At 42.7% G+C, this 144,179-nt stretch overlaps 4 protein-coding genes and 1 non-coding gene across 8 annotated transcripts in view; 2 read left to right on the top strand and 3 right to left on the bottom strand.

Annotated features, from left to right (window-relative positions):
• Nucleotides 1-1,540, top strand: part of GNPAT (glyceronephosphate O-acyltransferase) — a 36,852-nt gene extending 35,312 nt beyond the window's left edge. The window contains exon 16 of the mRNA XM_039241235.1: nt 960-1,540. Within this exon, the coding sequence (XP_039097166.1) occupies nt 960-1,003 (44 nt within the window). The 3' untranslated portion in view covers nt 1,004-1,540. The remainder of the gene's footprint in view (nt 1-959) is intronic.
• A 12,072-nt stretch (nt 1,541-13,612) lies between these two features.
• EXOC8 (exocyst complex component 8) lies at nt 13,613-16,336 on the bottom strand. The gene has a single exon (XM_039241231.1). It carries the CDS (start codon nt 16,239-16,241, stop codon nt 14,064-14,066), a length of 2,178 nt encoding a protein of 725 aa, XP_039097162.1. The 5' UTR covers nt 16,242-16,336; the 3' UTR covers nt 13,613-14,063.
• Nucleotides 16,337-16,495: 159 nt separating this feature from the next.
• SPRTN (SprT-like N-terminal domain) lies at nt 16,496-30,593 on the top strand. The gene is made up of 6 exons (XM_039241263.1): nt 16,496-16,566; nt 16,665-17,096; nt 18,495-18,594; nt 23,382-23,510; nt 26,926-27,190; nt 28,277-30,593. Exons 2-6 carry the CDS (start codon nt 16,876-16,878, stop codon nt 29,017-29,019), a joined length of 1,458 nt encoding a protein of 485 aa, XP_039097194.1. The 5' UTR covers nt 16,496-16,566; nt 16,665-16,875; the 3' UTR covers nt 29,020-30,593.
• A 7,672-nt stretch (nt 30,594-38,265) lies between these two features.
• Nucleotides 38,266-98,963, bottom strand: EGLN1 (egl-9 family hypoxia inducible factor 1). Of its 4 annotated transcripts, XM_039241239.1 has the most exons (5): nt 97,604-98,958; nt 48,218-48,337; nt 45,012-45,148; nt 42,308-42,375; nt 38,266-40,766 (listed from the first exon to the last, which is right to left on the bottom strand). In XM_039241239.1, exons 1-5 carry the CDS (start codon nt 98,519-98,521, stop codon nt 40,702-40,704), a joined length of 1,308 nt encoding a protein of 435 aa, XP_039097170.1. In that variant the 5' UTR covers nt 98,522-98,958; the 3' UTR covers nt 38,266-40,701. The 4 variants fall into 4 exon arrangements, with proteins under 4 accessions (XP_039097170.1, XP_039097172.1, XP_039097173.1 ...); XM_039241241.1 differs by lacking the exon at nt 42,308-42,375 and having other exon boundaries at nt 97,604-98,962; XM_039241242.1 differs by lacking the exon at nt 48,218-48,337 and having other exon boundaries at nt 97,604-98,961.
• LOC120237841 lies at nt 63,154-63,236 on the bottom strand. Its single transcript, XR_005530057.1, has one exon. It is a non-coding gene; the product is annotated as a small nucleolar RNA SNORD35 (small nucleolar RNA).
• Nucleotides 98,964-144,179: the final 45,216 nt, after the last annotated feature.

The following is a 144,179-nucleotide window of genomic DNA, read 5'->3' on the forward strand; positions in this document are numbered from 1 at the left end:
CATATAGATTTTCTGAATTCAGAAGTGGGGCTGATAGCACCTTCTTAGGAGAAGAATCCAACCCTTACTCCTCTCCAGATACCATTGGCTTATCAACAGATAACCCAGTCCAGGAACTCAAGGTCGTGTGATTATGGTGTGCAAAGAGAGTTGAGAGAATGCATATAAGCAAAGAGATCTGAAGGTGAGAGGAGATAGCAAACATTTCTCTTAGGAATGATGGGGTAGTTTTAGAAGGGGAGAGTGTTAGCATCTGAAAAAAAAAAAAAAACTTATCTGCTGATTGTATTGAATAAGCGCTACATGGTTGAGTGGATACTCTCACAAGTAGTAGTTTTGCACCTAACCAAATTCAGTACATTCGTCACATCTGCACAGAAGAGCTTTAGGTAGATGTCTGCTGGGATGAGGGGGAAAGCAGGGCGGGGCGTGTGGCTGACGGAGAATGGTTGAGGAGAAAGGGTACAAGGACAAAGGAATGGTTGACATAAAGAGGGAAGGTGAAAAGCTTCTTGTTGAAGAAAATATGAAGGATGAAATCCCAGTCTTCTGTTATATTACGTCTGCACTCTCGGACATGTAATCTTGAAACTTGATTTTGAGTTTGGTAGGAGGTGCATAGAGCTAAAACAAACCCCGAAACCCTCATTCAGTGTGGATGATGGGATGGATTTCTTAGTTGAGGATGGCAACTGTAATGTGGGTGTGAATGTACTAGAACACGGGAGACTGGAAGCTCAGAAAGCAGACCAGCCTAGTGCCTGGCTCTGTGCCTGGCCGGTGGGGGGTGGGGGGTGGAGGGTGGGAAGCGCCGCCGCTTCCCCTGTAGACAAGCAGGTGTCTCCATCGGGGCTCCGTCCACCTGTGAGACCACACAGGTGTCAGGCTCAAACAGCTGTACGGGGAAGGGCAAACTCAAGGTCATTTCATGAGCTGTTTCTTTGGGTTTTTTTCCTTAGGTTGTAAGATACCCATAGGAAAGCCAGCAACTGCAAAACTTTAATATTTGCCAAACAGTATTGGGAAATGTGGTCACATAATTGCTGTCATCCAAGGACTCTTATTCCAACAAGCAGAGATGTGAAGGAAGAGAGCCATCTGCTCGTGGTTCATGAGATATGAGAGCCGTGAGCTTGGCAGAGAGGAAGAGGTGGGGCCGGCATAAGCAATCAGTGTTGCTCTCTTCACCCTGACGGCTAAAAAGGCATTTGTGTCCGACTCTGTGTGTTTTAAAATAAAACAGTCTTTTGGAAACGTGTTTGGAAAAACAAAGCCCACCTCCTATTTCACTAACTTATTATACGTATTAAACTTGTACATGGACTTGTGAATTACAGTGTGACATTAGCATGAAAGGCTGTGGCTGTCAGAAGTGAACCACTGGAAAGGGCACACCTGTATTTCCTGTGGCTTCCTTTTCCTCACGTGACGTCAAACAAGTCCCAAGTTTGACAGAGATGTGTGATAAATTAGCCAGCTTACATTAAAGCTTGGCACCCAAGGGCCTTAATCAATAAAGCTGCATTATAGAAAGCACGTACAACAAGGAGAAGTTATGTGATTTGTCATACACAGGCTTAAATTCAGGAAAAGAAACGTTTGAAATAAGATGGGTGTCACCAAAACCTGTGACAGCCAGCCACCTCTAGAAGTGACATTTAAGGTGAGAAGATGAGTAAGTGCCAGCCCTCAAAGTGTGGGATTGGGGGCTAGAGTGGAGCCAGAGGAGCAGAGTGTGCTGGGACAAGAGTGATCCCAGTGTCCTGGGGTTAGTTCTGGAGAACCTGAAAGGCCAACATGGCTGAAACAGTCGTAGGCAGTGGAATTAAAAAGAAAGGCAGGCTTATTAGTCTGCTTGGGCTGCCTTAACGAAATCCCAGATGGGTGGCTTAAACAGCTGAAGTTTGTTTTCTGACCGTTCTGGAGGCTGGAGGTCCAAGATCGAGGTGCCAACAAGGTAGGTTTCATTCCAAGGCCTCTCTTCTGGGCTTGTAGAGGCCGCCATCTTGCTCTGCACCCACATGGCGCCCTGCCCCTGTTATTCTGTGTGGCCCTAATTACTTCCCAAAGGCTCCCTCTGCACAGTCATGTCTGGAGGGGTTTGGGCTTCAGCATTGGAATTTGGAGGTCACAATTCAGTCCATAGCAGCAAGGTCACCACATGGAGATTAGGGACTCTTGGAAGACATTTGAACTGGAATGTAAGTGCCGCGGAAAATGTTAGAAGGCTTCAGCACATAGTGCCAGGACCCGCTGTACCCAGATTCCTGGAATGTGCATTTGTTTTTGCAGAGGCCAGGCTGTTTGTGCTTCACGTGCAGAGTGTGGACAGCCGCTGTGCGGGTCTACACGGTGGTGGCAGAGAGGGGTCCTCTGTATGGCTCTGCTTGTCTGGAAAGCCAGCGATTTATGCGTGTTGGCAATAAGAAGTCAGTTAAACAATGTTCCTGGCAAATGGTTTCATGGCCTGCCAGCTGGCGGGGACACGGAGCTGCCCATCCAGGGACAGAGAGTGCATCCACAGCAGCTGGGAGCCTGGGACCCTGGCCAATTCCTCCTGAGCAGATGTGCCTTAGAAAGGGTCCCATACACCCAATGCCGGTGGCTTGCTTTCCTCCGTGACACTCATGCCCTGCCTATAAATGCTGAAGCCTGAGTAAGACGACTCGTTTACATTTAACGTGTTTCAAGTCTGGGGGCAAAGCCTGGGGTGCTGGGCCCCTGTGACTATGGACCTGTCTCCTGGCCAGCTGTTACATGCAACCAGACCAGCTGGATTCTGGAAGATGGGGCTCCCGTGGACCGAACCGCCCCCCCCTCCCCAGCCGTGTGCTCCCAGCATGGCCCTCCCCTGCCTAGCTCGGAGTACACGTGCCAATTCCAGGCCCCCGTGCTCTGCAGAGGCCTTTCCACCTCTCTGCCCAGGCACACTCCCTGGTCACCCTTGCAAAATCTGTTTTTCTCCGGAAACTCCCCCTGCCCCCCCCTCCCCCGGCCCCTGCTCTTCAGATATCTGAACTTCTTGTGGGCTTCCTTATTACATTAAATACCCACGGCAGGTCATTACAATCACTTATTTACATTTATGTCCCCTCTCTTCGTTCGATTGTGAGTCCTTCCAGGAGATTTGGATAAAAGCTGTTTACGAAGCAATCAGATTGCGTCTTGTCTCCTACTGTGCAAAGCCTGGAGCGCCGGTGCCACCTGCCTCCATGACAAATGGAGACGTTATCCTCTGATGAAGTGACACAGAGAACAGGATGAGGTGTTCCCCTCAGCTCCCGGAACTCTGCCAGCCACACCTCAAGGCAAGAGACTGGAAAAGTCTGGGCGATCTGGCAGCCCATCAACGCGACAGCAAGAACAAAACCATATATTCTGAATATCCTCCATGAGATAAACGAGGCTTCATCAAAAGGGCTCTGTCACGCACAGAGCGCTCTTGGAAACTCAAAACATGAAAGCAGATGTGGAATGCAAAATTCGGTAGGAGTTTGGAAGGTGAAGAAATTTTCCCACCAATAGAGGTAAAAAGAAAAAAAAGATGAAAATAAAATAATATTCTCTCCTTCTGAGGTTCTAATTACTTGCATTCCATTATGTCTTTTATGCCCTTATTTTAAAAAAGTTCCGCTGTTTTAGTCCAGATACTTTTTATCCAGCCTACCTTCCAGGTCATTCCTGCTGGGTCTGATTTACTCTTAAACCCATCTGTTGAGTTTTCATTCCAGTTACTGAATTTTACAGCTCTGGGCATGGCGTTTCATTTTGTTGTTGTTTTTTTGTTTTGTGTTTTTCAGTGTCCAATTTTCTGAGAAACTCTCAACTTTGCATTTATTCCTGTAAAAGTACTAGTCTGAGCCTGACAGCTCTTTTGCCTGGGTCTTCTGTTAATCTGTTTCTGCTGTATTTTGTTTCTCTTGGCTTCTAATCAAACGGTCTCTTTTCCTCATCAAGGTCATTATTATTATTATTATTATTTATTATTTTTTTAAGAGAGGCAGAGAGAGAGTGCACATGAGAGGTAAGAGGGGCAGAAGGAGAGAATCTTTTTTTTTTTTTTAATGTTTGTTTATTTTTGAGAGACATAGAGCACGAACGGGAGAGGGGCAGACAGAGGGAGACAGAATCTGAAGCAGGCTTCAGGCTCTGAGCTGTCGGCACAGGGCCAGATGCGGGTCTTGAACTCACGAACTGCAAGATCATGACCTGAGCGAAACTCAAGAGTCTGACACTCAATGGACTGAGCCACCCAGGTGCCCTTTGAGCTCATTATTTTTATTTGAATGCTAAATGTTGTGTAGGAGAGACTATGTGAGGCCTGGGAGAATTTCATCATCCTCGGGGAAAGAGGTGAAAGGTGTATTTGTATTTGCTCCGGGCAGACCATGAGAAGCACTAACCACCTGAGATCCTCTTAATCCAGTTAAGGTTTAAGATGGGTCCACCCACCAGCACTGACTGGCTTCAATTCCCTTGAAGGCCTCTTTATTTCATTCCCCAGCTTCGATGGGATTGTGTCAGGGTCACCTCCTCTTAGGTGACCTCAAAGTCCAATTTTTGTCTCCGTAGCTTTGTGCCTCCATGGGCAGCCTGTTACCCCCTCTCATTCTGCCAGTTCACAGGGAGTGAAGTGAAAAACTAGGAAAAGCTACTCTCAAGAGCTGGGCTCACCTCACTGGGGTTCCTTCTTCTGGATTTTTGCCCCATAATTTTTCACTCCCTCCTTAGCCCCACAGTGCCCTTCTGTCTCAACTCCAGCTCTGTGACACCACCGAGTAGCCCACAGTGTAATCTAATTCTGACCCTAACTAGCCGGAGTAAGTGTGGACCTCAAAGGGTAAGGACCTCAGACCCACAGGACTGCCCGCATCTCAGGTGCCAGCTGCGAGTCCTTGGTGTCCAGAACCCACCCTCACTTCTGCCCTCCTAGCTATAAATTTGGGGTGTCTCGTGATCCCCTCCCCCGCCAACCTCCAAGGCTTGGTACCTGGCTAGAATAATTCAGGAAAGTGCTATAGTTACCATTACAGCTTTGTTATAAAAGGCACAAGTCAGGGCCAGCCACAGGAGACAAGGTGTGGAGGGTGGAGGCCCCTCTGTCCCTGTGAGGCCTGGATGTGCTACGCCGTCACCTCCCTAGGTCCACCAGCCAGGTTCACTTTTATCGAGGCTCCGTCACAGAGGCGAGCTTGACGACTTCACTGGCCCTGTGAGTGAACTCAACCTCCAATTTCCCCTTCCTCTTGGGGGCTGGGGTGGGCAGAGTGTTCTAGTCTTCCGGTGACATGGTTACTTTTCTGGTGACCAGTCCCCATCCTGAAGCTATCTAGTCCCACCAGGAGTCGCCTTATTTGGATAACGAAGACAGTCCTGTCACTCAGGAAATTCCAAGGCTTTAGAAGCCTTGTGCCAGCAGGTTAGGCTCTAGTTAGCAAGGATGTCTTATCTTCCTGGAGCAGAAAGAAGCTGAGGGTGGAAGCCAGGGCTGGGACAGAGAGAAATCTGAACCCTCACTGACCAAAGCTGGGGGCTCAGTGCCCACAACTCTGAGAGTTAACTCCAGGGGGACCCCCACTGATGCGGGAAACAGAGGCAAGAAAAATGTCAATTAAATCAGCCTGCAGCCCACTGATAGATGTCAGAGACCTGCAGTGTGTAACACTGCCCAAGACGTTCACGGCCGCCTTAATGCTTAACGTTGACGCTTCCTTAAAAATTAGGAGCAACTGAGGCGCCTGGGTGGCTCAGTCGGTTGAGCATCCGACTTCAACTCAGGTGGTGATCTTTTTTTTTTTTTTTTTTAATATTTTAATGCTTTTGTTTTTGTTTTTTCTGAGAGAGAGAAAGAGGCAGCATGAATAGGGGAGGGTCAGAGAGAGAGAGAGACACAGAATCCGAAGCGAAGTCAGATGCTTAACTGACTGAGCCACCCAGGCGCCCTGGCTCAGGTCATGATCTCACAGTCTGTGGGTTCGAGCCCCGCGTCCGGCTCTGTGCTGACAGCTCAGAGACTGGAGCCTGCTTCGGATTCTATGTCCCTCTCTCTGCCCCTCCCTGGCTCATGCTCTGTCTCTCTCTCAAGAATAAATAATTTAAAAAAAAACATTAAAAATTAAAAAAAAATTAATAGTAACCTTACCTTGACAATAGCTAAATCTTCAGGGTCCCGGGAGACCCTGCTTTCAGCACCCAAAAATTCCTTGGAGACCTACGTAATCTATGCGTCCCCTCCCTCCACAAACTTAAAAGTATATAATCAGTCTCTCCTCATAACCCCAGCGCAACTCATTCTGCCTACGAGTCCTCCCCGTGCTTTAAAAAATCACCTTTTTGCACCAAAGTAGTCTCAAGAATTCTTTCTTAGCTCATGAACCCTACTTCAAATTTCATCACCCACAATATTGTGAAATATACCTCCTTGGTTCTCACAGGAAGTATCAGAGGAAAATCCCCAGAGGCCTCCAGCAGGGGGAGGGGCAAGGTACTTGCTGAAATAGGATTGAGCACTCTGTTTTCTTTCTTTCTTTTTTTTAAGTGCTTATTTATTTATTTTGATAGAGACCAAGAGAGAGCATGTGAGCAGGGGAGAATCCTATGCAGGCTCTGGGCTGTCAGTGCAGAGCCCAACGTGGGGCTCCATCTCCCAAACCGTGAGATCATGACCTGAGCTGAAATCAAGAATCAGACACATAACAACTAACTGAGCCACCTGGGTGCCCTAAATATTCTGATTCTTATTGATTGAGCCACATGTCAACAAAATTTCATCTTCAGAAAATGGGTATAGGAACACCGATCTGAAAGAATTCTTTGTATTGGTGATAGCAGGGTTAAAGGTGGAATGGAGAGAATGTTGCTCTGGCGTTGAGCAGACCCTGGTCTTGAGCCCTGCCTCTAACGCTTAGTGGGGAGACGCGCTGGCCAAATAGCAACCTCTCTGTCTCTTTCCTTAGCTGGACAAGGACTATAACAATTGCTATCTTCCAGAGTTACTGTGAAGGTCATATGAGATAACGCACATAAAGGGCCTAGTGCAAACTAGACCCCTCATAACTGAGAACTGTCATTAGTTATTCAGATCATCCAGCCAATAATATTCATTAATCAGCATTTATCAATTGTCTGCCTTTTGCCCAACACTGCCCTAGGCAAGCCGAAGAGAAAAACTGAAATGCAAATATTCTCTATGTGTGGTGTGAGAATAAAACACATGTGTGTTTCTCAACATAATTGGATTACATTTAACATACATGTATCTTGCATATCCCATACAACTCTGTTAAAGTGTGAAATGGAATGGAGAAGAGTCAATGGAACGCCTCCTTATCTCTTATTGTAAGAGCTCCAACTGTCCTGTAAGTTTAGAGTGGCTAATTCTGATTTGAGGGGATACAAGTCAACTGTGTCACACTGATTTTTTGTTCTCACTATTCAGGGATTGAAAGAAATGGGAATGTGTCTTATCATTTTGTTATCATTATTAACAGGCCCCACGCACCTTATGAATGACATAAACATGACAAAGCACACGCACAATCCTGGACCGATATCGCTAATGGATACCGATGCAAAAATTGTGAATGAAGTCTTCATTGGACTCAGGCAGTATATTAAAAGAATTCTATATTGGAACCAAAAAGAATTAATTCACAGCATGTAAGTGTGCTTCAGGGTTAGGAAATCTATTTTAAAAACAATGAATTAATATGACATCAAAGAAAAATCACGATGAGCTCAGCAGACGCTAAGATTCACTTGGTAATTCGGAATGCATTCCTGACCTAATAAAATAAAAACAACTGTTGGTTAACAAGAACAGATCATCACTTCCTTAACATAATGACCAAAAGCCAATGTCAGGCTTCAAGGGACAAATAGGGAAAACTGGATACACATCTAGCATAATTCCTAATTCTTAGGTATGAATATCAAGCAAAAAAAATGATTTAATGTAGTTTTGGAGGTTCAACTTAATATGGACACTAAGACAACTACATAAGATGTGTAAAACTTTAAAAGAGAATGATCTTTATCTGCAGGTGATGTGCTTATATACTTGAAAACTTCAAAGAAACAACTGGAAAACTATTATAATTCATAAATAAGGCACTGGTTGCAATATCTGTAATTAAAAATCAGTACATTCCCTACATACGAATAATCAGAAAACATAATGGAGGTAAACATTCCGTTCACAAAACATTAACAGATGAAGTATGAAGGAATAAGCTCACCAAGAAATGTGCAAGATCTACCTGAAGAGAATTTGAAAATGCTACTGAAACATGGACTAACTACTTGTATTCATGAATAGGAATTATAGAATTCAGAATTACAAAGATATCAATTCTCCATAAATCAGCCTACAGACTCAATATGATTCCAATCAGAATGCCAATTCTTTCAGGTGACGGTAGGGAACATCATAAAATTATTCAAAATGCAACTTGACTAATAAATATGTGAAACAGTAGAGGAATGAGCCCAGTCCTGCAGTTATTAAATTATACTACAAACCTACAGGTGACTAAAACAGCTTGATAATAGCACAGAAATAGAAATATCAGTGAAACAGAATACAGAGCCTGAAAATGTGCTCAGATACACACCTAGCACAAATGTAATATATTATTTTTTTATTTTTAATGCTTATTTTTTTATTTCTTTTTTTTTTTTAGAGAGAGAGAGAGCGTGAGCAGGGGAGGGTCAGAGACAGAGGGAGTCACAGACTCAGAAACAGGCTCCAGGCTCTGAGCTGGCGGTCAGCACAGAGCCCGACGCGGGGCTTGAACCCACGAACCGCGAGATCATGACCCAAGCGAAAGTCGGACGCTTAACCGACTAAGCCACCCAGGCGCCCCAATGCTTATTTATTTTTGACAGAGAGAGGGCTCGGGAGGACAGAGGATCCAAAGCAGGCTTGGCACTGTCAGCACAGAGCCTGATGTGGGCTCGAACCCACAAACTACAAGATCATGACCTGACCTGAAGTCGGGTGCCCAACAGACTGAGCCATCCAGGCTCCCCCAAATGTAACACATTATTAAGATGGCATTTCTAGCCAGTGAGTAAAAACAATAATTCAAAACTGTGAGAACAACATGCTTACTATTTGTGGGAAAATGGGATTCTTACATCATTCTTTACTTTAAAATGAACTATAGGTGGAAAAAATTCAAATATTAAAATGAATTACTAGACAAAAACCATGGATGACATTTTTAGAATCTGGGTTGGGAAAGAATCTGAGTGTGTAAGGCCTTTGTAAGCCTGATGGAAAACAGAAAAGAAAAAAACCAAATATACCTAGGTTCAATTAAAATTTACTATACTACAGGGGCTCCTGGGTGGTTCTGTCCATTGAGTGTCTAACTCTGGCTCAGGTCATGACCTCACGATTCGTTTCTGAGCCCCACATCAGGCTCTGCGCTGACAGCACAGAGCCTGCTTCGGTTTCTCCTCTCCCCACCCTTCCCCTGCTCCTCCTCCCTCTCAAAAATGAACATTTAAAAAAAGCTTTTTAATTTACTATACTACATAAATAAATAAATGATAGTAGGAAAAATCGACAGCACTTAGCACTCATGAATGTCCCAAGTATTCAGTAAAATCCCGCAAAATTGTAACACAAAGATAATCTAAGAATGGCAAAGAACATAAGCAGATAGTGTAAAAAAATACGAAGTTGCACACCTCACTCATAAAAATTACAAACAAGTCTAGATGCTATTTTTTTCAGATTCGTAAAAATAAATCTTATTACTAATAAGGAAAATCTGATGATCTAAAAGTGGATGGATAAATGTTAACAGGTATTGCATATAGTTGAGACAAGGTAAGATGGTACAACTTGCCTAATGAGCATTTTTGGCAATGTTTACCTGAACTTAAGATGTAGAGTTTGGTAGAGCAATTTCTAGGAATGCATCCTATAGATATATTCACTCATGTTAGCAAAGATCTACATATGGGGAGCTTTTTCAGGATTTTTTGTAATGATAAAAACCTGAAGCCAACAAAGTATTATAATTGGAAAATGCAAAATCATGGTAGATCCATTCAATGAGACTGAATACTGTTTAAATCAGAGGGGAAAAAACCCCCAAGCCCAGTAGGTACAGGTATAGGTATTCATGTAAAAGTCTTAAAAATACTGAATTGGTATTTTTAAGTAAAAGCAAGATATGGAACACTATGTATATATAGTACAATCTAATTTTTTTTTTTTTTCTGGGAGCCCTTTGTGGGGCTTGAACTCATGAATCGTGAGATCAGGACCTGAATCAAGTCAGACACTCAACTGACTGAGCCAGCCAGGTGCCCCCGATCCGATTTCTGGGGGGAAAAATGTATGAGAAACTTGTCTGAGTGGCCACCTCTGGTGAGTGGGTCATTGGCCTTGGCATAATGAATGACTCTTTTTACTTTGCCCTTTCTGCATGGGCTCAAGCTTTCTTAATAAGCACAGATTACTGACATCACCTTTCTTTCCTCCAATATTTGAAACACTTTTGGCATGTCTCTGCAGCCCATCCCAGCCTGTGCCTCAGCTACTCCCATTTCTGTGTCCCTGCTCACCTCTGCTCTTCCTTTATCTAAGGTGTGCCTCTAAATCTTGTCCATTCTTCAAGGACCAGCTCAAACACCAACAATTAATTCCATGAGGACTCTCCGAACTCCTCAAAACAACACATAGGGTTTTGGGGGTTTTTTGTTTTTTTTTTGCAACGCTGTCTGTATTCAGTTATTTAATTGATGTAATTGGCAACACACTGTTGTGTATTTCATTTACTCTCTAACCTATTTTTTATTCTCTATTTTTTCCAAGTCTCAAACATTTCAGAGAAAGCATGCTCAAATTCCTTTTGTCCTCCCCACCCCACATTATAGTCAGCGTGAGGCACAGCATTCAATAAATATTTTTTTTCTCAACAAATGTTTTCAAATCAATCATATATGAAAGTTTCCTCAGGATCTATATATATTAAAAAACACAAACCCTTGTTATTTATCTTCCTAGTTCCTAGGTCATATGGCCGACATTATATTTCATTTAGGGATGTGTAGAGGGCATAAAACCTACTTTTTTGAGCCAGCTCACATTTTGTATACCTGAAATTGCCCATTCAAGAGAGTCCCCCCCCAAAACAGAGCTGATTTAATCACAATTCTGATAGTGAGCAGAACACGTATTTAAATTAGCTAACAGCTTCCTACCTATCATCCCCATATGCAAAAATAAACTACAAAAAAACCCAACCTGGACTCATAAAACAGTATTTCAGTAACAAGAACATAAGAATATTGAATCATAATTAAAGAAGAGGGATAGAACATCGTGATACCAATTTTATCCAGTGTAAGAAAAAATTTAAGCTTTATTTTGATAAAACATTTCAGATTCCCTCATATCACAGTATATCAATATGCAAAATGTACATGTACTGATTTTATCCTACATGCCAAGCCCCAGATTCCCAATCCTAGGTGAGCAAGTTGCAGAATACAAGTCCTGATAAGTTAACTATAGGTGGTATTTTAAAGAAAAATAAGTGAGCATTCAGCACTTTAAATGAAATGAGGCTTTAATCAAAAAGAGACTTAATTCCACAGGGTGTCTTTTTTGCAACAGCAATTAATTCAATCAAGTCTGTGATTCCAACCTCAGCAACAGGGTAATGTTTGAAGCAAACGAGAAAAGGCAATAAACGTGTAAGTGGTATATTACAGTATGCACTATATTTTTGGACAATCTCATTCAATTTTTAGCACTTGGGAGTCTCACGAAACGAGAATTAGAGAAGAGCTCTGATTCCACTTAGGGGAATGCAATGTAATCTCTCTATCTTGGCACAAAGGTACATTGTAACACTGACGATCTTTGATCAACTTCCCACAATAACTGAATCTACCAACAGCTACAACTTTGATCAAGGAAAATACAGATTTTACCAGAAGACAGTTCTGTACTTCCAGTTTGAAAAAGCAAACAGTTCTATGAAGACGCAATCATTTTAAATATCTGAGTATATACATTTCAGTTTGTATAACCTCATGCCTTAAGTTTTGACTTCAGAAGTATCATTTCATGGACCCAACATCAAATATTTACACGCTAAGTGTTTCACACACTATAATTTTAGAAACTGTAAGTTGCACAGAGGAATCAAATTCATGTTTCCAGTGATCTTAAAAAAGACCATTTATAACTGTTTTTGCTCAGCTGAGATATCCAGTTATGCTCATTATCTACAAAATCCTAAATGTATGTGAAAAATTAAAGAAAATCTGTAACTCTGATAATTTTCCACGTGTAAAAGGCATTGCTAAAAATAAATAAAAGGGCTCCTCTGGCTACGAGTAATGGAGTCAGGGAGCTTCACAAACCTAAGCCACTCTGGGAAGCTATTTTAGGTTTTACATAATTTCCAGTCTTAATACCACTATTTTAATTCAGGAAAAAGATACGACCTTTTGAAGCCCTTGGCATCAGAAATGGCACTTCGGGACAAGAATCACAACGGGAAGCTAGTGGAAAAATGGACCTCAGCACAATTTCTCTCCAAGGAGGAGAAGTCTTACATGCTCAAGGTACGATAAAAACAGTAGCTCAGAAACCCTGGGAAGCTCAAATTTCTTGGGCTATTTTTGTTTTACTAAGCAACCTGAAGTAAACATTATGTTCACTTTTAAGAATAAAGGAAAATAGAAAATAAAATATGAAATATGCAGTTGGAGTCACCGAAAGTTCTTTTCCTCCCTTTGCTCTGGGCGCACAGCCTCCCCTTTTTGTTTTCTACTTTGTTACAAAAAAACCAAAAGCTAATCTCTGCTCAAAGCAGTCACACTTGAGAATACTATAGGGTGTGCATAGGATCTTTTCTCTCTTCCCATCCACCCAGACCGGAAATCTACATAAATATTTCCATGTAAACTTTTCTCCCCTTTGCATGAAGTCTGAGCCACTATTAATTGACACAGACGGTGGGGGGGTGGGAGGCAGCTGGTGGCTGCCAGGTTCCTCAGTCTGTCCTGCTTTTTAAATCATTTTTATTTATTTTTTTTAATATGATAAAGACAAAAGCTCCAACTATAAGTTCACACAGTTCAGGAACATGTTGAAAATGTGTTTTTACCATAGTCCTTAAGATTCAAGTAAATGCTCCCAATCAAGTATTATAAAGCTGCTAATTAGCAGCTCAAAATAATTGGCCATTCAAATGACGTTGGAAATGTTTGCTGAACTGTTTTTATGAAAGCTTCCTCCTGCGTTCTAGAAGGATCTAAGTATTGGGAGTCCACAAACTAGCCACTTTCAAGGAGTTCTTTTGACCAAAATGTACCATAAAATCAATTTTCTTTCTTTTCCCAAAACTGTTTAATCACATTTTAAGGTGGGGAAGTATATGAGCCAGAATGTTTCTTTTAAGAAACCTAAAATTTGGGGAGCCTGGGTGGCTTAGTCAGTTAGTTGTCTGACTTCAGCTCAGGTCATATTCTCACAGTCCGTGGGTTCGAGTCCCTCAGCGGGCTCTGTGCTGACAGCTAGCTCAGAACCTAGAGCCTGTTTCAGATTCTGTGTCTCCCTCTCTCTCTGCCCCTCCCCAGCTTGTACTCTGTCTCTCCCTGGCTCAAAAATAAATAAACGTTAAAAAAATTTTCTTAAAAAGAAACCTAAAGTTTTAGTCAATGGGGAAACTTCACAACATACTTAAACCCTATGTATTTTAGATAGGATTTCTCTGTGCTGCATAATACATACTGTCAGGAAGTGTGTTTTGGCTCAAAGGATACACTGAAACGCAGTGTGACCACATATTCACAGAGCGTCAGCATAATTTAAAAGGAAAGCATATATTTTAACAATTCTGACCTTTTGTGATTTGGGCTTAACTGTAACCTTTGCTTTTTCCTTTTGATTCTGTGTTTCTATTTGAGAGGGCACCTTTTATTTTTAAGCTGTGTTTGAAACTATAAAGAATATGCTAATGCAACTTAATACATAAATATAAATAATATATCAGCAACATATATGTATACATATACCCAAGACCCGAGCATCAGACCACTGATGTTGTACTTTCGGGGTTCACACGGATAAGTCTAGACGCGTTCCTCAGGTCCTGGAGCTGCTTGGCGGGTTTCCCCACACCTTCCTCAAACCTCTTCTCGACCACAGGGAGGACGGTCTCATATAGAAAGGATGCGTTCTGTCTGATAAAAGCCTTTTTCTCTGGATCCTGCTCACACCGGAGGCTATAATCCACATGCTGCACGGCGACCAAAATGATCTCCACCAGGCTCTCCAACAGCACCATGTGCAGCTCTGGGAAATACAGCTTCAGTGCCTCTTCCAAGAAGCCCATGGTCTGCTTGGTAAAGGCAACCACCGTGTAACTCAGGTTCACCCAGCAGTCGTCCCCAGTGTACTGCTCAAAGTTTCTGACTCCACAACTCTTCATCTCCTCTTTGAGCTTGCCCAGGGCCTCGGGGGTCATCAAGTTCATCCTCCTCCACATCTCCTCAGAGTTACGATGCTTAGTGGCTTCGATGATAATTTCTTTGTAACTGTGCAAGGCCCCTTGGATGTCTTTCACCAGAAGGGCATGGATGATGAAGGTGAGGTCTAGTCCAATGTCACCCAGTTGCTGACAGTGCTCCTTTGCCACTTTGACACACTCGGCCGCTGTAGAGAGGCTCTCCTTGCTATCAAACACCTGCTTGCTGAAAGCATCCACAAACATGCCCATGGCTGATCTCGCCCACACCACAAAGGCAGAGTAGCAGCCACTGTCGGTGCCTGCAAAATCCGTCTCGAACTCCCTCGCCGTCTCGAGAAGGCTCGTAAAGAAGACATGGCATAGCTTATGAATGTAGAGTAGAGTGGCACCTTCGATGCGAAGCTGGCGGATTGCGGTATGCACAGCGGCTGCCCGGTTTCTCAAAAACAGCTCACAAGCCTTGGTGCACTGGCCCAGCCGGATTAGCTGAGAGACTGCCCTTCGAGTAGCCTTGGGACCACCTCGCAGGGAACGATCCGGGGAGAGTTCAAAAACTAGCACCTCTGTAAGCTGTCGGACGCGCTCATCCACTTTGGCCCTTAGTTCTTTTACAGGAGGTGGGCTGGGCTTATCTTCCAGGTAATGGTTCAACTTGTCCAGCAGGTCAACGGCCCCTTCGAAGTCCCTCTGGGCGATACAGACATCCAGGTCTTCAGGCAACTCCTGGATCCACTCCATGGAGAGGTCCACCTTCTCTTCCTCTACCTCAGGGACGGCTGGCTCCTCTTCTTCTTCATCCTCAAATGGGTTACCTGCCTTGGAAGGCACCTGGGGCGGTCCTCGGGGGGCCGCTGCCTCCTCCTGTTCCCTTCGTCGTTTTTCACTGAGGGCCCTCTTGGTTTCCTCCAGCACTTCCAGCCACTCTCGTTTGATTTTTGCATTTTCCGCCTGAAAAATACGGCTCTCGGGAAACATGAGCAGCTTGAACATGTCTTTCATGGGCGGGTTGTCCTTGACATTGACCACGGCCAAACCATCCAGGGGATAGAGGGCGTTGTAGCGATACATCCCCCGCCTCTGAGGCAGCCAGGTGGCCACCAGCAAACAGTCGTTCATGAGAAAGCCGTGCACCCGCTGCAGTTGGGCCATGTGGTCCGCCTCGTATTCCACCAGGTCCCCGTTGTACACCAGGTACTGCCCCGGCGTCTCCAGCAGGTGCCTGCAGCCTTCCACCTTCTCAAGCAGAGTGGTAAGAGTGCGCTGCTTCCCCTCCTCGCCCGGACCCGCACTGTCGCGGGAGGCGCCCCCGGGGGTGGGAAAAAAGCCAGCCTGGCCCCGCAGGTGGTCTCGGCCCCCCGCGCCACCTCCTCCTTCCTCTCCTCCAGAGGCCGCGGCGGCCCCAGCGGCGGCGGCCGCCGGTAGCAGGGTCAGCGGGATGCTCTCCAGGCTGCTCTTCTGCTCCGTCAGCAGATGGCTGAGCTGATACATCTCGCTCTCCAGGTAGGAAATCTCGCGGGCAGTCTCTATGAACTGCCGGTAGTTCTGGTAGACGTTGCGCTTCAGGTTCTGCGCCGTCTCCTCCGCCAGCGCCTGGATTCGCTGCCGGTGCTCCTGCAGGTCCCGGTCCCCGTCCGACTGCTGCGAGAGCTGCTTCACGTACAGCCGGGCCTCAAAGCTCCCCGACTCCAGCTGCCGCCGCAGACGGCTCGCCCCACTGTCCGACATCGCCATCGCCATTTCCGTCCGGGTCCCACGCAGTCGCTGTCACTACCCCCTCCGCGGGTGCCGCCGCGGTCGAGACCCACCCAAGCCCCGCTGAGCTCCAGGGCAGAGGAAGCAGGATGGAAGGGAGACAAGTACGCCTGCGCTCGGGGCTGAGTTTCACACCGCGCCTGCGCAGGGGCCGAGCGCAGACAACGCGCTTGCGCAGGAAGGCCAGCGACTAGGGCTCATGCGCCGTAGGCACTATTGCGGAAGAGTGGAGAGCGAGGCAGCGAGTCGTGGATACTGCGCATGATCTGAATGGGGTGTTGCTGTTTGAAGTTAGCGGAGAAGCGTAAAGGTAGTAAACGGTTTCTTGAAACCTTCCTTCAGACCAAGGCCTGGGAACGCACGTTTTGAGCCCACTAAGAGGTGTCATACTGCGTTCTCTTCTTTAAGCCGCAGAATCGTGGCTTCGGCGTTTGGGGCAAACTCAGCTCTCGTTCTCGGGCCAGTTATTCCTGAATTCTCGCGAGATCGGCGGGCTGACCTGAGAGCCGGTAACTCCTAGGAGCCGCACCGGGCGCCCGGAGCTTCAGAGACTTGGCGTCGCGGCCTCGCCCGGGAGACCGTTTGGCGACGGCTAACGTCGCCTGGGATCCCGGCAGACATGGATGAGGATCTGGTATTGGCACTACGGCTTCAGGAGGAGTGGAACTTGCAGGCGTCGGAGCGCGAACGGGCCCAGGCGCCCCTGTCGCTGGTGGACGCGTCCTGGGAGTTGGTGGACCCAACCCCGGATTTGCAGGCCCTGTTTGTGCAGTTCAACGATCGGTTCTTCTGGGGCCAGCTGGAGGCTGTCGAGGTGAAGTGGAGCATGCGAATGACCCTGTGAGTCTCGAGCCCCGCTGGGGAAAGCGCTTCTGCAGCCGCCGGCCGTGGACTTCTCTCCTTTCTCCGACCCCAGTGGTCCCAGGGGATGTGAAATGCGGGGGCGGGGCGGGGGGGGGTGTCGGTGTCGGTTTTATTTGGGACCAGCAGCTCCTCTTGGTGCGTCTCTCTCCTGCTGAAGCAGCTTGGAGAAGGCTGTGCGGCCCGTCCCGCCAGCAGTTTGATTTATAAAGGACACAGTGAGGGAGGCCTAGGTGGCTCAGTCGGCTCGGTGTCTGACTCTTGATTTTGGCTCAGGTCATCTCTCGGTTGGTGAGTTCGAGCCCCCCTCCCTCCATTGGGCTGACAGCATGGAGCCTGCTTCGGATTCTCCCCCCACCCCCCCGCCCCGTGTTTGCGCACCTGATTCTGTCTCCTGAAATAAACTTAAAAAACAAAGGACACAGTGAGAGAAAAGGATATATCTTTGTTTTGTTGTTGTTGTTTTGAGAGACAGTGAGCCGAGCAGGGGAGAGTAGGGGGAGAGGGAGAGAGAATCCCAAGCAGGGATTCTACACACTCAGCTGGTGCCCTGGGGGGGGGGGGGAGCTCAATCTCAGGAACCTGAGGTCATGGCCTGAGCTGAAAGCAAGAGCTACCTAGGGGTCCTGAAAGGATATTTCTCGAATCTCCCCTCACTTAAAAGTAAATTAACACATTCCTGATTTGTCTCAGGAGGAAGAGGCTAGTCGGCCCCTAAGAAAGAAGGCTGAGGACACAGCGAGGCCTCCCAAGGATGGGGCTTGCCCTCTTCAATGCTCCTTAAGATACCACTACTTAGTCATGAGCTCAGATGTTAGAAGGAGGACAGGGTTGACCGTTTCCATACTTCTGGACCCAAGGGGTCTTCAGGGATGCCTCTCACAGGATCCCTTTCCGACCAAGTCGAGAAATCCCGATTTGAAATAATCTGTTCCTGCACAGGAATGGAGTTAACACGGGTAAGATGGGATTGTGTCTTATGGTGCTTGTCTTTGAAGTGATAGAAAACAGGTAATGATCTAGAACAACTCTTCCTTCACGTGGACTTCTGTTACAGTTTCTGGAGACACGGAGATCTGGCTGTAATTACCACAGACTGATTATAGTTTGTAGGGAGGAGCCTGGGAGCCGCAGAAGAGGATTCTCTTCTTCGGGCCCTTGCAGCCTGGCAGAGCCGAGGGATGGTCACTGCCTGGCTAGGGTGACGGATGTCACTACCTTTCACACATCCGTCTCCCTAGGGTGAGATGCAGACGTCTCCTAACAAAGAGGGTGTCCGTCCTCGTGCGAAGTAGCATGAACTGATTTTCTCTTTCATTTCTGTTTCTCGTTTGTGTATCCTTGGTACGTAATGCTTTTGTGGCCGTTGTTTTCCAGGTGTGCCGGTATATGCAGCTATGAAGGGAGGGGTGGCATGTGCTCCATTCGCCTCAGTGAACCCCTTTTAAAGCTGAGACCAAGAAAGGACCTTGTAGAGGTATTCTTTGCATAAACTTGATTCTTACCTCAATCATTTAAAACATGCTTATATCGATTTAGACTGATGTGAATTAACCTATACATGTGAAAAAAAATACTGTTTTCCTTATGGCAGACTTTAATTGCAGGGCCAGTAGTAATGATTACCTTATATTTGTGTAGTTCTTCACAGTTGAAGGCTTTCAGGTATAATACCAGGGTTGATCTTAACAACCTTGTTTATGTACAATGTGTGTGGTCCTCAGGAAATTAAGGTTCAGAAAGCGTAAGTAAACTCATTTAAGTTACATACTTAGAAGCAGAGAAGAAAGTAGGACCTGTATCTCCCTATTGAGGCACACAAATTTTGATTGTCCTCTGTTCAGCCACCAGGACGCTGCCCTTCCAGAAGATCTAGCCGAGCTGGTAAAACCAGCCAGCTGGAGTGAGGGTGCACTTCACTAGCAAAATGGAGCTGTAGGAGCTCCCGGATTATGGTTAGTTTGAGTTCAGAAGATTCCTGAAACTTCCACAAGATATACCCAGTATGACCTGTCTTGCCCTAATTGTATAATTTGAAATGTAGGCACCAAAGAAGATAGAGTGGTAGTGGTTGGATGGGAAATATATTAGAATGTGCTTGGAAACACAAAAGACGCTGTTTTAAAGGGTAATAAAATGTAATGGGTTTCAGAACACTGAATATACTTAACACTCCTGAGCTGTACACTTAAAAATAGTTAAGATGTTAAATGTCGTGTTCTGTGTTTTTTACTGCAACTAAAAAAAGCAAATGGCTACTAAATGTAAAATGGTACAACGGGAATACTTGATTAACAAAAAAGAAAGGAAGGAATAAAGGAACAAAGCCCTCCAAAAAGAAAGGTAGGCGCAAAGATGATTATTAGTAATTATATTAAATGTAAATGGACTAAGCACTTGAGTGGCAATTAGATTAAAAGAGGTGGCTTAAAGTAAAGATACAGATAGGTTAAATGTGAAAGGTCAGGAAAAAGTGTATCATCCAAAACCCTAACAGAAAGTTGTTGTATCAAACTAAAGATTTTAAGAGAAGAAGTTTTACTAGGAAAACCGGTTCACATTTTATAATGGTAAAATAATCTGTTAAATAGAAACACATAATGATTCTAACAGTAATAATATATTATAGCTTTAAACTACATGAAGCATAAATTAGTAGAAGTGAAAAAAGAAAGTCAACCCACAATCATAGGTGCAGGCGTTATCTCTTTGGTAACTCAGTGAATAAGCAGAAAAAAAAATTGTAGACTTAAAACCAAAAAAATTGAACATAAGTAACCAAATCAACCTTCTGAGGAACCCTACTTAGAATAGTAGTTGCTTAATGAATATTTATTGTGTAAATGATTAAGTAAACACACAAACAATTTGTTTTTTAAAGGTAATGGGCGAGAAGAGAATGGGAAATGTGTGGTAATGCTGTCAAGTGAGCAGAAAGTTACAATATCAGATCAGGGTAAGAAGGACCACTGAGGAACAGTGTGGCTCTGGTCTGTATATAAAGTAGCGACCTGTATTATAATGAATAGGATTCAGAAAAGGAGAAGACTTTGGTTAAGGACAAAGAAGAAAAGCTTCATGCGCGTGTATTTTATTACTACCTAACACCACCTCTCACTCTTTATTGAGCACGTATTGTGTGCCAGATTTTGGACTAGTGTTCATCTGGTTAATAGTTAATCCAGTTTGTACCTTTACCATCGCCCTGCAAGGTTAGGATATGCCCATTTTAGGGATGAGCAGCAGGTTGTAACTTGTCCAAGGTCTTGTGCATAATAAGTAACAAACCCTTGTGTTAGACTCCTGGCCCTAAAGTTCTTGTCCTGTCCCCTGTGCTTGGGCTTATCACTACCGCTGTGTGACTGCTACTACTGGTACTGAAAACATGGAGCTGAGCCTTACAGGACAGGTTGGATTCTGACAAGTAGAGATGGTACAGGAAAATTACTCTTGGTAGAAGGAATAGGATGCTGTGAGCAAAAGTGGGGCATGAATCTCAGGGCGTGAGACCTGAGGGACCATGTTGAGTAGAGCCTTGAATCTAGCCTAAATGTGGAAAATGGAAGATACATAAAAACAGAAATGTTCAGTGTGGTGCCATGTGCCGTCTTCAAGATGTTTCAGCTGAACCCCAGATTAGGAATCTAAATTTATTTTTCCTTTCTAAGAATGGTTATCGATCATTACTTAAGAATGTTGGGAAAAAATGGAAATGTAGAATGCCCTTTGAATTTGAGTCCCAGTGGAGTGGCATTTACTTGAAAAGATTAAGTTCATTTTCAGAGAGAGTGTTGATCATTTTGAAAGGGGTGTTTTCATAATGACCAAGGTACAGTGCCCGACACACCCATTTTTCCGTTCAGCATGATTTGATAAAATCTATTTATCATTAATGGCAATCTACTTCTGGCGGGAATTCCCGTTACAAAAATTATGAACAGGGTTTGTTCTCGAAGACCTTTATGACTTCCACTGTTTAAAAAATGGCTCCATATTTTATAGGACAAATTACGAAACAGCAGCTTTAAATACTGCACTTTTAATTAATTAATTAATTATAATATTTTTTATAATATTATATTTAAACAGCAGCTTTAAATACTGCACTTTTAATTTAATTAATTAATTATAATATTTTTTATAATATTATATTTAAACAGCAGCTTTAAATACTGCACTTTTAATTTAATTAATAAACTTTTAATCCTGCACCTGTGCGTCTGCCTCCGTGGTGTGGGGATGAGCAGGAGTGTGGTGACGGCGTTGCTTTAACTCAGAGATTTATGTAATTTCTCTAAGTACAAACTCAGTTGAAGTCTGGGCCAGTCACAGCATTTACCTTCAGATGCTATTCACCAGAGCGGTAGGTTTTATTGTTTGTTTGTGTGTTTTAGAATTTTACATAGTCAGAAACCCCCAAACTATGGGAAGCTGGACACACAGAAATGCCTACCCCATCCCTGTATCCAGAACTCTCCAGTTACTATAGGATAATTGTTATCATTAGTTTCTTTTCTCTTTCGTTGTTGTTTTGCAAATATTTATGTTGATTCTTACTCCCTCTCCTGATCGCATAACCTGCTTCTTAACACACAGTATCGTGTACTCTCTTCTGCACTTTGCCTTTTTCATTAAAACTGTACTCTGCAGGTTTCTCCAAATGATTTCATAGAGATCTTTTTCATTTTTTTTTTTAACCCCGTATAGAATTTCACGAGACAGATTTTCCAATTTTCCAGAGTTCATTCAGCCGGGCCCCTATTGCTGAGCACTTACTTCCAAGCCTTTTGCTACTATAAACAGTGCCACAGTGAAAGCACCTTGTACCTGTGATCTTTCACGTCAGTCTAGGTATTGCTGGGTCAAAGGATAAATGCCTTTGTCACTTTTGTGAGGTCCTTCCGAATTCTCCTCCGTGGGGGTTTATACCATTTTGCACCTCCCGCCAGAGACAGCTGGCAATGTTTGCTTCCCTTGGCTTTACTAATGGGGTCAAACTTCGGGAGTTTACTCATCTGGATAAGAGAGAAGTGGCATACATGAATTTGTCATTATTTTTATAGATGAAGTTGAACATTTTTTTCATGTTTATGGGTCATTTACATTTTTCTGTGAACTGTCTAATCTTTGCCCACTTAAAACTCGGATTATTGGTCATTTTCCTGTTGACTTCAGTAGCTTTTTTTTTTTTTTAAATGTTTTACTTATTTCTGAGAGAAAGAGAGAGACAGCGTGAGCAGGGGAGGATCAGAGAGAGAGGGAGACACAGAATATGAAGCAGGTTCCAGGCTCCAAGCTAGTTGCCAGCACAGAGCCTGACTGGGGGCTCGAACCCATGAACTGTGAGATCATGACCTGAGCCGAAGTCGGGCACCCAACCGACTGAGCCACCCAGGCGCCCCCAGTAGCTCTTTATATTTGAAGAATAAAGACCCTGTGAGAGGCCTTGCACAACACTGTTCTGATTTGTCTTTTCACTCACGCCGCTTTCACGCCATGCAGAATTTTAAAGTTCTTATGTAATTGAGCTCATTGATCTTTCCTTTTGATTTTGAGTGAGAGTGGAAAGACTTTCCTGGCACAAGGGATCCTTGACCTGGGATCTGCAGAGGTTCAGCTATAACACACTAAGTTTTGTGAATGTATGTGTACGTAATTTTTCTAGTAAGATGCTTCATGACTTTTGTCAGTTTCTTTTTTTTTTTTTTTAATGTTTTATTTATTTCTAGGAGAGACAGAGAGACAGCGTGAGCAGGGGAGGGTCAGAGAGAGAGGGAGTCACAGACTGAAACAGGCTCCAGGCTCCGAGCTGGCAGTCAGCACAGAGCCCGACGCGGGGCTCGAACCCACGAACCGCGAGATCATGACCTAAGCGAAAGTCGGACGCTCAACTGACTAAGCCACCCAGGCGTCCCGACTTTTGTCAGTTTCTGAAAGGAGCCTGTGATCCAAGGGAAGTTTAGTCCCCAGGTAGAGTAAGAAAATGGCATTTCTCGGGGTGCCTGGGTGGCTCAGTCGGTTAGGCGTCCAACTTCCGCTCAGGTCATGATCTCACGGTTCGTGGGTTCCAGCCCTGCGTCGGGCTCTGTGCTGACAGCTCAGAGCCAGGAGCTGCTTCTGATTCTGTGTCTCCCTCTTTCTCTGATCCTCCCCTGCTCGTGCCGTCTCTCTCTCTCTCTCTCAGATATAAATAAAACATTTTTAAAAATGCATTTCTCTTTTCGAAAGTGCCCTAACAATGAATTTGCTTGTTTTCTGTTTCAGACCCTCTTGCACGAAATGATCCACGCGTATCTATTCGTCACGAATAACGACAAGGACCGGGAGGGGCACGGCCCAGAGTTCTGCAAACATATGCATCGCATCAATCGCCTCACTGGAGCCAACATAACGGTGTGTGGAGCCACCGGCATTTATATTTTTAGTAGTCAGTTATTCTGTACTTCCTGGGGCTTCAGTAAAACTAGACAGCGAGGTGGGTGGAAACGAGTACTGTCTTTGAGGGTTTTCCAGAGTGGGTGGTAAGACAGGCGGAGAGAAGCTGGCTGGCTTGTGTGTGCCTCTGGGTGATGACAGTTGTCTCTCGGTTAACTTAGTTTTCCGGGTTATAGTCTCCTCCGCTCCTTCTGTGCCCTGCAGTTTCCAGTGCCGTTTCCTGTGTCCGTTACTCTCCTTGGAAGTCTTCCTTGATTCCTCTTTCTGCATAATATTGTAGGAAGTGGAGCCTGGGGCCAAAAGCGCGGGCAAGTCCTGACTGCTTGGGTTGAGATGCAGGCTCCCAGGATGGTTCGCTGTGAGGCCTCCTCCTTAACTTCTCCGCAGCCCCCCCCCCCCACCGGGTGCTCCCCGGCAGCACAGTGCTCCTCTGCGGGGTCCTTGAGAGGGTCAGAGGAGAAAATACAAAACAACGGAGCCTGGTTTGAGCATGGGTTAAATACCAGTTGTTTCGATCACTGATTCATTTTATCAAGTGACTGTACTGTCTTGTTAGTAGTTTTTTGGGTTTTTAAAAAAAATTTTTTTTTTTAATTTATTTTTGAAAGAGACAGACAAAGCATGAGTGGGGGACGGGCAGAGAGAGAGAGACAGAATCTGAAGCAGGCTCCAGGCTCTGAGCTGTCAGCACAGAGCCGGATGTGGGGCTCAAACCCACAAACTGTGAGATCATGACTTGAGCTGAAGTCATGACTTGACGCTTGACTCACTGAGCCACTCAGGCGCCCCCATACTGCCTGGTTTCTAAGTGAACTTTCCACCCCCTGTGCCTCTCCCCCTACATCCTCTCCCTAAAATATGCCATTTCCTCTGTTTTCCGTCGGATGCTCTTCTCTTCGCAGTGGGCTAGACTTCTCCCTCCTTTGAACGTCCTCAGCAGCTCTTGTACCTTTTACACTATTTTATCCTGCTCTCAGACCTCTGAGCTCGAGGTGGCTCTTCCTTCTCTGTAGACCTCCGTCTAAGGTGTGTAATGCAGCGCTCCAGCAGGGCCTTAACAAATCCTGAATTGGATTGAACCAAATAGAATTGTAGTTCCTACAGAGATTAAATTCTTTGGTGTGTTTGGTTATTTCCTGCCTTTGAAGGGCGGTGAAGGCCAGCGTGGTGGAACATGGAAGTGCTCACCTTCTGTGTATTTTTCCCAGCTCTTGGTTTTCATTCCCTCGAGAGCTCTTTTCGTTATCGAATAGAGTTCCTTCAACATCAAGAAAGTGGCTTGCATTAAAAATCAGTCCCATCAAACCCAGATTAGCAAAAGAAGTATGGAGTTGCTAGAACAGAAGGCTTTTAGTTTCCTCACTGGTGTTTCGGCTTTAAGCGAAGTCCTGGTATACTTCCTCTTGTTCACTTGGAAGGAGAGCTTCTATTCTTTTATCTTGGCCATCTGTGTGTTTTCATTTAGGAGAGGTTTTATCGAGGGGACACCCCTTGCTTTTACAGGTTACATCCTGTTATAACAAACTCCACAGGGCATCCAGTTTCACAATTTTATTTTAGTGGCGGCGACCTTCGAGAAGTCCCACCCCCGTGCTGGAGGGGAACTTACAGGACTTGGAAGCAAAACAGATCCAATTCCCTGATGTTTTTGGCCAGCGAGTGAAGTGAAGAAGCATTTTTGACATCATAGAAAGGGCAGGGTGTTCAGATGGCTTTGCCCCTAAACCTCTGCCCTCGAGTTTCTTCTGTGCCTCGAATACTGTGCGTTACTGGCATGCTTGCCAAGCCATACAAGATCTTTGCTCACATTGGAGAGGCGCTAGAAAACTATGTGTAGAGTTACGGAAGGTTTCACATTCCCTCAAGGGAATTTATTAGAAAGTTCAATCTCTTGGTTAAGAAAAATCTCATCAGGGTACCTGGCTGACTCAGTCGGTAGAGTGTGCGACTCTTGATCTCGGAGTTGTGAGTTCGAGCCCCACGTTGAGTGTGGAGATTACTTAAAAATTAAAATTAAAATAAAAAAAGAATCTCCTGTACAGATGCTCCTTATCTAGTCACGTTCCACTGAGAGGTGGAAAAGGTACTCAAGAGTTATATAGGATTATCAGTGTTTATTATTTATTTATTTTAAAGACACTTCCTAGGTTTTTTGTTTTTTTTTGTTTAAGTTTATTTTTGAGAGAGACAGAGCAGAGAGAGAGGAAGACACAGAATCCTGAAGCAGGCTTCAGGCTCCAAGCTGTCGGCACAGAGACCGATGTGGGGCTCGAATTCCTGAACTGTGAGACCATGACCTGAGCTGAAGTCAGACGCTCAACTGACTGAGCCCCCCCAGGCACCCCGGATTATCCACCACTGAGGTGGGAGGGCTGACTTTCCTTTGAGACCTCTTGGCTCTGTCCTCTGCTTAGATTCTGAGTAAGGTTCCATCTAGAAGGTGAAGAGGATCCTGTGTAAGGATTGAAAAGTACATTCACAGAAAATCTTTTTGAGTTGACAAGTGAAGCTTTTCGCTCAGGTCCGTACCCAGTACTCAGTACGCACTCAGTACTGACTCAGGTACTTACTGAGCATCCTTACTGGGCCAGAGCCTACCTCAGCCACCAGGGGCACAAAGATGAAAGCGTCTGAATCCTGGGAGCCTTTGCCGTAACCAGATAAAATGCTGCCCCGGGAGGCTCCTTACAGACACCCCAGCGAAGAGCTGCAAGGGTGTGGTGAGGTGGGGCGGGAGCATTTGCAGCAGCTGGTCCAGGACCCCGTGGCTGTCACCTCTGGGGGAACGTTTCGGTTGGGCAGTGGCAGCGGTTCCTCCTCCTCATGGCACTGTATACGGTTCTGTCTTTAGCCACATCTTTGCTCATTTTACAGTTTGGCTTCTAATGCTTCTAGCATTTGATAGAGCTTTTTGCGAGTCAAAAAATATTTTCTTTTGTCTTCCAATCTCATGTTTTTCTTTTAAAAAAAATTTTTTTTAATGTTTACTTATTTGAGAGAGAGAGACAGCGTGAGCAGGGGAGGGTCAGAGAGAGAGGGAGACACCGAATCCGAAGCAGGCTCCAGGCTCTGAGCTGTCAGCACAGAGCCTGATGCAGGGCTCGAACCCAGGAACTGTGAACCAGAGTTGGACTCTCAGCCTCCTGAGCCACCCAGGAGCCCCACCCCTCACACAGTCCTGGAGTACGAACTGCTGCTCTTCCATTAACACGAACCTTCCAACAGAAGCTACATCCTTTGCCCCCCCGCCCCCATGTCACTGCAGAGCGCTCTCAGAAGCTGCAGAGTTGAAACCGAAAGAAAGTTGAAACCCATATATTTTCTTGAAACCATTAACCTGTGCCCCTCACGCCGACGCCTTCTGTCTGCGCAGGTGTACCACACGTTCCACGATGAGGTGGATGAGTACCGGCGACACTGGTGGCGCTGTGACGGGCCGTGTCGGCACAGGAAGCCCTACTATGGCTACGTCAAACGCGCCACCAACCGGGCGCCGTCCGCTCACGACTACTGGTGGGCCGAGCACCAGCAGACGTGTGGCGGCACCTACGTGAAGATCAAGGAGCCAGAGAACTACGCCCGCAAAGGCAAGGGCAAGGCCAGACCAGGAAGGCAGCCGACAGCGGTGGGAAAGAAAGGTACCTCTGTCTGTCCTTCTGCCTCTGACGGGACTGCAGCGGACGGTGCAGAAAGCCGGCGCCGGCCTCGAGAGAAGTGGCGTTAGGATGAGCTAAGGATTGTTTCTGGTGTAGACGTTTGCAAGTGTGGACTTCAAACAATCCCATTTTTTTCTGAAACGGTGGTAGAAAAATGTGTGCTGCTCTGTATGGAGGACGGTTAGGGTAGAAGTAGTTTCACTGACCACGTTAGAGGCTCAAGAGTCCCTTTCCCAGTCTGACTCCCGCTGCGCTCTATGCAGGGAGCTATGGTAGAAATGGTTTGCACGGACCTTATTAGACTCTGAAGCCCCTTTCCCGGTCTGGACTCACTGAGTCACTGGGAAACAGAAGGCAGAAAGATTGTCAAAATAAAAACAGTAATTCAGATAACAATGCCCGGAATCAGTCCTGACCCCGCCCCTTCCTATCAGTTGGGTTCTGTCCCAGTGACTTCTGCTGTGGATGGATGTGTTTTCATGGGGAGAGTGGGAAAAGGATATGACATGTATGTGCCGGTACTCCATCTTCAGGATTTATCCGTTTCCTATGAAGTTCAGAGTTACTGCCTTTTGAAGAGGGAGCCAGGTCACTAACATTAATGCTTCTTCCCTTGGGAAGTTGTTGATTGCATCCAGGAACGTAATAAGCTCCTCTTCCCAAATCTGAAACGGTGAGTGAGTGGAAGAGCTAGAGAACGTACACAGAGAGATGATATGCCCTCATTCTGTGCAACCAGGAGGAAAGATAGTGTGGGCGCAGACTTTTCCCTGTGGGACTGAACCTCAGGAATGAATGCTAAGCGATTTTCAAGGTAAAAGTTCCTTTGCAGGTGGTCTTTGGCTGATAAAACTCCTAAGCTAAATAGGAGAGGATGTTGTTTTGGCCTTTGCCCCACCGGAGACCCCCTAGCTGCTGCAGATGGTCCTCCCGATGAATAGGTAGTTAGCATGCGGACCAAAGTTACAGAGTAACACCCTATTTCTTCATTGTGAACAAACTGTCCGTTAGCTTGACATCTGTTACTGTGTTGGTTTTGCGTCAAGAAAACCTTTGCTTCTTTTGCAGATCAGCCCACCAGAGGTGAGACCCAACCGTTAATCCCTTTCAGTGGGAAAGGGTACGTCCTGGGAGACACGAGCAATTCACCCTCACCCGGGAGATTTGTCGCTTCACACGCCGTCAGTAAAACCCAAGATCTTTTCAGTCAAGACCAGTCGGCAAAGGCTCTGAGACCTAATTCTAAAACTGAGGTGAAATCAGAACAGAATGGTCCGAGCAGAAAAACTTCTCTAGTCTCCCCTGTTCTTACTGCCGGTCACCAAAATGTTGTAAGCAACTACTTTCCTAGAGTATCAGCTGTCAACCAGAAAACCTTCAGAAGTGTGAGTGGATCGCCAGCAAAAAGCGGGACAGTCGGTGACCTCCTCCAAACCCCCATCCCTTCCGGTTCTCACAGAAGGGTCACCTCCTCTAAGATATCCCTGAGAAATTCTTTAAAAGCCCCAGAATCAACCTCTGTGACCGCACCCCCGGACGGGAGTGGGCCCGAAGAGAGATCGCCCAGTAAACGGGCCAGGCTCGAAGACAGGTCTGTTCTTGACCATTTTTTCAAGAAAGAGAAAGTACAAAGTGGCGCAAACGATCCTGCGTGGAGTTCACGTTGTCCGGCCGCAGCTCAGAGCTCCAGCAGCCCAGCCGTCAGCTGTCCTGTCTGTCAGAAAGAAGTCCTGGAGTCTCAGATTAACGAGCACTTGGACCGGTGCCTTGAAGGTGACAGCATCAGTGTCAAACATGGGCGAAGTCTCTGAAAACCAGGCGGGTGTCACACACCGCGTGGCTGTGTCACCTCACTAGCTTAATGCCAGCCCCTCAGGAAGTTTGTAAGGTTTGTCGGTTAGGATCTAGTTCTATTTTATATATACCCATATGAGATTATAACGAGAAGTATTTTATGCTCAAAGGTGCTGCGTTCACTCCTGTGTATACTGTAGCCCCGGTTTTATTCTGCACGTTTACTTGGGGAATTTGTAGGTGTTCTTGCTGTTAATCTTTTTATTTGCATACCTTCTTCAGAGTACTCCGTGAGGAATCCTGCGAGGTATTTGGCTACACTGAGTACTTCTGCAGTAATATGAAAACTCAGTCCCGGAACTGGTGTTCATGTCGCAATGTCAGTACGACCTGGAGTACAAAGCGTACTCGTTGTTTCAGGGTACTCAGAGGTCTGTTTTCATTTTTGTTTTAATCTTAACAGGAAATAAATTTTCTATATCTTAAAAAATTTTATTTTTGTCATCACTAAAAGGCGGATTTTAGGTTCAGGCCCATAAGGACTACGGTAAAATCAGCCTCTTGCAGACGTTCTCTAGTCACAAGGAGCAACTGCATTTTGTAGGCCGGAGTTGAGCGGTTTCTCAAAATGTAGCCGAGTGAGTAGATCCGGGGCTACGTGGCTGCAGCATGTGCCGTCCCAGAGCTACCTCGTTCACTGCACATAGCACGTTACCTGCAAACGTTTTATGAACCTTAAGCCAGAGCTGTAAGCACTATAATAAAAACGAATACCGTCTGTGCCTTTTGAAAAGTATAATTCTTTTTAGAAACATTCCTTTCCATGTTCCGGCAAAGAGACTAAGGTACTTGGGTCTGTTGACCTTCTGTCTGGGGCTGCACCTCTGGCTCTGGTATATTCCCAAGAGCTTAGGTCACAAGCTTTTGCTTTTCTCAACTATGTTGCAACATGACCTGCGTGTTCCAGGGTGCCAGATCCAGGCGTGCAGCCGCGCGAGCCTCCCCAGGGCGCCGCTGGGTAGCTGCCGCCCAGATCCAGGCGGGGAGCATCGCAGTTCCTGCAGGAGGCGTCCTCACGGGCGCAGCGCCCGGAGCCCATACCCACCACCTCCGAAGCGGACGCTGTCTTCATCTCCGTCACCACAGGTCCGGTGAGCTTGGTTTTGAACTTCATATGAAAGCACTGTCCTCCCTGCTGCTGCCGCTGCATGTCTTAAGTTCACTGCTCTGCGGTGCTTTTACGGATCAGCCAGCGTCGTTCCTCCATCCCGATGCCACAGGTGCGACAGTTCCGGCTCGTTCTGGCCTGTGCAGGGCTGGCTGGCTCTCAGGACACTGTGCCTCCTCGTTTCTGTCGGGCACGTACGGTCCCCAGGATTGGAGCTGCACTGTGGATGTACGTCTCGCTTTACGAAATGCTGCCAGGGGACCCCCGGACCAGCAGTGTGTAAGCGTTTCAGGCGTCCGTCGGTCTGAACACTACTGCCCTTCCTTTTTATTTTAGCTTGTCTGGTGAAGTGCTGACAAGCTTTGAAATTTCTTAAGTGTGAAGTTAAAAAATAGTATTTAATAAATATGTATGGATAAAGGACTTAAATATGCGTATTATGTTGAGTATATGCCATTATATACTTTCACATAGGATCATTTTTGCTCAGTTTAGCAAAGTATGTGCAGTAAACATTTGTTGATTCAGAACTGTACAGGGTTCTGGGCAGTGAGGTAAAAAGAGACCTCGCGTCCTCAGATGTTACAGCCTGGCTGGGAGTGAGCTGGCCGGGGAGGGAGACGGGAGCGGATTGGTTTGAACACAGGAAGTGCTCTGCACTGGGTTCTGCTCGGTGCAGTGGGGATGCTTGCTGGATGAGACCACATTGGGGCAGGGCGGGGTCTTCTAGGGCAGGTCAGGCTAGCCTGTAAGAAGGGAGGGGGAAGGGCCAGGGTGGGAAGGGCCCGGCGGAGCCACGGGGCACAGGAAAGGCCTGGGAAGAGCAAGCGGTTCACCGAGTAGGATGAGGGGGTAAGAGGGCAGAGAGAATAGTAAATAGTGTTGGGGGTGGAGACCCTGTCTGTCACGTTCTCCCTTTTGTGTGGTCCCTGAGAACAGCCGTCTTTTGATTCAGGTGTGGGTGGGGTTGGAAAGATGAGTAAGCCAGAGAGTCCAGAACGTTTGGGAAGCATCCGGATGGGTTCTCTGGGGGCAACGTAAATGGGCGGAGGAAGGGCAGTGGCCCCAACAGAGAGAGGATGGATGGGCCGAGAAAGAGCCAGCTGGTAAAATCAGGAGTTGGTCAGTTTTAAGGGATGACGGAAAACTGGTGGCTGGCAAGAGAAGGGAAGGTAATTTTAAATTTGGAATCAAATAGCCTTCAATCCGTGATAGAACTTTTGAGAAAACTTTTACTGTAGAATTCCGTTACCCCCAACTCTGGGTCATTTATATCAAAGAAAGCTTTCTGTTCTCTTGGTTTTGTTTTCTATCCTTTAAAAAAAAAAAAAAAGCAAACGTTCTACCCTAATACCAGCTGCTAATTCTGGGTCCACCTTTACCTGCGGTCACCCTTCACTCAGGGGACATGGGTTGGCAGGGAAGGGGAGTAGAGTTCATGAAAATTTAGTGTGTTCTTAAAGCCAGGGCTCCTCATTATCTAGCAAACCGAACTTTAAATCTGGAAAGCTCTGTCTTGCTTTTTAGACCATAAGTGTGTATCTAAGTGGAAAACACAAAGAACATCTCACGCTGTGCTCTGGTCCTGCAGCACTGAGACTGTATGTTCTCCGAGTCCGTAGGATTTTTAAATAAACTTGTGTCAAAGTGAAACAGCTGCTCCATCTTCCCACAGACTTGCTACCTCCCTGGGACCGGGCAGCACGGACACGTGCGGGACCTCCCTCTCTCGGGCTGTTGAGAGAACAAAGCCCAGCGCTCTCTGTAGTTTGTTAATTCTTATCGAAGAGCAGTGGTTTCCTGTTATTCTCTGTCTTGCGTTTTTAGCAGTTTGTTGTAGTTGTTGTTGACTAGCGAAGTGAAACTCTGACATGCCAGTTATCATTGCAGACTAAATTGCCCAGGGGGTTAAAATTAACAGAAAAGTATGCCACATGGAGATCCCCACTTTTATTTTTTCTAACATTCCCCCAGAATGTTGTTACGTGTCACACTTGATCATCACCTGTCTTTGAAACGAAGAGCAAAAGACTTGCTCTTTCTTAAGTGACTCTGGAGCCACATCATTACTCAGGCTCACGGCATTGTATCTGGTAGCACAGAAACTTGCCTCCGCCCTGGAATTAACTTGCCCAAAGATTTACCCTCCCGTTTACTGAGCACCAGGGGGCGCTCTCGGGGAAGTTCAGGATCTCTGAAAAACTGAAGGTGAAGTCAGCAGCTGGCGTAACAGCCAGTCCCGATTCATAGAAAGGAAAGGACGGGTTACGATCACCACTCCTGCGAGGGGGGAAGAGCAGGCCAAGAAGTGTGCTTGTTCAAACAAACTAGGGCTGATACGCGGGGCTCCCTCCACCTCCCCAACCTTGTTTCCAGTCCACCTTTCACTGAACACTAACACAACAGTCTTCTGCTAGAAAGACACCAGTAACCCACACATGGGGCCAAACTGGGTGATAATTCAGAACAGGAAGCCTTCCAGACAAGGCAAGACCTGTACTTTCCTACTATTTCTGAAATTATAGTGCTCTCCCTTTGGGTCTGTCTGACACCTAGCGCACTGCTCTGTATTGTCTAGCTTAGTCTGGAAGCTTCCTGGGACACACATATTGCCACGAGCTCCTACATCAGAGGTCCAAAAGAATAAAGAGCAGCCGCTCAGATTCTCGGTGTTACGTGGATGAAATGGCGAGATGTTTTTCAAGTTCCATTTTTATGTGCTTTTTCAATAATTCCCTCAGGAACACGGACTCTTCTCCATACTTCTCTAAAGATTCAAAGTTTGTGTATTTTCAAGCTAGAATACCCTTAAAAGACACAAATCATTCCAGGCTAGAAGCATTGCTTACAAGCTAAATATTCCTTACAAACTAAATACATGAAGATCTGCATCGATATGAAAGAAATGGGGAGGGCATTTGTTTTATTGTTTTCACAAGATTCCTCACAGGATTCCTTGAAGGTGTTGGTATACATTTAAAATAACAAGAGGAGCGCCTGGCTGGCTCAGTCGGTAGAGCTCTTGATCTCAGGGATGTGAGTTCGAGTCCCATGTTGGGTGGAGACGTTACTTAGAATCTTAAAAAATTTAACTCCGTATATAAATGTGTGCACCTACACAGGTATAAATGGTTCCCAGGAACGCATTTATGAAGATAGACCCACCCACACTTCTTCAGTTGCGTTCTAATCGCAGAGATCCAGTTACCTCCATGGGTTAGGGTTAAGGTTAGATGTCCAAAGGGAGGTTGTATGTTAGCAGATCGTCCATTCTTGTTGCTGGATATCGCACATCACTGTGTGAGCACACCACAGTGCGCGCACACAGTGCACACACACAGAAGTGTCCCTTCTGCTTTCTCTGTGTAACCTCTGCTACGTACCCCTGGCTGCTTTCCTGCTTTTCTTCAGTGCCCTTCCCTGTACTTTCAGTTGAATCTATTCTTCCTTGTTCACCCTTCAATCATCATTTTTTTACAGCTTGCTGAAGGTATTCTTTTTGTTCCGTTTTTGTTCTGACATCTTCAAGTCAGTGCCAGTTTCAAGTGCCAGTGTTCATTTTGATTTCTGCAATGCCCTGGGTAAGGATATTTGATTCAGGCTGGTTCTTGTGGTTTTCTTCTGCCTTACGGTTGAGGAGAGGCTCTCCATCAGCTGGAACGGATTCTCATTTTTTCTTCTTCTCCCGGCAGTGTTTAAAAATGTTGTATTCCTTTTTCTGCTCATTTTGAAAGGCATTCTTTCCCTTGACTTGCAGAAAATTGGTTCTATCTAGGCAGACCTGAGGGGTTTGTGCAGCTCAGTGGGTTTGATTCCAGAGTGTTCTGTTGGTACAGTGATGTGCAGTATTCCTCAGAGGGAATTTTGAGCTTTGAGAGTACTTTGCTTTTTGAGCCTGATTCTGTGGTTTTCTGGTTCTGTGATCTATTTCCTCCCTGTGACATCCATGCTTCTTGTACTTTACCATCCGGCTTCCAGGAGATCTCGGCCCCTCCTCCGGCAGACAATACTTTCCCCACACAGCCACCTGCAAACTCAGGACTTCTTCCTCTCGATGACCCAGTGGCCAGTGCTCTGGTGAACTGGTGTCCGATTTATCAGTACAGATCTTCCTCAACTTACAGTGCAGCAAACCCATCACTGGCTGAAGATGCGTTTAATACACTAACCTACCCCACACCCTAGCTCAGCCCGGCCTGCCTTAAACGTGCTCAGGAGCGATTACATTAGCCTGCGGTTGGGCAGAGTCCTGTTTGGGCATATAGCCCATTTAATTTACTTAATTTTAAAGTTTATTGATTTGTTTTTGAGGGAGAAAGCACAGAAGGGGCAGGGAGAGAGGGGGAGAAAGAGAATCCCAAGCAAGCTCCACACCATCGGCATGGAGCCCAGTGTGGGGCTCGAACTCATAAACCATGAGACCACGGCCCGAGCCAACATTGGATGCTTAACGGACTGAGCCACCTGGGCGCCCCATAGCCTGTTTTATAATAAAGTGTTAACTCTCTTGTATCGACTGAATACCGTGTTGCTGGCTGTGTGGGCACAGAGCAGTACGAAGCGTGTGGTTGACGGCCCTCATGATCGCATGGCTGCCCAGGAGCGGAAGCCACAGCCGCCATCTGGCATCACGAGGGTACGTATCTCGTATTGCTGGCCTGGGAGAAGACCCAAATTCAAAATCCAAGTACAGTTTCTACGGGACGTGTATGGTGTTTGTACCCTTGTAAAGTCAAAAAACCATTCGGGTGAACCGTCATCAGCCGGGGACGGTCTGCATTTCCAGCCCTGGCGGTGGGTCCCTGCCTCCCCGCACCGCGTGTACTGCCGCCACGCGGCCCCCCTTGCCCTCGTCCTCTTACTGTACAGTTTCTGCCTGACTCTGCCTTCACACGGGTCCTGGTGCTGGCCTTGGTGCTTATTTCTCTCCTCTCCTGAAAGCTGGACTTCTGCGTCTCACGCTCACATTGCAGGTGTGTCACAGGGAACCTCCTGGGTTCTCCTGGTCTGTATGGTGTTGGGAAGGTGATGAAAGAGATTCAGATTTAGGCAGCTGCCAATATTTCTCGGAAAACCAGAAGCCCAACTACCTCCACTTAATTATGAACGCGCAGGAATTACGACATAGGAGCAAAACTTACAGTGTGAAAGAGAAAAACCCAAAGCAAGGTTAAATACTGTATCTGTTAAATAGAACAGGCTGTTGTATCCTAAAAATAAAACAAAACATTAAGAGAACAAAAGAACCCTGGAAAATTAAAACCTGATAATAGACCTGAACCCCTCGCTGGCATAACTGGAAAAGAGATCTAAGAATAAAGGACAAAGACACGCAGTAACTAAGCAACAGGCACAAACCAGTCGATGCACTGTCTGGACAACCGACGTTCCAGAAAGAGCAAGACAACAGAGAGGGAACATAATATCATGGTCTCAGCGAACGTCCCCAAGTGTAGGGCATGAACGTGCAGTCTGCATGACTGTCACGCCGGCTGAGGACGGGATCCACCAAAGCCTGCTGTCACACTACAGGGCCCTGGGGGCGAAGGGTAACTCCAGGAGCTTCCACAGAGGAACAGGGTCAGGAACAGGAATGGCTTCAGATTTCTCCGCATCCACACTGGAACCTGAAACCAGTGAGGCGATGCCTTCGGAACGCTGAAGGAAAATGCTTTCCCCACTAGAAGGGTAAACTCCGTTCAGGTTACCAATGAAGGGTGAGGGTAAAATAAAGGCACTGGGTGGGAAATTTTACCACCCACCTACTTTTGCGCAGGAGGACGTGTGACGGACATGTTCCACCAGACTGAGGAAATCAGCCGAGAAAGGGGAAGATAAGGGATCCAGGAAACGGGAGACCCAACAGAGAGCGGTGGAGGGGGTCTCCAGAACAATGGGGAAAGGAGACCTCAGGAAGACGCCGGTCTACCAGGCAGAGAGTACAGCCGCTACTGGACTGCTGCAGGCTAGAAGCCACAGGAAAAATATGAAAAATCAGGACGTCAGGATAAAAGCAAACTGTGGAAGAAAAGTCCTCATGATTCAGTCCGTGTTAACCAGGCTCTGAATATCACCAGTAGTCTTGACTATCAACCCGATCGAGGTTACGACAGACTTACATAAAGAAGACGGGGGGGCGGGGGGGGGGGGCGCGGAGGCGTGCTGTACATGTTCGGCGGGGATGGCGACAGAGGCTGGCCAGGAACCTACATTCTTATCTTTCATGTGGGGAACTGGTCAGGAGATAAGGTCTCACGCTGAAAACCCAACGTGTAGCAACGTGGTTATGTTACTGAGAACTCATCAGGCAACTAATTCAACCCAAAGAGTCACTTAAGAGTTAAAATCTGTTCTCAGCTGAAGAACACGAGGGGCTGTTTTCCTTAAAAACCCTTACAGAACAAGCTGACTTAGCTACACGTACACGTATAATGCTGACTATTAAAAAACCTAGGGTGCCTGGCTGGCTCGGTCAGTACAGCCCGTGAGTCTTGATCGTGGGGTCGGGAGTTCGAGCCCCACATTGGACGTAGAGATTACTTAAAATAAGAAATAAAATAATGTTTAAAAAGATAAACAGGGAAAGAAGAGCCTATGCTCAAACCCTGGCTCTCTAGCACCTAGTAGCTGTAAGTCCTGAACGAGTCGCTGCTCTCGTCCTGTTAATTCTAAAAGGAGATGAGCTTTGCTCTGCCTACTCTGCTGGTTCTGAGGGAAAAACGTAGAGGGATTTTACAGAACTCGATAATAACAGTAATTAATCTTGGCAGGAAAGGTCCTAATCTCAATGAAAAGAAGACCTGATGCAGTAACACCCTACCTAATAAACCTGACACCTTGTTTCAGAGTTAAAAGATCACGCATTCGATAGAAGGCGCTTTGGCCGCTGGCAGCTGTTAAGGCTTCACCTGTCTTGGGAAGCGGCTTCTTTTTAAGTGTCTTCTCCTTACGAAACTCTTTCCAGCTCACAGGGCCAGGCCCTTCCCACATGTCATTGGGTCGATGGTTTATCCTTGGGCACTTGCCGTATTTCAGGTGAAATTTACTTGCCGGTGGATCAGGAAGAGAATCTGCATTAAAACCAAGCGCAGCGATCGGGGAACGTATTCCTGCCTTGAGATGTGGTAGTGGGGACTGGGCATTTGCTCCTGAGGGTTTAGAAACGAACAGAGAAACCTGGCCTGCAAGTCCATTATTAAGTGTACGGCATCAACACTGATCATCGCAGTCTACAGCCACAGCGGGGCGCCTGTCCTTGGGCCGTGTGCACCTTGGGAACGAACCTGTACTTACTTCATCAGGGCTCACACAGCTCTCAGGTCCGCAGCCACTGTGCTTATTTTCAGAGGAAAAAGTCTCCAGGGGTCACATAATTAAGTGACTGGGCCAGAACAGAATAGAGATTTGTCAGTCCTGTGCTCTTTTTACACCACCACCTAATTTAATCAGTCTTCATCTTGGACTCATTTGCCCTCTCCTTTCATCCCCCCCACCCTTTATTTCGGTACAGTTTCCCTAACGCCCTGAGAGAGAGGCTAGAAAATAACAAGAACACCACACTAGAAGTTTCTTAGATCAGAGATACAGAAACGTGTCTCCTGATCTCACATTACGAGAGCTCTGATATTTTAGCCTGTGACCACACAAAGTAAACTTCTGTGCGCACACACACAGGACGCCTGTGACGGTTACAGATCTATGCCTGATGCCCCTTCCTGTTTGTTGCAGAGGGGCGACACAGATATGCCCAACAGCCCTGGTGTTAGAGTAGTTTTAGAAATTCTATTGAAAGGGCAAGAATCCAAATGCTGAGAACCCAAAACAGAGCACTCACGGGTCCCATGGCCAGGCCACTTACCCCCAGGACATTGCTAGGATTGTTATGCTCCTGTGTTTACTGTTCTCTTTCTTTCCCTCGTTATCATTTATAAAAAGTCATCCCAGCCATTCCGGACTAAGCCAGAGATGTGGGATAGAAAAGCACATTATCTGAGAGAAGGGCCCATTAAGACTGTCCGTGTAGGATAAAGGATTTAAGAAACCAAAAAAAAAAAACAAAACAACAAGCCAGACAGCTGGAAATAACAACCATAAGTTTTTCAAGAACATTTATACATCTTTTTAATTAGATTAGCTTTACAAGCAACTTGAGAGCTCTTTCGTAATGAAACACTGTTTTTCAAATTACATGACTTTCCCGTCTATCTGGATATGAATCCTGAAATTCTTTGCCTGCTGTTGATAAAGGTCTGTGTTTTACAGCTGGTTAATGCGGTCAATGAAAAACAGCATTAGAAGCTTTGTCTTTAACTAGGATTAAACATATAGAGGCCACAAGTAGTTTTAAATTTTGTCTTAAACAGAGTCCTGCTTGGTGACAAGTTAACGGTCCCGCTAACATGAGACGCACAGGTTTTAAATGGATATTAAAGAACTGGCTGTCCTGGGCTCCTTGATCCTTTCCCAGTAATCTCCAAGGGAGGAGAGAAAACTTTTCTGAAAAGTACAAACTTTAAGACGTGCCTGGAAAGCACAGCCCATGGAGAGGAGACTCTGACCTTGCACACCTGCAGGGTCACACGTGTGGATGACACGGGGGCTGCCGCCCCAACGGTCACACAAACCCCCATTGAAAGAACACAGTCTCCACTAGACCTAAACGTGGCAGCGCTTCTGAGTCAAGGCTGAGTGCAGCAAGCCGCACGCAGACCAGATGGCAAAGACAGCTTGCACCCCCAGGTCCGGCTGGCAGAGGCACTTACTAGAGAGATGTTACACTGCATTATCTGGAACACAGAGAGGAAGTGGAACAAAACTGAACGCGGGCAAGGAAAAGCAACCATAAGCTCTAATTTTCTCCTGCAAGTTCTACATGAGATCACGATACTGAACATTTAACCCCACCCACCACCCTAAGTCCACACTGTCAGTTTCACTAGATTTTTCTTTCATGTTTTACATGAATAGCAATCTTTTAATAAAAATTACTGAGCTTTCCATAGAAAAGGTCTCTAAGTGAATACAAACTATACAGATGCTAAAACTGTCGTAAGGTGAAATATACAGAAATATTCCTGTACACGCATTTTGGCAAAGATCAAGGACAGAGATAGAAAACTGAAGTGGGCAAGGTCTAGACCCATCGTTCGTGCGAAATACGGACACCACCCTCTGGGCTCTGCTAACGGTTGGCCCAGGAAAACAAAGTTCTAACACATCCATCCCAGTTCATACATCGAAAAACAGAAGTCTGGGAGGCCTTGTGTGATACTGAAATATTCCCTCTTCTTCTGAAAAGTCAAAGAAAAATCTTAACATGAAAATAAAAGCATCTGGTTTTCCACTTTTTTTTTTTTTTTAAGCTAACCATACACCTTTCAGTACTGACAAGGAGGCGGGTATCCCGCCTGGGGAGTGCCTGATCTGAGGCTCTGTGAACATTCATTCTGCACTGACACAGCTCAGGCCCGGCACACTGTCCCCCGACCCCCACCTCCCCCTGCCCTCTGCCATCCAACAGAAGCAAGGTTCTGATCTGCACATCACGTGGGTCACAGGAGGGGGAAACCAACCCTAACAGCAAAATTGGAAGTACGATCGATTGGCCGGGAAGCAAAAGGCAAAGTCTTGGGAAGGGGACGTCACCTTCTACGTCTACAGAATATACCTGAAAGTGTGAGAAAGCCCTTTATCTTGGGAACTTGATGCTGAGGAGAAATCAAGTTCATTTAGTGCCAGTCACTTTAGTCTTGTAAAAATTCTAACTTAGAAGATAAAACCTTCTGGGTATTTTTACTTATAAAACGTGAACTGAAAGTTACTGGTAGTAAATGGTACTGTTAGGTTTCGTATTAACAATGTCAAAAAAACGACAGCAGCAATTTTTAAGAGTTCAAATTAGTGTAAGAGATGGGACTACAAAACAATCTAATTTTTCAGCGGGTGATTAAAGTGCTCCTTTTCTTATGTTAAGTAAAAAGAAAATGAAAGGAATCAGCAGTCGCTGGCAACGATCATTGTAAGAGGTCTTTTAGGGCAAAATTTAATAGTACGAAGAAGTTTACAAAAATAGATTGATGCTATTTTGGGGAATAATACTGTAATTTTTTTCTCAATTCAGTTTTGATATATTGTACCTGATCATACAAAAATTACTTCAAATTCAAACTTGACTATATAAAAAAGGGAGCGATGACATGAACTCATCTAGATGACAGATCTGGCAAAATATTAAGAATGAAAAAATTCTACCGAGGGCACTTATTTCATGTCCAGATGTCAATACCATTGTCAGCTGGTAGCTTATACTCTTCCCAGAAGCAGTCACAGGTTTGGAGTCGATTATGCAGTAGAGAGTCATGCAGTCCAGATCTTCCTTCTGATGCAAAACACTGAAGCTCTTTCCGTTTCCTTATTAAAATGCCAACTGGTTGTCTATTTGTCTTTATCCCACTTATCTGTGTTCACAAGTTAACAAATCGCGTCAACAATTATTGTAGGCGAAGGGGGGGCTATTGCTGGATCAAAGGCTCTATAAGACATCTTTACTGATTGAATCAGAAGGCTTATTGAGTTCAACCCTCACACCTTTTTCGCCTGCAAAAAAAAAAAAAAAAAAAAAGATTACTCACTCATTCATTAAGCACCAGACCGCTTCTGCTACTGCTTCCCACTGAGCTAACCGCGTGCCCCATGCCTCAGCTTTGCAAACCCACGTCCCCTGAAAACGATCGCATTGCACCTCTAAAAGCTACCCGCACCACTGCTGTAATAAATGCACTCCTCTGGACTAGCACACCTTCAAAAGGAAAGGCTGTTCTCTACACAGATCATGATTTTATCTCCTTTTTACTTCAAAAACAATGTGCGTTGCTCTAAAATAGCAGTGTGTTCAGTGTCCCTGAAAGCACACCACTAGGGCTCCACCACAAATAGTAACTTTAAAAAAAAAAAAGCACGAATATCCAATTTTATAGTTAAAAAATTTTTTTAATGTTTAATTTATTTTTGAGAGAAAGAGAGAGCATGAGCAGGGGAGGGGCACAGAGAGAGGGAGACGCAGAATGGGAAGCAGGTTCTAGGCTCCGAGGAGTCAGCACAGAGCCTGATACTGGGCTTGAACTCACGAGCCGCGAGATCATGACCTGAGCCAAACTCAGACACTTAACCGACTGAGCCAGGTGCCCCCAATTTTATAGTTTTATAAAAGGGATTATCTCCGGCTCATGAAAGTACAGCCAGTTAATCAGTAATGTGAGCACCGAGCAGACTTTTGGAGACACAGGCTGGGGTTAAAGAAGCAGCGGTCCATCTGCTGGAAGAGTAAGAGCCTCTCCTCCAGGAGACAGTCCACCGCGGTAGGCGGCGGTGGGAGGGGCCCGCGGACCGAGGGATCTTCAGATCTGGCCCAAGTGTGTTGTCTACGGACCCCACCGGCAGGAACAGACTCCACATGCCTGACTTCATCATTTCAGCTCATCTCCTTCGTATTGTTCTTCAATTGTTCCACATTCAACATGGAAGACCTGGATTCTGTACATATTCTTTAGAGCACGGACTTTTGAAAAGGAAAGGGTGCTGGGGCGCCTGGGTGGCTCGGTGGGATAAGCATCCAACTCTCGGGTTTTGGCTCAGGTCCTGATCTTACTGTTTGTGGGTTGGAGCCCCGCACTGGGCTCTGCACTCACAGCGCAGAGCCTGCTTGGGACTCATTCTCTCTCTTTCTCTCAAGATAAATAAATTTTTAAAAATTAAAAAATAAAAAGGAAAGGGTACTTATAACTTCCTGCTAAAAGGAGCACGAGAGGAAGCCAGATGGCAGCTAACAAAAGCATCTGGCAGCCTGGGATTGAAAAGGACATAATCACAGAAAACCTCAGCTTGTGTTTGAATACTTTTCTGAAGGTTTTTTGCCTCAAACTTTCCGAATCTCTGAATAATTTTGTTGGCTAACGATAACAATGAAGAGGGCTTCAGAGAAGTCCTCTTTTACATAAGGGAGTTAAGGAATCCAACAGAAACAGGGAGCAAGTCTCTGTCGCGTTAATAAAGGCCATGTCCGTGCTCGCATTCCCGACGGCACCGCCTGACCGCGGGCGCCTTCCCTGCGGTAGAACCTGGCCGCAAAAAATGTTTACCTGTTAGATATTTTACTTTAGCTCGTGCTCTCTCATCTGCATCAAAATACCAAACAGTTATTGCGTACCTAAAAGAAAATTTAGAATAGGGTTAAGAAGGATCACACCGGGGGATAAAAAAAAGTGGTAAGCTCTTGTAACAGTCTATTAAAACGTGTCATGCCAATGTAACGCCTCAACTGAATGATATCAGAGGACAAATGAGCGTGGTCACAACCCACCCCTCCAGGAAGCTCAATGCTCAAGAGCAGAGCAGGGGAGCAGGAGCAGCTAAAGCTGATGTTGCCAAGGTGACGAGTTTTTATGATTTTCTTAACACCTACTTAACCTGCTTGATTATCTGTTTTTGCAAGCCCACAGCAGAGCAGAAAGAGGCAATAAGAAGGTAAAAGAATGGCTGTTACAGAAAAAGCACGCTATCAGTAGCGCTCAGTTCAGCGGAACAGAACCCCAGGCCTGGGACCCTGTGGCGAGGAGGAGGGCTAACAGTTTCACCCGCTTCTGGGGACGGCACTGTATGACAGCAAAGACTGAGGGAGCTTTACACGTTTAGAACCTGGAGCCGTCAGGAAAGGCTTCAGTTACGCTAAGAGTTTTTAGGATTTTTATCAAAACAATTACACTCTGTTTTAACATTTCAAGTTTACGTAGCTAAATACCATGCCTCCGAAAATTTCACTTAATTGGAAGGGCTCATTCCACAAATAAAGAAAGAACGTCTGGTTTATCAAATACGACAAAGCACCCAGTTGCAGCTCCTGGTGCCAGTAATGGGGATGGTGTACACACACTGTAGGCAGTAAGAACTACAAATGGTAATTCCTCAGTAGAACACAAAGTGAGACCATCGTGCCGATTCTGGTGGGGGCTCCCCGGCTGGGGAGCACCATGGATTGAGTGAAGAGCAGTGAATGTGAACGGAATGAGGGCTGATCGTGTGAGGGGTCTCAAGGAAGGAGTCAAAGGCAGAGGGGAGTCAGAGTCCAGGAGTCCGGACAACTGGGGAAAGTGAGGCGCTCAGATCACTCGGCTGCTGAGTGACAGTACGGAGGTTAGTCTGGCATCCTGACTTCCAGATTCTTCCTTCCAGAGCTCCAGCACCGTTCTTACCATGCAGCCCCTTCTAGTTTTCCAGGTGGCCGTGGGAAGGGGAAAGGTGCGCAGATACTGCCCTGAATTTTCAGTTACTTAGCAATCGGAGTCCCCCCAACTGGATGCACCCGTTTCCTGGCCCCCAGGCCTCACCAGAACACAGCTGGAAACTCACACCCTCGGGTTTTCTGCCCGATCTCCCAGCGACCTACTTAAAGAGTCCTCCTCACATTAACTTTGTGCTTCTGGTCATTCTGGGCCCAGCTGAGCTCCTCTCGTCACTGGGACACCTGGCTCATCTAGTCCATCTATTCCAATTAATGCCACCTTCTCCCTCCTCCAAAGTCCTGTGGCATCTACCCTGCACAGCTGTTTGGCATTTGCGATCTAAAAATGTCCGTTCTCTATCTAGATACAAGCAGACCATACTCAAGACTTCAAAAAAAGGAAGGTCTATAAAGCAGTTTCTAGGTCAAGAAGGGTTTTAAAGAAGCAGCAGGGGCAGAGACAGGCACTAGGTGCCCGCAGGAGAGATGGGGGAGTCAGGGTGGGCGCCATCGTGTGACGGGACAGGAACCCCCCTGGTTTCCATGAGTGGCTTCTCAGGACTTCTAACCACACTACCCAGCTTGCTACTGGCTATGTAAATCAGGGGTAAAGGCGACACAGCTCAGAAAGAAGCAAGAAAAGAGGGACGCCCGGCTGGCTCAGGCGGTAGAACACGTGACTCTTGATCTCAAGGGGTCACTGGATATAGAGATTACTTAAAAAAAAAAAGAAAGAAAGAAAGAAAAATGAAAAAAGAGAGATGACAACAAAGTGTTTGGAATGGAGCCTCCCTGGGGCTGGCCCAGGCCTCGCAACCCCAGGCAAAGGCAGCTCTCCCACTGTATCTATGGCTAGGCCTCCTCTGCCCAGACCTCCCCCCTGCATGCCAGCAATTCACTACCATGATGCTCAAGGTCCCATCTGTAATGAAAACTGGGTATTTGAAAAACAGTGCTATTTTCCTATAAGTACTTATAACATCTTCCATTTTAATACTGTTAACATTTCAATGTAGGAAAATGGCAGAAAGAATATCTAATAAGGCTCACAGATGCTTATTATCAAAGCTGAAGCGTTATTTGGCTAACGTGAACTCCCACACATGGGAACCTTTTCTTTTTCCTCCTCACTTCTACTCTCTGAGTGCCTCTTACTTTTCTGCTTTGTAAAATTTTTCTACATTATCCCTCTCTTTTTCTTCCCTCCCTCTCTAAAAAAGCTGCCCTTTTCCTTCTCTATGGAATCTTTCTATCCCCCAAATGACTACTCCCACAGAATCACAGAATGGACAGTAGTCAGAGAGGCTTAAAGCAAGGAGACAGGGCTGGAGACAGATGGCCTATATTTCCATTTCTTAGCCTAAATGGAAGTGGCTGTGTGAAGAAAGTCACACTTGGTGCTAAACTGGGAATAAATCGTGTAAAATCATCCCAACGAGAAGTTAGGACCAAAGCATGATGATAAATGTAACTCGAGAACAGGACGATAGTAGAAAATTCTCAAGTATATACCCTATCCATCCCATCCCTCCTCTCCTACAATTCTTTCTAAAAAGGAATACTACCTTGTAGCATATGCTGGTTGTACTTCATGAGGGTTGCGACGGTCAGACCAGAAAAACAGCAGTCTATCAAATTTGGGTTCAATGTCAGCAAACTGGGCTTTGCCTTCTGGAAAAATTCGAAGTATACCTCCACTTACCTAAGGAAAAGAGCCAAATATGTAAGTATGAAAGTAAGAATACTGCAAAATTAAATTTAGGGGGGAAAAAAAGGCCATTTCAGAATCAAAACTCTTAACTGGATTATTCACAAATACATTCCAATTAACAAGGAACGAAAAGGAGTTCAGTTTGCCAAATTCATGCACTGATATGAGGAAAAATTCATTTTCTGTTTTAGGGATTTTTGTAAATAGTTGGTGAGACAGATGAATCTTTTCTGAATTCAAAAGGCTTAAAATGACACTTGGAAGTTTTAAAAACTAGTAATCACACATTCCTTATTTAGGTATGCTAATGATATGCTTAATTAGCCCATTCTTTAAAAATACGTCTGTTTAAATCATCTTGACAGAATTACTATAAATGGTTAAGTATGTTAAATAAATGGCTTACTATTTTTAACTTTAACAGTAATTAACAGGAAAGTCACACATTTAATGCCTCCTACTTAAGGAATTCAACCTATCAGTAGAGGTGTCCTCATTTATGGTCATCACTGTCACCACTGTGGACATTATTAGAAACGGGGGCTCCCCCTTGCTAGACTGGGCTGCACACATTGACGGTTAGCCGCGTATAGAACTGGATTCCATCCAGAAAGGATCATTACTATTCACCCAAACACACAACCTTCTCTATCTGAGGTCAGATTGACTCACCTAGTCATTCCAATACCAACCGAGTGTCTACCATCCTGGGCCTTGTACTGGGCCCCGGGTACAGAGTAAGGAATAGCACACACAGATGCTGTCCTCAGTGTACGTACAATCTGGGGGAATTAAAGTGAGGCAAAACCCACCCAACTGAGTAGCTCATTACCCTTGAAGAACTAAACTCCTAAGCAGGTAGATTCTAAAATTGTAAGGAACTCATACTTAATCAAGACATCATGGAGGCTGAGCCTATGCCCAGAATCTGTAGACAAGCTGTTTATCAGACTCATCCTTAAGTTACATTTAAGCTACTGTGTACTCGGGCCCGCCTTCCTCAGGCTCTGTTCAGATGCGTTCCCGTGGCACTCATGCAAACATCTAAGGAATCTCTAGACTATGACCAAGAACATATCCTTTCTACCCCCTGCCCTTTGACTGGAGTCACTGGGATTATCACAGGTGATCTGCTGAAAATGGTTAAAAAGAGATCATTAAAACTTCCAGTCCCCCTCTGGGAAACCTTCCCTGGCCCCGGAATTAGGTGTCCCCCTATGTGGTCCCACAGTAATCTATCCTGCACTGGGCATAACCAGTTGTCACTGTTAATCTACTGATCTGTTCCCTCACGAGATCCCAGGCTCTAGGAGAGCTATTTCTATTTGTGCTCTATCTCCAGCACCCAGAACGATGTCTCCATGCTGTACGTACTCACTGTAATCTTGCAATGAAGTTTTTACTTCTACATACACAAATCCTAAGGACTTTTTGTGCTTACGTACTAATTTAGAAAACTATATATTAATGACCTTGGTTAGGTCATATCAAAATTAAAAGAAGATCAACATAGAAAGAACCTAACAAAATACAGAAGTCAGAAGTTGTTCAAACATATTTCTAGCTTTCAAGATATTCACAAGATGGGGGGGGGGAAATATTTAAGTTTTAACCAAGTTACACCAGTCTGTTTTGTATGTTGGGCTCAAGGTGAATGACCAAATTTATTTCTTTTAAATGTTGAAAGCTATAATAGAAAAAGCATGCTTGTTGACATAATCCCTCAACAACTACTTTGGAGTAAATCTTACCTCCATTTTGAACTTGGGCAAGGACAGAGGAAAATCTTTAAATCAGTATGACACAGAAAGCTTACTGGAGCACCATGAGCATATCTTAGGTTTTAGGATATGATTTAGGACAGGACTAGGTTTTTACATATTTAAGACTTGGTGCTTTTCATTTCTGTGTAAATGTTTGTGTGTGGGAGGGAAATGTTTTAAAGGTTATTTGATTTTTAAAAATTACTGGGGCGCCTGGGTGGCTCAGCTTGTTAAGAGTCCGACTTCCACTCAGGTCATGATCTCACAGGCCGTGAGTTCAAAGACCACGCCGGGCTCCGTGCTGACAGCTCACAGCCTGGTGCCTGCTTCGGGTTCGTTCTCTCTCTCTCTCTGGCCCTCCCCAGCTCATGCCCTCTTTCTCTCAAAAATGAATAAACATTAAAAAAAATTACTCTGGCTATCCAAGTGTGTTCCCTCTGAACATCCACATAGCTATACATTGTTTTCATTTCTTTATTTGAATATTTTGCTTCAATAAAGGTAAATAAAGATTTTTAAAAAATCAACACAAAATTAGTTTAAACAACCTTCAAAGCAGAAACAAAGCATGACATGCTTCTGAGGTTTCAATGATTTAAACTCAAGTGAAACTCAGGCTAATATAAGCAAGTAAATATTTAAAACAAGAGAGATTCAAAGGTACTGTAAACTCTAGTCGGTTTTATACGATTTGTCAGCACTGATAAACTTCTAGTTTTTCCATAATCAGGAGAGAAGGAATCCTGCCTCCAATATTCGATTCAATAACTCAATGCCAGACAGTATCTCTGCAGCAGGAAGTAGGAAATAATCCATAATAATTATTTATATACAATCTCCTTCAAAAGCCATTATAAAACAAGTGTTCTCAGAAGCGTGTTTTTTTTTTTTTTTAAAGCTATTAGAAGGTATATGTTTTAATCAAGTACATTTTGGTGACGGTTAAATCTGGGGGGGCACTTGGCAGGCTCTGTCAGTAGAGCACTCGACTCTTGATCTCGGGGTGGAGTTCGAGCTCCACGCTGGGAGTAGAGCTTACTTAAAAGAAAAACAACAACAACAACAAAATGTTACATTTTGGATGAATGCTTTAATATCTGAAAATAAGGGAATCCACTTTTTGAGATATATTATTACCTGTTTCACTTTACAAAGATCCACTCCTAATACCCAAGACTGAAACAAACCTAAGAAATTTTTAACTATTCCATGTATGAAAGACAGTCTCACCTAAGAGGAGTCTGGGTCTTAATACCTATGAGAAAAAAAAAAATGAATGGTCAAGTAAGCTGCATACCTTGGCATCCCAGTCTTTATTAAGATAATATATACATGTCACACATCTTCCATCTCCATTTGGATTATCAACGTGACGTACATAACCCGTTCCGTTGCCTGGATAACAAGCAACCATGGCCTGTAATAATAACGATGATGATTTTAAAAGTCTATACATATATGAATAAAAAGGGAAAACAGTTTATAAAAGAAATCTCTGATTTGGGGCTACTTTTACACTTAAATTCTCCTATATAAAAAATCCTATTTTGTAGATAAGAAAAGGCAAAGATATTCTACATTGACACAAAGACTACAAAAGTAGGGTGGTAGTAATCCAAAGCCTGGTGAAGTTTGCTTCACCGTGAAGGGAGGAGCTGACAGCGAAGAATCAGAGAATAACAACTTGGCTGTTATGAGCCATGTGTCCCTGCTCGAAATCCCAAAGGTTAGAAGGATTGCAGGACCTACTTCCATCTTTATTCATACTGAGAATCAAGGTCAAATGAGTCTCTGGTTCTGCTCCAGGGGAGACTTCTATTCTCCCTGAGCTCACAGAACACCACCATGATTATTGTTTGACGGCCAAACACCCATCCTGATACCGTCTCTGAATTTAGCTCAACTCCAAACAGTAACTCATTTGTCAGTGATTTAAAAAAAATAAAAAGGCTAGGTGTAAAATTAGCATGTGACTAATTCCTCTTCAAATAAGAAAGTCATTTTTTCACTCAGATTATAACAAGATGTAGTTCAGAAGACCGCTGTGTTAAGCACGAAGGTGGAAAAGAGGTCTAAAATAAAAAGCATGAAAAGAACTCAGCCATTCTAGAACTGTAGTACATAGTAATTAACTGAACTCAGAAAGCGTGATTAAAATTAAAAAACCTCGGGAATTATGAAGAAAACAAAAAATAAGATGGTCAAGGTTACCACTTATTCTTGAAATCCTCCAATTTCTTCATGTATTGAAGTAAACAGATCAGTATTAATGTCAATAAATTAGTGTAAAGCTATCACACAGTAAAATTACATCATAATTTAAAGGATAAATGGCAAGTGCTAAGTTTTAAAATTCATATTCAACTGATTAGTGAATAAGTAACTCAGTGTTCCATCTCTGAGAGACTAGGAAGCATTTTATTTTATTTTATTTTTTAATTTTTATTTATTTCTAGGAGAGAGAGAGAGATAGACAGTGTGAACAGGGGAGGGTCAGAGAGAGAGGGAGACACAGACTCTGAAACAGGCTCCAGGCTCTGAGCTGGCAGTCAGCACAGAGACCGACATGGGGCTCGAACCCATGAACCGCGAGATCATGACCTAAGCGAAAGTCGGACGCTTAACCGACTAAGCCACCCAGGCACCCCAAGACTAGGAAGCATTTTAAATATGAATGCTTAAAAAACAAAATGACATTTTCACAAACAACTTAGACCTAGAGCTCCTTCAGAAGTAGAATTTTTGGTGAATATTCCATATGTCTCTATTTTTTCTGATTCCAGACAGACTTACATGCTTTCTCTTGGGACTTGAGGTTGGTAGCAACAGTCAGAACAGCATGAGCTCAGTGGGTTCAATAAACCCAAACAATTTCCCTGTCACTAGCAACTAGGAAAGGCATAAGTAGCAGACCTTGAACAGTTCAATAAGAAGATACCAGTTCAGGGCACCTGCAGGACTCGGTCGGTTAAGCACCCAACTCTTAGTTTTGGTACAGGCCATGTTCTCACAGTTTGTGAGATCGAACCCCGCGTCTGGCTCCATGATGACAGCGCAGAGCATGCTTGTGATTCCCTTTCTCTCTCTCTCTCTATGCCCCTCCTGTGAGTGAGTGCACGCGCACGTGCACATGCACACACACACACACACACACACACACACACTCTCTCTCTCTCACAAAATAAAACAAACTTTTAAAAAAGGTACCAATTTAGCAGTGGGATTAATCCATGTGCGATTAATAAGGACAATTTTGGTAAATTACATGATATATTCTTATCCATGGATAAGAATGAAAATCAAACCAAACCAAGCCAAACCAGCCAACCTGAAGTCTTAAGTGATCTCATCTTTAAAAAGTTCACTCAGGCCTCTCCAACTATCTGGTAACCTCGGCGTCTCTTGAGCAAAGAATGAAGGGGAAAATCATTCTTTGTTCATCCACCCCCCACCCCACCCTACGCCGCCCCACCCTACCCATCCCATAGCAAACACCCCCTCAACATCAACCATGTACCTGAAAGGCCTTGGTGGGGGAAGTGGCTACAATGATGACCAAAATGGAGTTCCCTATTTTCATTTATTATGGACCTTAGTGTAGTGAAATAAATAACCAATAAATAGATATAATGTTAGGTAGTTATCGTTTCATAAAGTTGAAGGATGCAGAAAATAACAGGATGATTTCTGGAACAGAAGTCAAGGAAGACTTCTCCGAGGAGCTCACATCTGAGCAGAGACTGAAATGAAGGGAATGGCAAGTTGTGCAAATATCTGTGGGTAAGCATTCTGGCCGAGGGAAAATGAGAGCAAAGGCAGAAACGGCTGGGCCAAGTGGAAAACCGCTGCGGGCCAGCTGGACTCGAGTGAGCAAGGGCAGAGGAGGCAGCGTTTAGCAAGCCACGGTAAGGACTTTGGATACTGCGCTAATAGTGACAAGAAGCCAACGGAAGCGCATCTGATCAGTGTTTTAAGAAGGTCAGTTTCGGTTGTGGATGAATAAAAGCTTGCAATGGCAATAACCTCAGTACCACCCATGGGCTAACGTTTGCTGGATGCTGACCATCTGCCCACACTGTTCTAAGTGATTTGCGTGTTTGAATGCATCTGATATAACCAAAAGAGGTAAACAGTGTCATTATCCTCATCTTCATTTAACTGTGAGGGAAACAGAGCCCCAGAAAGGCTAATTAATGTGCTCGATGCCACGTGACCCTAGAACCAGGTATGCACGCAGGCAATGTGGTCCGGGAAGCCATGTACCTAACTACTACGCAAGGCTGCGGGGAGGAAAGAGTGAGAAAAAGGCAGAGGCCGGCAGGCTGCTGCAGTTTCTAGCAGAGAAACAGACAAGGGGGCTGCCCAGGCTGGCAGAGTGGGGCGTACTCTGAAGGCAGAAAGCAGAAAGTGAGAAGAGTCAAGGATGACTTCAAGGTTCTCGACCTATGTCATCGAATGAATGGAGTTAACTCTTCCCAAATACTAGGCGAAAGAGTAGTTTTTATTGCAAAGGGGAAGGGAGTCTCCCAGCAACGGTCAGGATGAGCCAGGCGGCCCAGAACAGAACTGCACAGCAGGATTAAGCCTCACCGTGGGATCTGTTTGTGTTGGTCACTTCTAAACTGCTTTCCTTAGAGCCTTTGGGTTATGTGGAGGTCCGGGGGCGGGGGCGGGGGCAGGGGAGAGGCAGTGAAATGAGAAGAGACCAAAGGAGCCAACCCAACCTTCAACTAGGGCCGGCATCGCCCCGCTCGCTGGTCCACAATTGAGGAAGCAGGGCAGGACTGAGTCCCCAGAGCACAGCCCTGCAGGCAGACGCTAGAAGGATAGAGCCCGCACACGCCCAGAAAACCCAGACTGTCACAGGGACCAGAGAGCCAGAGGGGGCACACTCCTAGAGGCTCTAGGGAAAGAGAAACCCTGTAGGAAACCGGCAAAGGTCTGGATGAATTCATTCAAGTAACAGCACAGCCTAATATTGACACCGGGAACCTGCATTTAGCAACTGACGCATGCACCAAGACTCCTCTCATTTGGACCGTAGAAAACACAAAAAGGTCTTTCTCTAGGGCCAGGGATTAAGAAGGGCACTTTGCTTGACGAGCACTGGGACATGTGTGGAATCAGTGAATTTCTACATTGTACACCTGAAACTAATATAACCCCATATGTTAACTGGAATCGAAATAAAAACTTAGAAACAATAAAAAAAGGCATTTCTCTAAATCTCACGAAATCTGGCAGCTACTACTGTCTTCAACCAGTATTCATATCTAAACAAAGCTATCCTTAAAGGTCTGCATTATCAAATTCGAGTTCCTTAAATATGGGGCACCTGGGTAACTCGGTCGGTTTGAACATCTAACTTGATTTCGGGAAAGGTCAGGATCCCAGGGTCATGGGATGGAGCCCCAAAGGTGGGCTCTGCACTGCAACCTGCTTGGAAATTCTCTCTCTTCCTCTCTCTCTCTGCCCCTCCCCTGCTCGATTGCTCTCAATAAACAAATGAATGAATAAAAGACCGAATAAATAAAGTTCCTTATACGTAACATAGCTTTCCCAGTTCTTCCGATTTTGAAATAATATTCATGCTCTATTTCTTAGTCAGTACTTTCGTTTTCCTGGTGCATTTAATATATATTTGTGCAAAAAAGACTCTGATATTACTGTTCTTATTTGCTTTCAATATGCATCTAACATGCTCTTACTCATAATACTTTTAGTAAACTTAATTTTTTTCTATTAATCAGTTGGTAAAGCAACTAATAACCCACTCATTCTATCTAGATGGCATCGCAGCCTTAAAGCATATGGCACTAACTGGAATTTAAATTAAAACTTTAAAAAAGAGAATTTAAAAAATGTATTTCTGGCACACCTACACAGCTACGAAAAGGCCTGCTACGGTATCTGTCTGAAAGGACGTAACTGGAAAGAAAAAGAAAAAACCAGGCACACACAAAACAAATAAACTGAGTCGTGTAAATAATAAACAGAAAAAGAAGTCTGAGAAAACCAAGTATTTGTGGGGGATGCAGTAAAATAAGGGGATGAGGCTCTGAGCCGCACACAGGACCAAAGCTTATCTCTGAAGGACAGATGTGATCTGCAGAAAAGCAAAGCGTGTGAGCATAACAAATATGCCAGCAGTTACGTGACAGTGGCGTACACTATAATGACCTGCTCCGCCACATAACTGCTTAAATGGTGAAGTGAACTTGGTGGAAATAGGAGGAGATCTTGAAAGTTGCACAGAGGAAGCAGGACATGAAAGAGGCTGTGATGAGTGGCTTGTAACAGAGACTGTGGGCGGGTCCCTGCCCCTTCCAGCTATGCTCACAGCTGGCCATGAACCAGGAGGAAGGCCCTGGCCAGCACCATGCTGGTCGCCTTGATTGTGGACTGTTCAGCCTCCAGGACTGTGAACAACACATTTCTGTGGTCTATAAACTACCCAATCTGGTTCTGCCGCTGCTGTTGCTGTTATGGCAGCCTGAATGGACCAAGTCACATCTACGGAAGATAAAACCATTCCAAGGGATTTACATTGGATGGACACAGTTCTAAAGGAAACGCATTAAAGTCTCTCAGGAAAACCAAAATGAGGCTTACCAGGGATGGAAGTGACACTTCCTGGATGTCCTTCTGTCGTTTTGGGAGTGGCAGGCCTTGACTTGACCCTGCCCTCCTCTAAAGTGTGGGGTCGAGGACAGCAGAAGAATCTAGGCATTCGCCCGAGAAAGAAACAATGCCATTGCTCATTTATAATTCTGAGGTATGCTCCTAATTTGCTGTCTCTTTGAGATGCCAGCTTTAAATATTTCCATTTCCCACTGGGAAAAGCCTATTTAAACATAAGCAAAACAATTAAATACTATTTTTTCCTTTTTGATATGAAAATATACATGATTGAGGATGTTCTTAAGATAAGAAACACCATAAATTTGTTTTTCACTCTGAGAATAAAAGGAAGGAAGAGGTTTGTGATACCTCTTTGGAATCTGAAGACATTTATTTCTGGCATTGGAAGACTTGTATTCAATATGAAGCTGAACCAGGAAACTTTAAAAAAATTTTTCCTTTTTGGACAGAATTATTTTCAAACATGGATTCAAAGCTAAAAGAACTAGGGGCGCCTGGCTGGCTCAGTCCGTAGAGCACGCGACTCTTGATACAGGGGCTGTAAGTTCGAGCCCTGAGTTGGGCGCAGAGATCACTTAAAAACAACATCTTCAAAAAGCAAAAGAAAAATCATGGAGGAGGGCATTTGTGGGGATGACCACTGGGTGTTATATGGAAACCAACTTGACAGACTACTTGTAAAAAGCAAAAGAAAAAAAATGAAGCCAAGAGAACTAAAATTTTATGGACTATCAAAGTACTGTTTTCCCTGAATGAAGGGAAACTGTTTACTCTATGAAAATTTACCCTAGCACAGTGTGCCGCCTACGGGTACACAGTACCCCGCCCTTTGTCTCCTGCGGTCCCTGCCTGCAAGCCAGGCGTGGACGGTCTCCTTTAGACTCACAGATTTATGACGTAGGTACAATTAATCTCTCTGTTTTAGAGGTTAGAAAACTGAACCATAAGGAGAACAAAAATGTTGCCAAAGGTCCCAGAGGCTCCAAGCAGTGGAGGTGGGACATAAATTGAGGCAGCCTGGAGGGAAAAATCACTCCGGCCGTACTCAATTCCCAGTCCCAGTGAGGCTCGTGTTCAGTCTGACGGAGGAGTTCAGGTAACGGGCTCCTCCGTGCTTCCCCCACATGCTAGCATATCGCAGACTCATGCATAATAATGCCCAGCTCTCGGACGTACACACGTACAGGTGTATTCCGTGAGCTGTCTGCAGGCTCTATGGGGCACCTTACCCTCTAGGTCTCTTCCCCATCCAGCTGTGAAAGCACCCCCACTCCCTGCCACCACCACCGTTACCTCTGGGGTTTATGTACATCTAACTGAAATACAGGGAAAAACAGGTCATCAAAAAAAAAAAAAACACAACAAAAAAAACCTGAAGTAGGAGCACGTACCGTAAGAATAAGCTAATTTTAAAACAGCAGCCTTCAACCACACCTGTTTAGGTTAATCTCATTTCAAAAAAAAAAAAACACCATTAAAAAAATACCGTTAAAAGTATAGAAAGTCATGAATTTTCTTCACTGCTTTAATTATTATGGAGGGAGTAATGGAAAGAGGGCAATCTACAGGCATTAACAGTTGTAATCACTTATTTGCTAACCTTAATGTTATAAATAAAGACCTCACCATAAATAAACCCAGACTTTATGTTTGGGGAGGTAAATTTTTCAAGTCTATGTCATGGCAAAAATGAAACCAGCACTGAAAAACCGGGTTGGACAAAAAAGAACAAGTTTTTCCCTTGGTACAAGCCTCTAGTCCACACGGGGCAATGAAGACCCTGCAGAAGATCTGCGTTCACTGAAGCTCAACTAAGTCTGAGTGGGAAGAGAGGAACAGAAAAGGAGGTCCTGAGAGAGTGTTATGGCAGATCATGGCAGAGTTTATGGGAGAAGCCATTATCTGAACTAAGCTTCAAAAAGAAATCTGTAAGTTGGAAAGGGGGTTGGAATTCATTCTGTTGGAATGAATTACATGAGGGCAGTTTTAGCCACGGGAAAAGAACAGAGCACGTTTGTTCTTTGCTCAGATTTGCCAGCGTACAGAGGTCTCAAGAAGGGGGAGGAGCCCCAAAGAGGTGAGGGGGCCAGACTGCAGCCAAACCTGAGCGCCTTCTTACCCCACAGGAAGACGAGAGCCAGCATCCTGGGCAGAGGAGCAATACAATCAGAACACGACAAGGTGAATGGAAGATGGATTTGCACAAGGAGGCAGGAAAAACAACAGGACACGGAGAAGACCGGTCAGAACACACAGAGACACGAAACACAAAGAAAGGAAACAGTGTGATGTGGAGAAGGTTCTCTGGGGAGGATGGAAAAGAGGGAGCAAGGGGTGGGTGCAATGGGGAGGAGCCCCGGCCAAGAAAAAGGGACAGGACTTGGTAAGGTTTTCACAGACAGAAAGGGGGACACGGCTGAACCAAAGGTCTGTGTCGGGTTGAGACTATCAGACCATGAATGGAAGCAGGGCGCAGGGGCTCGGGAGAGGCTGGTTCATTTTTTGGACATACTGAGTTTGCCATGCTGATGGGCCATCCAGGCGGAGCTGTTCAAAAGCAGTTGGAAATGTGGGTCTGGAACTCCAAAAAGAGTCATGGCTGGAGATGCAGACTTAGGAGGCCTCTTCATAGGGGCTTCAGCCGTGTGGCTGCCAGAGATTGCCCAGGAAGGGGGTAGAAGGAGAGAAGAAGAGAACAAAGGAAGATTCTTATGGAATAAAGTCATTTGGAATAAAAGCTCCTGAAACTTTGCTTTTCTGATCACAGCAATAAGCCAGGCAAAGGCTGGTAACTGTAAATGACTTAGGACTGATCTTTTTTTTTTTTTTTTAACTTATTATTGACTAATTGTACATGATCAACATATACTACAAAACAGGACTTATAGGGGCATTTAGGTTGCTTCGTTAAAATGGTCTAATAAGTTTCTTGCTATTACCGCATTGCCTCGGTAGCTCAGTCGGTTAACCATCCGACTTCGGCTCAGGTCATGATCTCACAGTTGGTGAGTTCGAGACCCACGTTGGGCTCTGTACTGACAGCTCAGAGCCTGGAACCTGCTTCAGATTCTGTGTCTCCCTCTCTCTATGCCCCTTCCCCACTCGTGCTCTCCCACTCTCTCTCTCTCAAAAATAAACATTAAAAAAATTTTTTAAAGGCGTTTCTTGCAATTATATTGAGATCAACAACAGTTCTGGAGCTCTGTCAACATAAACATCCTCAATACCTTCCTAAAACTAAACTCTTGGGGTGAAATTATATGGCTTTAAAAATCTGTTATTGCCAGAATGTTCTCCAGGATGGTTATATTAGCTTCCACCCCCACCAGCCCTGCTGGAAAACGCACATCCATCCTCCCACTCATCTGCCAATCCGGGCTACTGAATTTTATTCTTTTAAAAGCTGCTCCAGGGCTGATGAGGGAGGGGGAGAACGGAAAGGGGGAGATGGGCATGGAGGAGGGCACTTGTTGGGTGTTATATGGAAACCAACTTGACAATAAACTATGAAAAAAAAAAAAGAAAAAGAAAAGCTGCTCAATTTGATAGGTAAAAATGCATATGAACATTTTAATTACATCTCAAATGTGTGAAAGCAAACATTTTTCATAGTTTTAGTGGCCATTTAACTCTTCTTTTGTTAACTGCTCACTTACATCGTTTACTCGGGTTCCTACCCCGTTGTTATCCTTTCTCTACTGACCTTCAGGAGTTCTTTAGCCACGGCTAGCCTTGTACCACGTGACAGAACCACGTCAACATTTTTACCAGGCTCCTACAGAGTATTTTAATACAGAGTAGTTATTATCTGTGCACAAAGGCAGAGTAGAACCATATTAATTATTAATATAAACTGAAGTTTTAAGAAGTCCAAAAGACTTTCTGACTATATTCATAGGAATGTGGAAAATGCAGGGAAAAAAGCAAAGATAATAAATAGCAGTGTTCCTAATTACTCCCCAAGTGGCTCAGGAATGACCGACTGTTTCACACCACATGCACTGCTTTGTTTACTGGGCCCTAATTCTATCCCAAGAGAAAAAAAAAAAAAAAAAACTTGAACGTACATTTAAAAATCAACTTGCTCAAGGGCGATGCTCCCAGCAGGCATGTAGTCTGGAGTTGTATAATGATGCTGGCTTACTAACTCACCATTTCCCTTTTAGGAGCTGTGAAGTTACACTTTATAAATTAGGAATCTACCTGGTGAAGCAGTTTCTATTTGAGCTGCCTAACCCTGCCGCCAGAACAGAGACCTATAATTTGCTAACCTTGGCTCCAAACTCACCAACTCTGCACAACTCTTCTCCCCGGCTCCTAAGCAGGGCTCTGTGTTTACGCCACTCACCCACACACCCCCAGGTCCCCCAAACAACCGCCAAATAGAGGAGGAAGACAGAGCCACCTCTTTCCGAGAGGAGGCTGGGGATCCCAGGCAGGCCTCAGCTTGATCCCCACCCAGGCAGTTATGTGATTTCATTCAAGCCTGTGCAAGGAGGTGTCACGGGTAACACAGACACTCAGACAGCTATGGTAAACTTGTTATGTTATTAATATAACTCCCTGGCAGAGTATGCAATTTAGCATTAAAAGAAAAATAAAAACAAGAACAAAACACTCGGCTGTTTAACCTTACAAACACCTGCTTCAGCACTTCCCTAGGCCTCCTGAGCAGGCACTGCAGTTGGCCTGGGGACACTGATGAAAACTTCAATTCCAGAGTCTACAGCAGAGTTGTAATTTTAAATTATTATTTATTTCAGCACAGAGTGGACTGGACTGGACTGGAGGGCATGGGCTGGAGGTTCCTGATATTTGTCCTGGAGCAAGGGGTGATTAGAATTTGCAAAGCCACTGCTGGACCATCAGTTAATGCTGAAAGCTTCTAATAAAAAATCTCACTCTAGAGGCACCTGGGTGGCTCATTCAATTAATCGCCTGACTGTTGATTTTGGCTCAAGTCATGATCTTATGGTTCCTGAGATCGAGCCCTGTATGGGACTCTCCACTGACAGCTTGGAGCCCACCTGGGATTCTCTCTCTCTCTGCTCCTGCCCCGCTCCTGCATGGGCTCGCTCACTCTCAAAATAAATAAACTTAAAAAAAAAAACACCAAAAAACAAAAACCTCACTCCCGTGAGATTAAGACCAGTTTCTTCATCTCAAATCCAGAAGGTATGGCAAGTATTAGCATAAGTTATCAGAAATGACTACAGAAAAGAGTGGTATTCAAGATATGTGCTTTGGCAACAGGTTATCACAGAGGGACCACTGCTCTTACAGGGGCACATACCTATAAATCTAATGCATGCAGTGGCACATACACTTTGGGACTGTACCCTGGACCTCAGGATTCCTACTCGTTCTATGATTAGTTCCCTATAAGGGAATTCTGTTGTCTGATCCCAGCTAGATTACGCTGAATCCTACAACCCGATTGGCAGTTCTGCCTGGGACACAACTTTCATAAAAGGTACCTGCCACAGTTCCTAAAAGAGTGGAGAGGAGGGACCCCATCCAGTTTAGACAAGAGTTTTGTAAGAATATTTTGCGCTTGCTTGCTAATACATTTTTGTATGTGTGGCAGAACTTTGTCTGAGTTTGCTTTCATAACCCCCGCCACTGGGGGGTTAGGTTTGGGGGGAGATCTCGAGTGCTCACTTATTTGTAGCCTGCAAACATGAGCAGTATCTCTCAAAAAGAACCTAATAGGGGTGCCTGGGTGGCACAGTCATTGAGCGTCTAACTTTGGCTCAGGTCATGATCTCACAGTTCATGAGCTCAAGCCCTGTGTCGGGCTCTGTGCTGACAACTTGGAGCCTGGAGCCTGCTTCAGATTCTGTGTCTCCCTCTCTCTCCGCCCCTCCCCTGCTCATACTCTGTCTCTTATCTCTCTCAAATATAAATAAGTATTCAAAAAAATTAAAAAAAAAAAAAAAAGAACCTAATACCCAAACCACTGAATTGGCTCAAGATGGGTCACAACAGGGAAACATCATGCAAAAGAGTGTTAATAAGCACAACAGTCTTATACAAGGTATCCAGGCAGCAAGATCATGAATGCTTTCATGGGAATGCTGACTCAGAAAAGCCTTTGTGGAGAAAGTGACAAATGAACAGAATTTTGAAGGATAAAAGTACAAGTTCTCTGGAGTTGGGGGAGATTCCCAGTAGAGGAAAGGAAACAACATCTACAGAAAGAACTACTATGGCACCTTAAGAAAAAGGCACGTGGGTGAACACTCTGCAAGACAGAGTATGTGGTGCAGAGCAGCATGCATGGGGCAGAACAGATGGGCAGGTGTGAGGAAGGCTCTTGCTACTTGCTGAGGAGCTTTGTTTTATAAGCCGGTGTAGCCTACCATGTTCAGTAAGAATCACTTGGTGTGCTCCTTAAAATATACTGCCCAGCCCTCCACTTGAAATCACGAGTTAGTAGGCATAGATGAGATCTGGGAACTAAGGATTTTCAACACGCACTCCCTAGGATTCTGATTAGCAAATGGCCAAATTCTGAACAACAGCAAAACAACCAAATCAGGTCTTGATCTCAGGGCTGTGAGTTCAGGCCCCATGTTGGGCTCTGCACTAGGAATGAAGCCTACTTAAAGAAAATAAAATAGGGGCGCCTAGGTGCCTCAGCCAGTTAAGCGTCTAACTCTTGATTTGGGTTTAGGTCATGATCTTCTGGTTTGTGGGTTTGAGCCCTGCATCGGGCTCTGTGCTGACAGTGCAGAGTCTGCTTGGGATTCTCTCTCTCCTCTCTCTGCTCTTCCCCGCAACTCGTGTACGCTCTCGAAATAAATATATAAAGATAAAAGAAAAAGAATCTGATATAGACAGGATTTGGTGGTTGTGAGGGAGAAACAAGAACTCATTAAAAAAAAAAAATCCCAACAACCAAGGCACGTGGCTGGCTCAGTAAGAGGAGCATGGGACTCTTGATCCAGAGTTGTGAGTGTGAGCCCCATGCTGGGGGTAGAGTTTACTTAAAAAAAAAAAAAAAGAAAAAGAAAAAGCCCACAATTCAAAATATATCCACTATTTGTTCATTCAGCAAGTATCTTCGAAGCACCTATTACATGCCAGGCATTGCTCTAGATCCTGGGGATACAACAAAGAATAGAACAAAAAAACCACCACCTTTGGGTAATATATATTCTAGTCCAGGACAAACTAATCACATCAGCATCGAGCATAATGTACAATATGTCAGAAGCTCAACACTGTGGGGACACAATGCTGCGGACTGATTATCAATAGGGTCAGCCTCTGTGAGAAGCTGACATCTAACAAAACTCTGAGAGAAAGTGAGCGTCCCAGGCATGTCTGAGGAAAGGAGGGTCAGTGTGGCTGGTATGGAGAGCAAAGCAGGGGATATGGAAGATGAGATCAGAGAAACGGGGTGGGGGCCACAAATCATGTAGAGCTTTAGAGACTGCTGTAAAGACTAAGCAGGAGGGGAAGCCACTGGAGTGTCCTCAGTAGCCTGGCCGCCATGTAGAGCAAGGTTTGGCAAACTACAGCCAACTGCCTGTTCCTGTAAGCAAAGTTTTATTGGAACACTCATTCGTTTACATTTTGTATGGCTGTTTTCATGTTACAACAGCAGATCTGGGTGACTATGCCAGAGACTGTGTGGTCCAGAAAGCCTAAAATGTTCACCGTCTGGCTGGCCCTTTGCAAAAATGTTTACTGACCCCTGATGTAGAGAATGGATTGAATGCTCCCAGAGTGAAAGGCAGAAGACTGTTTGTGGTTAAGAAACGACTGAATGAGTCAGAAGGATTTCCAGAACGACTGACATGGGGTAGGAGAGGATGACTCTGTGTATGGGGGGATTTGGGTGATCAGGGGTTTTGTTCTGAACATGTTCAGTCAGCAGATGCATACGGTACAGTTTTAGGAAGACAGTCCCCGGTCTTAAAGAACTTCTATTCCAGTGGAACAGAAAGGAAAACTAATCATTTTAACACAACCAACAATTAAAACGACCAGGCCAGGCACTGAGTATTCCGTTGGAGGGGAAGCTGGGGTCAGAGAAAGCTTCCTGAAAAATGGGTCTTGAAAGAAGAATACGAATTAGCCAGGCAAAAGAGGTCAGGGAGAATGTTCCAGGAAAAGAAAAGTCACAAAGACAAGAAACAACATGGTGTGTGTGCAGATATAAACTGCAAGCAAGGAGGAGCCCGAAGCATGAGGCAGGGGGTGTGACGGATGTGTGGAAGGCCCCTCCCTCCACGCAAGGCTAGTGCCCCTTGATAAGTAAGTTGGACTTTATCTTGCAGGTAATAGGGAGCCACTGAAGAGTTCTGAGCAAGGCAGTGACATAATCAGCTCGGTGAGTTTTCATTCACTCGAGCAGGTGACTGAGAAGCATATTTTTGAAGTACAGCTATGAAGTAAGGAGTCTGCTTTTCTTACTGGAGCTGGTAAACCACAGCTATTTCCATTTTGGGTTACTCTACAAAGGAATGTTTGTGTTTTTCTTCTTTGTTCTTAATTTGCTTTTCTTGATGCAGGATGAATGCAACAACAAAAAGCTGATTTTGTAGAAATTTCCCAAAACGAATGCACTCAAATGGAGTACTTGAAAGTGTTAACTTAGCCCTCACCCTACTGCTTGGAGAGATATTCAGTAATTGCTAAAATGCTCATTTCCATTTCAGACTTAGATAGGCACAGAGTCGGGACATACAAATCAGACCCTTAAGAAATCAGTAACTCCAATAATGAGCTGGGTTTTTCAATAATAATAATAATGATGGCTCAACTCTCCTTGGAGGCAGAAGACCAAACACTTCTGAAAAGGGTTTGTGGCGTGACGGACACAAGTCACAGCCTCTGGGGGAGTGCAAATTTGTACAGTACCCTAGCTTATAGCCTGCAAGTGGCTCATCTCATTGAAGACCTACAACAACACCAGCAGGAAAATCAGAGTCTCCGTTTTACTAATAAATCTATCTGGGCCTGTGGGAAGCGCCCATGTGTTCACTCTGCCTGTCCACACCTATGCAAGGGACAGTAGTTACTGTAAGGGCTAGAGCTGGTCCTAGAAAATAAAGATGGGGGCACCTGGGTGGCTCAGTCAGTTAGGCATCCGACTTCGGCTCAGGTCATGATTCCCCAGTTTGTAGGTTCGAGCCCCACGTTGGACAGCTCAGAGCCTGGAGCCTGCTTCGGATTCTGGGTCTCCCGTTTCTCTCTCCTCCTCCCCTGCTCATGCTGTGTCTCTCAATAATAAATGATAAAATAATTTTTAAAAAAAGAAGAAAAGAAAAGAAAGATGGCCCTGTTTCAAACAGCATCAGCTGCTATTCTACTTTTATTAACTGGAAAGAGTTTAATGTCCTTTGCTTTTTGCATCATTCTTAGGAAAGCTGCTTAATTGTCTGTAAGTCGCCATACCTACACATCCTTCTAATATTTATTTTCAGGGTTTCCCTAATCAGATTTTGAACTCCTGTGGACTATGAAGCAGATCTTATTAATCTGTGCCAACACAGACGCTCAAACCTCTGTTGAGTAAATCGATCAATGATTAAGGGTACAGAGCAAGGGGAGAATAACAGCCTTACAGGATTTTTTTTTCTTCCAGCATCAGCTTTGCCAAGAGGCTTTCACAGAGCCCACGGTGAGCACCTGAAGACCATGGTGAAAAGACATCATCTGCACTTGTAATACAATTTAAAACAGAAGCTGAGTTTCAACCTCTCAGGCTAAAAGCTGACAGAAGTATTATTAGGTTATAGGAAATAAACCTGAAGTTCAACAACTTTCCATTTGCACAGGATGATAAATATATATACACTGTGTGCGTTGTGTGTGCGTGCATACACAGAGAAAGATAGTAAGTGATGCCTACACATTGGTTTTTATTCAGTACCACATGCTTTTATTTTGGGTCTAGACAGCTTATTTTTAAGAACGTTCAAATTGGGGGGGGGGGCGCCTGGCTGGCTCAGTCTGAGGAGCATGCAGCTCTTATCTAGAGGTTGTGAGTTTGAGCCCCACATGAGGTATAGAGATTACCTAGATTAAAAAAAATTTTTTAATGGGGGTGGGGTGGGGAGGGGAACGTCCAAGTATGCCACCTGGCTGGCTCAGTCAGTAGAGCATGTGACTCTTGATCTCAGGGTTGTGAGTTCAAGCCCCATACTGGGCTCGGAGCCTACTTAAAAAAAGAATTGTTCAGGTATACCTGGTGAATGGTTTAGAAAAAGAATCTAAATAAAACACAAGATTCCCATAGAAAGTATTAAGAAGTTAAGCTCTGTAAGCCTTTATGCCTAGAGACTCTCAGGCATATTTACTTTCAGTTCCTTTCCGTAACTAGCAGCATCCAGTATTTCTCTCAAACCCTGGCTCCCACTGCCCCCAGACAAGCATCTGGGCCCCTCTGCCACTTCTCCCTTTCTCTTCGGAGCCACTTGCTTCTTTGATCCACAGTTCTCTGCTGGCCCAGGCTGTCTTTATGTCACAATGTTTACTGAATCCTATTAATAACCAATCTACCCTGCTCGTCCAATCAACACTACACGTCAATCTACTGTAGGCAAACTCTTATTCAATATTATGTGTAAACGTGCTGTTGATGAAAAGTTTTATTTTGGTTCCAGATGGGGCCAGTGGCTCTTACCAAAGGGTCCCATGGGCCATAAGATAAAATCTGAGGACCACTGCTATGAGGATAGGAATTTGAAGAGAATGTTGTAAGAAGTCTTAAGCTGAAGCATTAAAAGTTCCATTTGTGTGTTTGAGAGAATTTTAAGGAAATTGATTATGAAGAACAAATCAGGTACATCTAAAACAGTCTTGAAAAAATATCCTCACACATCTGGCTAATAGGACGGTGAAATGTGAGTTGCACAAACTAATAGTGGGCTTCTCTATGAATCCACATCTAGGCCTCTGTCCGTCTGGGAGGGGTGTGTGCTGCCTTTAGCCTCTAGCTAATCTACATTTTCATCAATGACTCTGAATCAAAGAAATGAAGGGATTTTTCAGTGTAAGTTTTGTGAACGGGAAAAGTGTAGGTAAGCACACGCGACAGGAAAACCGCCAACAGTCACTGAGGAATTACTATGTGCCAGTTGCTGTGCCAAGAACTTTATACTCTTCCGATGAATTCTCAGAGTCCCTGTTAGGGACTCTGCTCCCCTAGGTAATATGCTCCCCACGTGGAGTAAATTATACAAAGGGGGTAAGATGGTTTGGCAGGATAGATCCCTTAAATGAAACGAAATAAAACAAAACAAACCTAGTAGTGATAACGGACTATAAATTTAAAGTGTTGTTAAAAGCTCTGGCCACATTAAGCTACATTAAATAGTTCAACTAGATCCTGTACAACTCAGGCCCTACTCATTCTGGGGATACATCCGAGGTAGGATACTGATAAGCTAGAGTAGGGGTTTTTTTTAGTTTATTTATTTTGAGATTGGGGTGCAGGGAGGGGGTAAGGACAGAGAGGAGAGAGAGACTCCCAAGCTGGCTCCACGCTGTCAGCACAGAGCCTGACACGGGGCTCAAACATGTGAGCAACAAGTGAGATCATGACCTGAGCCAAAACCGAGTCAGATGCTTAACTGAACGAGCTGCCCAGGTGCCCCTGGAGTAAGTATTTAAAAAAAAAACAAAACCAAAAACAGCCAAAATGGTGAGGGCAATGTCCAGTAAGGAACAGGGGCAGGAAGTGAAGAGCTTCCACCTAGAGAAGACATTCCCGGTGGACTGCAATCTCCGGAATACAGGGACCGAGTCAGATAAAAATAGCACCACATTTTACGTGGTGCTTTCCACTCTGCAAAATGGCTTTTACCTTCCCAAAAGGCTGCATGAAGTAAAGGAAGCACACTGAGATGAACAAGACGGGGCTCTGAAGCCAGACTGCCTGTTACACTCCAATTTTGCCCCTTCCCAGGCAGGTCACTCCAGACAAGTTAGTTAACGTTCTTGGGCCTGACTTCCCTTGTCTGTAAAGTGAAAATAACAACGGTATATCTGCATGGCTGATATTAGTATATAAAAAAGCGCTTAAAAACACTGCCCGGTGCGCAAGCAGCGTTACCATTAGCTACGACCCACAGCTGTGGGGCACTGGAGAAGTCCCAAGTCTCTAGAGCTGTGTCCTCACCTGACAAATCAGGATTATCACTATTTACTTAATCTTAATCTTAATTCCTTTCTTCTTTCATAAACACCTTTGTCATAATCTCTGAGAGAGCCTACTCTATGCCAGGTACTGTGCTGAGCATAACCTTTATTATCTCATTTAATCCTTGCCACAGCTATATAAAAGGCCTGCTTCTAGAACCCTGGCTTTACAGACAAGGAAACAGGCTTGGAATGGTCAGTTTAGATGAGGCCGCAGAGCTAAGCCTTCGGCAAGACTGGGAACCCAGGTCTGTTCTCGTCCAGCGTCGAGCCTCCATTATATATGGCTTTTCATTGCACGTTCCTTCATTTGTGCATCTTGGCAACTAACAGCATGCCTAGTAAAATGCCTTAGATGTACAAGATGTTCAATAAATGTTTCCGTCATCTAATAAATGAATGCTAGCTGTCCTCCACTCGGTATGACAGCTGTAAGGGAAGCGGAGACATCCTGTACCACTACGTGGGGGGACACCTAGGGTCACATCCCCAGGGCCGGGTTCTAAGTCATAGAGCCTGGACTGCACAATCTTCCAATCTCATCCAAGACTGTATGGTTTCTTGTGGAAACACTTCTTATACAGCAGAAGTTTAAAACAAAAACTCTTTAATTTTAAAACCAGAAGAGACAATACAGGCCTGGCCCAAACTCTTTGTACGTGGGAGTCCCAAAGGACAAAACTCTGCGTTTCCCAATCGATTTCCAAACCTGCACTGTTTCTTTTATAATCACACAGAGCAGACATTTCAAACAGGATTACAAGAAATATGACTGGGGTCACCGAGTCCAAAAATTATGGGGGCCAGAATTATACGGTACTTAAAAACTTGTATTTTCTAAAAACTCACTTTATTAGTCACTACAAAACACCAGGTTTTACTGCTTAAAATCACCATCTCAAATAAAGACACATTAAGATATTACCTTTTCACTTTGTGAATACCCAATTCTAATAAATAAAGAGGGTAACCTCAGAATACATTTTTTAAAATAACAGCCTTGCAGTAGCAGTAGCTTTTTTTTTTTTCTTGAAGCATTTACAGAAATACTGGGTAAGATTCTGAAACTACTGTTACAAAGGCTAAACAAACAGACCAACAAAAAAACCTGTCCTAGTCTCTGGAGAAACACTAAAATGCAAAACTTCAACCGGAATTTTATATATTCAAGGATGCTATAAAGTCTTTAAAAAAGAGTACTGGGGCCAAATTTTAAAAAACCGCTTCTGAGATGAAACTTTAAAACAGCACACAACGTTTCAAAAGAGAAATAAGAATGTTTAAAGAAAAGCAATTTCTACTATAACACTGAAGGTAAATGTTACTTAAGTCATACCGTAAGTTATTTCTTAAGCATGTGATATAGAACAAATGTCCTAGGTCCATCCGATTCGGTACGTTCTCACCCACCATAAATCCCTAATTGTAATACATGAAATGTGAAAATGAGAACGCTTACGAAAAAAGTGTTAAGGAGGTAGAGCCAGGGCAAAGCAACATAACAGTAAAATGGTCAAGGCTAGTAAGGTTTGGAGCTGGCAGCCCGGATTCAAATCTCCGCTCCACTACTTGCTACCTCTGTGTGGGGATAACAACAACGCACCCCCCAAAGGGGGTCATGAGGACTGAAAACAGAACGCACATGGACGTCTGGCGCTGCACCCGGTACTCTGTAAACATGCAATACGTGGGGGCTACAGCATCACTGCCGATATGCTCCTCAAACGCTGACACAGGAGGGTTCCATCCCTGCCCAGGTGCCGACATCTGCTTCTGTCTTCCCAGTTCCCATTCCCCCCGTTTCCTTGGGCACCCCTGATCTGCTGTCCTCAATCCTCCGTTTGGGTGAGGTTCGCTCTCTCCCTCCAGGGTGAGCCTGTGGCTCAAGCCTGGTCAGAGACTCGTTCAGAAATGGGCATGTGGCCCAAGCCATGTGGGACCAATGGGACTAAACTCCAGGATTTTATTTGGAGCCTTTTGGTAATGAGAAGCTCTCTTCCTATGTGTATCTGTAGGATGGAAAGCTAAAATTTTGTGGGCCAGCTTTCTCTCACATGAAGAAAGCTTGCAAGAGCTGGGAGAGCAAGTCCTGATGGTATCTGCGCCCTCAGCTCCAACTAGTTACCAGAATGTTGTTCACTGGAGCTATAGTTATGGGGACCAATACCTTCCTTTTTTGGTTTGCTCAAGTCCACTTAAGGGATATTTAATTTTATTTTTGATATTTGCATCTGAGATCTGACACATCTGGTACCAATCACCTCCCAGAAGCTGGTGACCTGGGGTGCAGTCGAGCTTTGCAGTGAAGGGCAAAGATTTGAAATCGGCGACATCTGGTTTCCAGTCCTGGTTGTCCCACTCACTGCCATGCGAACCCTGGATAATTCGTCTGAGCCTACTTCCTCACCTGTGAAGCAGTCTGATACCTGCCTCAAAGGGTTGATAAGAAGGGTGCCTGGCTAGCTCACTCAGAAGAGCATGTACCTCTTGATCTCGAGACTGTGCACTGCAGCCCCATGCTGGGTGCAGGGATCACTTAAAAATAAATAAACAAAGCGGCAAAAGAAGAAAAGGGCTGATGAGGGGACAAATGTGAGTGACAATGCCTATATTCTGCTCAGCCTTCCTCCTGACAGGGCGTAAACACTCAATTAGTAGAAGCTATTATTATATCATCGATCCTCAAATCCATCTTCATATCTGACCTGAGTCCCAGGTCTTTATTTCTAACGGTTTAGCCCCCAGCCTCAAATTTAACACTGCCAATCTCGTCTTACCCTATCTCCCCACCGCCCCACCTCTCCCTCTGCCCCTCCAAGACAACCCTCACTGGAGATCAATCCTTCGCCAATTAATGTGTTCTAAGTGGTCTCTAATTCCAGAATCCTAGGAGTTATTCCAGACTTATCCTTCTTCCCGGTTACCCAATCGGTCACTGAGTGCTGCTAAGTCTCTGTAGCCTGACAGGAAAGAAAGTTCCTCTTCCAGGTGGATGAGGACAAGGGCTGGACAAGTCCCTCCGACTCCAGGACGTGCGACCTTCTCACTGACTTTCCAAGGAGGCCTCCAATCTTCTTACCCCTCCAGTTCCTCATCTTTTCCTTAGGCCTTCATGTCTTTCTCTATCCAGGATAGATTTCTGGCAAACCCTCATAAAGAGGGTTTTTCCCTAACTTCACCCTGCAAATGAGCAAATATTTAAATGACTCCAATTTTGGCTGTCTCCGTCATTACTTCAGCCCCAGCTTTTTCATTCACTAGATGGAGATGCATCCTATTTATCAGAGGTAATTAAGGCAACCAGGTAGAAGCTTTCTCAGCTTCTTACTCCCACATTTCTCAAAGCATCTGAATTGAAATCTAAACGCCCACCACCTCATTTGCCTTAACCAGAATGGCTGGCATATACAAGATACAGGTACAGTGATGGAGAAACAAAAGAGGTGTTCTTTCTCCTATATATGGTTAGTCCTGCCTTCCATGGTGCTTCTGAAATTTTCACACACGTACACATCACCTGGGGGTCTTATTAAAATCCATATTCTGATCCAAGGGGTCTGAAGCTGGGGTCTGAGATTCTGCATTTCTCCCAACAAAACAGTGCTGCTGGGTTGGAGCAACATTTAGAGAAACAAGGTGGGACACCTGGGTGCCTCAATCAGTTAAGTGTCTGACCAGCTCAGGTCATGGTCTCGCAGCTCATGAGTTCAAACCCCACCTTCGGCTCTATGTTGACAGCTCAGAGCCTGGAGCCTGATTCGGATTCTGGGTCTCCCTCTCTCTCTCTGACCCTCCCCCACTCATGCTGTCTCTCTCTCTCAAAAATAAACATTAAAAAAAAAATAAATGTTAAAAAAGCAAGGTCTAGGCACACCTGGGTGGCTCAGTCAGTTAAGCGTCCAACATTGGCTGAGGTCATGAACACTCAGTGGGAGAGTTTGAGGCCCATGTCGGGCTCTGTGCTGACAGCTCAGAGCCTGGAGCCTGCTTCACATTCTGTGTCTCCCTCTCTCTCTCTGCCCCTCTCCCACCCCCTCTCAAAAATAAACATTTAAAAAATTTAAAAAAAAAAGAGTAAGGTCTAGATCCATCCTATTTCATCTTCTCAGAGAGACCTTTTACTCCCAGTTAATGCCTTTATCCCTGTATCGTCACATCTGCTTCTCTATCTACTCCTTCCCCCAGCATTTAACATCCATTTCCTGGACTTCAAACCTTCCTTTGCCCCTCCATTAGCTACCATCCAATGTTTTAACTGCTTGGCTCCACTGGGAAGTTTCTATGAAAAACCGTTTATGTCAGTGGTTCTCAAACTATCTTGGTTCACAGAGTAATTAATGTCACAGTAATTTTTTCATGGCACCTCTAAGCCAAAAGAAATATCTGATTAGTTCTTTTTATTAAGTAGTATAGGCCAAACCACCTGGCAAGCATTTAAGTCCTAACAGTTTTGTACCTTTGGGGCCCTGCATCACTCCCAACCTCGGAATGAGACTGGACAGACAGCCTCATTTATTATATATATATTATATATATATAAATGTTGCACATTTATTTTTAGGTGGGACTTACTTTTTTATCAGAGCAAGCACTGAACATCCAGCTTCCAAAGGTACATATCAACGAAAGGAATATAGTGATTTAATACTGTAGAATCCAAGAGACGTTGCTGCATTTCTCGAGACTTAATGTGGCTTAGTCGGTTAAGCGTCCGACTTTCGCTTGGGTCATGATCTCGCGGTTCGTGGGTTCGGGCCCCGCGTCGGGCTCTGTGCTGACTGCCAGCTCAGAGCCTGGAGCCTGTTTCAATCTGTGACTCCCTCTCTCTCTGACCCTCTCCTGCTCACGCTGTCTCTCTCTCTCTCCTAGAAATAAATAAAACATTAAAAAAAAAAAAAAAATTCCATGGCACCCCTGCAGTCTGCCCTGGGGTGCCCTGGCACGCAATTAGGGAACTGTGGGTCCTGGCGGTCCTTGGAATAGCAGCACCCCTTGCCTGGGAGGGAACCTGGAGGTTTACCCCAGACTCACGGACTCAGACTACTTGAACAAGATCTCTAAGTGACTGAGAAGCCACTGAAGTGTGACAAGGCTGGTCTACAGTCCTTGGCTACATCTTCTTCTTCCCCCCCTTTTTTTTCTTTTTTTTTAAGAGAAGAGAAAATGCCTATGAGCAGGGGGAAGGGGCAGAGGTGCAAGCAGGGAAAGGGAGAGAGGAAAACTTAAGCAGGCTCTACAGACAGCAGGGAGCCCGAAGTGCGGCTTGATTTTCACCACCCCGGGGATCATGACCTGAGACCACCTGAGCTGGTAACAAGGGTTAGAAGCCCAACCGACTGAGCCACCCGGGCGCCCCTTACCTCCATCTCCTCTTATCACTCCCACTCAGCTCACTGCTTTCTGACCTGTCTCAACTCCAGTGAAACTGCCATGGGCTAAGTACCAGATTACACTCACCCCCTTTTAAATTTACTTATTTTGAGAGAGGCAGAGAGAACGCAAGCGGGAGAGGGGCAGAGAGCGAGGGAGAATCCCAAGCAGGCTCCATGTGGTCCGTGCATAGAGCCTGAAGTGGGGCTCAAACCCACCAAACTGTGAGATCATGACCTGAGCCTCAGAAGTCAGAAGCTTAACTGAGCCACACGGGTACCCCTGCCTTCCTCCCTTTTTAATAAAAGCCATACACATCTTTAAATTCTAATCCTAATGAAGCCTCTCTGCTGTGTTTGATACTATGGATCTTCCTGCGCCTCTATTCTCGGTTTTCTGGTTTTCTTCTTTTTCTTCCAATAGTACCAACCACACCCCCTTCTCTACCAATGATGAGTTTTGTTTTCCCTATAGCTTCTGTAATTAGCATTATTCTGGCTATGTAAAACTCTTCCCTCAGGGGACTGCACTCAATCCTGTGGTTTTAGCTATTGTCTATATGCCAACCACCATAGTCCAGAAGGCTCTCTGGAGTCTCAGGCCTGTAAAACCAATTTCTACGAGCAGTATGCAGGCAAAGGAGGCTCCACAATGCCGAAACATTTTACTTGCAGGTCTTCCCGGGTCTTCGAGTTGCTCTTCTTCAATATCCTTTCCTTTACCAAATGGTATCCTTGTTCAATCAGTTTCCCTAGAAAAACTGAGAAATCATCCTTGATTCATCCTTCTCCATGTCCCTTCCACTACACCAACCAAACAAGCATCCTTGCTTTGACTCTGATCTGTCTGAATCTCTCCATCCTCATTACCTCCATCTTAAAAGAGGTCCCTCTCTTTTGCTTAGATTCCTAGAACATCCCCCTAAACTCATCTCCCTGCCTCCAGGATGGCCACACCCTGCTCCAAACCTACGCCCCACCCAAGTTAGCTTTCTAAAATTAAAATCTGGTGTCACTGCCTCCCTCTAAATCCTTCGATGGCTCCAATACCCAGCAGCACTTTTCAAACTTTTCCAACAAACTGCAGAAAAGTTTGAGCTCCGGATCTAAGAAGCTCATTATAAACAAGACACTTCTTGCTAGACTCAGTTTCATCTTAAATAGTCATTTCAATTTTACATTCCAGTCCATGTATAGCTACTTATGTTATTAAAAGAATCTTTCAGGGGTGCCTGGATGGCTCAGTTGATTTAGTGTCTGACTCTTGATTTCAGCTCTGGTCTTGATCTCAAGGTCATGAATTAAAGCCCCATGCTGGGCTCTGTGCTGGGTGTGAGGCCAACTATAAATTAAAAAAAGAAGAATCTTTTAAATTACTTATCAGTTAAGCTACTTAAATTTTTCCACATGATAACTAAGTAAAAGTGACACTCAAGGAAGACACACTGGTTACCTGTAGTTTCAAATATCCTTTGGCACAATGCCTCTATGCCTAATAGGCTGGCAAACTACAGCCTACAAGCCAAATCTGGCCCATCACCTGTTTTATAAGTAAATTTTTACTGGAACACAGCCAAATTCAATCATTTATGTATTGTCTATAGCTCTTTTCAAATGACCACAGCAGAGCTGAGGGGTGCGAGAGAGAGCATGCAGCCCACAAAGCCTAAAAAATTTACCATCCAGCCCTTTGGGAAAGCCTACTGACTGCTGCATCCGACCATGAGGACCGTTAAGACCAGGACCGTGTTTTATTTATCTGTGTCCCAGCAGAGGTCTAGAGAAAGTACTAATATTTAACTTAAGGAATGAGAACACTGCCAGGAAGACTTCCAAGGGCTCATAGTAGGGCTGTGCCCACAAAGTTGATACCGAATGCTCCCGAGCCCGAAGGAAGAGATGTTTCTTCATCACCCAGTGTCATCTGAAAGGCTGAGAAGGGGTAGGGGAAAAAGAAGACTACTACACAGGTTCAAACAGGTTCTGAAGAAACAGGCCCATCAAACCTAAAGCTACCTTCCCTTTCCAAACAACCTCTGTGTAGAACAGCACTGCATCACTAACATGAGTCCGGGAGCATCTAAGCAAGACTTAGAAACTATCATTCAGAGCAAAGGCTAGGAGAACTAGTTATTTCTGGAACTTTTGCAATTGCATCGTATTTTTCTTCTCCAAACGATGAGAAGCAAAACTATACTTAAAACCAAAATGGTTTAGTTAAGAGTAAGAAAGCAGGGCACTAGGAAGACTGTCCGACCTTGCAATCGGTATTAAAAAAGAATCATTTGAAGAAATACTGTATAGAGTGGTAATCAGGGAGGCAGGGAAGAAAACTAGAGTGCTCACGCTAGGACCTTAACTAACAAAAGAGCCAGGAGGTGCCCGGGACGGAAGCACGTCCTAGGGACAGGGGGTGCTTCCATTTGCTAAAATAAGGAATCCGTGATGAGAGGCAGAGGGAAATAAAGCGAAAAGGAGCCCACATAATGGCAGCTCTTACATACTATGCTAAGGAATTCAGACTCCATTTTTCAAGCTACCGAATGCCTGCAGTCATGTAAACAAGCACAGATAACAATCTGAGCTATCATTCAGGACAGGAGTCAGCAAACTCTGGCCTGTGGGTCAAATCTAGCCCACCACCTGTTTTCTAAAATAAAGTTTTATTGGAATACAGCCACATTCATTCATTTACATATTGTCTAAGTCTGCTTTCCCCATACAACAGCAGAGCTGAGTAGTCGCAACAAAGGCTGTATGGACCACAAAGCCTAAAATATTTATTTATTTAGCCCTTTGAGGAAAATCGGCTGACTTCCCACTTTAAGAAGTTGACTCTGATAAGGGAAAATGAATGTAAAAAACAGATTAGGAAGGACAAGGAATAATGGAGGTGAAGAGGACATTCGTGGCTACTGAGAAAAAACCCTCACAAACAAGGTAGCAAGTGTCTAAACGACAGTAGTAAGAACTACAAGCCAAATACGGGCTGAGTCTCGGTGTGAGTAAGAATGGAGCTTGCATGGAGAGGAGCCACACACAGACTGAACAGGAGCACAAATCAATTCAAGACTAAGTAGTACCGTGACTGAGAGGAGGACCCCAATAACATGAATTTTATTTTTTAACGGGTTTTATTTTAAAAAAATGTTTTTAAGTTTGTTTTAAGAGAGAGTGCAAGTAGGGGAGGGGCAGAGAGAGAGGGAGGGAGAGAGAATCCCAAGCAGGCTCCACATTGCCAGTTGAGAGCCGATGTGGGGCTCAAACCCATGAAGCCGCAAGATCACAACCTGAGCTGAAACCAAGAATCAGACGCTTAACTGACTGTGCCACCCAGACACCCCAGGATGTGAATTTTAAAACAGAACACAGGGTAAGGTTTCAGAGAGAAGATGAAAATTTCTGAGGGATTAGTTGATCTCAGATGTAAAAACCGTGGAATATCAATAAGATGTACAGAAAGCACGCCTTCACAGTGAGGAAAGGAAACCCACCTACAGAAGAAATAGTATTAAGGGGCCACAATTCAGTGATGATACCTGAAGATACAAAACCAAGTGAGATCGAGTGGAAGAGACAAGCCAGAAACGACAGCTGGAGCAGCAGAGCCCATGTACTCAGCAACCACATGTGTCAGACCCGGTACTGGGCACTGGGTTCTCTCATCCTCTTCAACGATCTTGCAATACAGAGATCACTGCAGTTTTACAGATCAGAAACCTGAGCTTGGAAAAGATTTGGGCTAAATTCTGAGGTCACACAGCTAGTATGTGGCAGGGAAAGAACTGAAACCCAGGTCTACTGGATACCGAATCTCCCTAGGTGACGAGGAAAATGTTGACACCAAATCAGAGGGAAATACCCACATTTAGTGAGAAGAAAGGAAGCCAAGAGAAGACTGCATCAAGAGACTACAGTCAGCCAGGGGAGTGTAGCAGGTCAGCCAAGGGGGAGAAAAGGAAAAGGAAGGGGGGTCTAACAGTCAGGAATTCTGATAGCTTACGATGTGTCAGATACAATGCATCACATACATCAGCTCATTTAATGCTCTCCCCGATCATGGCATACGTACTATTGTTTCCCGTAAACAAATGTGAAAAATAGGCAGATAACTTGCCAGCATTACACAACTAGTCAATGGTAGAGGTTGTGAATCCAGCCATTCTGATTCTGAACCCTATGCTCCCAGCCAATACACCACACTAAGTCTGGGTGTGTACCCAGCGCTACAGGGTAGCTAAGGAGAAAAAAGGTGGGAGAAAGGGACAGGTCCTCTTGTAAGAGGGGAATAATAGCTTCCAAAAGATTAGTTTCAGAATAGTGCCTGAAGGCACATATCATATTATGAGAGAGGTTAAGAATAAGTAAGTGATGAACAATTAAAATCAGATGGTATCATCTACTTGTAAAAGCCATGGGGGGAAAAGGTAAGAGAATACCAATTTATGGGACTAATGCAATCAAGAAAATGTAAACCCGTTATTTTAGTTAATAAAAGATCTCCTCGTTCTTTGCAAATTGTTGGGTTAAGAAGTGTTTAGAATAGTTAATAAATGTCCTTTGGGCATCTGATATATTGGATATCATATTTTTAAGATCCCTTATCGATTAAGAGTATGTCCTATACCATTTTTCTCAGACCCAAATGTGAATTAGAATCTCTGCAAAATCCTAGGAAGTTGTCTGTCCTTCACTCTGGATTCAAAATCTCTGATTCAGGAGATGTACAGTGGGCCCCTGACACTAACGTGATTCTGATGCGAAACTTACACACCTAAAACTACAACACTCTGCACACACTGCCTAGTTGAAAACCTTATTTTGGGGCACCTGGGTGGCTCAGTGGGTTGAGGGTCACACCTTGATTTTGGCTCAGGTCATTATCCCAGGGTCATGGGATAGTCCCACATCAGGCTCTGTGCCGAGTGTGGAGCCTGCTTGGTTCTCAGTCTCCCTCTACACCCCCCACCCCCCAACCAGCCCCTCTCCCGTGCTCATGTGTACACACTCTCTAAGAAAAAAAATTATCTTGATAAGTGTTTGAGGTTAATATGAACTTACTAACTGATTGATGCCTTTTTACAATTTACAGGAAAAAACCAGCTCAAAGAATTCCATAGTATATTTGTATACTATCTAAAGAATGTTCCTTTAAATGAATGGTTGGTATTTTCCTTGAGTATGAGCTTGTCTATGTTGAAGCTAAACAACATTCCAATGGTACATTTCTGAAATTATTTCAGTAAGGAAAGAGAAAGACCCATTTGATAAGTACTTGGCTTATCCTCAACTTTTTAAAATTAAGAAATTTCTGTAATGCATAGAGCAAGATCAAGTAGGAGACCTGAAAATAAATACAACACCCACAAAACACGAATAAATAGCTCTGTAAGCACACTATTCTGAAGTGTGCCCCGGCTCTGTAACTTCCTAGTTGTGTGATTTGAGTTTAAAAAAAAAATCTTTCCATGCCTTAGTTTCCTCAACTGAGAAATGAGAAAAATAATAGTACCTACACTTTCTATAGTTGCTGTGACAACTGAACAAGATAATCTGGGTGGAAGGAGTAGTTCTAATCCTGCTTGGTACATAAGCATCAGTAATGCTGGCCATATAAGGCATATAAAAATCTTCTCTAATCCAGCAATTCTAACTCTGGTAATTTTCCTTACAAAAACTAGGTATCTTCAAGGGGATCTAATGCAGAATTAAAATCAGAAAGAATACAAACCTCCACTACAAGGAGCTAAACAGTGATGGTACAATCTCTCACTTGGCACATGTTTCTGAGATTCATCCATGTTGTGGCCCAAGAGTGCCGTTCATTTCATTCTAGGGACCAGAGGGTCCCAGGGCACCACATTACCACATCTTATTTATCCAGTCACCAGATGATGGCCCCTCGGATTGCTTCCTGTTTTTGACTATGATGAATAATGATACTCAAATCTCTGTGTGCACATGTCTGTACTTCTCTTGGTGGATACTTAGAAGCGATTACTTACTTAGGGCCATATAAGGAGTCTATATTTAACTTTCTGAAAAATGGCCGACCTGTTTTCCAAAGTGGCCAGACCATTTTGCATTCTCACAGGTAATGTATGTATCCGTGTATAAGGACTCCAGATGCACTACACCCTTACCAAAATTTGGTATTCTCAGTATTTTCAATTTCAGACATTTTAGTGTATGTACAGTGGTATCTCATTGTCCTTTTAATTTTCATATCCCTACCACCAATGATACTGAGAACCTTTTCACACATTTGGTCATTTATAGATCTTCTTTTGTCCAGTATCTGCTCAAATTTTTTGCCTCTTTTCTCTTAGGTTGTTTTACTTCTTATTACTGAGTTATAAGAAATATTTAAACCTCTCTCTCACTTGCCCACTTTGAGAGAAGTAGCCGCCATATAGTGAAATTGAGCCATATTTCCTACCCTATAAAAGATCAAGGAAAGGACAAAGTCTTCCAGCCGACAGCGAGTAAAAGGAACTATGACTTTCGATTCAATAGTCTGCAACAAACTGGATCCTACCTACAACCAAGAAGGAATAAACAGAGAGACATTTATAGGAGAATGGGAAACACAGCATGATTTTTCTCTACCAGTTCTTTGTTGTTATTATTTAAGTAAGCTGATTTATCTATCTCCATGATTCCATATCTAAAGAATCACCTTGACTGTTGTTTGCCTTAATAAAAATTTTTTTAATGCTTATTCATTTTTTGAGAGAGAGAGAGAGAGAGAGAGCACATGCGTGCACAAGTGGGGGAAGGGCAGAGAGAGAGGAAAACACAGGATCTGAAGCAGGCTCCGGGTTCTGAGCTGTCAGCAGAGCCTAATGCAGGGCTCAAACCCATGAACTGTGAGATCATGACCAGAGCCAAAGTCCGCTCAACTGAATGAGCCACTCAGGCACCCCACTTTAAAAAAAATTTTTTTAATAAAAGAACACAAAAACTAAGTAACAAAAACTTCAGAGCAAATTATAAAGAAGAAAAAACTAGCCATAACAGCAAAACCCAAAGAGAGAAAAAAGGAAATATCAAAAGATTAACAGTGGTTATTTCTTTCCTCTTTTATTTCTGTATATGTATATAAGATGTTTATATTTTTTAGAATGTATATAGTCTAGATTTATCAGATATTATGTTTTATAAACATTTTCTCTCAAAAGAGAGTAATATCATCTTGTCTTTTTTTATTTTTTATTTTTATTTTGTTTTAAATGTTTATTTATTTCTAGGAGACAGAGAGAGAGAGACAGCGTGAGCAGGGGAGGGTCAGAGAGAGAGGGAGTCACAGACTGAAACAGGCTCCAGGCTCTGAGCTGGCAGTCAGCACAGAGCCTGACGCGGGGCTCGAACCCACGAACCGTGAGATCATGACCTAAGCGAAAGTCGGACGCTTAACCGACTAAGCCACCCAGGCACCCCATCTTGTCTTTTTTTTAAAGTGGTGTTTTTCTTTAGCAAAACACTTTAATGTTTAGAGTCCAATTTGTCAATTTTTTTCTTTTATGGTTTATCTTTTGGTTTTGTCCTGAAAAATCTCTGCCTATCTCAAAGTCACAAAGATTTTCTGTGTTTTTTTAATGTTTTATTTATTTCTGAGAGAGAGAGAGAGAGAGAGACTGCATGAGTAGGGGAGGGTCAGAGAGAGAGAGGGAGACACAGAATCTGAAACAGGCTCCAGTCTCTGAGCTGTCAGCACTGAGCCCAACGCGGGGCTCGAACCCACGAACCATCAGATCATGACCTGAGCTGAAGTGGGACGTTTAAGCAACTGAGCCACACAAGTGCCCCATAAAGATTTTCTGTTTTCAAGAGCTGTCAATTAGGTCAAGTTGGTTGATAGTGCTCAAGTCTTCTCCACCCTGATTTTCTATTGAAAATCTATTTTATAGATTTCCTCTACTTTATACAGAACTGTAATAGGTTATAACAACGACTAGAAGGAAGTACTGAAATCTTCACCTTTAATTTTTAATCTGTCTATTGCTTTTTCTTATTTTGTCAGTTTTTGCTTCGTGTATTTTGAAGCAGTATTATAGTCAGGGCGCCTGGGTGGCTCAGTCATTTAAGCATCCAACTTCAGCTCAGGTCATGATCTCATGATTCCTGAGTTTCAGCCCCATGTCAGGCTCTACCCTGACAGCACAGAGCCTGCTTCAGATCCTGTCTCCTACTCTCTCCCTGCTTCTCCCCTGCTCACACACTCTCTCAAAACAACAAATGAACATTAAAAAAAAGTCTTTAAAAAAAAGATATATATGCAATTTCCAAGTTGAAAAGATAGCAATCACTAAAATTACCAACTATTTAAGCTATTTTAAATTATTAGAGTATTCAAAGTATTCCATAATTCAAAGCAATTACTCTTTTATAATATCTAGATATATTTCTACAAGAAAAATTCAGTTATGGACACACGCAGTTTAACTTCATTTGCCCTTCCATTCCTTAATTTCAAATAACCTTATTTTCTTTGTAAAACACTAAAATAATCTTAACCAAAGTCAAAATATAAAAAAAGCTACTTCCTATAATATGCAAAGTTTCAACGGTTTCATGTTTCAACTGTCTACAATGCTAAGAATGATCAGTTTTAGAAAAAAAAGCGTGGAAACTACAAGCAATTTCTTAATGTTTTTTTTTTTAATGTTTTATTTATTTCTGAGAGAAAGAGAGACAGTGTGAGCAGGGGAGGGTCAGAGAGAGAGAGGGAGACACAGAATCTGAAGCAGGCTCCAGTCTCTGAGCTGTCAGCACAGAGCCCAATGTGGAACCCTGAGATCATGACCTGAGCTGAAGTCCGCTGCTGCCCAGCTGCTGCCCAACCTACTGAGCCACCCAGGCTCCCCTATTTATTTGTTTATTGAGAGAGACAGGGAGGGAGACGGAGGGAGGAGAGGAAGGGGGAGGGAGGGAGAGAGAGAGATTGAGAATCCTTTTTTTTTTTTTTTTTTTAAATGTTTTATCTTTTTCTAGGAGAGAGAGAGAGAGACAGCGTGAGCAGGGGAGGGTCAGAGAGAAAGAGAGAAACAGACTCTGAAACAGGCTCCAGACTCTGAGCTGGCAGTCAGCACAGAGCCCGACACGGGGCTCGAACCCACGAACTGCGAGATCATGACCTAAGTGAAAGTCGGACGCTTAACCGACTAAGCCACCCAGGCGCCCCTGAGAGATCGAGAATCCTAAGCAGGCTCCACGCTCAGCGTGTAGCCCAAAGCAGGGCTCCAATCTCACAACTGTGGATCACAACCTGAGCTGACATCAGGAGTCAAATGACTGAGCCACCCAGGCGTCCCCAAGCAATTTTTAAATCAAGGGCAACACAGGCTTCTTAAAATGCATTTTTCACTATGAGCACAAACATCATGAGTCAAATTCAACAGGACAGGCACCAAAGTAATTCTGTGAACTTATGATAGCCACAACATGACATGACACATTAAGGGTAAAAAGAAGCATGGCTGAAAAATAGTTAACCCTAAACACTCCCCATCATTTTAGGGAATCAAGAATTAATTTTTAGAATTTTGTTTTAAAAGGTTTCTATTGGGGCACATGGTTCTGTTGGTTCAGCATCTGACTTCCTCTCAGGTCATATCTCATGGTTTGTGAGTTCGAGCCCCACATTGGGCTCTGTGCTGACAGCTCAGAACCTGGAGCCTGCTTCAGATTCTGTGTCTCGGTCTCTCTCCTTCACACTCTCTTCTTGGCACTCTCTCTCTCAAAAATAAACAAACATTAAAAAAAAAAAAAAGCTTCCATTAAGTTATAGACTATATGGTAAAGAGAAGAAATACTAATGCCAACAAATTACAAAAGAATCGAATCTATGTGTACATCATCAGTTTAAAACTATAAAATAAGCATAAAATCATTTTTGTGAGACCTGATTCAATCATTTTATAGGCACTAGCTTATTTGTATGCATGATTAGCTTCTAAAATTAACATCTACAAGATTTAATTTCTTAAATGCACCTTAAATAATTAAATTAATAATAAATAAAATATTCATTGCCATCTGACTTTATTCTGCTTAAGAGGACATGGAGTGGCAGAATGAAGGGAGTGGGGGGAGAAAGCGCCAGAGAGAAAGAAATGCTTTGATCAAAGTACCTGTCTTTATTTCATTATCCATGATGTAATACAACTATCTGAAATTTAGTGCAAGATACCCTTATCAACTGACCATTTCCTTTTTTACAGTGTCAAGGCTCTGTGCCAACTGCCTAATCAACAATAGATACATTTTCATTAAAAATAAGATTCTGCAAATGGTGCTGGGAAAACTGGTCAGCTACATGCAGAAGAATGAAACTGGACCACATTCTTAAACCATACATAAAAAAATAAATTCAAAATGGATTAAGGGCCTAAATGTAAGACCTGAAACATAAAAATCCTAGAAGAGAGTAAAGGCAGTAATATCTTTGATATTGGCCATAGCAATATTTTTCTACGTATGTCTCTTGAGGCAAGGGAAACAAAAACAAACTGCTGGGACTACATAAAAATAAAAAGGTTCTGCACAGCAAATGAAACAATCAACAATACTAAACGACAACATACTGAATGGGAGAAAGTATTTGTAAATGACATATGTGATGAAGGGTTAATATCCAAAATATATAAAGAACCCGTATAACTCAACACCAAAACCCCCAAATAATCCAATTGAAAAATTGGCCACAGACATTAACAGGCATTTATCTAAAGAAGACAGACAGATGCATGATCACTTATTATCAGGAAATTACAAATCAAAACTACAAGGAGGCATCACCTCATATCTGTCAGAATGGCTAAAATCAAAAACACAAGAAACAACAAGTGTTGGCAAGAATGTAGAGAAAATGGAACCCTTGCGCACTGCTGGTGGGAACGCAAACTGGTGCAGCCACTTGTGGAAAACAGTATGGAGGGTCTTCAAAAAATTAAAAACAGAATTACCACTACCATCCAGTAATTCTACTACTGGATATTTGCCCAAAGAATACAACAATACTAATTTGAAAAGATATATGCACCCCTACCTTTACTGCAGCATTATTTACAACAGCCAAAATATGGAAGCAGCCCTTGCAAGTATCCATTCAGCCGATACGTGAATGGACAAAGAAGATGTGGGATATATACATATATATGACTGAAAAAGAATGAAATTTTGCCATCTGCAACGACATGGATGGAGCTAGAGAGTGTAACACTAAGCAATATAAGTCATTCAGAGAAAGAGAAATACCATATAATTCCACTCCTATTTAGAATTTAAGAAATAAGACAAATGAACAAAGAAAAAAGAGAAAACCAGTAAACTATAACTACAGAGAAAGGAGGTAGGTGGTGGGGATTGGTGAAATAGGTGAAGGGGAGAAGAGTGTACTCTTAGCATGATGAGCTGAGTAATGTATAAAATTGCTGAATCACTATATTGTACACCTGAAACTAATATAACAATGTATGTTAACTAGCTGGAATGAAAATAAAACAATAAATAAATAAATAAATAAATAAATAAATAAATAAATAAATATAAGGTTCTGACATCCCATTAAAGACAAGTCAAGAATTCAGAATCTAGAACTGAACTTTAACTTGTGATGCTAATGTTCATCAGCATGATGCAGAACAAAGGTCTAGAGTTAAGGGCAGCGGAGGCCAAGTCCTAACAATCTGGAAAGGTGCTCCAGAAAGCTAAAAATACCGTCACTTTTTAAAAAGTTTCTTACAGGGAGCTCCTGGCTGGCTCAGTTGGTGAGAGTGTGCGACTCTTGATCTCGGTCTTATGGGTTCGAGCCCTGCACTGGGTGTGGAGATTAAAGTAAAATCTTAACAAATATAGTAATAATTTAAAAAAAAAAAGCCTCTTACAATAATCAATTATTCAATATATCTCCTTTTAAACAGGTCAATGTGATTCCCACTTCATCGATAAAAGAAACCAGAAGAAGTGCTGAGTGACTTGCTCGGCACTCAGACAGGGGACAAGAACCCAGAGTAGGGCAGCCGGTCTATTCCCATTCCTGGCTCCTGTCAACAATCTCCTCTTTCTCCACTGTCCTCCCTTTCTCTGGACAATTCTAAGACAAAGAAACACCTGTACGAATCTTTAGAGTAAGTCTACATTAGAGAAATACCTCCTTGTTATCATGCAGCAACACAGCTCCTAGAAACTAGCAATATGAACAAATTGTTTTATGTATTTTAAAGATACTTTCCACCCAAACTACCAAGAGATGCTTTAGATCTTAACAATTCTAGGAACTATCTTTAATATAAATAAAACCAACCAATATGAATTCTAGTTTCATTTTTGTTAGTGAGAGAGTACCCCTACTCCCGGGGCCCTGGCGCACTGTTACTAAGGTTTTCATTTTTTTAAAAATTCAACTGAATCTTACTGAAATGCCAGTAACAAGCGAGAAACCAAAATAAAAGCAAAACACACATGAACACACGCAATGGAAGCAGGGAATAAGACAGTATAAAGGGAAGAGAAAAAAGAGAAAGAATCGCAATGCAGTGTTAATCCTTATGGATAAAGGTTCTCGGTCTCATGGAACTGCACATCTAGAATTCTAAACCAAGGCTTAACCTAGTGCATACGTTTGGAGAGGTACTAAGCTCATGGTTTCCACCTTGGTACATGCCAGTTACCTTTGTTTTGTTTTATTATATCCAGATTGTATGAGGCAGACATCTTTCAGATGTCCATACATCTTCACCACTGGTTTTAAGTACTCTATAACTTGAGTACTATCATGGGGGGGGGGGGGGGGGGGGGGGGGGGGGGCGGGGGGCGCCTGGGTGGCTCAGTGGGTTAAGTGTCCAACTTAAGCTCAGGTCATGATGTCTCGGACCATGGGTTCGAGCCCCGCATGGGGCTCTGTGCTGACAGCTCAGAGCCTGGAGCCTGCTTCGGACCCTGTGTCTCCCTCTCTCTCTGCCTCTCCCCTACTGGCACTCTCTCTCTCCCTCTCTCTCTCAAAAATAAACATTAAATTATTTACAAAAAAAAAAAAAAGAAGAAAAAAGAAAAAACAAACCTCAATCTACAATAAGCATTTAATTTTTAAATGCTTAAAATTTTTAAATGCTTTACTCTTTAGAACTTTTCTTGTAATAAGTGTTCTTAATGTTGGGTCTATGGATATGTGTTATAATTAAGCAAAACTTCACATGTATTTTCTTCATTAGGGTGGAAAACTGCACAGCTTCCATTAGATTCCCAAAGGGGTCCAGAAGCAAAACAAAGTTATAAACCACGAACTTACATAATTACCTTGAAAAAAAAACTTCTAAGCTATTGGGGAAGGATGTTATTATTATACACAATTTTTAGCCTAGGTTTTCTTTATTCAAAAAATCTGACATAGGGGCATCTGGGTGGCTCAGTCAGTTAAGTGCCTGACTTTGGCTCACGTCGTGATCTCCAGGTTTGTGAGTTCGAGACCTGTGTCAGGCTCTGTGGTGACAGCTCGCAGCCTGGAGCCAGCCTCAGATTCTGTGTCTCCCTCTCTCTCTGCCCTCCCCTGCTTGTGCACATTCTCTCCCCCTGCCTCAAGAATAAATAAACATTAAAAAAAAAAAAAACCTGATACACAACACTCTGAGTTGTATGTACCCAAAACTACAACCATTCTTTCGCACATGAATTATCTGCAGTAAATATAAAATCTCAGACTATTTTCCTCACCTACCCAAAGACTGTACTAAGAGAAGGAAAATACATTGTAAGTACCAAAATTCAGCAAATTTAGGAAGCACAATTCTTTTTAAGCATACGAATGTCTGAACACATTTCAAGACCAAATTCAAATGACCGTGACACTGACTGGCTTCCATCATCAGCACTACTAGTGCTCTCTTGGAACAGTTAGAGCGACAGTTTCCCCCAAGCTGATCAAATGCCTGAATGTGGTTAAAGTCACAGGTTTTCTGATCATAAAGAAGTATGTCTCACCTTGTTTAACCCATGCCCTCAAATATCACTCTTAATTCTTCTTTAATGTTATTTGAAATTCTGAATATAGTTCTAAAACCAAATCAAAAGTAGAATAATTTTAGAAGTTTAAAAGTTTGCTCTTGGGGCGCCTGGGTGGCTTAGTTGGTTGAGCGTCCGACTTTCGCTTAGGTCATGATCTCGCTGTTCGTGGGTTCGAGCCCCGCATCGGGCTCTGTGCTGACTGCCAGCTCGGAGCCTGGAGCCTGTTTCGGTCTGTGACTCCCTCTCTCTCTGACCCTCCCCTGCTCATGCTGTCTCTCTCTCTCTCCTAGAAATAAGTAAAAAAAAAAAAAACATTTAAAAAAAAAAAAAGTTTGCTCTTGAAAATTTTTACTTTGTATATTAATCACGTGGTATCAATGCCAAACCTTGTTGTCGGCTTGCTAGCCACAAGCTTCTCTTCCAGGTCATGCAGAAGAGTACACAAGGAGTCACTTTCAACATCATGTTTATTATGTTGCTTTGTTTTGAAGTGACGCCATGTTCCCTGGGGATTCTCATGCCACCCGTGGGGGTGACGGAAGGAAGATACGCCCATGGGCCCATCCCCCTTGAGGTTCACGGACGTGCAGGATTCTATGGCCATCTGTAACCTGATCAACGGACTTTGGGCCTAGGCAATGGCATGAAACTTCATTTTACCTTCACAGCACCCAGGCTTAGGAGTTAAAAATAGTTTAGGCCATATTGGCATGGGTTATTTTTATCTGGAAAAATAGGGACTAGAAGCAGCCCAGTAAGCACAGAAAGGAATGCTGATCACAATAGGACAGAAACCCTCATGAACTTTCAGAAACTCTTACTGTAGTTTTAAAAGTGAGATGGAAATAAGGGGAAGCAGGGTGAAGGGCGCTGTGGTGCAGGGCAGGGCGGCTGGGTCCGACTCACTAAGTGTTCATATGTATGAAAAACAAAAACCATGAATAACAACAAAAGGTGCTTTGAGTAAGTCAGAACACTATAAACAGCCCCTCTGTCCTTCTCACTTTCTGGAGAAGATACATCAGGAATACATGGTGTACAAAGTTGTTGAGAAAAGAGATGTCAATGGAGGCACAAAGTTCAAGGAGATATTTGGGGATGGGATTTGAGCTAGGTCTTAAAGAATGCAAAGGATTTAAATTGCTAGAGCAGGGGTGTGGGGGTCATAAACCAGTGAAAGAATTCACAGACGTGCTGGGCAGAATGAGAAGGGCAGCAGGGAGAAAACAGGCTGGCAGTAGTAGTGCTTGTTTGGCAAAGAGGAGAAGCGAAGAAGACAAACGGACTCGTGGTGCGGGCGTAAATAGTCAGTGAGCATTACATGCATAAGAAGCAAATCGTCTCCTTTTTTTTTTTCTTTTGATTTTTTTTTAATGTTTTATATATTTCTAGGAGACAGAGAGAGAGACAGCGTGAGCAGGGGAGGGTCAGAGAGAGAGGGAGTCACAGACTGAAACAGGCTCCAGGCTCTGAGCTGGCAGTCAGCACAGAGCCCGACGCGGGGCTCGAACCCACGAACCACGAGTTCATGACCTAAGCGAAAGTCGGACGCTTAACTGACTAAGCCACCCAGGCGCCCCATAAACCGTCTCCTTTAAATAAAACTCAGGAGATGTCCGAGTAAGCTTTCGACAGATGTTGGTGAATTTATACACGATGGGTACAAAGAGTGTATTAAGAGTGAATGAAGGAACAAATAATAATGTTGTGTAACAATCCAGGTGGAAAGTGATCAAAACCTCAATCAGAATAGTGCAGTGGCAGTTGGAATACAATACTTACTGGATGCCTCTGGATGTCTCACGTGACGTGACGAGCATCATGCAGCACGGGTAAGACAGGGGTCCCATCCTCAAGTGCTCACGCTTAGGAAGGGAGCCCCACCATTGCAGAAAGTCATCTAGCACTGATAAGAAGTGTCACGATAACACACAGGATAGAACTGTAACTCTGCTTAGCAGAAGTGGGGCAAGCCTCAACTCACAGAAACCCCCCCCCACCACCACCTTTCCACACAGGGAGAGCCAGGGAAACGCACAGAGGTGGAAAGTGAACGCAGGTTCAAGGAACCTGCCAGAAGGCTCGAGTGGCAGAAGTAGAAAGTTTATTAGGTGAGAAATGATCTTTTAAAAAAAAAAAAAAGTTCATATGGCATACCAAGACTTCGGGGGAAACAAAGATTTTCAAGCAGGATAATGATATGATCTGTGTTTTGGGAATGTAACAACACCAGGACAGAATGGACTGGAAAGGAAACACACAAAGAGGAAAAAAATAGACTTCTGTAATAATCTAGAGAGAGAAGTTTGGTCTCAACAGGACAGTGTAAATGGAAACAGGAACAAGACACGGGTAGAAAATAATTTTTAAATGAGTAAAATTCCCATAGTCATAAAAGAAGGGATGTTCGTTCTTCTGAAACATCGTGCTCTTTTCAGGCCTGGAGACTTTCGACGGGCTTCCTCCACTGAAATGGACTGAGCCGCTGGACGCCTCAGTCTAAATCACTGCTTCTTCCGAGAGACCTTCTCTGACATGCAGACCAAGTTAGGTCTCCTCAAACAAGCTCATGTGGGATCTCGAACTTCCCCTCAACCTCCATCACACACAGGATTGCAGGCTCAAGGTTGTCTTCCCCTCAAACAATGAAACTCCAGGATGGCAAAGAGAATGACCTTGATTTGCCTAGCAATGATCCTGGCACATACTGGGCACTCTGTAAATAGTTGTTGAAAACATAAATGCAGTTCACAGACAGGACCAACCTTAAACCTGATCCCCCTCTCTCTCCACCGCATAGCCTCACCAACCCGCATGCCCTCCAACAGGAAACTTGGAGGGCACCTCAGTCTTGATCACGCTGAGTTGGCAGTACTTTCAGAACATCAGGTGGAGGTGTCCATTAGTCCTTGGCAGATGCCAGGGCAGGCACAGATCAAGGAGTCTCTGACAAATCCTACTAGCTGAAGTCATGGTGTTCCTCTCCATTATTACAGTTACACAGTCAATATAAAACGAGCACTAACTGATCATCTGGTGAGCTCCTATCTCATCTATCTTCAAACGAACACTACTGAATTAGGCACTACTAACTCCTATTATACCAATGAGGAAGCTGATGCTTTAATTGTTAGAAAATGTGCCCAACTAAAATCAGAGCACAATTAAGTAGCTAACCCAGGGTTTGAACACAGGCAAACTAACCTAAGAACCTGTGCTTCCCGAGCGCATCACGGTATCAGCCAGGGAGAAAAAAAGCATTGACTAGAGCGAAGAGAGAAGACGAACCACAGACCATGAAGAACAGTAACATTTAAGGAGCACACACAGCAAAGGAAGAAACAACTTAAGAAATGCATTCACACCCTGTGTAATTCCTTCCCCTTGAGCGTGGAATCAATCTCCTGAGTTGCTGCTAACAAAAGAATCCAATCCAGTACAGGTGATGGGTGTCTCTGTGGTTAGGCTGCGAAAGCCTGGGACTTCCGGCTTGCTAGGGCGTTCTTGGCTTGCACGCTTGGATGACTCAAGCTCCATTTTGGAGAGACCCACACGGCAAGGAACTGAGGTACTCAGTCCAAGCACCCATGAGAAAATGAATGCCCCCAACACCCAGAGAGGGAGCTTGGAAGCAGACAGACCCCAATGAAGCCTGGGGAGGAGAGCGCAGGCCCTTGCCAGCATCCTGAGGGACCGTAAATGTGAGAATGAAGCTAGGCTGTGCCCAGATTCCTGATTTTCAGGAATTGTGAGATAATAAATCTTTTAAGCCACTACATTTCGGGGTGGTGTGTATGTAGCAATAGGCAAAAGAAAAGCATAGAAACATAAGATGTTTCAAGATCTTCCTACCTGTGTCTTCTGACAGTGGTGAGGAGAAAACTGAGAACTGAACTTCAAGAAAAAACTTTGAGGTAGCAGAGCCTGGGTGGCTCAGTTGGTTAGGTGTCCAGCTTTGGCTAAGGTCACGATCGCACAGTTCATGGGCCTGAGCCCCATTTCAGGCTCTGTGCTGACAGCTGAGGCCTGGAGCCTGCTTCGGATTCTGTGTCTCCCTCTCTCTCTAACTACTCATACTCTCTCAAAAATAAACAACATTTTTTAAAAAAATAACTTTTAAAACATCTATTTCAGAGGAAAAGTGCCAAGAAGTCAGAGGAAGGCACAACAGAAGGTAAAAACTGCCTAGAGCTAGAATGAAGGATAAATTATAAGACAAAACTATAGACTCTGAACTTCTAGTTACCATTTATAGATGAGAACTGAGTACCAATACTGAGAAAAAATTCAGATGCATTTGTTTTTGATTACACGAAAATCCTGATTAGACCTTTGCAATTAATTGTCTAGATTTGATATTTCCTATCTAGGTTTTATTACTTAGTCCTAAACTGAAGTTGTTTGAATTAAACTGAAAGTATAGATTTCTGAATTCTATAAGCTCATGTTGCACTCTTCGGGTTTTGAATTTTTAAAACCAATTTCATACGCAATAACCTAATGTTTATCTATATTTCTGTGCCCTTCCCTTACCCTGGAGTCAAAACCAAGGCTTCAAAGTCCTGGATACAGTATTTTAATGGGAACTTATCAATAAGGGGATTAGAACTATTTCTCTAGCATCTTTTCAGACCACTGAATATGGTCCCCAACCTACCATAAACATATCCCCTCCTTACTTACTATAGGAAGCTATCACATCGTCCTGTGATCTCTCTATGTGTTGATGGGATTATTTTTGACATTTTATTTTCCTTCTAGCTCTTCTCAATTTTCTACTGTAGTTTGATTTTCAACAGCGTATTTACATGAAGGTCTTTTATTTCTGACTTTATCTGGACATTTAATCTAAAATCTATACTTGTCTCTCACACCGAACCATTCAATTTTCTCCAGTACTTCCTTAAACTTTCACAATCTATGTAATTCTTTGTACGTGATTTGTATCTATAAGCCATCCTAAGTGAGCAGTTCATGAAAAAAGGCACAACCAGGCTTGTGGACGGCTCCAGAAATGCGACAAGCTTTCCCGCAGTAATGCCTGCAGGCAGCCCCCGCCATAGGGCTGACGGGAGCACACGCTGTGCAAAGCAGCCGTGAAGCCGCTGGAGAAGAAAAGACGGGCTGTAAGGTCAACAACAGTAGCAGCAAGCACAGCCAACTTGAAGGAATGTGCAAAAGAAGAGCACAGAACTTTTTTCCGTAGCTCTGGCTGCACAACAAGTGTCAACAATCGGCTATAAATAGAAACCGAAAAAGTGGGGCAAGAGAAGAAAGGCAGAAGAGTTAGGGGAAAACAAAATAATAATTATTTCCTTCCAATGCTCAAGCCAAAGCCCTTGGAGTCACTCTGACTCCATCCTTTCTTTCATACCGCGCATCAAATCCATCAGCAAATCTCACTGAAACCACTTTGAAAATAGACCCAGAATCCAACCCACTTTCACCGTGTCTGCAGTGACTACTCTGATTTGAGCCACCACCTTGGAGGGCCTGCTCCCCTCCAGTCTACTCTCATCCAGCAGCCCCAGACAGCTTTTAAAACAAAATCTCCAAGGGCCTCCCCATCACCGAGGATAGAACCCACCATCCCTGCCTACCAGGCAAAATCCTACATGAACTGATCTCCCTTCCTCTCCCACCACTTCCCTGACTGCAGCTCTTACCGCAACCCCTCCCTCGCTCTGCTACATCCACAGTGCTCTCCTCGTTTTCCCAACACACTGAGCACGTTCCATGTCAGGGCCGAGCACATTGACTGCGTCAGGGCCGTTGTATTTGCTGTCTGTCTTTACTTGTAATGTTCTTGCATGGATCCATATAACCCAGGTCCTTGCTTTGTTCAAGTGTCTCCTTAAATATTGTCTTACTACTTTAGGGATCCTCAGAGAGTACCCCATTTATTTTTTTGCCTTAATATCTGCCTTGTCTATCTTCTGCCTTAATATTTGCTATCCAACATGTTATATATTTACTTATATGCTTGTCTATTGACGGTCAGTCCCTCCCCACCTTTCAAGGAGAACTTAAGCCCCATGAGAACAAGGGATTTTTGCTGCTGTTCAGGTATTCCGAGCTCCTAGAGCAGCAAAGGGCTCACTTCATATTTGGTGAAAGAACGAATGAAGGAAAAGATTATCAAAATAGGACTCACAGGACAGGAATAAGGGGGAACCAAGGGTACATACACTTTGCTTTGGTAAAGAAATGGGATTTGGGACATCAAATAAGGAATATGAGGTCTCCAAACTCATGAAAATATTAGAGTGGTTTCAAGAGCAAGGAGAGACTACAGATACTAGATATACCACAGCCCTGTGGAAATAGAACTGTGAGGTGGTTCTGGGAAAATGTGATAATGAAGTACAAAACATCCCAGTAAAGGTGGCAGAACAGTTCCGAGTTTGGACCAGGAAACACAAGTGTGAAAAAAAACTAGTTTAAAGGGAGACTGTTCGTTTTTGTTTTGTCTTGTTTTTTAGAACAGAAAGCTTAGAGCTGCACTAAGAGTCCAAGAAAAGCTTTAAATATGGTTCAATAAATGACAAGAATGCCATCCTACAGTTACAGTGTTTCAAGTACAGAAACAAAGGCAGAGTGGAAAAGGAGTCAGAATGCAAGCATGGTAGCAAAATGCAAGAATAGTAGTAAACTGCATCCATGAAAACCATCTAAGCATGGGTTCAAACAAAAGGGACGCTGCAAAATTTGGTTTCACTTTAAAGGTCTAGAGCAAAAAATGGAATAGGAGCAAAGCAAAAAATTATATAGGAGCACCTAGGTGGCTCGGTCAGTTGCACATCCAACTCTTGATTTTGGCTAAGGTCATGATCCCAGGGTTGTGGGATCAAGCCCTACGTGAGGCTGTGAGGCTCAGAGCCTCAGTGCTGACAGCAAGAAGCCTCCTTGGACTTCTCTCCCCTTCCCTCCCTCTCTGCCTTTCACCTGCTCACATGCTCTCTCTCTCACACAAAGTAGGTAAATAAACATTAAAAAAAAAAAAAAAAAAGATTCTCTCTTTCTGCCCCTCTCCTCCCCTTATGTTTTCTCTCTCTAACAAACAAACAAAAAACAAAAAGACTAAGCTGATAACATCTACCTAAAGGCACACCGGCAAGGCACAGGCTTCAGAAAACACTGAAGATGAATGAAGATAGATTTGCAGTCTGATAGTGGGGGGAAAAAAAGGTGGGGGGTGGGGGAGGAAAACAGAGAACTAAGGAACGTGTAAATCAGAAATGCACAGTGGAAAGATAGTTCTTACTAAGGAAACATGCGAGGATCAGCCTGCTTCAGGAAAATGGCCTGAATGGCCTGAAAGTTAGAGGAGAGAAAAGAAGGTGAATAAAGAACATCTAGGGAAATTAGGGAGGAATGAACCAAAAGAGGAAAATTTTAACTAGAAGGTCAGACACAATGAGAGGAATAAAAGGAGAAGAAAAGAGAAGTTTTAAATGTTCCAGGAATTCTCAAAAATGGCATAAAATACACCAAAATTAGCTAAGTAGGAATATGTCCATTTTCCATGAGATGCAGCATATAGCTGCAGATGTAAGAATGAAGTGGATCAAATGTCAGTCAGTTCTGTCAGTTAGAAGCTCTATGACCTTGAACAAGTCACTTAACCTCTCTGGGACCTCTTTCCTCTGTTTAAAAAAGAAAAGTATGTGTTGAGGTGGCAGGGGGAGGCAACGGTCAGGTCAAAAATGGGTGATCATTCTTGGTCTCTCCCCCTCTGGGTTATAAGTGGGGAAAAGACAGGAAAAGCATAGAATTCTTATGGAATGATTCAGAAAAACTGAAAACTTTTAAGATGAGAAGAGTAACAGTTAACAAAGGTTTCATAACCATGATTTAAAATTTTTAAAGTGCCTTTATATGCATAATTATATGCACTCCTCACAGCAAGCCTGCGAGGCAGAAAAGGCAGGTATGATTTAACACCACTGTGCAAATGGAGTCACTCACTGAAGCTCAGAAATACTAAGCAAATGGCTCAAGGACACAGAAATAGTGGCAGATCCAGGAGCCCAGCCAGACTGAACCACAGCACAAAGTCCACCATCCTTCCACGTTCAGATGCTGTCCTCCTGTGTGACTACGGTCTTGTGGGATATTTCTGTAGCTTACTAGGTAATAGATAAGTGAAGAATTCTCTACATGCAAACAAAAACCCCTTTTAAAGTTTTTTGTTTTGTTTTGTTTTTTTAAATTTTGAGAGAGAGAGAGTGCAGGCATGAGTGGGCAAAAGGCAGGGGGTGGGGTGGGGGACAGACAGAGAGAGAGAGACTGAAAGAGCGAGAAAGAGAGAGAGAGAGTGAGAGCAAGAGAATCCTAAGCAGGCTCCATGCTGTCAGTGCAGACCCCAACATGAGGCTCAGTCCCATGAACCAGGAGATCATGACCTGAGCGGCAATCAAGAGTCAGACGTTTGACTGCCTGAGCCATCCGGCACCCCCAAACCTCTTTTAATATAAAATAAAATTCCTTGGGGGTGCCTGGGTGGCTCAGTCGGTTAAGTGTCTGACTTCCACTCAGGTTATGATCTCACAGTTCCTGAGTTCGAGCCCCACACTGGGCGCTGTGCTGGTAGCTCAGAGCCTGGGGCCTGCTTCCCAGTCTGTGTCTCCCTTTCTCTCTGCCTGTCTCTCTCTCTCAAAAATGAATCAACATTAAAAAATTTCTTTTAAATGAAATTCCTTTACAATGAAGGGAGTTACCTTATATGAGAACTACATGTAAACTAACTCACCATACAAAACACTTTCCTACGAAGTTGAACTGGATTCCATCACAACCTACACAGACCACTCTTTCAGTCCAAAGGTATCTCTTTTAACTGTAAAGCACTACAGTTATTACTGCAGCTGCCCTGTTTTCAACCCTTCTGCATACGGAATAACGGACTTTGATCTTTAAGACTGATACAGCTATTAAAACATTAAACAGGCTGCTCCTCTTTGTGCACGGTGGATGTCAAGAGTACAGAGAAAAGCGGCAGAAGTGGATTGAGAAGGAAGTTTTGTTTGTAACATCTAGAAGGGCTGTCACCGTCACATGTCTACGGTAGTGATAATAATCCCCATCCCATTCTTTGCTCTAAAAGCCATAATTGGCCACGGCAGACTAACTGCCGACACTCATGAAAAATCTCAGATGTGTAATGGGCTTCTTCTTCGCCTCAATCTACCTGATCACTCCCTTAAGGTTGGGCATTTCCACGTGATCCCAGCGGGTCTGTGCTCCTTGTCTGTCCCCACCCAAGTCAAGGCACCTATGATTTCTTAGAGCCCACAAATCAGCAGAGACCCTGATTTCTTCCGGCTGAACACCACGGCCAGCTGAAGAAAGGGTGTGAGAAAGGAAATAGGATCAAAGGTCAGTCTGAAGCAAAAGAGGGGGAAATCCCGAAAAAAGGGCCAGAGAAAGTGGAAACTTGCCGCTGGGTTACATCAGTGTCCTCGCGTATTACTTCATTCTTACCTTCAGTTCCTCTTTTAAAGCAGTTGGACAAACAGTGGGCCAGATAAGCATGAGTGAAGTAGAAACTTGGGGGAAATCAAAGTCTCACGCGGAATGAGCCAAAGGCCAATATACTTCATCTGATTATCAGGCCTTCAGACACACAGAGACCACACGGAGTAGATAATAAAAATATAAAAGGACATCGGAATCTTGGGCAGAAAACTTCAATGTAAGTCATGCCGCACGATTTTCCAATGAGTGCGCGATTCTCTGACACTCGCTTTCCTAATCTACACACTACAAAGATGGATCAACAATCTACCTCTTTTGCAGAGTTGCTATGAAGAGGTAAGTGAGAAAAACACGACACGTTTGACGCAAGTTAACTTTTTAAATCACTCTAGTGTTGTAAAGAACAACATTCTTACTTGAAGACCCTCTTTCCAATCCCATTTTGTCCCCGTATTCTGCCCCTCTTACAAGTTATGCCGAAATGACCGTCGTTGAAATGGCTAACTAACTACAAAGTGGCTTTTCAGATACTGAACTAAACATCTGAAATAAGCATTGTGCAGTCACCTAATAAAAATTTACGGAGCCCAACCATAAAGTACACTTATTCACATACAAAACTAATGCCACCACTGTCAATAAAAGCTATCAAATTTAGTTCCAGTAGTGTGCTAAGTAATCTACATCCTATCTATATCCTACCCACATGCACTATAGTAGAAAAAGCCTGCGGCTTGATATCTGAAGGACCTACATCTGAATCCCAGTGAGGTTATCCTAAGTGGTAGGCCTTAGGCAAGTCAGCCCTGAAATATCCTCAAATGTAAATCAGGAATACTACTACCTACTTCTTAGGATGAAGATTATTGAGTTCATGTCTGTCCTGGGCTTAATCTGGTGCCTCGTCCACTGTGGTGGGTCAATGCAGGGTGGCTAATAATCCGACTGCCTTCCCATTCCCTCAAAGCAAGATCTTTGGGGTTTTTTTTAGCAATACTAGAATTACACGATTAAACACGCTTAACAAAACCTGGCTCAACCAAATACAATGAAAGGGATTCCCAACAATCACACACATATTTTCAAATTGTGCCCTGAAAACCAACGTGAGCAAAATATCCATCTGAAGAGTTTAGAGTCTGACCTTCCTTCAGCGAGTCCTTTATCATATTCTCATACGATAATACGATGCAGTCAAGCGATTTAAAACCTCAACTACTGTTCCCTTCAGTCACTGGGACGCCCGAGGAAGGAGGTGTCTATTTTCTAACAGCCTCCCCCTGATAAGCAACTTGTCTAACAGCTAGGCTGACTACTGTCCCTTCCCTGAGGACAGGTGAAAACAGGGAAAATAGGAGAGGGCTTAGCTTAACTCGGAAAGCTAAATTAACTAATGAGAGCAGATCAAGGAAGATTTCGAACATTAATATCTTCATGACTTCACCTTAACCTTATGCCTCAACTAACTACTCTGGTCAGTCTGCAAAGAGCTGTGTTAATATTCCCGCAAGCTAGTTCCTGTCCCGCTCTACCGTCCGTGACTATATTCAGATCTGACCTATGACAAAGTTTTTTTAAAAAAAATATAAATGTAATTCTCATTGGAGACCAAGACTGAGGTCGAATCAGGCTCCTTTTTCTCTTCCAGCTTAACATGAGTCAGTTACTCATTTTTTTTTTTCAAACTACACGACCTTACGACAAGTGCCTTCATCCACTAATGAAGCGGCAATATACAAATTAGATTTGGCGTTGTAGTTCCCCCCACAAGATTCTCACGTTTAGAACTTTCCTCATTGCCTTATGCTCAGCCTTTCAGGCAGCCTGAGAGTCACCCGTAACCACCGCTAAAATAGATGCCCTGACAACACACAAAAGAACTAGGAAGCAAGAGTGAAGCAGGCGTGCACACACGCACACTCGCGCGCGCGCGCACACACATGCATGTGACAACCTCCTAAGACAAGCTCTCAAAACTCAAAAAATCAGACCGAGATTGATGGTGGAGGAGGGTGGAGTGGGGCGGCCTGGGGAAGAGCTGGATACAAAGAAAAGATGAAGACCTGGGAAGTGAAATGAAAAAACTGGACGAGAGTATTAAGGAGGGAAGAGTCTCCCGTTTACCGTGCAGAGGAGGGAAGAGGGATTAGGGCAGGTACGAACCACAGAATCTGTTGGGGAAAAAACAAGAGAAAACAAAGAGATTCTACCAAATTGAGACTTGAGAACGAGCCCTCCCTCCAGCCCCAATTCCGTGTTGTTGTTTTCTTTCCAGGAAGCTACAACACAGCTTTTTCAACAGAAGGATTATACTAACAAAGCAAATAAAGGAAACCTATGCTAAAAATGTAACCTACCTACACTGAAAGGTCTAAAGACGGAAATACTTCATTCTCCGTTTCCTAGCGGGTTTCAAAGCAGAAGGGACAGGGATAGGGGAGAGAGCCACGGGAGAGAAGGGAGCAGCCAAGCTCCTCCTGAATACGGGGAGTCTTCTGCCTACATGCCTATTTTAAATATATCTTTTCGTGGTCGAGTTGGCAGATTCTTACACTGAACACAGCGTTGCACTCTGTAAACCAGAATCTGACCACCGGCTCCAACGCCACAGAGAACTGAAGAGCACATGCAGACACAAGATATGCAGAACCAGCTTTTGCTTCGGGCCCTACTCTAACATCCCCAAAACGGGGGGCGGGGGATCTGAATCGACTAACACTGCAACAGGGGGAAAAAATGACAAAAAAAAAAAAAAATAGCAAAGTGAAAGGGAGTTTAGCCACCAAACATGCACTCAGAGAGGTTGGTAAACGGGCTGTTAAGTTGAAAACAGTGAACCCAGAGAAAGGAGCTACCTAGATAAGCACCTATTGTACGGATTCTATCCTTTTTTCTTATGGGGTGCCACACAAGAAGGAAATGACTTTTGTACCGGACGAGCCATGCTCCTCCGCCCTGAGCGGCTCGCGTCGCCGGGGAAGGGGGCTGCCCGCCCAGTAAGGGATGTCCAGCGCCACCCCCTAGCACTCACTTACTTTCGTCCGGCCATTGATTTTGTAGTTGCCCAGCTTCCCGTTACAGTGGCGGATCAGGTCGTCCATGCTGCTCATGAGCAGCCCGATGGTTTCGCAGCCGGGCTCCTTGCCCTCGATCCAGGTGATCTTATCGCCTCGGATGTCCTTGGACGAGTCACTCTTCTGGCTGACCAGCTGCCCGTCCGTGAACTTGCCGGTGTCGTGCAGGGCGCGCACCTCGTCGCCGATCTGCTGCCCGGTCTCCTTGCCCAGGAAGTCGTCCACCACACAGATGCCGTGCTTGTTCATGCACGGCACGATGTACTCCAGCGCCAGCTTGAGCGCCGGCAGGGGCTTCGTCTGCCCGTTGGGCCGCAGGCCGCCGCCGTGGCTCAGCCCCTCGCCCGGCGTGTTGCTCGGCGGGTACAGGTTCGCCTTCTCCTGGTACTGCGACGCGCGGGCCGGCGCCTCCTCCTTCGCGGGCTCCGCCTCGGCCGCCAACGCCTGGCCCTGGCCGCCTGCAGCCGCTCGAGGCGGGGACGCGGCCGCCGCGGGGTCGGCCGCGGGCTTGGCCTTTGCCTTGGCCGCGTCCCCGGCGGCCCGCGCGCCCGCATTCTCGGCGGCGGCGGCGGCGCTGTCCCGGCGCGGCGCTGCCTTCCTGGCCCCGGCCCCGCCGGCCCTGGGCGGCGGCGCGGAGGCGGGCGGCGCGGAGCCGGGGTGCCGGTGCTGGCCCGCTCCGTGGCCCGGGGCGCCCTCGCCGCCCTGGCACACCAGCTTGTGCTTCTTCCAGTCCTGGCGCTGGTGCTCCTTGCTGCAGTAGAAGGAGCTGCGGCAGCGGCTGCAGCGCAGCAGGTTCTCCATCTTCCCGCACAGCTCGCAGTACTGCCGGTCTCGCTCGCTGGGGCTCGGCCCGCCCGGCCCGCCGCTGTCATTAGCCATGGCGGCGGCGGCCGAGCAGGAGGGGTGGCGGCCCGAGGGCCTCGCCCGGGGCCGGAGAGCGGGCGGAGCGGCAGAGGCCGTCACTGCGCCACGCACCCGCCGCCACTCCCCGCCTGAGGGAGGCCCGGCGCCCCGCGCTCTCGGCCCGGCCGCTTCCTCGTCCTCGGGTCCTGCCGCGCAGCGCCGGCGGCCGCCTCAGCGCCTCATCGCTGCCGCGAGCTGAGGGACCGCGGCCTGCGCGGCGGACGGCGACCTCCGCTCGGGCACGCGGGCCCGGCCGCGCGAGATCAGCCGCCCCGGCCGCCGCCTCACGGTCCGGGGCTGCCCGGCCCGGCCTGTGGAGGAGCGCAGGGCGTGCGGGCGCCACTCGCTCTGCGCGCTCTGCACGTACACCACGGCCCCGCCGCGACCCGGGCGGGCGGCGCGCGAGGGCGGAGGGGGCCGAGGGGAGGGCCGAGGGGAGGGCCGAGGGGGCGGCGGCCGAGCACACGCGCTCGGGCGCGGGCGGCGCCGGGGCCGCCTCCGCTTCCCCGCACTCGGCGGGGCTGGGCCTCGGAGCCGGGGCCCGGCGCCCTGCCCCCGCCCCTCTGCGGGCTCCGCCCGGGGCGGGCTCGGTTCGCGGAGGCCGGAGCGGGGCCGCCGAGGGGCAGGCCCGCGAGAGCGGAAGGGCGGGGCCGCCGGGCCCTGCGCCGCGGACGGTGCCTACACCTGCTGGGGAGAGCGGCGCCGAGCGGGGGCCTAGAAGATGGCTGCTATTTGTTTAGGGCCCACCCGGTGTGCTCTAGGCGCGCCCCAGTCTACGCTGCAAGGTGGCTCTCGCCTGGTTTTGCTTTTTTGTGGGTTTGTGTGTGTGTGTGCGTGTGTTTTGCCTAGGAGGAAACGGAAATTCAGAGAAGTAAAGTAACTTGCCCAAGGTCACGCAGGACTGGGACTGAATCCAGGAATTAGACTCTGTCAGATTCCAAGGCTGCTTTCCCCATTACACCGACACGACCCCAATTTCGAGGCCTGAAATGGTTAAAAATAAAAATGCGTATTGCCACGGGGTTCATCTAAGCCCCCGTGCCCCGATTGAGCCACGTGTAAACGTACTGAAATTTTGTTAACTGTTTTTTAAAAACCCATTTCGAAGTCCTGTGAAATCTTGCCAGGTGTCAAAACTTGTGAAGAAATTTTTGGCTACCAAGTTCAATAAGTTAATCAATGCGCATTTCGGTATCCACATTCAGGCACTTAAATTCAAACTGATGAAACTATCCTGAGAATTGGACCTTGGTGGTCAATGAAGACTGCTACGTTAACGTCTTCTTAAATGAAAAAAAAAATCTGGTATTAACAGAATCTGATGGTACGTAGATTAAAACACTATTTTATATAACATGAAAACCTTATCAGAAATAAGCCAAAGATTTCTTTCTAGAAATTCTTTCTAGAAATTCTGTGCTAGACTTTCATATCGTCTGAATAGATTGCAAGTAACTTCGTCAGTCCTTGAGATGATGGTCTTTCAGACGAACGTAAGAGTTGAAAGGTGTAGGTCAAAGGCAGAAGAATATAAGGAATAATTATAAACCGCTTTGTGGAATATTTTTTTAAGAAACTAGCCTGAATGCAAAACATCAAAGCTCTTCACCAACTATACAGTACTTAAAAGTGTCATTAAATTCTTCTATATAAATAAATAGAATCCTGGGAATCCAACCTGGTGAAAGAGGACAGTAATTCCAGTTAGTTTGGACTTTGAGAGGCTGAGGTAACTGTTACACTCACAGCTTCACATTCTAAGCCAAACTAAAACCCCAACTTTCTGTAAACAGTCAAGATCTGAATCAATCTCACTTGTGTATCCAACTTTCCCAGAGCTTTATTAAAGACAGTAAAATATTGTTTTAGGTACTCCTAGAATTTGGACGAAGTGTCCAAAGAGTGGGATGGACAGGTTGGAATGGGAACAAAGAAAAAGAAATTGCTAGGTTGGCCCTTTGCACTAATCAAGATTCCAAGCAAATTGGAAATTCTTTAAAATGTAAAGAAGCTGTTTAATGGCTTAAGGAAGCAAACTTTTCAAACGTTTTTGATATACATAGATTGTATAAAGTATAATTTCAATACAAGTAAATTCTTGTATTCTGTGTATTCTTGGGTAGGCCTCCTTTTGCTATAGTAATTATAAACGCTTCTTAACGGTTATTCCACAAACACTTGATTCTTCTAAACTTAGATATTTGTAGGTACCAAACGTGGTCCAACAGTTTTGTTAAAAATTACTATTTAGGTCTATGGTGTGCAAACAAGTGTATTTACATCTTCGTATACTCTTTTCATTATATTTTCATTGATATCTAATTAAAAGAATAGACGTCCATGTCAAAACCTTCATTAGCTTTCATTTTGTTCCCATTAAGTATACTAAATCACAAACTGAACATGTACACCTTGAAAATACTTAGTCAAATATGACACTTCCAAAATCTTCATGGACAGAACAGTCAAATATGAAATATTATTCCAAATATTTCCAAAGATCCACGATTTCTGAATTTTCAGCCTCAATAATCTGTGAACGAATTCCAAGTTAGTGAGGGTTTCACCAAACCATCTGCTGGCAGGCAAAGCAACAGCCAATGACAAGTTCACCACCAAGATTCTGGAACTCTACCAGCATTGTAGCAGTTACCACTTACTCATATGTTATAGAGAATTACATTGTCATGTGGGAATTTATCTTATAAACACTTAAACAGTGCTTAATACTATGTCAGTCTTTGTTCTAATCATTTTGCAAATATTCATTTAATCCTCATGAAAACACTGCGAGGTGGGTACTATTGTTATGCCCATTGACAGAGGGTGAAACAAGAGTAAGGCAATGAGTGTCCCTCCCAATTCTCAGGATTATATGATTAGTAGCATTAGAGGTGTTACTGAATACTCTGGGGAGAACAAAGGCTTGTGCCTTTCAAAGCCGGAAATTATTACAAGTTTTTTCCTGCCCTGAACCCAATCAAGATATCAAAACCAGAGGATGAGTTAAGTAAAAGTTCTGTCATCTCCATATCACGCTGGCTTGGGTCAAAGCTGACTACCTATCTGGCTTCCCTTTGCTCTTCTGGCAATGTTTACATAAACTGTAAAGCAGTATCCATTACAAGCCGACAAGAGACTTACTAGAAGATCAAGGTGAAGCTGAGAGTAAACACACAGGACAGAGTTAAGTGAGGAAATGAATCTAGAAATGGCTGTGTTGACTCAAGAAAAGCCCAGGGAACACCTTAACCTTCAGGGGACTACCCCCATTTCTCCTTTGAAAACAGGTTTAAAATTCACAGGAGAGTATCTTCGCCGCTCAGGAAATAAAAATCGCATCTCTGATCGTTAACATGTGACCTCTTGTTTCCCCATCTGTGACAATCTTGTTTTAATATGCTACAGAGAACAGAAAAATCACAAGTATCACATAGGCATCCCACCAAGATAAACAGGAAGACGATCTCTGAGTTCTGGGAAAGCAACTAAAAATCTGAGCCATTTTCTAACTATAGCGTTGGGATGCGCACAAGTAGGTGTCATTGGGAAATAGTACCTGCTCTTATCTGTACTGCGAGTTCTGCCAAATGTACACATAAGCCGTGTGCTTCCCCACGTACGTGGGGCCGGCTCTGCTGTCTGCTAAGGTTTCTTCAGAAAATAAATATTTAAAAAGACTTTTTATATATTCAGGAAAATGTATCCATCACCTGACCTTATCAGTTATGACTGTAAACTTATTCACCAATCCAGTTAAAAACTGATCATCCCATCGCAAGAAACACAGAGCTTTAAACCACTTTTCACTATTCGTGAATGTTTGTGTTCCTAATGAACACGGGATGCTATGTTGTGTGTTAATGTAATGACACAATGAGAGTTCCCCCCCTCCTTAACAAACATTACCTAATGTTGAACTGACTTTGAGTATATTCCCAATAAGTAACTTACACCAATCCAGTCAGGAGACAGCTAAATAATTTTTCTGTAGTATTTTTTTGTGCAAAAAACAGTAAACATACACAAAAATATGTGATCGTATAATCAGGGTTGACGCTGATTAGTTCCTCAACCCTGATTAGTTCAACAATTATCCACATTTTTATAACCTAGTTCCACCTGTTTTCCCTTTTTTAAAAATTTATTTCTATTGATATATAATTGACATAGAATATTGTATTAGTTTAAGGTATACAACATAAAAACTTAACACATGTACATATTGTGAAATGATTACCACAATGTGGTAACACAATTGGGTTAACATCGATCACCTCACATAGTTAATTTTTTTTCTTGTGATGTGAACATTTAAGATCTACTCTCTCAGCAACTTTCAAATAGTATTATTTCAAACAGTGTTATTATTATTATTTATTTAAAAACATTTTTTAATGTTTATTTTTGAGAAAGAGAGAGAGAAAACATGCAAGCAGGGGAGGGACAGTGAAGGAGACACAGAATTGGAAGCAGGCTCCAGGCTCTGAGCTGTCAGCACAGAGCCTGACATGTGGCTTGAATTCACAAACTGTGCGATCATGACCTGGGCTGAAGACGGACACTTAACCGACTGAGCCACCCAGGCACCCCTACAGCACAGTATTATTAACTATAACTACCACACAGTCCATTAGATCCCCAAGACTTATTTATCTTTTAACTGGAAGCTTGTACCTTTTGACCACCTTCACCCATTTTGCCCACCCCACCAACCCCCACCTCTGGAAACCACTAATCTGTTCTCTGTATCTATGAGCTTTGTGGGGGTTTTAAAATTTAGATCCCATATATAACTGATATAATACTGTATTTGTCTTTCTCTGTGACTTATTTCACTTAGCAGAATACCCTCAAGGTCTATGCATGTTGTCACAAATGGCAGTGTTTCCTTCTTTTTTTGTGGCTGCATGCATTGAATATTACATGACTTCTCACAACTTCTTAATCCATTCATCCATCAACAGATGCTTACACTTTCATATCATGGCCTTTGTAAAGAATGCTGCAATGAACATGGAATGAATACATTTTTTTGAGTTAGTGTTTTTATTTTCTTTGGATAAATACCCAGAAGTCAAATTGCTGGATCATACAGTCATTCTATTTTCAATTATTTGAGGAACGCCATACTGTTTTCCATAGTGGTTATACCAATTTCCATTTCTACCAACAGTGTATGGGGCCCCCTTTTCTCTGCATCCCTGCCAACACTTGTTACTTCTTGTCTTATCTACATTAGCGATTCTGACAAGAGTGAGGTGGTATCTCATTGTAGTTTGGATTTGTATCTCCCTGAAGATTAATGATGTTGAACACCTTTTGATGTACCTGTTGGCCATTTGTATGCCGACTTTGGGCCAATGCCTATTCAGATCTTCTGCCAATTTTTACATCAGATTCTTTTTTGTTTGCTCTTATATTGTGTGAGTTCTTTATAATTTTGGATATTAATCTCTTATCAGAGATATGATCTTAAAATATTTTCTGCCATTCAGTAGGTTGCCTTTCCATTTTGTTGATGATCTCCTTTGCCCCGCAGAAGACTTTTATTTTGACATAGTTCCAATGAGTTTTGTTCTTGTCACCTTTGCTTCTGGTGTCAAATAGAAAAAATTATCCACCAAGACCAATGTCAAGGAGCTGACTGCCTAGGTTTTCTTCTAAGTATTTTATGGTTTCAGGTCCTATATTTAAGCCTTTATCCATTTTAAGTTAATTTTTGTGTATAGGGTAACAATTTTTTCTTTTGCATGTGGCTGTCCAATTTTCCCACCACATTTATTGAAGAAGCTGTCCTTTACCCACTGGATATTCTTGGCTTCTTTATTGTAAATTAATTGACTATGTATGTGCGGATTTACTTCTGTGCTCTTGATTCTGTTCTATTGATTTTTTGTAATGTTTATTTATCTTTGAGAGAGAAGGAGAGACAGAGTGCAAGCGGAGGAGGAGCCGAGAGAGAGGAAGACACAGAATCTGAAGAGGCTCCAGGCTCTGAGCCGCCAGCACAGAGCCCAACGTGGGACTCGAACTCACCAGCTACAAGATCATGACCTGAAGCAAAGCTGAATGCTTTACCAGCTGAGCCAGTCACCCCCCCTGATCCTTTTTTTTTTTTATGTGAATACCATACTATTTTGATTACTATAGCTTTGTGATATACTACTTTGAAATTAGGTAGCAGAAATTTCTACTTCTTCATGATTCAGTCTTGGTAAGCTGTATGTTAACTATAAATTTAGTCATTTCTTCTAGATTATCCAATTTGTTGGCATATAATTCATAGTAGTCTCTAAATTTGTCCCCCTTTTTTGGCTGAAGTATCATAAAGCAAATCCCAACTTCAATACGCAGGTCTAATAAGGAGTTTATTTAATTTTTCTTTATTTAAATTCTAGTTAGTTAACGTATAGTGTAATGTTGGTTTCAGGAGTAGAATTCAGTGATTCGTCACTGACACACAGCACTCAGTGCTCATCACGAGTGCCCTCCTTAATACCCATCACCCATCTAGCCCATGTCTAATAAGGACTTGAAATAAAACCATATCCACAATGCCCTTATCCCACTTACAAAATTAAGAAAACCTTGATACTATTCATCAATCAGCAATATTAAAAATTTTTCTGATTGTCTCAAAGTTTCCCTTTACAGTTGCTTAATATATTCAAGATCTAAACAAGGTTAATGCATTGCACTTGGTTAAGTCCCTTTTATTCAGTCTTACTAGTACCTCACCCTTTTTTCCATACCATTGATTTACTGGAGAAGCAACATATTCCATATTCTGGATTTAGCTGATTCTTTCCTTATTATATTCCTTCCTTAGGATAGTCCCCTTATTTTTGTAGATAGGTGGTGAGAGCTAAAATTTTTGTTAAATTCAGTTCCATATTCTAGATGAGAATATTCTATAGTACTTGCTGGATACTTCCTAACACATTCCATCTTGAGGCACATAATGTCATAGTATCATTTTTTTATGATGAAATATTGATCATGGGTTCAAGTGGCATCAGCTTGATTCCTGTATTATAAAGATTTTCATCAACTCTTAATTGTTTTTGCGTCAATTGATGATTGTGCATTGTGATTCGATATTTTGAGGTTGCACAATAATGAATTTATGATTCTATTATTCATTGTGAATTTGCCAGGTACCATAGAGAACTTTTTATCATCAACCAATGTTACCTTGAAATACAGTTTGTAGATGAAAGATAGGATCAATGCTTGGTTCTTTTTATTTATCAATTTTTAGAATAATGAATTGGTGCCCTTGCAAATTTGGTTGGACAATAAGGCCTTTATAAAAATTGTGATGAATGGATTTTCATATATTTGAATTATTTTAATTACTCTTTTTGATGCTTAAATATTTTGGCCAATAGAAATTATTCATGTTGGTTCCTGTGTATTTTAGATGTGTTCACATTAATCCTTGATCTTTTTCTTGCCTTCTGGCATAAGACGGGCCAGACTCATCCTGTACATTTCCTGCTCCCGACCTTGAATCATTTCTCCAAAAAGTGCTGGTTCCTTTCAGTAGGAAATGGTAGTTAGAAACCACCATCAGTAGTACTCATTGCCACTGAATTATTATTGTTCTAGATCTTTCCAATGAATAGAGCTGGGAAATAGGCAATTATTTCAAGAGAAAAAAATCTTGAATTCATTCCAATATTCCAGTTCAAATGTAACATTATAGGGTTTTATCTTAACGTATTTGATTTTATATTGCTGTTTAACTTTCTCATATGAAACTTTTTTTTCCTAATGACACTCACGAAACTCCTTGTCTGTTTTATACTACTTAACAGTTTATTGAATTCCTTTTGTCTATGTAATAAGTGTGTTTTAAAGTCACCGATCTAGGGTGTCTGAGTGACTCAGTTGGTTGGATGTCCAATTCTTGATTTCAGCTCAGGTCATGACCTCATGGTTTCTGAGTTCCATTGGGGCTGCACAGACATTTCGAAGCCTGCTTGGGATTCTCTCTGCCCCTCCCCCATGCTCCCTCCCTCCCTCCCTATTTCTCTCTCTCTGTCTCTCTGTCTCTCTCTCTGTCTCTCTCTCTCTCTCAATATATAAATAAACCTAAGAAAAAAATTTAAGCCACCTGGTCTAATTATTTTCTGTATATGGCTGTGCCATCAACTTGAGATGTAGTTAGTTTAGTTTCAATTCTGTTTTCAATTTTTAGGGGCTTGATTTTTTTCCTTTTTAGAATAATTGCCTTCTAATTATGTAGTATATGGCATATCACTAGACATTATTCTAAAGTCTTTTTATTCATCATCTAATTTATCCCTCAGGGTAAACCTGTGCTGTCCGTATTACCACCTCTGCTTTATATTCAGGGAGAGAGTGAGGTACTAACACGTTCCATAGTTCCCAAGATCACAAGAGGCAGGATAAGAATTTCACCAGAAGGATCTGGGGGCGCTTGTGAGGTTGAGTGGGTTAAGCAGCCAACTTTTGATTTTGGCTCAGGTCATGATCTTACTGTTTGTGAATTGGAGCCCCGCATCGGACTCGGCGCTAACCATGGGGCCTCCTTAGGAGTCTCTCCCTCCCTCTCTGCCCTTCCCTCTTTCTCTCTTTCAAAGTAAATAATAATAAACTTAAAAAAATTTTTTAAAAAATTTAAAGGATCTGATTTATAATCCCCAGGCAAAATATAAGTTCCACGAGAGAGATAAATGCAAATCAATATGAGGGAGACAAGAGAAAATTGTGTATTTTCTTAAAATTTATATATTTACTTTGAGAGAGAGAAAGCGCAAGCAGGGAAGACACAGAGAGGAGAGAGTGAGAATCCCAAGCAGGCTCCGCACTGCCATCACGGAGCCCAAAGTAGGGCTTGAAAAATGAACCATAAGATCATGAGATCATGACCTGAGCCAAAGTTGGACACTTAACCCACTGAGACACCCAGATACCTTGAAAATTGTGTTTTTTTAAATTACAGCCATCCTAACAGGTGTGAAGTGGTATCTCATTGTGGTTTTGATTTGCAATTTCCTGACGGTTAGTGATGTTGAGCACCTTTCATGTACCTGTTGGTCATTTACATATCCTCTTTGGAGAAATTTTTATTCAAGTCCGTTGTCCATTTTTAAATTGGATTACTTGTTTTTTTTTATTGCTATTGAGTTGTAGGAGTTCTTTATATATTATGGATGTTAACAACTTATCAGATACATACTTTGCAAATATTTTCTTCCATCCCATTGGTTGCCTTTCCACTCAGTTGATTTTTTTTTCTGTGCAGAACCTTTTTAGTTTAGTGTAATCCCCCCCCCGCTCCCGTCTATTTCTGCATTTGATGCTTGTGCATGACATGTGATATCCAGGAAATCATTACCTAGATCAATGCCAAGGATCTTTTTCCTTATGTTTTTTTTTGGAGCTTTATGATCTCAGGTCTTACATTGAGCCACTTGAGTTAATTTTTGTGAGTGATGTAAGATAGGGGTCCAAAGTCATTCTTTTGCATTTGGCTGTCTGGTTTTCCCAAAATCATTTATTGAAGAGACTGTCCTTTCCCAATTGTGTGTTCTTGGTCTCCTGTCAAAAATCAATTGACCATATATGTAAGGGTTTATTTCTGGACTCTCTATTCTGTTCCACTGATCAATGTGTCTTATGTTATGCCAGTACCATACCGTTTTGATTGCTATAGCTTTGAAATATAGTTTGAAATCAGGGATTGTGATGCCCCCTGCTTTATTTTTCTTTCTCAGGATTGCTTCAGCTATTCGGAGTCTATTGTGGTTACATACACATTTTAGAGTGGTTTATTCTTTTTTTTTTAATTTTTTTTAATGTTTTATTTATTTCTAGGAGAGAGAGAGAGAGAGACAGCGTGAGCAGGGGAGGGTCAGAGAGAGAGGGAGTCACAGACTCAAACAGGCTCCAGGCTCTGAGCTGGCAGTCAGCACAGAGCCTGATGCGGGGCTCGAACCCACAAACCGTGAGATCATGACCTAAGCAAAAGTCGGACGCTTAACCGACTAAGCCACCCAGGTGCCCCTAGAGTGGCTTATTCTATTTCTGTGGGGGGAAAAATGACATTGGAATTTTGATTGGGATTCCTTGAATCTGTAAATTGCTTTGGGTAGTATGGACATTTTCACCACATGAATGCTTCCAATCCAAGAACATGGGACATCTTTCCACTTATTTATGTTTTCTTTGATATCTTTCATCAATGTCTTATAATTTTCAAAGTACAGGTCTTTTACTTCCTTGGTTAATTTTATTCCCAAGTATTGTTTTTCATGCTATTTTAAATGGAATTGTTTTCTTAATTTTTCTTCCATATAGTTTGTTATTAGTGTATGGAAATGCAGCTAAGGGGCGCCTGGGTGGCTCAGTCAGCCAAGCATCTGATTTCGGCTCTGGTCACGATCTTGTGGTCCATGGGTTTGAGCCCCACATCAGGCTCAGTGCTGACAGCTCAGATTCTGGAGCCTGCTTTGGATTTTGTGTCTCCCCCTCTCCCTGCCCCTCCCCTGCTCACACTCCATCTCTCTCTCTCTCAAAAATAAACATTAAAAAATGTTTAATAAAAAAAAGAAATGCAGCTGATTTCTGTATGTTGGTTTTGTATTCTGCAACTTCACTGAATTCATGTATTAGTTCTAACACATTTTTTTAATTTTTTATTTTATGTTGAGCCCAACATCAGGCTCAAACTCATGACACAGAGATAGAGTCACATGCTCCACTGACTGAGCCAGCCAGAAGCCCCAGTTCTAACAGTTTATAGTGGGGTCTTTAGGGTTTCTATATATAAGACCACATCATCTGTGAACAGAGTTAACTAATTCTTCCTTTCTGATATGGATGGCTTCTATTTCTTTTTCTTGCCTAACTGGTCAAGCCTGGACTTCCAATACAATGTTGAACAAAAGTGGTAAAAGTGGGCATCCCTGTCTTGTTCTTCATTTTAGAGAAAAATTTTAACTTTGACCATTGAGTATGATGTTAGCTGTGGGACTGTTTTATATGACCTTTATTATGCCGTGGGACATTTCTTCTATACCCAATTTGTTGAGTGTTTTTATCATGAAAAAATGTTGTATTCTGTCAAATGCTTTTTCTGCATTTTTTGAGATGATCACATGATTTTTGTCACTCATTCTGTTAATGGTGTATCACATTGATTGATTTGCAGATGTTGAAACATTCTTGCATCCCAAGAATAAATCCTGCATCCTGACGGTGAATGATCCTTTCAGTGTGCTGTTGAATTCAGTTTGCTAATATTTTGTTGAGTATTTTTACAACGACATTCATCAGGTCTGTAATTTTCTTTCCTTGCAGTGTCTATAATTTGGCTTTTTTTTTTTAATGTTTTATTTATTTCTGAGAGAGAGAGAGAGAGAGAGCGTGAGCAGAGGAGGGTCAGAGAGGGGGAGAGAGAGAGATACAGAATCCGAAGCAGGCTCCAGGCTCTGAGCTGTCAGCACAGAGCCGACGCAGGGCTCGAACCCACGAACCATGAGATCATGACCTGAGCCGAAGTCGGAGACTTAACCGACTGAGCCATCCAGGTGCCCCTATAATTTGGCTTTGGTATCAGGGTAGTGTTATCCTCAGAAAATGAGTTTGGAAGGTTCCTTTTCAGTTTTTTGGAAGAATTTGGTAGAATTTGCCAGTAAAACCATCTGGTCCTAGGCTTTTCTGTGTTGGGAAGTTTTTTGATTGCTAATTCAACCCTGTCCTCTGCTGATCTGTTTAGTTTTTCTATTTCTATTTTCTATTTCTATTTCTTCATGATTCATTTAGACAGTATGTTTCTAGGAATTTATCCATTTTTTTCCTCATTTATCCAGTTTGTTGGCATATAATTATTTATTATATTCTCTTATAATCTTTTGTATTTTTGTGGTGTCAATTGTAATTTCTCATTTATTTCTTTTTACAAAGAAATCTATCAGTATAATAATAAATTTATAAACTTCTTTATAATAGCTTTATATATGTTTTTTCAATTTTCTCTTCTATAGCATGTTCTATGTACTGATTTGCATCTTACTTATTGTACTTAATATATTCTGGAAACCACTGCACATTTGTTTTCCAGAGATCTTCCTTAATTTTTACTATAACTGCATGAGTTTCCAACTTGTGAACACACCATAGTGTATTCAACCACCCTCCTATGTTTGAATATTTAGTTAGTCCCCTTATATTGGTATTTTATTTTCTCTCTTTTTCTCCTGATTGATCTAGCTAATGTTTTTTCAGATTTGTTGATTTTAAGAAAATAATTTTGGTTTCACTGATTTTTAAATTAAATTAAATTTATTTTTATTTTTTGAGAAAGAGACAGCAGGCACAAGTGGGGGAGGGCCACAGGGAAAGGGAGGGAGAGATTCTTAAGCAGACTCCACACCCAGCACAGAGCCTGTCACAGGGCTGGATCTCATGACTGTGAGATCATGACCTGAGCCGAAATCGAGAGTTGGATGCTTAAGGGACTGAGCCACCCAGGCACCCCTCATTGATTTTCTTTTTTGTTTATTTTCTAGCCACTGATTTTTGCTACTCACTGAATAATTTCCTTTTTCACTCTAGATTTAACTGTCTTTTTCTGGCTTTGTTAAGGTGGAAACTTGGGAACATGTCTAAAGTTTCTTCTTTTCTGATATGAACACTTAAAGGTATAATAAATTCCTCAGGGTGCCTGGGTGGCTTAGGCAGTTATGTATCCAACTTCGGCTCAGGTTATGATCTCATGGTTTGTGAGTTCGAGCTCTGCACTGGGCTCTCAACTGTCAGCGTAGAGCCTGCTCGGGATTCTCTCCCCTTCTTTCTCTGCCTCTCTCTCTCTCTCTCTCTCTCTCTCTCAAAAATAAACATTTTAAAAAGGTATAAATTCCTCTATAAACATTACATTAGCTGTAATCCATATATGTTGATATGTATTTTCACTTTCATCCAGTAAAACATGTTTTGAGATAATATCCCTTGTGAGTTCTCCTTTTACCCATGGCTATCTACAGATGTGTTATTTAATTTTTAAAGGTTTCTTTGTGCATACATGCATGTGCGTGTTATTTAATGTTTAACTGTTTGGCGCTTCCAGGTATCTTCCTGTCACTGATTTCTAATTTAATCCCATTTTGGATGGAGATCATACTCTTTCTTATTCAGTTGTATTTCAATTTATTGAGACTTATTTAATAACTCAGGAAACGGTTTGTTCTGGTGAATGGTCCCCGTGTGCTTGAAAAGAAAGTAACTTCTACTGTTGCTGAATGTTCTATAGAAGTCAGCTGGGTCAGTTGGTTAACAGGGCTCAAGTTTTCTCTGTTCTTACTTATTTTCTGTATATTATCAGTTGATGAGAAAGGAGTGTTGAAATCTCCGGCTATACTTATGGGTTTTTCTTGTTCTCTCTGTTCTGAGAGTTTTTGCTTTTGTATTTTGATGCTCTGTTATTAGATACACAATTGAAATTGTTATGTCTTAGTGCATTGATCCTTTTTTCTTTAGGAACTACCTCTCTTTATTCATGTTAATTTTACCTATCCCAATGTTTACTTTGATATTAATATAGCCACTTTAACTACCTTACAATTGATGTTTGCCTGATGTATCATTTTCGTCCTTTTACTTATGTCTTTGTGTTCTAAGTATGTCTCTTGGAGATGATATATAGTTGGATCTTGCTTTTATATCCACTCTGATACCCTCTATCATTTAATTGAGATATATAATGTAGAGTTTAGCAAACATTTTCTGGAGAGCCAGATAGTAAAGTGGTCTCTGCTTTGCTGCTATGGTGTCAAACTATCTGTAGAAAATATGTAAAAATATGCACATGCCCCGTTTATTTACAAAAACCAGAGGCTCTCTCTGCTTCTGAAGCACATTCTGATTCTCTCCCTGATTGTTCGGCTCTTCTTCTCCTTCTCTTCCTCTTCCTTCTCTTTCTCCTCTACCTCCTGTTTTCTTCTATTCTTCTCCCTTCCTTTGCCCCTTCACTTCCTTTTTGTTTTTCTTCCTTGATAGAGTGATGTTTTCTTTGTATAATTTTCCTTAAGCTCAATAAACTTCCGTAAATATTTCCTTAGAGCAAGTCTGGCCAGCAAAAAAAAAAAAAAAAAAGTGCGAGAGAGAAATTCTCTGTGTCTGTCTGAGCAGTCTTTATTTTGAAAAATATATTTTTAAAATATTTATTTATTTGGGGGGGGAAGGGACAGAGAGAGGGAGAGAGAGAATCACAAGCAGGCTCCTCGCTCAGCACAGAGCCCTACATGGGTCTTGATCTGACAACTGTGAAATCATGACCTGAGCTGAAATCAAGATTTGGACACTTAATCTTAAGGCTGATCCACCCAGGCATTCCTTGAAAAATATTTTTGCTGGATACAAAATTCTAGGTTGAGAGTTTTTCTTCTGGCAAAATAAACATGTCATTTCACTGTGTTCTGGCTCCACTGTTTCTGAACATAGTCTTTGGTATTTCTTGTCTTTGGTCTACTACTAATGTGTTTTGTTTGAAATGTTTTTTAAAGTTTCTCTTTTTGTAATTTGATGAAAACATGACTTGATGTTATTTTCATTCTGATTAGGGCTCATTGAGCTTTTTGAATATGTTGGTTTATAGTTATCATCAAATTAGAAAACATCTGGCTATTCTTTTAAATATTTTTCTGTCCCATTATTTGGAGATTCAAATTATACATATATTAGATAACTTAATACTGTCCCCACAGATCCCTGAAGTTCTTTTGTCCCCCAGTCTTTCCCCTGCCCTGTTTCCATTTAAAAGCATTTCTATTATTATATCTTTAGGTAGATGATCTTTTCTTTTGCAGTGTCTAATCTTCTGATAATCCCATCCAGTGAATTTATTTTCTGGCTACCTCTGGCAGCCACAAGTCTGATCTCTTTTTTATGAGTTTGGTGTGTGTGTGTTTGTGTGTGTGTGTGTGTGTGTGTTTTAGATGGCACATATAAGTAAGATTATACAGTATTTGTCTTTCTCTATCTGACTTATTTCATTTAGCATAATGTCTTCAAGGTCCATCCATGGTGTTGCAAATGGTAGAATTTTCTCGATTTTTTGTGGTGGATAATATTCCATTCATCCATCAATGGATTTTTTTAAATTTTCTTTTAAATTTTTATTTGAATTCTTTCTTCCTTGGGCATGTTGTAGTTTATCCTTCATTTTAAGGCACTTATGACCTTTTTTTCTTTCTGATTACTTTCCTGAGTTTGATCAATTCTTGTTGCATTTCATCCTGAGTTTGTTTGCTTATACCCCTTCTTAGTGTTGGAATTTATGATTCTAAGTGCTTTTTATTTTTATTTTTTTAATAGTTTATTTTTGAGACAGAGAGGGACAGAGCATGAGGGGGGTAGGGGCAGAGAGAGAGGGAGACACAGAATGCGAAACAGGCTCCAGGCTCTGAGCTGTCAGCACAGAGCCTGATGCGGGGCTCAAACCCACGAACTGTAAGATCTGACCTGAGCCGAAGCCGGACGCCTAACCGACTGAGCCACCCAGGTGCCCCTCTAAGTGCTTTTTAAAAGATTTTCTTTACATGCTTGTTTGAGACTATATAATTCAGTGTAGAGTTTTGGGTTACAGAATATGACTTTGTGGTTGGTTTTGGGAGGGAGAATTTTCATCAGCTAAAAGTACTTTTTTTTGTATTTGTGTTTTTATATTGCTTTTTATAGAGTTGGTTTAATATTTTGGTATTAACCAAGAGAGATGGAGTTCAGCCAAGATATGAAAGTACAGCATGTTTTTTTTTTAAATGAATTTGTGGTAGTGTCCAAGTATTTGTATAACCTATTTTTCCAGATCCTTAATTTAACTTTCTCCTTTCCTTTCACTGTGGTATCTCCAAGACTTTTGCAGTCATCTGGACAAGAGACGGTGGTGGCATGGACAACGGTGGCAACAGTAGGACTAGTGAGAAGCAGTCTCATTATTTTGAAGGTGGAACTCACAGGATTTACTAACAGATCAGCTGCAGGTAGGAGAAAGAAGGAGAGGAGTCCAGATCAAATGACACCAACATGTTTATTTTTTAATTTTTTACTAAGCAACAGTAGAATAGAGTTGCCATTCACTGACATGGAGAGAACTGATGGAGATGCCTTGGGAAGGGCAGCTACCAAGAAATCAGTTTTAGGGGTGCCCGGCTGACTCAGGCAGTAGAACATGTGACTCTTTTTTTTTTTTAATGTTTTATTTATTTCTAGGAGAGAGAGAGAGACAGTGTGAGCAGGGGAGGGTCAAAGAGAGAGGGAGTCACAGACTGAAACAGGCTCCAGGCTCCGAGCGGGCAGTCAGCACAGAGCCCGACGTGGGGCTCGAACCCACGAACCGCGAGATCATGACCTAAGCGAAAGTCGGATGATTAACCGACTAAGCCACCCAGGCGCCCCTAGAACATGTGACTCTTGATCTCAGGGTCATGAGTTTGAGCCACTCACTGGGAGTAAAGATTGCTTAAAAGAAAGGAAGAAAGAAAGAAAGAAAGAAAGAAAGAAAGAAAGAAAGAAAGAAAGAAAGAAAGAAAGAAAGAAATCAGTTTCAGACTTGTAAAATTTGAAATGGATGTTACTGATCTAAATGGTGACTCAGGCATACGGTTGGATAGACAGTTCTGGAATCTGGGGAGAGGTCCAGGCTGGAGATATAAATGTGGGAGTTACCTGCATATAGATGATATATATAAGATCAAGAGACTCAACAAGTGTCACCAAGTGAATGGGTATAGATAGGAAAGAGAGAGGACCAAGGGCTGTGGTAGAGGAACTAACACTTACAGATTAGAGAAATGAGGGGGAATATGAATGAGAAAAAAAAAAAAAAAAAGACTGAGGAAGAGCAGGCAGAAAAAGGGGGAAAGACCAAGAGGGAGCAGTGTCCTGAAAGCTAAGAAATCTAAGTGACTCAAAAAGTAGAAAGTAACCAACTATGACAGATGCTGCTAATAGGGTGAGTAAGATGAGCCTTCAGAAGTAGCCAGTGGTTCTGAAAAGGTGGAGACTCTGGGTGACTCGAGGTGAGCAGTTCAGGAGTGGAGTGGGTGCACACTTGATTGTAGCAGGTTTGGGAGAGAACAGAGGAAAAGAATTGCTGATCATGAGTCTGGGAACTTTATTCTAGACAGCACAGAAATAGGGCAGTAATTGAAAGGGGTAGTGGAATGAAGCAAGGGATTTTTTTGAAAGATGGGAGAATAAAAGTATTTTCTGATATGAATGGCCTAAGGAATCCTTATGAAAAGGATGTCTAACAGTGGCCTGTGAATTTCCTTGAAATTGTAGGATGACAGTAGAGGCAGGGGAGAGAGTTAAAGTGCAAGTCATCTCCTGAGGGTAGCCACATGTGTACTGCAAAGAAGCTGTGGTTGTGGTTGTGGCTTGTGATTAAGATTTCCCTCACAATTAATCATGGGCCATTTGTTAAAGAGCCTCATACACTGTAACGCTTAAGCTTTGGTTATTACCTCTATAGAGGTATATAAGACAAAGTGAAGATGCTTGCATTTCATCTACACTGAAGGTCACTATACATTGCTATAGTGCATGCCTGTGCATATATATATACAGTATATATATATATATATATATCCTATATATATTGTACCTATAACAGTGTATAGTATTACAGTGCTATCTGTACACAATATTATCTCTCTGTATGTATATATAGACACACATTTTATATATATAATCCCAGTATAGCACTATAATGACCTCTAATTACAATGGGTGTATGTGTATATATGAAATATATAAAAATGGGATTCCCATAACCGTACACACACACACACACACACAATGGATTCTATATTGCTGTGGTGTGTGCTAAATAATGTACATTGCTATATGTCTGATACAAATAGTTGAAAACTCAAAATTCCTTTCCAGTTATTTTTTTCCATTCCAGTTCTAATAGTTTTTGAGCTTATCACACCACATAAAACATATAGATTAATTATTAAAGTGATCAATGGGTGGCTCAGTTAGTTACGTATCTGATTCTTGATTTAGGCTCAGGTCATGATCTGACAGTTTGTGAGACCGAGCCCCACGTCAGGCTCTGCCCTGACAGTGTGGAGCCTGGTTGGAATTCTCTCTCTCTCAAAATAAATGATGAAACATTACAAAATAAAGTGACACATGGAAAATATATATGTAGGGAAGGGATAGAAAATGGATCAAAGATGTAGGCAAGAGTTGGAGCACATGTGGACAAGTGGTCACAGTACAGGCAAGAAGTGTTAAAATGAAATGTGCGCACAGTGGTAGGAGTTTGTAGAAGAGGCACATCCAATCCGCTTTGCAGTGGCTAGGGAAGGTTTTTCTGCAAGAGGTGACTCCAGAACCATGGTATGGTCCTCTCAATCCTCTCAGAATTATGTCTCCTCAGGGAGTTTCAATTCTGGGTTTCCCATCAGGGCTGATAATTATATCTTCTCTACTCATGTTCTTTATTGACTTCCAGCATAAACTTTAAAGGATACGTGTTCATCTGCGCACCATGAATTCATGGATTCATGGAGCCATATTTGAATTATTGAGGCAGACTATAAATAAATATAAATAAAATATATAGTCATACCACTTCATTTATACACCTTTGCACACATAGTAATTCAATATAATGCTGAAGGCATTATGATTTAAGATGAACTTCAGAAAGGTTATCATCAGCCTGTATTAAAAGCTCCATAAAGTTATTTATAATGGGGGCACCTGGGTGGCTCAATCAGTTGAGTATCTGACTCTTGATTTCAGCTCAGATCATGCTTCCGGGGTCCTATAATCAAGCCCCATGTTGGGCTCTGAGCTCAGTGTGGAGCCTGCTTAAGACTCTCTCTCAAGAGGAACACTCTTGCACTTCTGGTGGGAATGCAAACTGGTGCAGTCACTCTGGAAAACAGCATGGAGGTTTCTCAAAAAATTAAAAATAGAACTACCCTGGGGTGCCTGGGTGGCTCAGTCGGTTAAGAGACCAACTTCGGCTCAGGTCATGATCTCATGGTTCGTGGGTTCGAGCCCCAAGTCGGGCTCTGTGCTGGCAGCTAGCTCAGAGCCTGGAGCCTGCTTCAGATTCTGTGTCCCCATCTCTCTCTGACCCTCCCTGCTCATGCTGCCTCTCTCTCTCTCTCTCAGAAATAAATAAAACATTTAAAAAAAATTAAAACTGGAACCACCCTATGACCCAGAAATTGCACTATGAGGTATTTATCCAAAAGATACAGGAGTACTGATTCGAAGGGGCACATGCACCCCAATGTTTATAGTGGCACTATTGACAATAGCCAAAGTATGAAAAGAGCCCAAATGTCCATCAACTGATGAATGGATAAAGAAAATGTGGTGTGTGTACACACACACACACACACACACACACACACTCACAATGGAATATTACTCAGCAGTCAAAAAGAATGAAATCTTGCCATTTGCAGCAAAGTGGATGGAACTAGAAATCAGTCAATCAGAGAAAGACAAATATATGATTTCATTCATATGTGGAATTTAAGATACAAAACATGAACATAAGGGAAGGGATGCAAAAATAATATAAAAATAGAGAAGGAGACAACCCATAAGAGTCTCTTAAATACAGAGAACAAACTGAGGGTTGCTGGTTGGGTGTTAGGTGGGGGGATGGGCTAAAGGGTGAGGAGCATTAAGGAGATCATGTGTTGGGATGAGCACTGGGTGTGATATGTAAGTGATGAATCACTAAATTCTATTCCTGAAAAGATAAAAAAATAAACATTTTACTTATCCTATAAAAAATAAATATCAAGCTTAGAAATTCTAAATATGAAGGACACAGAGTTATTTAAAAACCAATATTGCACGCACACACATGCACACACACGAGCTGGGTGTTCACAGGCAAGAAGTTCTCTTATTCAAATATTTGTACAGAAAAACCAAACTTTGTTTCAATGAACAGTGAGTCAGTGGATTCACAGAAGGCTCAAACTAACATTGTGTACTCCAAATGTATATTTTTGTTACAACTGAATGACTCTAAAAACTATCCAGTGAAACTTACCACACCAACAATGACATCAGTGTCTTGGGATTGTCAGTGGAAATAACTGATAACCAGTTGCATTAAGTAGCAAAATAACAATCAATATAATATTTTTCAAAACAAAGTATTGCTTTATGTTCATTTCATTATTAAATCAATCTTGTTTGGAATTGCAATAATGTCAGACTTCTATTTTTTATTACTATAATAATAAATGCAGCTACATTATATCTACAGAGGTTAGAGAGAAATTATTCCCTTAGTTTGTACCTTGGTTAAACAGTTACAGGTTTTTTCTAAAATAAATAAAGACATTACTAAGATAGCAAAAACCTGATTTACACTGCAGCTATCATTTGTTCTTTTCTCTATTCCTAGTATTTCTCAGAAACACTGTAATGAAAATGATGACTCATAGAGTCTGCTATAGTTTTTTAAAATTCTGCTATACATTGTTCATGACTTTGTGTCATGTTTTTCACTATATGTGAAAAAAAGAATAATAAAATCATAACGTCATCAAGAGGCACCTGGGTAACTTAGTCGGTTAAGCATTGGACTTCAGCTCAGGTCATGATCTCGTGGTTTATGGGTTCAAGCCCTGCATCGGGCTATGTGCTGACAGCTTGGAGCCTGGAGCCTGCTTCTGATTCTGTGTCTCCTTCTCTCCCCCCCCCACCTCAACTCATGGTCTGTCTGTCTCTCTCAAAAATAAACATTAAAAATAATAAATTAAATAATAAAGTCATCTAAAAAATGATTCTGTCTCCCTCTGCCCCTCTCAGCCCCCTCTCAAATAAAATAAAATAAAATAAAATAAAATAAAATAAAATAAAATAAAATAAAATAAAATAACTTGTGATGCAAAGCATACATACAGGGGCTGCAGAGACAGAAACTGGGAAGGCATTTGTAGTGAGCTCTGGTAAATCCACAAGGAGAACACGAATGTAACCACAACTCATGAAACAGAATGTCTGAGAATAGCAACAGCTGGTAACAAGGCTCAGGACAGTCAGAAAGATCTAATTCTGTCAGGAGAGTGTCTTGAAGAACAGTCAGGCACTAGTCAGGCTACCAAGAATTGGGTCTACATCCAGTTCTTTCCAGGGACTTTCCCCACCCCCTCATTGCCACTCTAGGTTGGGCCTCTCATGTGCAAATCACTGGAGCATTTCCCTTCAGGGTTTCAAAGATGCTGCTTGAGCTAGAACAGGACCTTTCCCAGCTCTCCCTAAATTATTGTCAGGAGATAGCTCTCCTGACTGTCTCCCTCCTTCCAGTCTCCCAGACTATCAATCCACCTTCTGAAACTACTCGTTCAGAATTACCTTTCTCAACATGGGAATTACATACTGCTCCTGTGTGAAAACAAGCAAACTCAGATGTTGTCCGTTTAGCAAGGCGAGTCAGACTCCTTAAGGTCAGATCATATTGGACCCTCTCCACACTTGCTCCATGCAGATTCCCCAAGCTCAGCTCCTGCCACTTCTATCATCCTCACAGAAGTTCTTCCACAAATAAGTGCGGTTTCCTCTAGCCTGTGTCTGGTTACATGCTTTCTCCTGCCTGGGATCCCCTCAACGTTTTTTCCCTGCCTGGAAGCAGAGAAGGAGAGGGAAACAGAGAGGGAGAGGGTACAAGGGAGGGAAGCAGGGTGGGTGAGGGAGGGAGACAGAAAGAAGAATTGATTTATGAATCAATTAGGAATTTTGCTAGAGTAAAAAATAAGAACTCCATGGACATACAAATCTTCAGCCTTACTAAGAAGCCTAACATAGAATTCTGGTAAGTATGTCATGAGGACTTGAAGAAACTCCTAGATGGAGAAATTCAATCAACTCTAATGGACTTAAGTATAACCTGATTATCTGCCTCTATAGGGTAAAGAAAAAGTAATCCTGTGAAACCATTCCTTATAATAAAGACATCCTATGTTGAGAAATGGACTATATGATAGTTCAAGAAGTGTATTTCCTCAACATTTCTCCTAATTAAAGTCATGTATATGTTAGTAAGACAAAGTTAACTTTGGTCTAGGAAGAATGTCTACTCAGTAATGTGAGAAATAACTTGGACAAGAACTTCAGTTCTTTAAAGAAATACACACTGCATATAATTAGGAAAAATTGCAACTCTACAATATTGGAAAGTCAAGATCTGGAGGTTTGATTAAAATTCTGGAGGGCAAACACATTTTTTTTAAAAATATGGAACATTAAGAGTAAATATTTAAAGAAACCAATAAACAAAAATACAGATAGCTATGATGGAGGGGCTGGGATTAAAAATACAATCCCTGAGCTTGAAGAAGATGGCCAAAACATGTTGAAATATTTGTTTTTCATATTGAAACCAAGAAAGAATATTGTGTAAGAAATGGGATGAAATATTAAAAAGACAGAAATCCACACAGATGTTACAAAGAATTACACAAAATTTTCAAATATATAAAAATATCCCTAATGAAGACATTAATGAGAATGGGAAGTTTTTAAAAAAATTTTTAATGTTTTTTATTTATTTCTGAGAGAGAGAGAGAGAGAGAGAGAGAGACAGCGTGAGCAGGGGAGGGTCAGAGAGAGAGGGAGACACAGAATCCGAAACAGGCTCTGGGCTCTGAGCTGGCTGTCAGCACAGAACACAATGCGGGGCTCAAACCCACAAACCGTGATTTCATGACCTAAGCCGAGGTCAGATACTTAACCAACTGAGTCCCCCAGATGCCCCGAGAATGGGAAGTTTAAAGTCCTTTTTCCTATGAAAGGAAAAAATGCAAGATTGGAGAGGAGCATATAGGAGGAAGTGGCAGCCTGAAATTCAGACCTTACTGAGAGGACAAACTTAATTAATTCAGAAGTCTCAGACACAGAAGAACTCTTGTTTACAAGGAAAATGAAACTGAACATTTTAATCATTGCATTGTGCACTAGAAACAGCCAGATCTTCATTCTGATGAGACAGCAAATACGATGTAAGGGAAGAGAAAATGACAGGTATAAATTCGTTGACAACTGATAGATCACTGGAATGCGGTGCTAAGAGATGAGAAGAAAGAGATGATTTATGTACTATGTGAAGAAACTATATGGTTATTAGTTGAAAATGATAGATTCAAATCACAATTCAAATCACAGTCCAAAATGAGTGATAGGGTGTGAGCTCGGTACATGAACAGGGAGATCAACAAAGGGTTATAACTTGACTTTTGATCTCTGCAATTAACCAAAGCACAACTGGAAAATAAATACAAAGCCCTCTGGCTGAAAACAGAATCTCTTAAAGAACTCTCTGAGCAGATAGACAGTCTTTAAAAAAAAAAAAGAAAAACAGATTCAGGAAGAATATAAGGACTAAACAGAAATGGTCAGTGTAGAGGAAACAGAAATTTACAGGCAGAAGGATTCAAGATGTGGCGGCTGATTTCAGAAAACAAAGAGTCCATGAGTAGCAATTTGCTATTATTAAGAGAGAGCCCTGGACAACTGACTCCCTGTTTATGCTATGGAAGAATCCCTTTCTGGAGAGAAGAAAAAAAGTAATTGGCAAAAGACAGAAAGAAAACCAAAAATATCACTAAGCTTCTACAAGCAATGATCAGGAAGACCTGACCCTCCAACTCTTTCACAGAGAAGTCTTCTGAGTCTATTCTTTTGACTCACTCCTACATCAGCCTACACCATCCTCATCAAAAACTGTCATGGACTCTGTCATCTACTTTTAAATGGATATGACAGGGAGTGATTTGGAGACTGTGAGTGGGACTTCACCTATTCTGAGATCTTCTTAAGAAAGATCTATATAAACATCTACCTCTGATTCATGGTCTATTTCGCTTCATCAATGAAGTTGGTGGCCAAGATGTCCACTGTCCTCCCATCTCTTAGTGGTAGGGAACCCATCAGCCCTTCCCCACCTGCACCTTAATCAAAGGGAGGAGACTGAAATAGACTGGGAAAATCTTTCTGATCCTGAGATCCTGAGGCAGGGAAAGGACATCCACTACCTGCTCCTACGATGACAAATCTGTCTTAAAAATCAGCAAACTTTTTCTGTAAAGGGTCTTGGATAAAATACTATAGGCTCTGAGGGCCCTGTGGTCTCTATTGCAACCACTCAATTCTACTCTTGTAGGCCACAATGTGAATGGGTGTGACTGTGTTCCAATGAAACTTTTTTACAAAAACATATGGTGTCCTGGATTTGGCCCTCAAGTAATAGTTTGCCAAGCTCTGAACTTTCTAACGAAAACTTCGCCTCATAAACTTCATTTAGGAAGACTGATCATGATATCCCCTTTAGCCCACCCCCCAGGAATGTTAGAGAATCTTACCCTCTGCTGGTCCTGGAGATAACTGTGACCATATGGCCTACTTATAATTGAAGACAGGTGGCTAGTAATGGCTTAGAACTTGAGAACTGACCAAGTCACCATCTCATAAAATGGGACCTGAGGCAGATTTATGTCTTTTCCAAAAACAACAACAAGAACAACAAAACTCCAAAAGTATTTCCAGTCTTACATGCTCTTCCAGATACTTATGTCTCGCCTGATTAACTGGTGGAAGGTCTTACCCTTGAATGCGGTGATTCTTTGTGATGATCTCAGAAATAAGCCTCCAAAGTGAACTCATAAAAGACCAACAACTCCAATCTGGCTCTTTCTGTTTAGGAAGTGTACCCTTAAATTTCAGTGCCACGAGTAAGGAACCCCAAGCCACAAAAGAGGCCACATGTAAGCATTCCAACTAATAGCCCAAGTGCAGTCCAGATGAGAGCCAACATCAACCACCAGAAATGTGAATGAAGAAGCCTTTGAGATGATACCAGCCCCTGTCTGACTATATGAGAGATCTTTTTCTATTTAATGTTTATTTATTTTTGAGAGAGACAGAGACAGAGCATGAATGGGGGAGGGGCAGAGAGAGAGGGAGACACAGAATCTGAAACAAGCTCCAGGCTCTGAGCTGTCAGCACAGAGCCCGATGCGGGGCTTAAACTAACAAACCGTGAGATCATGACCTGAGCCAAAGTTGGACGCTTAACCAACTGAGTCACCCAGGCACCCCTATATGAGAGATCTTAAGCAAGAACCCCTGAGGTCATTCAGCATGCCCCCAACTGTAAGAAATGATAATGCAATAATTGTTTTTGTAAGCCATTAAGAAGGTATGTTAACTAACTTGGGTTTAAATTAAAAAACAAAATTTTTAAAAATTAAAAAAAAAGAATGGGGTGCTCATTATGCAGGATATGTAACTGGGGCAGATTTTGCTAACTGAAAATGGGGTGCTGCTATGATAAAACATGTAGTGACTTTGGGAACAGGCAGCGGGATGAAGATAGTAGGGCCTTAAAGATACTGTTTGCTGAATCCTGATGGCCCTCCAGGTGAAGGCTGAAAGGAAAGTGAAGAAAATATTGTTGGAAGCTGGATGAGAGGAGACATTTGTTACATGGTGGTGGGAAGTAGTAACATGGGAATTAGATGGAGTACCCAGTGAACTGATGGATCCAGCCAAGGAGATTTCCCATCAGATGTCAAAAGTGCTACCTACTTTCTTTAAGCTGCTTGTCACAAGGTACAGGTAGAGATGAGCAAAAGAAGGAATTGTGAGGGGTGCCTAGGTGGCTCAGTCAGTTGAGGTCTGACTTGATTTTGGCTCGAGTTGTGATCCCAAGGTTGTAGGATTGAGCTTTGTGTTGGGCTCTGCACTGAGCATGGAGCCTGCTTAAGACTCTCTCTCTCTCTCTCTCTCTGTCTCCCTCTCTCTCCCCCTCCCTCCCTCCCTCTGCTCCTCTCCCCAACTTGTGCTATCTCTCTCTTTCTCAAAAAAAAAAAGACTTTAAAAAAAGAAAGAACTGTGAAATATTAAGAATTGAGCAAAATTAAAAAATAAAAGTACCATATGATTCAGCAACCCCACTTCTGGGTATATATCCTAAAGAACTGAAAATAGGATCTTGAAGAGCTTGCACCCCCATGCCCAGCTGTAGCATGATTCACTGTAGCCAAAAGGTGGAAACAATCTAAATGTCCATTGATGGATGAATGGATATAGAAAATATGGTATTTATACACAATGGAATATTACTGCCTTAAAAAGAAAGGAAATTATGGGGCGCCTGGGTGGCTTAGTCGGTTAAGCGTCCGACTTTCGCTTAGGTCATGATCTCGCAGTTTGTGGGTTCGAGCCCCGCGTCGGGCTCTGTGCTGACTGCCAGCTCAGAGCCTGGAACCTGTTTCAGTCTGTGACTCCCTCTCTCTCTGACCCTCCCCTGCTCACGCTGTCTCTCTCTCTCTCCTAGAAATAAATAAAATATTAAAAAAAAAAAAAAGAAAGGAAATTTTGTCATGTACTCCAAAATGGAGGAACTTTGAGAACATTATGCTAAGTGAAAAAAGCCAGTCACAAAAGGACAGATACTGCATGATTCCATTTATATGAGCTAAAGCAGTCAAACGCATTGGAACAGAAAAGAGGATGGTGGTCTCCAGGAGCTAGGGGGAGAGGGAAGTTGGGAGTTGTTGTTTGGTGAGTGTGTACAGGTTTAGTTGTGCAGCGTGGGCTGCAGGCTCTTTAGATGTGTTGCATGGCAATGGGCATGGGGTTCACAGTATTATACTGTACATTTGGGAACTGGGGAGAGAGTCGATTTTATGATATTCTACCACAATCAGAAGATATTAAGGATCCAGGACTTTATGGGTCAAACCATTACACTGTTTCTTATTTTGAGACTCTCCAAGTGAAAACATGTTAAAATGAAGAAAGGAGTTTCAGGCAGAGATCAAGTCAAGTGCACTGCCATGTTTTCATGGTCTAGACAAGCGTGTGACTGTAAAACTTTTTGTAAAGGTCTCAGAAAGATTTGGGGTGCCTGGTTGGCTCAGTCAGTAGAGCATGTGCTCTTGGTCTCTGGGTCCTGAGATTGAGCCCCACATTGGGCACCTACTTTTTTTTTTTAACCATTTTTTCCTTTTATTCAATAACATCTATAACTGCTAATAGCTGCTAACAGATTAGTTACCCCTTTTCTCCTTCTGTAATATATTATTACCTTAAGTAATTACTACTTATTATAAACAAAAATTAAGACAAAAATAGACAAATTAAATGTAAATATAATAACCACCCTAATATCTGAGGTTATAGCCTTCCACAAATTTCCTATGTAAATATATTCATATTGTTATATTTTCAAATATGAAACATTCTTTACATGTTGTTTTTCAAATTACTTTGATAAGTAAAAACTTAAAACAAACTTTTTATCTCAGTAATTATAAATTTGCATCAACATTTAGGTACAATGTAATATTTCTTTTTGGAGCATTCCATCATAATTTGAAATTAATCCTAACAGTTGACACTTTGTGATTTCTTTTTTTTTTCTTCATTTAAATTCAAGTTAGTTAACATATAGTGTAGTACTGTTTTCAGGAGTAGATTTTAGTGATTCATCACTTCCATATAACACCTAGTGCTCATCCCAACAAGTGCTCTCCTTAATGCCTATCACCCGTTTAGGCCAACCCCCACCCACCACCCCTCCAGCAACCCCCCCATTCTGTTCTCTGTATTTAAGAGTCTTTTATGGCTTGCTTCCCTTTCTGTTTTTATCTTATTTTTCCTTCCCTTCCCCTACGTTCATTTGTTTTGTTTCTTAAATTCCACATATGAGTGAAATTATCATATTTGTCTTTCTCTGACTGACTTATTTCGCTTAGTGTTGTACACTATAGTACCATCCACATTGCTGCAAATGGCAAGATTTCATTCTTTTTGATCACCGAGTAACATTTCATTGTATATATATAAAGCACATCTTCATCTGTTGATGGACATTATGGCTCTTTCTGTAATTTTGCTTTTGTGTTGGGCTTTGTGTTGGGCTCTGCACTGAGCATGGAGCCTGCTTAGGCTATAAACATTGGGATGCTATAAACATTGGGATGAGTGCAAGTGCCCTTTGAATGAGCACTTTTGTGTCCTTTGGATAAATACCTACTAGTGCAACTGCTGGGTCATAAGGTAGATCTATTTTTAATTTTTGAGGAACCTCCATACTGTTTTCCAGAGTGGCTGCACCAGTTTGCATCCCCACCAGCAGTGAAAAGGGTTCCTCTTTCTCCGCATCCTTACCAACATCTGTTGTTGCCTGAGTTGTTAAAGTTAGCCACTCTGACAGGTGTGAGGTGGTATCTCAGTGTGGTTTTGATTTGTATTTCCCTGATGAATAGTGATGTTGAGTATCTTTTCATGTGTCTGTTAGCCATCTGTGTGTCTTCTTTGTAAAATGCCTATTCATGTATTCTGCCCATTTCTTAACAGGATTATTTGTTTTTTGGTGTTGAGTTTGACAAGTTCTTCCTAGATTTTGGATACTAACACTTTATCCAATATGTCATTTGCAAATATCTTCTCCTATTTACATTTGGTGAGTTTTAGTTTTGTTGATTGTTTTCTTTGCTGCGCAGAAGCTTTTTATGTTGATGAAATCCCAATAGTTTATTTTTGCTTTTGTTTCCTTTGCCTCTGGAGACACGTCTAGTAAAGAGTTGCTGTGGCCAAGGTCAAAGAGGTTGTTGCCTGTTTCCTCCTGTAGGATTTTGATGGTTTCCTGTCTTACAGTTAGGTATTTCATCCATTTTTTATTTATTTTTGTGTATGGTACAAGAAAGTGGTCCAGGTTCATTCTTCTGCATGTCTCTGTCCAGTTTTCCCAACACCATTTGCTAAAGAGACTGTCCTCTTTCCATTGCCTATTCTTTCCTGCTTTGTCGAAGAGCAGTTGGCCATACGTTTGTGGGTCCATTTCTGGGTTCTCTATTTTGTTTCATTAATCTGTATGTCTGTTTTTGTACCAGTACTATATTGTCTTGATGATTACAGCTTTGTGATACAGCTTAAAGTCCTGAATTGTGATGCCTCCAGCTTTGGTTTTCATTTTCAACATTACTTTGGCTATTTGGGGTCTTTTCTGGTTCCATATAAATTTTAGAACTGTTTGTTCTAGCTCTGTGAAGAATGCTAGTGTTATTTTGATAGGGATTCCATTGAATGTGTAGATTGCTTTGGGTAACACAGACATTTTAACAATATTTTTTCTTCCAACCCATAAGCATAGAATGTTTCTCCATTTTTTGTGTCTTCTCCAATTTCTTTCATAGGCATTCTATAGTTTTCAGCATACAGATCTTTTAGCTCTTGGTTAGGTTTATTCTTAGGTATCTTATGATTTCTGGTGCAATTGTAAATGGGACTGATATCTTGATTTCTCTTTTTGATGCTTCATTATTGGTATATAGAAATGCAAATGATTTCTGTATGTTGATTTTATACCTGTGACTTTGCTGAATCCATGTATCAGTTCTAGCAGTTGTTTGGTGGAGTCTTTCAGAGATGTTGTCTGCAAAGAGTGAAAGTTTGACATTTTCTTTGCCAATTTGTATGCTTTTTATTTCTTTTTGTTGTCTGATGCTGAGGCTAAGACTTTCAGTACTATGTTCAACAGTGGACATCCCTGTTGTGTTCCTGACCTTAGGGAGGAAAAGCCTCAGTTTTTCCCCACTGAAGATGGTATTAGCTGTGGGTCTTGCATATATGGGCTTTATGACGTTGAGGTGTGTTCCTTCTATCCCTACTTTCTTGAGGGTTTTTATCAAGAAATAATGCTGTATTTTGTCAAATGCTTTTTCTATACCTATCAAAAGGATCATGTTGGTTCTTAGGGCATTGAGTCTACATTAAAAATCAACATCATCATTGGAGTGCCTGGGTGGCTCAGTCAGTTAAGTGGCCGACTCTTGGTTTTGGCTCGGGTCATGATTTCATGCTTTGTGAGTTTGAGCCCCACATTGGGCTCCACGCTAACAGTGGGGAGCCTGCTTGGGATTCTCTCTCTCTCTCTCTCTCTCTCCCTGTCTCTGCCCCTCCCTCATTGTGCTCTCTCTAAATAAATAAATAAATAAATAAACTTAAAAAAATAAAAATCATCATCATCATCATCATCATCTCAGAAAGATTTAAGTACTGCATCACAGACCCTTTCAAACAGACAAAAGTATCTCTGAAATCTTAAAAGCATACCTTGGGGATTCTCTGTTCTAAACAATAAGAATCTTAAAATTGTAGTTCCACAGCAATCTTATAGGTAGCCAAGGTAGAAAGTGCTTATCTTTGTGATATCTGTGGGTGTGGTTTTTGTTGAATGTAATAAACCCCAATAATATTCTTACAAAGTCCACTAAGTTTTTAAGAGAATTGCATTGGTGGAAATATCTCCAGCTTGGTTTAAGAGGGACAGAAACATTACAAAATAAAAGAAGGTCTTTGGATCTCTGAACTACCATGAGCAGGAAGCAATCTAAAAAACAAATACTCCAAACCAGAAAAAAACCCCACTCAGCTGCAAACACTAGTTCTTTCTTTCTTTCTCTCCCTTCCTTCCTTCCTTCCTTCCTTCCTTCCTTCCTTCCTTCCTTCCTTTCTTTCTTTCTTTCTCTCTCTCTCTCTCTCTCTCTTTCTTTCTTTCTTTCTTTCATTTTTAAAGTAAGCTCAATGCCCAATGTGAGGCTTGAACTCCTGACCCTGAGATCAAGAGTCCCATGTTCTATTGACTGATCGAGAAAGGATGACTCACATCCTACAGAAGTAATAGAGAATTCTCATGTACCCTTCATCTAGCTCTCCCCAATAGTAACATATTACATAAAAAGAAGCACAATTATGAAAACCAGGAAATTGATGTTGGTACAATACTATTAACCAAACAACAGACCTTATTTATATTTCACCAGTTTTTACATTTTCTATGGCATATCTTTTCAATATTTCTCTGACTTTATACTTGAAACACATTTCTTGTAAACACATAGGGTCTTGCTTTTGGTCTATTGGTTCATCACTGCTTTTGAATAAAGCATTTATTCCACTTACATGAAATGCAATTGTTGATACGGTTGGGCTTAAGTATCCTATCCTGTTATTTGGGTTTTATTTTCCCATTTGTTCTTTGTTTCTCTATTCTTCTTGTATTCCCTTCTTTTCTGTAACTAGTATTATAGAGTCTGAAGGGGGGCTCAAACTCACAAGCAGTGAGATCATGACCTGAGCCGATGTAGGATGCTTAACCAACTGGGCCACCCAGATGCCCCACTAGTATTATTTTTTAGTATTTTATTTTACCTTATCTATTCACTTTTCATTGTTATATCTCATTTTGTGTAATTTTTAGAGGTTGCTCTAGAGATTCTAGTAAGTATTTTTCAGTTACCACAGTACATGGTGGTAACTTTATTTATAGTATAATAATAATACTAACCTTATTTATAGTATAAGAACCTTATGATTGTTTATTTTCATTTATCCACTTCTACTTATGTGTTTTCTTATTACCTTATGTTTTCCTTCTACATGTATCATAAACCCTACAATGCATTATTAACTTGTTTTAAAACATCAATAATTTTTAAAAGGAAAATTAAAATATATTTAAGAGATGAAGATTGAAACAAAGTTTGAGTTTATTTATTTTGAGAGAGAGAGAGTAGGGGAAGGGCAGAGAGAGAATCCCAAGCAGACTTTGCACTGCCAATGTAGAGCCTGATCTGGGGCTCAAACCCATGCACTGTGAGATCATGACTTGAGCTTAAATCAAAAGTCAGATGCTTAACCAACTGAGACACCCAGGCATGCTGAAACAAATTTAAAAATTTTTTTTTAACGTTTATTTATTTTTGAGAGACAGAACATGAATGGGGGAGGGGCAGAGAGAGGGGGGGAGGCGCAGAATCCGACGCAGGCTGCAGGCTCTGAGTTGTCAGCACTGAGCCCCACGCGGGGCTCAAACCCACGAACCATGGGATCATGGCCTGAGCCGTAGTCCGATGCTTAACTGATTGAGCCGCCCAGGCGCCCCTGAAACAAAAAGTTTTCAGATCATGTCTACCTTTTCTGCTCACTATTTCCTGCCAGATGAGTTTCATCTGGCATTATTTTCCTTCATCCTGAAAAACTCATAATACAGGTCTGCTGGAGATAAACTGTGTCCAATGTGGCCTGTTTGAAAAATGCCTTTATTTCTTCCTGGGTTTTGAAGGATATTTTCACTGAACATAGAATTCTAGATTAAGTTTCTTCTTTTAGTATTTTATCATCTGTTTTCATCTATTCACCATGGTTTCTATGAAAAGTTAGCCATTGTTTCCTATATTTAACGTGCCATTTTTTCTCTGTTTTTTATATTTGCTCTTTATCATTGTTTTTCAACTTTTTGATTATGATGTACATAGATTTTTTTTTTCCTTTGGAGTTTATTCAACTCTTAGATTTATTAGTTGATGCTGTTCACCAAGTTTTAGAATATTTTTGGTCTTATCTCGTTATATATGGCTTCTGCATGCTTTCTCTCTCTTCTCCTTCTGAGACCTCAATTACTCATATATTAAAGCATTTGAGGGGCACTTGGATGGCCCAGTCGTTTAAGTGTCTAACTCTTGATGTCAGCTCAGGTCTTGATCTCAGTGTTGAGTTCAAGCCCCACCCTGGCCTCTCCATGCCCAGTGTGGAGCCTATTTAATAAGTAAAAATATAAATAAGTAAATACATACATACATAAATAAAACAAAAGCATTTGATGTTGTTCTACATATATTAGGCACTCTGAGAGGTTTTCTCACTGTGGACACTTTCTGTTGTCCTGTATTCAAGTTCATTGATCCTTTTTTTTTCTGCTATGTCTGCTTTACTGTTAATCCTATTTAATGAAATTTTCTTTTCTGATACCATACCTTCTACATCTCACTTTTCCATAAAGTTATCTTTGTAGGTTTCTGTTAAATTTCTCTACTTTTGCATGCACATGTCTACATTTTCTCCTAGATCCTTAAGCATTTTAACAAAGTTACTTTAAAGTTCTTGTCTGTTCATTGCAACTTCAGGTCCATCTCTGTATCTGTTTCTATTGACTTTTTTCTTTCCTTTCCATGGTTCACATATTCTTCTTCTTCATGCATCTTTAATTTCTCATTCCATACTAGGTGATATGTATAAAGAAATCATAAAGAGGGGCACCTGGCTGGCTCAGTCAGTAGAGCATGTGACTCTTGATCTTGGGTTGTGAGTTCGAGCCCCATGTTGGATGTATAGGTTACTTTAAAAATAAAATATTTTTAAAATAATCATAAAGAATAAAGCAAATGATATTTTCTTTTAGGAAAGCACAGGCCCCTTTTGTGTCAGGCCACTAGATTTGGCGGTCGAGTCAATTTGTTCAGTAGTTGACCTGGGTCTGAGCTTTGTTGAATCGTTAGTTGGATTTAGTTCACCATTGTTTCTAAATGTTTTGATGGTGGAATCAGGACTTTCCATTCTGCAGGGCATAAGATCTGAGCAATGGCAAGTTTCCAGAGATCTCTTTGTACTTTATAGCTGGGCTATTAGTTCTTTAAACCATGGGTGATCTCTTTCTGCTTTAGAGCTTGGTTGCCAACTTTTGTCGTTATTGAAGAGTTCTTTGTTCCCTAGTACTTTGTTCTCCACCTTTCTATACCTCAGGAAATCTCTGTCTGTCCTTCTGTAGTGATACCAGTCTTTCTACAGTTGCTTTGCACTCTGTGGCACCCTATATTTCTTGAGTAGAATTTCTCTCCATTCTTTCTACCTCCCCTCAGCATTTGGAACTGAAAGTCATAGGTGTCTATCACCACACATATTTACAATCTTTTTTTCTTGTAATGGGAACATCCAAGATCCACTCTCTTAACAACTTTCAAATATGCCATATGGTGGTGTTGTGGGTTTTTTGTATGCTTTTTTTATACTTATTTATTTTTGAGAGACAGAGAAAGAGCACGTGGCAGAGGGGCAGAAAGAGGAGGAGATACAGAATCTGAAGCAGGGTCCAGGCTCTGAGCTGTCAGCACAGAGCCCACTCAGGGTTCGAACTCACAAACTGTGAGATCATGACCTGAGCCAAAGTGGGACACTTAACCGACTGAGCCACCCAGGCACCCTTCATATGTGTTGTTAACTGTAGTCACCATGCTGTAATTACCTTCTCATGATTTACTTATTTTATAATTGGACGTGTCTACCTTTTTACTACCTTCACCAATTTTCTGCTATTGAGCTGTATGAATTTTTTATATATTTTAGATAGTAACTCTTAATCAGATACATGATTTGCAAATATTTTCTTCCATTACATAGACTGCTTTCTCATTTTGTTGATGGGTTCCTTTGTCATATAGAACATTTTTAGTGTGATGTTGCCCCAATTGTTTATTTTTGCTTTTGTTGCCTTTGATTTTGGTGTCAAATCCTAAACACCATTGCCAAGACTAATGTCAAAGAGATTTCAGGTCTCACATTCAAGTCTTTACTCCATTTTCAGTTGATTTTTGTGGGTTTTTTGTTTTTGTTTTTGTTTTTGTTTTGGTGTAAGATAATGTGTGGTTTGGGGTAAGATAATGGTCCAGTTTGATTCTTTTGCCTGTGCCTGTTCAGGTGCCAACACTATCTATTGAAGAAAATATCCTCTTCCCATTATATATTCTTGTCTCCTTTTTTTGTGGCTCAATTGACCACATATATGTGTGTTTATTTCTGGGCTCTTGATACTGTTCCATTGATCCATGTGACTGTTTTTAATTACTATGGTTTTATAATATAATATGATATCAGAAAGTATGATGTCTCCAGCTTTATTTTTTCTCAAGATCTTTTCGTTGTTCAGGGTCTTTTGTGGTCCCATACAAATTTGGATTTTTTTTTTGTTCCTGTGAAAAATGCCATTGGCTTTTTTATTTTCTTATTTTTATATCAGTTGAATTGAATCTGTAGGCTGCTTTGGGTAGTATGGACATTTTAACAATATTAATTCTTCCAATCCATGAGCATCCTTCCATTTATTTGTGTTTTCTTCAATTTCTTTCATCAGTGTCTATAGTTTTCAGTGTCTTTTACCTCCTTGGCTAGATTTACTCCTAGGCATTTTATTCTTTGGGATGTAATTGTAAACGGTATTTGGGTGGGTAGGGGCATGAGTGGTAGAGTGAGAGAGTGAATTTCAAGCCGACCTCACACTCAGCATGGGACCAATGTGGGGCTCGATCCTACGACCCCAAGATCCTGACCTGAGCTGAAATCAAGAACTGGACACTTAACTGACTGAGCCACCCAGGCGCCCCTTCATTTGTCTTTTAAAATTAATTTTTTTTTTAGGTAATCTCTACACCTTCACTAGAACTTAAAATTTCTAGAACAAGGGTCACATGCTCTACCAACTGAGCCATGCCAGTGTCCCTCTTTAATTTGTCTCTCATAGGGTTCATTATTAGTATAGAAACAACAGATTTTTGTATATTGTATATTGATCTTGTATATACAATATTTGTATATTGATTGTATATCTTGCAAGTTCACTGAATTCGTTTATTTGTTCTAACCATTTGTGTGTGTGTGTGTGTGTGTGTGTGTGTAGCATTTAGGGTTTTCCATATGTAAAATCATGTCATCTGCAAGTACAGATAGGTTTACTCCTTCCTTTCTGATTTTGATGCCTTTTATTTCTTTGTCTTTCCTAACTGCTCTAGCTGGGACTTCCAATTCTATGTTGAATAAAAGTGGCAAGAGTGGGCATCTTTGCCTTTTTCTTTATTTTAGAAAAAATGCTTTTAGCTTTCCACTCTTGAGCATGATGATGTTAGTTGTGGGCTTGTCGTATATGACCTTTATTATGTTGGGGTATATTCCTTGTACATCTGCCTTGCTGAGAGTTTTTAATCATAAGAAGGGGCACCTGGGTGGCTCCATCAGTTGAGTGTCTGACTCTTGATTTTGGCTGAGGTCATGATCCAGGGTCGTGAGATCAAGCTCCACATTGGGCTCTGTGCTGAGCATGGAGCCTGCTTAAGAGTCTCTCTCTCCCAACTGGACAGCAACATGCAGAAGAATGAAACTAGATCATTTTCTCACACCATGCACAAAAATCAATTCAAAATGGATAAAGGACCTGAACGTGAGACAGGAAACTATCAACACCCTAGAGGAGAAAGCAGGAAACAACCTCCTTGACCTCCACCGCAGCAACTTCTTACTTGACACATCCCCAAAAGCAAGGGAATCGAGAGCAAAAATAAACTGTTGGGACCTCATCAAGATTAAAAGCTTCTGCACAGCAAAGGAAACAACCCAGAAAATTAATAGGCAACCAACGGAATGGGAAAAGATAGTTGCAAATGACATATCAGATAAAGGGTTAATATCAAGAATCTATAAGGAACTCACCAAACTCCACGCCCGAAAAACAAACAACCCAGTGAGGAAATGGGCAGAAGACATGAACAGACACTTCTCCAAAGAGGACATCCAGATGGCCAACAGACACATGAAACAATGCTCAGCATCCCTCCTCATCAGGGAAATACAAATCAAAACCACACTGAGATACCACCTCATGCCAGTCAGAGTGGCTAAAATGAGCAAATCAGAGAACTCTAGATGCTGGCGAGGATGTGGAGAAACGGGCACCCTCCTGCACTGTTGGTGGGAATGTAAACTGGTACAGCCCCTCTGGAAAACAGTGTGGAGGTTCCTCAGGAAACTAACAATAGAACTCCCTTATGACCCAGCAATAGCACTGCTAGGAATTTACCCAAGGGATACAGAAATGCTGAGGCATAGGAGCACATGTACCCCAATGTTCATAGCAGCACTCTCCACAATAGCTAAAACATGGAAAGAGCCTAAGTGTCCATCAACAGATGAATGGATCAAGAAGATGTGGTTTATCTATACCATGGAATACTACATGGCAATGAGAAACAATGAAATCTGGCCATGTGTAGCAACATGGATGGACCTTGAGGGTGTTATGCTGAGAGAAATAAGTCAGGCAGAGAAGGACAAATACCATATGTTTGCACGTATAGGAGGATTAGGAGGAACTTGACGGAGGATCAAGGGGGAGAAGAAGGGCGGAAATGGTGGGGGAAAGGGAGAGAGGCAAACCATGAGAGACTCTTGAATGCTGACAAAAACTGAGGACTGATGGATGTGGGGGGGAGGGGGAGATGGGCATGGAGGAGGGCACTTTGGGGATGAGCACTGAGTGTTATGCAGAAACTAATTTGACAATAAACTATTTGTAAAAAAAAAAAAAAAAAAAAAAAAAAGAGTCTCTCTCTCCCTTTACCTTTCTCTCCCTCTCACGTGTGCTCTCTTTCTCTCAAAAAAAAAAAAAAAAATTAAGAGGCACCTGGGTGGCTCAATCGGTTAAGTGTCCAACTCTTTGTTTTGGCTCAGATCATAATCTCACAGTTCCTGAGTTTGAGTCCCATGTCAGGCTCTGTGTTGACAGTGTGGAGCCTGCTTGGGATCCTCTCTTCCTCTTTTTCTGCCCCTCCCCTGCTCATGCTCTCTCATCTTTTTTTCTCTCTCTCTCTCTCAAAATAAATAAGTAAATAAACTTTTAAAAAAAATCAGTCTTTGGTAGAATTCACCAGTGAGGTCATGTGTTCTGGATTTTTTTTGGTGGGGAGGTTTTTGATTACTGAATCAATCTTCTTACTGGTAATCAGTCTGTTCAGATGTTCTATTTGTTCGTGATTTCAATTTGGGTAGGTTATATCTTTCTAGGAATTTTTTTCATTTCTTCTAAGTTGTCCAGTTTGTTGGCATGTAATTGTTCCTAATAGTTTCTTAGTTCTTTGTATTTCTATGGTATCAATTGTAACCTCTCCCAGGTCATTTCTATTTTATTTATTTGAGTCTTCTTTTTCTCTTGGTGAATGTAGCTAAAGGCTTGTTGGTTTTGTTATTTTTTCAAAAAACCACCTCTTAGTTTCACTGATATTTTCTTTTGTCTTTTCCCCCCTATTTCCTCTACTTCCATTCAAATCTTTGCTATTTCCTGCCTTCAACTAACTTTAGCCTCAGTTTATTCTTTTTTTATAGTTCCTTGATGTACCAGCTTAGGTTGTTGTTTATTTAAAATCTTTCTTATTTTTAACATAGGTGTTTATTGCTATGAATGTCGCTTTTAGAACTGGTTTATTTGTATCCCATAAGTTTTGGTATGTTGTATTTCCAATTTCATTTGTCTTAAAATATATTTTTTAAAGATTATTTTAAAAAGTAAATCTATATGCAATGTGGGGCACAAACTTACAACACTGACATCAAGAGTCACATGCTCCAGGGGCACCTGGGTGGCTCAGTTGGTTAAGTGTCTGACTTCAGCTCAGGTCATGATCTCTCCATTCCAGAGTTTGTGCCCTGCATCAGGCTCTGTGCTGACTGGTGCCTGTTTCAGATTCTGTGTCTCCCTCTCTCTCTGCCCCTCCCCCGCTTATGCTCTCTCTCTCTCTGTCTGTCCAAAATAAATAAGCGTTAAAAAAAAGAAAGAGAGAGAGAGAGAGCACCACATGCTCTACTGACTGAGCCAGCCAGGCACCCCATAAGGTATTTTTTGAGTTCACCTTTGATCCATTGGTTCTTCAGTAGCATGTTATTTTATCTCCATATACTTGTACTTTTCCAGTTTTCTTCTTGTGATTGATTTCTAGTTTTATGACATTGTAGTCAGAAAAGATGCTTGATATCTTAATCTTCTTATACTTATTAAGACCTGTTTTGCAGCAGTCTAACATATGACCTGTCCTGGAAAATGTTCCGTGTGCTCTTGAGAAGAATGTGTTTTCTTGTTGCTTTTGTTAATGTCAACCTAGAATTTCTGATTCTTATCATGACTGCCAAGTTCATGTGATCATCAGGTTAGTGGTCTTAGAAATAGTAGCCTGCCCCGTAGTCATACTGTAAGTTTGGCATGTGGCTGTTACAGAGGTAGTAAATAGTGGTAGGCTTGGGCTGCAAAGGCAAGGAATCTTCTGAAGTTTTTTCTCTGAGACACATTTACTTTGATAAAGCAATATTAGTTTATATTTTGTCAATTATGTACAGAGCAGTTTGTGGAAATCTGGAGGAAGTGACACAACAGTTCTAATTTTTTGAAATGGTGTGTTAGCAACTCCCTATTGATAGGCGACCTGGACAGCTGCCCTGCTGGTCTGTATCTTAATCCAGTTCTACTTCTACTTCAGGAAGTTCCCTCAAATAAATTCTTTCCTTCTTTTTTTTAAAATTTATTTATTTAGTTTGAGAGAGAGAGAGAGTGTGTGTGAGCAAATGGGCAAGAGGTAGAGAGAGAAAGGAAGAGAGAGAGAGAATCTCAAGCAGGCACCACACCATCAACACAGAGCCCTATGTGGGGCTCGATCTCATGAACCATGAGATCATGGCTTGAGCTGAACCAAGAGTCAGATACTCAACCAACTGAGCCACCCAAGTGCCCCTAAATTCTTTCCTTTTTTATTAGTCCTAGTGATCTAGATTAAGTCCATATAACTCTGATCCGGATTATGATAATACTCCCCTCTTTAGCCCCCGTCACCTCCCATCCATCATGCATATCATCACAATAATCTTTCTAAAAGTATTAGTTTATAAATCAGCCTTTCCCACCAGACTGTGAGTTGGTTTTTATTCATCCAGTGCTTCTCTAGGACCTCGCACTGTGCTGACTGTATAACAGATGTTTAAACACGTTTGAATGAAGAATGGGCAAATTAATGAATCAATATTAAATAGTTGATATTTAATTTTGAAATGTTGGCAGACATCTACCCAACTCCCTTCCTCTACTATGCAAACTAAATTTTCTTTGCGTAGGATTAAAACCATAGTCTTGGCTTTGCCGAACTCTCAATAGTCCAAAATTGGAAACTATAGCCTAGACATGGAGGGCATGGCCAACTAACAGCCTGAATGGGTTGGGGAGAAAGTCAAAACAAGGAAAAGTGCTCTTGGGTTTACTCAGACCGTCCAAGTGAAAATCTACTTGCCAGGAAGTGAGAACTAAGTGTGCTGAGAATTAATTTTACTGAATTCTATAGTTCCTTATTTTGCATTTGTTTGCTTTTAGGTTTTTAAAAAATAACTGATAGCCCATATTTGGACTATTGAAAATAACTGATCTAGGGAAATACAAATCAAAACCACACTGAGATACCACCTCACGCCGGTCAGAGTGGCTAAAATGAGCAAATCAGAGAACTCTAGATGCTGGCGAGGATGTGGAGAAACGGGCACCCTCCTACACGGTTGGTGGGAATGTAAACGGGTGCAGCCCCTCTGGAAAACGGTGTGGAAGTTCCTCAAAAAATTAACAATAGAACTCCCCTATGACCCAGCAATAGCACTGCCAGGAATTTATCCAAGGGATACAGGAGTGCTGATGCATAGGGGCACATGTACCCCAATGTTCATAGCAGCACTCTCGACAATAGCCAAATCATGGAAAGAGCTTAAGTGTCCATTAGCTGATGAATGGATCAAGATGTGGTTTATCTATACAATGGAATACTACAGGGCAATGAGAAAGAATGAAATCTGGCCATTTGTAGTAACGTGGATGGAACTTGAGGATGTTATGCTGAGTGAAATAAGTCAGGCAGAGAAAGATACCATATGCTTCCACTTACAGGAGGATTAGGAGAAACTTAACGGAGGACCATGGGGGAGGAGAAGGGGAAAAATAGTGGGGGAGAGGGAGGGAGGCAAACTATGAGAGACTCTTGAATACTGAGAACAAACTGAGGGCTGGGGGAGGGGTTTGGGGGAGGAGGGTGATAGGCATGGAGGAGGGCACTTGTTGGGATGAGCACTGGGTGTTATATGGAATCCAACCTGACAATAAACTATGAAAGAAAAAAAATAAAAGTGATAAACATGCAAAAAAACCGAACTGATGTAAGATAATAATATTGGGACTGTCAGAAATGATATATTTTTTTTAACATTTATTTGTTTTTAAGGGGGGGAGAGAGAAAGAGTGAGAGAGAGAGCTGGGGAGGGACAGAAAAAGAGAGGGAGACACAGGGGCGCCTGGGTGGCTTAGTCGCTTAAGCGTCCGACTTTCGCTTAGGTCATGATCTCGCGGTTCGTGGGTTCGAGCCCCACGTCGGGCTCTGTGCTGACTGCCAGCTCAGAGCCTGGAGCCTGTTTCAGTCTGTGACTTCCTCTCACTCTGACCCTCCCCTGCTCACGCTGTGTCTCTCTCTCTCTCTCTCCTAGAAATAAATAAAACATTAAAAAAAAAAGAGAGAGAGAGAGGGAGACACAGAATCCGAAGCAGACGCCAAGCTCTGAGCTTTCAGCACAGAGCCCAACATGGGGATCGAACCCATAACTGTGAGATCATGACCTAGTTGAAGTCAGACGCTTAACCAAATGAGCCACGCAGGCACCCCCAGAACTCATAGTTTTATCTCTTAACTCTCTCGAGTGGTATTTATCCCAGGTTGCATTCCTTCATGTGGAACTCTGCAATATGCACTGATTAGCAGGTAGAATGAATGTTTTCTGCAGTCCGAGTCTCCCACCCCTAACTTGGAACTCTATCTTATTTTACAATAATTTTACGATTTTACATTATTGTTCATAGATTTACACTATCTTAACCTCAAAGTTAATATAATCATTACTAGGGATAATACATGTAATACATTGTTGAGATTTTTTTCTCTTATATTTTGACATTAATGTCCCTTTCCTCAGCTGAAAATGGTAATCTGCAGGAAATCAGGGACTGTCAGTTAGGACAGTGTCAGAGGAATGTAAAAGGAAAATAAAGAATTACTATTTAGTTTGTGACATTTAAGATGAGATTTCATACAAAGGCAATAATGTTGCAAGAGAGGCTTTGTTAAAATAGGTTTTTCAAATTCCTTCAATTCCCCCTTAGCATATTTGTTTTCTTTTAAGTTAACTCTACACCCACAACCCCAAGATCAAGAGTCGCATGCTCTTGATAAGATAATAAGATAAGATAATAAGCCAGTCAGGTGCCCCACCCCAACCCCCCTCAGTATATCAAGACCCAGGCCTGAGGGAAAGACACCACAGAATTTTAGGAAGAGGAAAATGGAAGTGGGGGAAAGCTTGCCTTTGGTCTTGGAGCCTTGGGGGTAAAAGGAGAGAGCTGGAAGCAGGGTGCTGGTAAGTCCTGATCTCTGTCCCTTTTTTGCCAACAAACCTGTTCAAGGCCATATCACGTTAACATTGGTGGAGGAGTTTGGTAAGGCAGGTGAAGGGCAGCCTCTCAGCTTTCCTTAGCCATCTGTAGTGCCTGTTTCATTTGAGAAGGACCTCGGAGTCCCTACGAGCCCTCAATGGAGTTTATGGCAGGTGGCTGCGCTGGGGGCTATGGGAGCCTAATCTGCGAAAAGCAGTCAAGCTGAGCGGTGGCTTACCTGGGCCAAAATGGAAACGAAGACAAAGTAAAAACGCAGGAGGATCTTCATTATCGGTGAGGCGCAATTACACAGGGGACTCCACTGGCATCATAAAGCAATGAACCCCAACTAGATTCCACTGGCCTCACCTTGGGGTGCCAGAGAGATCAAATGTAACCAGGAGGACACTGTCATCGCCTCTGCAGAGTCCAGAGAAAAGAGCACATTTCCAAGGAGGCTTTTCCCTCCTGGCCCCAAGGCCACAGCAAGCCACACCTTTTCCTGTCTTGGAGAGAAGCTAGGGGAGGGTAGAGAGGAAATCTGAGACTAGTGATTTTTTTATCTTAAACACGTGAAAGTTTATGAAAAAGCCCTCTTTAAAGTGCTGCAGCAGGCAAAGATTACCATTTAAATAAAATTTAAATTTTATTTCATACTACTTAATCCTAGCTTGTCAAGAAGACCACATCGGTTATAAAGAAAAATAAACATTTTTTTCTGTTCATGCAAGGTGCAGTGTGAATGAAATTACAGACCTCCCCCCGAAGACATATATAGTAATATTTCCTTTTTTCTCCAAGAATGGTTATTGTAGAATTGTATTTGTATTACCTTTCTTGCTAAAATGAACTCTGTATTATAAATATAGAAACCATTTAAATATTGGATTTAAAACACTATATAACTGTATAATGAGCTCTACATCGAAATAACATTATTTTCTCCAAATGGCTCTCTTTTTTATTTCCCAAATGTAATCCTACTTTATTTGTTTTTATTATTTATTCAAATCCAAGTTACTTAAAAAAATTTTTTTAACATTTATTCATTTTTTGAGAGACAGAGAGACACGGTGTGAGCGGGGAAGGACAGAGAGAGAGAGAGGGAGACACAGAAATCGAAGCAGGCTCCAGGCTCTGAGCTGTCAGCATGGAGCCCAATGCAGGGCTGAAACCCATGAACCACGCAATCACGACCTGAGCCGAAGTCAACCGATTAACCGACTGAGCCACCCAGGCACCCCAAAACCAAATCCAAGTTAGTTAACATGCAGTGTTGTATTGGTTTCAGGAGTAGAACCCAGTGATTCACCTCTTACATACGACACCCAGTGCTCATCCCAACAAGAGCCCTTCTTAATGCCCATCCTCCATCTTGCCCATCCCCCCACCCACCTCCCCTCCAGCAACCCTCAGTTTGTTCTTTGTATTTAAGAGCCTCTTATGATTTGCCTCCTTCTCTGTTTTTATCTTATTTAGTAATATTTTCAAAGTTTTACAATATGTTTGTCTTCTAAGCAACTAAGTAAACTCTGAAAATTCATTTTTAACATAATTTATGGAGTACAGAGTTCATGAGACATGAGGCAACATGCAATACTGGAACATGTTATGGTAGCTGCTAAAACCCTAAGCTTTAAGGACTTCAGACTGGCCACTGTGAGAACAAGGATGGATTTTCACCCTGCAGAATATATTGTTCACTTTGAGAAAAGAACAGATATCAGTTATTTCCATACACATTACAAATAATCTTCCTTCAAATGACAAAACAAGACAGAGAGATATCATAATCTTCTTTAATTTGGGAAGTTTAAATCACTTCATTAAATTTTTAATGGGTTTATAGACATTCATTGGGGAGGAACAAGATTAAATAGGACCAGAATTTCTAGTTCACATCAAGTCAATAATTATTTGAGAATATATTACATGTAAATCATCTTTCCAGGTGCCTTAGAGGCTCCGATAATAAGAACTCAGTTTCTATTTTAAAATAAAACAATAAAATAGATGCTATAGGCAGCAGATAGTTATTGTTAAAAGAAGGTGATGTATAAAAAAAGATAATGAAAGTTCAGAGAGGGGAATGTGTCTCTGGCACTGAGTCAAGTTCTTTGTACTTAATGAAGGACTCAATATGTACTGTTGAATGAATAAATGAGCCTCACCTATGAGGTTAAAACAAGACTCTACAGATAAAGTTTAATTTGAACAGGAATTTGAAATGCAGGAGGGAGCTGGATCTGAAAAATGAATGGAGAGTGCATTTGTGGGGGAAGAGGTATACTTCAAAGAGGTTAGAAGAAGCACAGGATATGTTCAATAAACAACGAGAAAATTAGTTTGGATAGAATAGGGATTTTATATACCACAGTCATAGGCAACACCAGAGAGCTTCAAAGAGGAATTGACCTGGTCTAATTTGACTTCTCTTGCTGGTTTGAGGAGTTTGTACTGTATGTTACCAACATAGGAGTACCATTGAGATAATTGGGTGGGTGATGTGATCACAGGGGTATTTCAGGATGATGAAATGAATAGCACATTCAGTATGGGTTGGAGTAGGAAGAGACCAAAGAAATTAAGACCAGTTATAGAGCTTTTGCCATAGGAGGTTCATAGCCTGTTATGGACCCTACGCTCTTTGAGAGTGGAACCCCATCTCTGCCTTTCCAACTCACTACATGCCTAAACACCATAGTTACTAAATATATGTTCATTTATACCTGATCTTGGTTAATGTTGGTGGCAATGGAAAGAAAGTGATCCCTTAATTTTTTACAAATTAAACAAGCAACAGTTAGGGGCCAACTATATTCTTGGCACTATATATTCTTGACACTATATTCTTGACCAGTCTAGATACTATAATTTGGCCCAAGTAACTTCTAAGTTCTAATCGGCTCCATTTGAGTTTTCTTGGTGTTTCACTCCCAGAAATGCTAGGTTTGTTGCTGTGTCACATCTCAGACTTACCTTAGTCTGTCCCCTCTGATGACCTATGACTCCTTCCACAATCTCCATCGAGCTCTCTCTATGCACCTGGATTACAATGACCTTATCAGCCTCTGAGAAAGTATTATCGCATTCTTAAATTCCCTTGTCATTTCTCTGGGGCTTTTTAGGAAGGTGTTTGAGTGGCATGGTGAAGTCCCCCAATATCCCTTGCCCCAGTAATCAATCTGTGCCTTATGTATGTACATTCCATTCTTCTCAGAATAAATTTTCATCTCTCCATAGGCTACATTGTTGGCTTCTTGCATTTTAAGTCTTATACTTCAAGCAAATTGGATCTGATGTGCCAGGCAAGTATATACATTAAGTACCTCCCCCCCTTGGATTCATGCTTAATAAACAAACTACTTTAATACAATATTCCTGGAGATAGATGATATTTTTGATGTTGTTGTTTTACATCTGAGGAGACAAATATAACAAGTATAATCAGAATAAATGGTTTGCTTTCTATGATTAAATTATTAAGATTCATCAATTATA

Source organism: Hyaena hyaena, unplaced genomic scaffold, assembly GCF_003009895.1.
Source record: "Hyaena hyaena isolate Hyena2069 unplaced genomic scaffold, ASM300989v1 scaffold_193, whole genome shotgun sequence".
Lineage (NCBI taxonomy): Eukaryota > Metazoa > Chordata > Mammalia > Carnivora > Hyaenidae > Hyaena > Hyaena hyaena.

Excerpts from the sequence above, each read along its gene's own strand:
- EXOC8 (XM_039241231.1), bottom strand. The coding sequence starts at position 16,241 with ATGGCGATGGCGATGTCGGACAGTGGGGCGAGCCGTCTGCGGCGGCAG.
- SPRTN (XM_039241263.1), top strand. The coding sequence starts at position 16,876 with ATGGATGAGGATCTGGTATTGGCACTACGGCTTCAGGAGGAGTGGAAC. Across the intron at positions 17,097-18,494 it reads TGGAGCATGCGAATGACCCT|GTGTGCCGGTATATGCAGCT; the intron begins GTGAGTCTCGAG and ends GTTGTTTTCCAG. Across the intron at positions 27,191-28,276 it reads GACAGCGGTGGGAAAGAAAG|ATCAGCCCACCAGAGGTGAG; the intron begins GTACCTCTGTCT and ends CTTCTTTTGCAG.
- EGLN1 (XM_039241239.1), bottom strand. The coding sequence starts at position 98,521 with ATGGCTAATGACAGCGGCGGGCCGGGCGGGCCGAGCCCCAGCGAGCGA. Across the intron at positions 42,376-45,011 it reads CAACCAGCATATGCTACAAG|GTACGCAATAACTGTTTGGT; the intron begins GTAGTATTCCTT and ends ATTTTCTTTTAG. Across the intron at positions 40,767-42,307 it reads TAAAGTAAAATATCTAACAG|GCGAAAAAGGTGTGAGGGTT; the intron begins GTAAACATTTTT and ends TTTTTTTTGCAG.